Source organism: Mesoplodon bidens, assembly GCF_964165515.1.
Source record: "Mesoplodon bidens genome assembly, chromosome: 1".
NCBI lineage: Eukaryota > Metazoa > Chordata > Mammalia > Artiodactyla > Ziphiidae > Mesoplodon > Mesoplodon bidens.
In genome coordinates, this window is record NC_138176.1 from 29,848,659 (window position 1) to 29,992,837 (window position 144,179).

The 144,179-nt window shown below is 41.3% G+C and overlaps 4 protein-coding genes and 1 pseudogene across 7 annotated transcripts; 3 read left to right on the forward strand and 2 right to left on the reverse strand.

Moving 5' to 3' along the window:
- Positions 1-3,760: 3,760 nt before the first annotated feature.
- CUTC (cutC copper transporter) lies at positions 3,761-27,984 on the reverse strand. Of its 2 annotated transcripts, none has more exons than XM_081245749.1 (9): positions 27,813-27,984; positions 23,838-23,909; positions 20,624-20,683; positions 16,969-17,178; positions 16,268-16,303; positions 13,708-13,841; positions 8,747-8,774; positions 5,465-5,570; positions 3,761-4,298 (listed from the first exon to the last, which is right to left on the reverse strand). In XM_081245749.1, the coding sequence occupies exons 1-9, from the start codon at positions 27,871-27,873 to the stop codon at positions 4,184-4,186; spliced, it is 822 nt and encodes a 273-aa protein (XP_081101875.1). In that variant the 5' UTR covers positions 27,874-27,984; the 3' UTR covers positions 3,761-4,183. The 2 variants fall into 2 exon arrangements, with proteins under 2 accessions (XP_081101875.1, XP_081101876.1); XM_081245750.1 differs by lacking the exon at positions 27,813-27,984 and adding an exon at positions 27,528-27,785.
- A 105-nt stretch (positions 27,985-28,089) lies between these two features.
- On the forward strand, positions 28,090-44,388 carry COX15 (cytochrome c oxidase assembly homolog COX15). The gene is made up of 9 exons (XM_081245741.1): positions 28,090-28,265; positions 29,479-29,669; positions 33,752-33,874; positions 34,165-34,351; positions 36,196-36,363; positions 38,429-38,510; positions 40,663-40,817; positions 42,352-42,465; positions 43,386-44,388. Exons 1-9 carry the CDS (start codon positions 28,176-28,178, stop codon positions 43,515-43,517), a joined length of 1,242 nt encoding a protein of 413 aa, XP_081101867.1. The 5' UTR covers positions 28,090-28,175; the 3' UTR covers positions 43,518-44,388.
- A 10,573-nt stretch (positions 44,389-54,961) lies between these two features.
- On the reverse strand, positions 54,962-117,954 carry ENTPD7 (ectonucleoside triphosphate diphosphohydrolase 7). 2 transcript variants are annotated; one of them, XM_081247690.1, is made up of 14 exons: positions 117,833-117,954; positions 96,479-96,976; positions 96,081-96,183; positions 94,777-94,959; positions 81,134-81,339; positions 80,739-80,889; positions 77,517-77,620; positions 75,802-75,858; positions 73,253-73,386; positions 68,860-69,026; positions 66,424-66,748; positions 64,103-64,188; positions 62,257-62,418; positions 54,962-60,750 (listed from the first exon to the last, which is right to left on the reverse strand). In XM_081247690.1, exons 3-14 carry the CDS (start codon positions 96,086-96,088, stop codon positions 60,519-60,521), a joined length of 1,815 nt encoding a protein of 604 aa, XP_081103816.1. In that variant the 5' UTR covers positions 96,089-96,183; positions 96,479-96,976; positions 117,833-117,954; the 3' UTR covers positions 54,962-60,518. The 2 variants fall into 2 exon arrangements, with proteins under 2 accessions (XP_081103816.1, XP_081103815.1); XM_081247689.1 differs by lacking the exon at positions 117,833-117,954 and adding an exon at positions 115,864-116,379.
- Positions 67,168-67,820, forward strand: LOC308619984 (receptor-binding cancer antigen expressed on SiSo cells-like; annotated as a pseudogene). The gene is made up of 2 exons: positions 67,168-67,180; positions 67,271-67,820. The product of its transcript is annotated as a receptor-binding cancer antigen expressed on SiSo cells-like (transcript).
- Positions 117,955-119,026: 1,072 nt separating the features above from the next.
- SLC25A28 (solute carrier family 25 member 28) lies at positions 119,027-129,759 on the forward strand. The gene is made up of 4 exons (XM_081249926.1): positions 119,027-119,332; positions 126,092-126,320; positions 127,678-127,734; positions 128,910-129,759. The coding sequence occupies exons 1-4, from the start codon at positions 119,042-119,044 to the stop codon at positions 129,425-129,427; spliced, it is 1,095 nt and encodes a 364-aa protein (XP_081106052.1). The 5' UTR covers positions 119,027-119,041; the 3' UTR covers positions 129,428-129,759.
- The last annotated feature ends 14,420 nt before the right edge of the window (positions 129,760-144,179 follow it).

Sequence of the window (144,179 nt, forward strand, 5' to 3'; positions counted from 1 at the left end):
TTTAAAAAATGCTTTGTAGGGACTTCCCCGGTGGTTCAGTGGTTAAAACTGTGCCTTCCAATGCAGGAGGTGTGGGTACAATCCCTGTTTGGGGAACTAGGATCTCACATGCCATTGGGTGCAGCCAAAAAACTTAAAAAATTAAAAAAAAAAAGCTTTGTAGCTTTCAATGTACGGTCTTGCACTTGATTAAATTTTTTCCTAAGCATTTTGTCATTTTTGATGCTATCATAAATGAAACTATTTTCTTAATTGCATTTTAGGATTGTTAATTGCTAGCGCAGCAATACAACTGATTTTGTGAATTGATTTTTATATCCTGCAAACTTGCTCAACTTTTAAAAATTTTTGTGTGGATTCTTTTCCACACAAAAGTATTTTCCATATATAAGATCTTGTCACCTATAAATAGACGACGTTTTACTTCTTTCTTTATAATCTGGATGCTTTTTATTTCTTTTTCTTGCCTAATTGCCCTGGCTAGGACCTCTAGTACAATGTTGAGTAGAAGTGGTAAGAGTGGACATCCTGTCTTATTCCTGATCTTAGGGAGAAAATATTAAGTTTGATGTTAGCTATATGTTCTGTTTTCTTACAGATGATCTTTATCAGGTTGAGGAAGTTCCTTTCTATTCCAAGTTTGCTGAGTGTTTTTATTATGAAAGGGTGTTAGATTTTGTCAAATGCTTTTTAAGTGTTGAGATGACCATGTGACTTTTGTGCTTTATTCTATCAATATGGTGTATTACATTGCTTGATTTTTGGATATTGAACCAGCCTTGCATTCCTGGTATAAATCCTATTTGGTCATAGAGTACACAGTAAGTCCCCTATATATAAACCTTCAAGTTGCAAACTTTCAAACATGTGAACACGCATTCCCACGTCTAATCACGTAAATTAGTTTACCTGTCTGGTGTACGTTGTCACATGTGTGCACCCTCTACAAGTGGTTGTGCTTTTGTGTACTTTACCGTACAGTTCTGTTTAGAGTACAGTAGTACAGTATCTTTATTTCAAGCCCAGGATGTCCGGAAGCAAGCATAAAAGCAGTGGTGATGTAGCTGGTACTGGTATGATGAGAAAAAAAGAGCTACTACCCAGACATAACTGGATTGTTTTTTCAGGAGGGTAGATAAAATTGAATCCAGCAAGGAACCAGAACCTGTGCCATGAACGTCAGGCATGAGTGAAATGGCAGCTTGCCCTCTGTCTCCTATTGCTGACGATCCTTCAGCTCTACCATCTCCCACCTCCTCTCCTTCCTCCAGTCAGTAACTCTTCTTGTCTGGTGTTCACTTGATGCCAGCCCCTGTATGCCTGCTGTTGTACTGTACAACTGTACTTTTCAAGGTACTGTACTGTAAGATTAAAAATGTTCTCTTTATTTTTTGTATTTTTTTAATGTGTTATTTGTATGAAAAGTGTTATAAACCTATTACAGTATAGTACTATATAGCCGATTGTGTTAGTTGGGTACCTAGGCTAACTTTGTTGGACGTATGAACAAACTGGACCTACAACTCGTATATGTAGGGGACTTACTGTAATTTTTTTTATGTTGCTGGACTCAGTTTACAGAACAAAGTGAAAAGTGGATCTCGATGGGGCAAACTGAAGATATCTAGCATAGTTCCCAAAGTCAGTAATCCTGATTCTCAATCCAGTGCTTTTTTTCCATTAGCAAAGTAAATCAACAGTATGAGTACACAATTGATGGTTGTAATGAGAAATGTATAAAAATATGAAGACATGGTTCCCTAGTCTCAAAATACTTATAATATTGATGAGAAGACATATATACATGAAATAATGAGTAAATATTTTAAAACAGGACTATGTGTAGAAAAAAAAATCAAGGTAAGGGGTTACCTTATACTTCTTTTATATTCACATAGTGGAGGGCACAAGCTATTGGCTTCAGTACTCAACACCTAGCTTCCTGGGGGGACTTTTAAACTATCAAAGACTGATACTAGGAAACTAACCTAGAAGAAAAGAACTTTAATGGGTACATACTATATACTTGGTGTTTTAATATATCCTTAAACCAGAAGCCATAGTTTAGTTATTATTCCTGATTTAAAGATAAAGGAATTAAAGTTCAAAAAATTAAGTTAACTTAAACTGGAAGTGAGGATATGATTCCAGGTGTGTCTGATTTGCCCAGGAGAATCGCTCTCTGTACTACATCCAGATACCAGAAGCATCCTTAAGCATAAGACTTAGAGGTTAGTAGCCTAGCATTCAAGTCTTGTAAACAACATTAATTTGTTATTAAATTTTGAGCAATTCATAGCACCTCTCAGATCCCTAGCTAATCTGTCTAAATAAAATACAGATAATAACATAGCCTGCTCTTATCTCTGGAGGATCATACAGTGAAGTCCAAGCATGGGGGAGGGTTAGGCCAAAATACTAAACATGATGTGTGTGCATGTGTACATGATACTTACATGTCTCTTTCTACATTCCAAAGCCAGTATTAAAACTATTAACAGAAACCAATATTAACAGAAACCACTGAGGTTATTATTAATTTTTAAATAGTCTGCCTCTCATTTCTCATAAATTCCTTGGCAAATATTCTATGTTGAAATCGTACCTGAAAAAGTGAGGAAAGAAGTTAAGATTTAAAAGTGAGGGAAGGGGGACTTGCCTGGTGGTCCAGTGGTAAGGAATCCACCTTACAATGCAGGGGACGCAGGATCGATCCCTGGTCGGGGAACTAAGATCACACATGCTGCGGGGCAACTAAGCCCGCGTGCCACAACTACTGAGCTCATGTGCCTCAATTAGAGAGACTGCATGCCACAAACTACGGAGCCCACACACTCTGGAACCTGCGCGCCACAACTAGAGAAGAGAAAACATGCACGCCACAACTAGAGAGGTGCCTGTGCACCATACCAAAGAGCCTGCGCACTACACCAAAAGATCCCACATGCCTCAACAAGATCCCACGTGCCACAACTAAGACCTGACGCAGCCAAAATAAATAAAATAAAAAAATAAATAATAAATCTTTTAAAAATAAATAAATAAATAAATAAAAGTGAGGGAAGGGGCACATTAAAAGAAAGGGAAGGCTTTTGGTATACACATTCATTGGTACCCAAGTTTGTGCATGCTATGTATAGAGGCTCCACTAACTAGCCTCATGACCAAGGGCAAGCTCTTCATATTATGATTCAGTTACTCTCCTAATACAGAAGCATCAGTGGGTAAGCTCTTCATATTATGATTCAGTTACTCTCCTAATACAGAAGCATCAGTTCTATTACCAGAGCGGTGTTTGTGTAAAATGAGATAATAAATATGGAAGTAACAGAAAAAACTAGAAATGAACCTCACCATTTGGGACCTGCCCATAGGAAAAGCAATTTTCATCACTAGAATTCAGTCTCCATATCTGTGGCCTCAGCGGAAAGAAACAGCTATTCTGATAACCTTCCTAACCTCTCCCAATTCTCTATAGATCTTTGTATATTGTCAGATGAACCTCATAGTTAAGCCATTTCTCTATCTGGGAGCAGAGGTAGAAGTAACCTGATGAACAACAGAGATCACTTCTGCCTTTCTAAGTCTGGGAACTTTTATATCCTACTTCCCAAGTCTAGGAATTTTTATGCTATACCATTTACTCTATATCCTTAGCATCCTGCCCAGGATCCAAAAAAGTGCATAATAAAAAGAGAAAATAAAATTTAAAAAAAATCCTCCCTTTAATACTTGGCTACAGATGAGTAAGAGACTCTACCATAATAGAATGGCAATTTTTATTTTACAAATGAAAAGGCAAAATACTGCTACTGAGTTGACCATGAAGTCACATCTGAGTTGAATTTTCATACTTTGCAGTTGAATTTTCCCACCTTGCAGTTGAATTTTCCCAGCTCATCAGTTAATTCCACTGAAAACAGACTAAGCCTCCACTTGTGGAAGAAGCCTAGGCCAGATTTAACCATGATGATGGAGATGGTCGACAAGATTAAGCAAAGGAAATGACTGCATTCTGTTTCAAGTTCTTTTTCTTCTTGGAAACATTCTCCATGGTAATGTAAGACTTAAAACAAAGACTGTGACTGTCCTGGCCAGAGAAGGTTAAAGCTGTGTCATAGAGAACTGTAGACTATTCTTCTACCTTTGTCCAGTGATATCCATCTCTCTCAGAGAGGTGTGGCTAAACCAGAATATTCTTTGCAATAGCATTCAAAGTCCTTACTTGGGTCACATCTGTTACCTTTAGAGAATATTCTGATCTAGAAAGAGAGGCTCCCATAGCAACAGAGGAATTTCTGCAATAGAAGTAATAAAGGAACAGATAATTACATAAGTTGTTAAATGAGCTCTCCTACTGGCACTTCATTTTATAGGCAATTTCATGGCTCAAGAACACAGTTAGGTCAAGGACCTTGAACTACTATATTTCATAATTTTTATTAATTACTTGAAACATTTAGTATCTAAATCTATCAGATAGTACACTTGATTTTATATCTGGAGTTGTAAATTCTAAGGCTCTTGCTTCTTTTACATTTCATTTTTTCCAACTTAGAAATAATCAACAATTAACTATTAAATATAGGAGTCTCTCAAGTATAATAAAAAAAACATAATAGTTTAAATTCCTTAATAGTGATATAATTTCCAAATAACTGAAAATAGGGAATTCCCTGGCAGTCCAGTGGTTAGGACTCCATACTTTCACTGCAAAGGGTGCAGGTTCAATCCCTGGTTGGGGGAACTAAGACCCCACAAGCTGTGTGGTGTGGCCAAAAACAATAAAATTTTAAGAAATTAAAAAATAAAAATAAAATAACTGAAAATAGCAAAGGTGAGGAAAGACTTAAGTATTAACAGTAGGAAAGATAAAAATGACTACGGCTCTTCCATCCTTATATGATAGTTATTAACTTTGCTAAAGGAAATCACAGGTGAATGGCCACACATACATATCTGATTCATTTGAAGTTTAGCTGCTGAATTAGAATTTATTATTAACTGGTCTAAGTTCAGCAATGCCTTAAGGCTTTTTTTTTTTTTTTGCATTACGCGGGCCTCTCACTGTTGCGGCCTCTCCCGTTGCAGAGCACAGGCTCCGGACGCGCAGGCTCAGTGGCCGTGGCTCACGGGCCCAGCCGCTCCGCGGCATGTGGGATCTTCCTAGACCGGGGCACGAACCCGTGTCCCCTGCATCGGCAGGCGGACTCTCAACCACTGCGCCACTAGGGAAGCCCGTGCCTTAAGGCTTTGAAGGTTAGCCTGTGTTCAGAAGAGCCTGCTTATTTAAGGCAGAAAAAGAACCACTCTGCAGTTAAAAAACTTCAAAAATGACTGTAATACTTACATACTAATCACAACATTCCATTCATTAATCATGCCATCAACTAAGGTTTTCCTGTTTGGGGAAGTAAAGACTAACTGCATTCATTTTTGCAGGAGTCAAAGAATATATTTTTACCGAAACTTCATTCCTGAATCTCTAGCCAACCGAGCGGAACAGTGGAATTCTGTAGCACCTGAACCCTCAAGGATCCTTTGTAGATTTCTGTCTGTTATGCCACCCCCTGTTGGAAAGAATAAGTAATATATTAAATAGAATATATTTTCATATAAGATTTAATGAATAATATGACTGCCAACTCTACCTGGAACCTCCATACTGAAATTTCTCATTGATTTGAGAATTATTCTCTCTTTACTCAGCTAGAATGAATTTAGAAAAAAAATGATGAAAAGGCAAGACTACAGACTCTGAAGAACAAAAGATAAGGTCAAAGAACCTTTATGACAGAATTTGACATGCCCACTGGTTTATATAACAGTGCTGTACGTTACTGATTTTAAATCTATAAAGATTACTCTAGGGAAAGGAAAATCACTGAGTGCTCTAACCCTGCTTCCCCTCAATTAAAGCAAAATCAAATTGAAGTGAAAGGTAAGATAGACTTGAGGAAGAAGTCACAAAAGCAAAGCCTCAGAAATGTATCTCAAAGAGAAAACCTCCAAGGTTCTTTCTCTGGCCCAGCATTTGATAAACACATAGATCTCACTGGAAATGGGAATAATGCAAGGTGTTATACAGCTTATTTATTATAATATCAACTTTTTGTTTCATTTTACAGAAGAATTTGATTCTACTTTATTAAAACTGCACAATCAAGTATTTTATGACTCATTTGTTTTAATGAACAATCTCTTAAATGTCTGTATATAAAGAATAATATTCTGAACTGATACCAGATTATAAATATAAAATCAGCTTATTCATCTTTGTATCATTCTCTCCTAATATATAGGACGTATTCAATACATATTTTTAAATGACTGTTAAAATATGTACTTTTTATCTCAAGCTATTCAAGCTACTAAAATAACTTGACTTACACACTCTTTCAGACTCATTAACTTTTTCTTGGTGGTACAGTAATATCACTGAGCCCTAAGAAGCAGAAAGAACAGACTGAGAAGTCAGATTTAGATTGGAATCCTGGCTTTACCACTGTGGCCCTTCACAGCTATGTGATCTTAGATAAATTACTTAAATCCACTGAGCCTCAATTTTTTTCACCAAAGAGGGATAGTATTGCCTACTTCACAAACCTGTAAGGATTAAAAGACAAGTACATTATTTCCTTCTAATAAATAACAAAATATCTGGCCACTGAAACACATGTTGCTCAGTTATCAGAACATAAGTAATACATTTTCCAAACACAGACTAACAGGTGGGACTTGAAAGAACAGCTAGCTCAATATCCTCTCTTTATAAAGATAAGGAAACTGGAGCCTAAACTATATTGTAAACTTCATTATGAAAGTCCCTAGAGGGGAGTTACTAAGTTCTAGTTATCTTTATATTTCCCAATGATGGACACTCATTAGGCATTCAGGTTAACTTACCCAGGAATTTTTACTTGCTGGTAATTACTTACATGAAATTGTTATAATTTGTTTATAGATCTATTTGGTGAGCTCCTCAAGTAGAAGGATTACTTCATATACATTTCTGTGTTTTTACACCTACCACAGAACCTGTCATATAATTAGCATTTTCTTGGTAAGGTTTGTTAAATAATCACAAATATTTTTGGATATAACATCTTCTTACCTAAGACTGTAAGCCTCTTGAGGAAGTAGTTTCTTGTGTAACTCTGTATCCCAAGTAGTGCCTTGCACATAGCACATAACTTAATAATTACAAATAAAGCAAAGGCAATCTTACGTTAACAACTGTCTGTAAGTCTGAGTATTAGTTGTCAAGTATAAATATATTTAGTCTTAAATGGAAATGCATCAGACTCAATTAAGTTTCTTTAACATTCCCTGATTAATCTACTAAGGGTCTCAACTTAACAAATAATATATGCTTTCTGTTTGCTCATGTTTCAGGAACTTGCTACAAGTCAAAGCTTTCCTAAATTTCTGACACTATCCATCTGTTTGGCTTCTTTTTAAAAGTTGGGCTATATCTCACTATCACCATTTTGACCTCTGGTCAGTCTTGGCATCATTGGTATTAAGACAACCAGACATTGTATGCCTTCTGATGTGATGAAATATGAAGTATTCAGAATTATCCATGAAGTATTCCTACCAAAAATTTTTAACCAGAATCTAAACAAGCAGTTTATAGGAAAATACAGAGGCTAGTCTAGGAAATCCATGCTAAACAATATCAAAAGGAAACAATCTGATAAATCCAGAAATTAGGACATTTTACGGGGTAAGTAGTTCAAACTTTTTAAATGTCATTTTTTTTAAAGCAGAAGAAGAAAAGGAAAACTTCTATATTAAAAGATATTAAGAAAGATAAAAACCAAGTACAATACTTGTTCCTTGATTGGATCCTGGTTTGAACATATCAGCTATAAAAAACATTCTGCGTATAATAAGAGAAAGGAGAGCATTGGCTGAGTATTAAATGGTATTAGGGATTTAGTGTTTATTTTGATAGATGTGATAATGGTATTGCGGTTAGAGTAAAATACCCTTATTTTTTTAGAGACGTATTAAGAGAAAATGTCATAATGCCTTTAATTTAATTTTAAAATACCTCAGGATAAAAAAAAGATGAAACAAATGCGACAAAATGTTAAATCTAGAAATTGAGTACATGAGTATTCATAATGCTGTTTTCTTTTTTATACTTTTGAGAAATTTAATAAGAAAAAATTAAGATTGTCTTTATATTCATCTCATTCTGGATCTAGGTCATCTTATCTAATTCTTTAAAAACTGTTGACTTCTAATGAGCCATTATGTACTTCATTGATCTTAGAGTTATCATTAGGAGTATGTGATCCAACTGTTCTGACTACAAGGAAGAATTTCGTAATCAAAGATTTTCAGAAACTGAGTATTACATTATCCAGGGATATTACCTATGTTTGCTTATACCTTGTCAACAACTAGGACATCTGGCCCTAATGCAGCGTAGCAGCATCAAACTTGGTGTGCCTCACCAGAAATGAACATCTACATTCACAAAATTGTATACTATGGGAAAGCAAACATGGAGAGACCCCAATCCTTATTTGCTCTTCTCTGAGCGAAACCCTACTAGAGTGTTCCTCATATAAAGTTTTAAATTGCAGCACAGATCCCCCAATCTTAAACATTTTAATCAAATTATATATTCTTTCCCAACACCATGGACTAATACTACCCCCCATACTGTCCTGCCTCTTTTGCTCTTCCTCACTATAGTGTTACACTAGTAAACAGATAGATAAATAAATACCTGGCATTACCACAATCCTGCCTTTTGCCTGAAAAAAGAAAAAAATAAACAATTTTAATATCCTTCTCTTACATGGGATAATAAGGCAGCAAAACAGAAACATAACTATATTAAATTTATTAAGTTACTACTAGTATCTAATTTTCAATAGACCTTTCTCTTTCTTTGGGATCTTGGGTAAGTAAAATGTTCAGGGTAGTAACTCCTTCTACCCAGAAAGGTTATTTTATTGTATTGCTTTAAAGACTTGTACTGTTACAAACACAAAGAATAGGAGAATAAAATATAAAAACTAAATAATCACACCACCTTAAGAAAACCCATTACTAGAGGCTTCCCTGGTGGCACAGTGGTTAAGAATCCACCAGCCAATGCAGGGGACACGGGTTTGAGCCCTGGTCTGGGAGGATCCCACATGCTGCGGAGCAACTAAGGCCATGCACCCCAACTACTGAGCCTGTGCTCTAGAGCCCACGAGCCACAACTACCGAGCCCATGTGCCACAACTACTGAAGCCTGCATGCCTAGAGCCCATGCTCTGCAACAAGAGAAGCCACCGCAATGAGAAGCCTCCCCACCACAACGAAGAGTAGCTCCCGCTCACCGCAGCTAGAGAAAGCGTGCGCGCAGCAACGAAAACCCAACAGAGCCAAAAATAATAAATAAAATAAATGTTTTAAAAAAGAAACAAAGAGGGCTTCCCTGGTGGCGCAGTGGTTGAGAGTCTTCCTGCCGATGCAGGGGACGCGGGTTCGTGCCCCGGTCCGGGAAGATCCCACATGCCGCGGAGCGGCTGGACCCGTGAGCCATGGCCGTTGAGCCTGCGCATCCGGAGCCTGTGCTCCGCAATGGGAGAGGCCACAACAGTGAGAGGCCCACATACCGCAAAAAAAAAAAAAAAAGAAAAGAAAAGCCACTACTGAAAAATAACACTAATTCTGAGTTCTTGGCATGCGATGGAATGGAAGTAGTTGAATTTAAGTAAGATTTCAGCAGAAAAGAAAGAGGATAGCATAATCGTAAATTACTAGAAAAAATATCTGTTCAAATCATGTGTCCTCAACTAAATTCCCTAGCTTATTATACCAATTAAACAAAACCATAGGTCCATTTTATTGAATATTAAGTAATAAAACTGAACTATATGAATTGATTTAATTTCTGATAATAGGTGTTGAAATTTCCTTACTTTTATTCTAATTTTCATCCCATTTCCTAAATAAATTTCGGGGATACACCCAGTATCACTGAAAGTCAAAAGGAAATCACCTTTTTACAAATGCATACTCCGTGGAAACTCTAGTGGCAGGTAGGTAATAATGACAGAATAAAAATAACATATAATGTTATAACAAGCTCACTAACTTGCAGAATAATACCCTGATCAAATTGCTCTATCCTGAAAGTGTTTATCAAATGTCACTTTACTCACTCCTCCATCCATCCAACAAATATTTATTAAGTGCCTACCGTATACCAGACACTGTTGTAGGTATGGAGAATACTGTGACTGAAGGGGTCCAAAATATGCCACTGTGGCATAAAAATTATTTTGAGCTAAAGGCTGAAATTCCTTATCTGCCTAAAAGCAGAGCCTCCCAGAAGAACTGAAAAAGAACTCAACTGTCATAAATCCCCTCACTGGAAGCAGCTCATCAGCACCACACCCAGACAGACAATATCATAAAACTATCCTATCTCCCATCTATTCTTCTAAGGATACAATAATCTTTCCAAGAAGTCATTTGTTTTCCCATAAGGGCCCTTTCTCCTTCCACTTCTAAGTCCCTAAGTGCTCTCTTCCCCCTCCTTCAACTCTTAGAAGATGGTATATAAGCCCCCAATTCTAAGCACCTCTTTGAGTCACATTTCTTTGTGAACTCCCATACATACATACACACGTGATTACAATCTTGTTTTCTTGCAAATCTATCTTTTGTCAGTTTAATTTGCAGGATCTCTAATACTGAACCTAGGAGGGTTCACTTTTTTTTTTTTTTAAAGAGGGTAAAGAAAAAGTTTTTCCTCCTTGACATCATGAGCAAGAGAAAGTTCCTATTCTCATGGGGCTTTCATGTTCAACGAAAACAGACAACAGATAGGTATATTTATAAAATATAAATATTTAAACATACAATGAAAAAAAAATAAAGCAAGGAAATGAAATAGAGAGTAAAAGGGAGAGGGGGCTATTTCATAAAATTTAATAATTGTCAGAGAAATAAGTGAAACAAGGCTGTTTAGTATCCTCAAACAGACTACAGCAAAATACCCACAAAACTAAATATTTACTATCTAGAACGCTGAAATGAGTTTAGGAGCAAAAAAGTCATATTTACTGTAACTGTTTCTTCCAACTGAAAGCTTTCTAAAACATGGACAAATGTTTAACGGGATGAATTCTATCACTTTTTTTTTTTTTGGCCTTCCATAAAAGATTATTTAGAAGTATATGCTTACCTGAGGCTATCAAAGTGATTTACCAATACAGAGTAGTTGCTAAGTGTCAGACCTTGTGCTGAAGTAATCCACAACTATTCTAGGAGGTAGGCACTATTATTATGCTAACTTTGTAGGTAAGGAAACTGAAGTTTAGGATGGTTAGGTAAACTGCCCAAGGTCACTGTTAGTAAGTGGCAAAACCAGGATTTAAACATAGACCTTTCTAATCCCAAATCCTATGCTTTAACCAGTATATTGTACTACTAAGTAACTGCTTCAAGAAGTAAAGTTAGCATGATCTCACTTCTATGTGGGATCTAAAAAAGTAAAATACACAGAAGCAGAGAATAGAATGGTGGTTACCAGGGATGAGGAGGTGAAGGAAATGGGTAATGTTGGTAAAATGTTGGTAAAAGGATACAAAGTTGCTATGTAGGATGAGTACATCTATAGATCAAATGTATAGCATGATGACTATAGTCAATAAAACTGTACTGAATACTAAAAATTTGCTAAGAGAGTAGATTTCAGGTACTTTCACCACACACACACACACACACCACACAAGTTAACTATATGAACAGATGAATATGATCTTGACTGTAACCATTTCATTCTGTATATGTACATCAAAACATCATGTTGTACACCTGTTATATATACATATAATTTTTACTTAAAAAAAGTAAAGTTAGTGTATAAGCATATTTAACCCAGCTCTTCCTGCCAACCAGTGATTAAACTACAAATATCTCTCTCTCTCTCTCTCTCACACACACACACACATACACACACACACAAATATTTTGAAATGCAATATATGACTACAACAGTTATTCTCTACTCCATACTGAGTAGCCATTTTAAAATGGAAACCTGACTCATCAATCCTTCTATTTTAAAATCCTTTGCGCTTCCCCAGTGCACCAAGGATAAAATACACAAACTCTTAAATAGTTTTCAAGGCTCTGGACAGTATTCTTCTCTTCACATTGAACATTATAGTCATTCTTCAATATCTTAATAAATTTTCACTTTTGTTTCTAGGCCTTTGCATATACTGTTTTGTCTACATGGAGCATCCCCCCGCACCCCACTCTCCCTCTCCCTATTCCCTTTTACATTGATGGCTCCTAATCATCCTTCAAATGAGTAAGACATTGCAGTGTGGATTTCTTTTCTTCTGGGAAGCTAACTACTGTTAATCCCAGTCCCTCAAATCTCGGGTTAATTCCTCTCCAATGTGCTCCCACAGCACTCTTTTTTTATATAGTACTCTATTAAAAGTGCCTGTTGTGCACTAGTTTGTAAGGGCAGTGACTACACACACACACATGCGTGCGAGCGCAGGCACCCCTTGGTCACCACCATAGTGCAAATGCCCTGCACCTTAATATATACTTAATAAATATTTATAAAACCAGTAAGTTCCAGTCTAGAAAAATTTATCTGATCCTGAGGTGAAATTTCTGAAAATTATTTTCATGGTTACAGAAAAGTAAACATAAGCAGATGTCTACACAAAAACACTAAATAATATTATTAATAATAGCAGTAATAATAATTACAGACACTAACATGTATTAAAATCTAATACATATCAAGCACTCTGCTAAGGCTCTTACCAAGAGCCTTTCTTATTTCTTATACTATCTCTTATCTCTACCAATCCTACCTGATCTCTACCAATCCTCAGAGCAACCCTATATAGGAGATATTAAACTTACCTCAATTTCACACAAGGAAACAGAGGCTTAAACACTAGTCATCTACTCAACATTATACAGCAACTGTGAAAACTGTCTCAAATCCAGAACATTCTCATCTCAAAGTCCACACTCACTAACTTAGAATGCCTCTGGACCGGTGTCAGAAAAACACAGACATACCACAATTACAAAGCCATCTTCTGACTGTTCTACAAATGATGCGAACTCACAAGAGGAAATCATATAAGAGAAAAACGTATTTCCTTCCTATCTTGGTAGTTGGGGAGAAATGAGAGAAGGATACAGTTTTAGTTTTTTTTTTTTGGCCGTGCCATCTGGCATGCAGGATCTTAGTTCCCCCACCAGGGATCAAACCTGTGCCCCCTGCAGTGGAAGCGTGGAGTCTTGTTAATCACTGGACCACAAGGGAAGTCCCAGTTTTAGTTTTAGAATTCACCTCGAAATGATAATTTTCTCAAATTTTATGTGGGAACCCCTGAGTATACATAGGTTGACAGTAAGAAGATAGGGCTTAGACTATGCAACGCTGATGGCAGAAGAAAGGTAAAATTTGCTGTGGTTATCCAAATTAGATCAGTTATTTAGGCATTGTCTATAATTTGATCTTAAGAGCCTTGGCTACTAAAAATGCTCATGTGAAAGAAATAAAAATTATAGAATATGTTATTTCCTGCTTGCTATGGAGTAACCACAGTCAGTAATACGTAGTTTCACAACCTCGTTGAACAGCAGAATATCAGAAGTAACCACAACAGAGTCTCAGGAAGAAAGGAAGGAAACTGTGTGTACCTGATCTATGAGTCGCTTTATTAGCGGTAGTCCTTCTAGTGCGGAACTGTCGCATCCACTGGTTAATACCCTTTCAAATCCCAAAGTTAAGAGGGTCTCTAGAGCTGCCATTGGATCATGAACCATGTCAAAGGCTGAAATAAATAAAACTGACATGAATTTTGAACAGATATCTCTAATACAGTGCTTTCCAAAATGTAGTATACACACAGTGGTATGCTGGACCTAGCTTGTCCTGGCTTGCAACAGTCAGTTGTTAAATATTCAGGAATTTTGCAAGCATGATTGTCAATCCATTGGCAGCTGAAATTAGTCAAGGTGAAAGTACAAAACCACAGAAATCAACAAATGCTACAAATCAGGGCTCTTTTTCCCTGAGAACCAGTTTACCAGCATACCACAGTCAGCATGCCACCAATGGTAGGCGGGATCATTTTAGATGGTACGCATTTGAACAGATGCATTTACTTAAAGGCAGATTAGAAGTGAAAAGTTTCCAATTTTCATTAGTTGTAAAGCTTCTCTTTAAAATAAATTTACTTAAGATTTTAAGAAAATTATTAAATAAATTTGCACAGGCAGCCCTTGGATATGGTAAAATTGTAAACGTAACAGGCAAGTGACTCAAATTTGGGAGTCTGCTCTAAGGGTTCAAACAAACAGAATGAAAACATTACACTCACCAGTTCTAGAAAAAGCCTTGGTTCACATTCTCATTATTGACTAATATTTTATTCTAATCCATTTATCCCATGTACTCAAGACTCCTAGTATAAGGATAGTTGTTTACAACAGACTATATGAAGTTTCAGTTCCATCCTACTTTCTAAGAGACTTCTCTCCTCCTCACTGAGGAAACTGGCACTAGGAACCCCAAAGAAAACTACTTCTGCTTTGGTTCTCAGCACTGCTACATGGTACGCAAGTGCTAATCTATGGTGGATTAGGTGGTAGACCCCTTCCTTTCACCCTTTAGTGTATGTAGGCAGCTAAATGTAACACAGAGGATTTTCCTTTTTTGGTGGCATTAACTTCTCAGTGATTACACTGTCATAATATTAAATACATGAGTGAAAAAAATGTGGAATACAGGACAATATAACAAGAAAAAAACATGGAAATATTTTTGCTAAATTTATTGAAGGAAAAGACAAAAACTTTGAAATGATTTTCTTAGTTTAAGAACAGAAAAATATATTCTATATGGTGGGTTTATTTTTATTTATTTATTTATTTATTTTTTTTATTAGTTTCTGCTTTATAACAAAGTGAATCAGTCATACATATACATCTGTTCCCACATCCCTTCCCTCATGCATCTCCCTCCCTCCCACCCTCCCCATCCCACCCCTCCAGGCGGTCACAAAGCACCGAGCTGATCTCCCTGTGCTCTGCGGCTGCTTCGGTGGGTTTATTTTGAATTATTTAGCATATCAAATTTTAAACTATATATTTTTCAGATAAATGTTTACTAATTTAAATTACCTCATATTTTAAAACTTCTCTTTTTTTTTGGCTAGCTTCAAAGTTCTGACTTTTAAGTGATCTAACATCTTTTAGTTATTGCTAGTTTATGAGAAGCATTGCTAAACAGCAAGTCAAGAAAGTTTTCTGGTGTTACTCATTTCATAAAGAAACAAGGATTACAAATGCTATATACCTAATTTCTATAAATGGATGCAAATCCTAGTGTCCACTCTCATCCTGATCTCTGGATGCTTACTCAAAAGGACAAAAAAAATTCAATAATTTCTCATGCATATCATCAAATAAAAAAAAAACTGAAGACTTCTTTCTTTTCATGTGCAATGGCAGTGCCTCTGAAGGCAAAATTCACACTTGTTCCTCCATTTTACCAATGCTAGGCAAAAATGTATGGAAATTGTTAACTGCCTGATTTAGAGATAAGAAGTATTTTCATATAAAATTACCAGATACTTTTTAGAAATCATTCTGATGCAGACAAGCTATCAATAATGTACAATAATTTTGTGCACTATAGTGAACATTTGTTCATTGATTATCCAGCACCTATTTCTTTCCTCTTCCTAATAGTACCCAATTCTTCATCAGATACCCACCCCCTCTCTGCCCATGAATCTTATATTCATCTGGGAAAGCTGACCTCACTCCTAGCTCCAGAATGATCTTATCTGGCTTAAGCCAAGTAGCACATTTCCTTTCATTGGCCACAGTGATTTATCCTTTTTGAGACTGCACATGACCTGAGGCAAACTAATAAAAATGAATCTCAGGATTCTTGCTTGGAAAGCTGTGACAAGCACATGCACTTGTAGGCGATGCTTACTCTCTCCCTCTATTATATGCCACCACCACCACCTTCTGCTTTTAACAACTTCTCATAACTAAGGCTTCATATTTTCTAGAAATTGTGCATCTCTAAATTTACAACTGTTAGTCCCATGACCAGTATAAAAAAACCAATTGGTAACACTGTAATGACACTATACAACTGTGTTCCAGAAAAAAGGTTGTGGCATTTGGTGAAATGAGAAAACTGACACCGTTCAACAGAACTTCTAAAATGGAAATGACTCACCTCGGTGGAAAGTGACTGGCAGAGGACGACAAATAGCTATATAAAGAAAATCACATGACAACATGAATGAAAAGATCATCACTGATCACTATTTACAGAATTCTCCATGTTAGAATGAACTTTTTAATACTTTCTTCTCTTAAGTGAAGACACTGGACTAAAATAATAAAAAAATGGCAACCTTCCAAATCCAAAAGTCCTGTTTCCATTAATCTCTGATTTTCATTTAAAAAAAAAAATAGTCATCCACTTCTTAAGAGGCACCAAATAAAAACTATATGATTTGGCAACTATAAGGGTAGCATTACATCTATTACTTACCCTTCTGAAAATCTTCAAGAAATACTCTGGCCTAGTAATATAAGTAGTTTGCTTCTGTCCTCTCTACATCTCCCCATCCTCACCAACTGTAATAGCTTTTCAACTTTTTGGTGCTGTGATTAAAGGAATCAAGGTAAATTTCCCTTAAACCCTAAAGGAACAGTAGCAGAACCCAATTGATAGTAACTGAGAGAGTCAGGAGGGCTATGTCACACATAGTCTCTACCCAAAACACCTAAATAGCTAGTGTTTAAAATAGGTTAGTATAAGTGTCTGCAGGTGTGAATGAAAAGTCAGTTTTGTGATTGCGTTTTTCTATATTGCGAGTATTCAATGCAATCATCATTAGAGGCTTTTTGGTCTCAGATACAAATTCTTACCCACAAGGGACATGCACAGTTCTTTGTCAATGTGTCCATCTTCAGTCAGTGCCCCAAATACCAAACCATCAGCACCATAAAGCTTGGCAAGACGAATGTCAGCCTTCATCACCTCAACTTCACGGTCTGAATATAAAAAATCACCTCCACGTGGCCGAATCATCACAAAAACTGGTATCTGGACATACTGCTTCACTACTTGAAGGACACCTATAAGAATAAAGCAGACTAATTAAAATTCAAATGTGAGCTAAAAGCTCAAGGAAGTCAATAAAATATTACTGTACTGGTCTTTTACATTTGCTCTGGTGTATCACTTCTACAAGAAATGGAAGAGTTGATGGAATAAACCATAGAAAGATGGATCTAAAGGAAAAAGGAGACACTGAGTAGAAAAACGTACATATAGTAGAAGTTACGTAATAAGAAAATCAAGGGTAAATAAAAAAGCAATTTAGAAAATAGAAGGAAGTTACTACATTTTAAAAGCACTTGTCAGTTGACTCAACTAAATTCTTTTACTGGAATGTGACACTTGAAAGTGTAATAACTACCAGGCTCTATGTTCTGCCAGTGTATTCCCTAAGATCCAGTTTCTCCTTCATAATGATTACAGCTCTATTTAAAACCTACTATAGAGGTGGTTACATAGTTCTAAAGTTTATGATTCCTTAATGGAAAACGGTATTTAGCAAAGCCTTTTTTTTTCTTTTTGCAGTACATGGGCCTCTCACTGTTGTGGCCTCTCCCGTTGCGGAGCACAGGCTCCAGACGCACAGGCTCAGCGGCCATGGCTCACGGGCCAGCTGCTCTGCGGCATGTGGGATCTTCCCGGACTGGGGCACGAACCTGTCCTCTGCATCGGCAGGCGGACTCTCAACCACTGCACCACCAGGGAAGCCCCAAAGCCTTTTTTTTTAATAAGAGATATGCAAAAGGGAGCGAAGTTGTACTTATTTGTGATTTTATGAGGAGATCTATGAATAAAAGTACCCAAATCTGACACAATTCGTGGCTAGTTCAGAAACACTCAATGGTATAAGATCTGTGGCAAGCACCATTAGTGTTTACCCAATGTGAATTTACGTCTTTTTCCTTGCTACAAGAACCCCAATTCTGCATGGGATAGCAATATGCCCATCACCAAGTAATGAATCATACATGACTGCTGTTGCAAAAAACAGACTGCACTCAAACAACAGGTATGTTCTAGGTATTTCACAGAGTGGCCAGGGAATGCCCTCCTTTATTTTAGAGAGAAGAGTCCAAAAGCCCATTGCATATATAAACCTTTTATACTAAATAACGCTATCATCCATCTCAGAGTAAAATATAGGAGTCAGAATTTCATATAGGGACTTGGGCTTCTGACCGAGACAGAGTAACAGGAACTGGATTTACCCTTCCCCCCATAAAACCAAAAAACAGACAAAACATACGAAACAATGGTTTGCAACAAAGGATAATGTTGCCTGAGAGATGGGAAACAAATGAGGTGAGCTCTCTGAATGACCCAGATTACTATCTTGAGAGTTTTCCAGGCCACAGCATAGGGAGGGGGAACCCAGGCGGAGGCCAGAGAATTCTCTGAGTTGAGGAGACAAAGCTGAGAGTCCAGGAAGACCAAGTGACTAGAGTTCACAGCAGAGAATAGCAGGGAGGAGAGAAAGAGAACCCTGGAGATCTGCACAGAACCACACCCCCCCTTCCCGCTAATATTCAGCTGAGTACCGATCGGCATATGCACGCAAGGAAACTACACAAAGCCAGAGAAAGACCCACTGAAAAGAATTAGAAGAAATAGTGCCTGTCATTCACACCAGGCCAGGAATAATGCCTGTTCCCACCAGCCACACAGGAAAATTTCAAGATTCATGGGGCACTGGGTAGAGTACACAGAAGGTCTTGCCTCAGTAGTGGGGAATAACACTATTCCAGACCCACTTAACAAATTTTAAAAACCCAATCCAAAATGAACAAACTGTTTCCAATACCTAACTGCTCAAGAATATTTATAGGAATACAAAAATATCCAGTACCCAGCAAAGTAAAATTCATAATGTCTTACATACAATGAAAAATTAACAGGTAGAAAAACAAGATACATCATTAGGTGAAAATCAATCAAACAAAACCAACCTAGAACTGACACAGATGTTAGAATTAGCAGCCAAGTCATTAAAATAGCTATTGTAACTTTATTCTATATGTTCAAAAAAGCTAAAAAGTGACATGAGAGATATAACAACAATCTCAAATATCTAGGGATGAAAACTACAGTGTGTGAGGTGAAAAATACACTAGGTGGGATTAACAGCAATTAGACATTGCAGAGAAAAGATCAGTAAACTTGAAAACAAAGGAATAGGATCTATAGAAAATGAAACAGAGAAAAAGGTTTTTTTTAAGAGTAGTTCATCAGTGAGCTGTGGAACAACTTTAAGCAGCCTTAAGTAAGTTAGTTGAAGTCTTTGAAGGAGGGAGTGGAGGACATTAAATGCTGAAAATTTTCCAAAGGTGATGAAAAGTATAAATGCACATGTCCAAGAAACATGAAAAAAACTACACTCAGGTATATCATAATCAAATTGTTCAAAACCAAGAATAAAGAACAAAATCTTAAAAATAACCAAGAGAGGGCTTCCCTGGTGGCACAGTGGTTGAGAGTCAGCCTGCCAATGCAGGGGACACAGGATTGTGCCCCGGTCCGGGAAGATCCCACATGCCACGGAGCGGCTGGATCCGTGAGCCATGGCCGCTGAGCCTGCGTGTCCGGAGCCTGCGCTCCGCGACGGGAGAGGCCACAACAGTGAGGGGCCTGCGTACCACAAAAAAAAAAAAAAAAAAAAAAAAAAACCAAGAGAAAGACAAATTACACAGAAAAGAACAAAGGTTTGGATGGCAGATTTCCTGTCAGAAACAATACAAGCAAGAAGACAGTGGAGAAGCATCTTTAAAGTCCTGGCAGAATAAAACTGTCAACCTAGAATTCTACACCCAGCAAAAATATCTTTCAAAAAATGGGGAAAGGTGTTTTCAGATATACAAAAGCTGAAAAAATAAATCACCAGCACATTGTACTACAAAAAATGTTAGAAGAATTACTTCAGGCAGAAGGAAAATGAAACCAGATGAAAATATAGATCTATACAAAGGAAGAGCATCAGAAATGGTTAATTACACATGGGTAAATATGATGTCTTCTTATTATTTCAGCCTCTTTAAAAGATAACTGGCTCTTTAAACAACAATAATAACAATGCAGTGTGGGGTTTTTAACATATGTAAAAGAAAAATGTATGACAACAGCACAAAGACTAAGAGGGGTGAAATGAAGACAAAAGTCAGTATACCAAGGATGCCAGAATGGAAAGATAAAAAAAACCACAGTCCTTGACATTACTGCAGAGCATATGAACCAATATTAACAGTAACTTAATCTCAACTTTATGATATATAAGGGAAAAAAACATCTATTTGATCACACCTGTGATAGACAAGTTTATTTGCAACCATAAACATTTCTAACTGATACAATATCCATGGCATAGTTAACATGTTAGTAACTTCAGTAAAAGATCCCAATGAAATAGATTATCAATTGTCTCCAGGCTCTATAAACTCCTATGAGAAAATCCGAAAAATGGACACTTACCCATGCTGGGTGTGGTTCCTCCTTCCACTAAGCCAGAACATAATTCAATGCGATCAGCACCTATAATAAGAAAAGCATTGCTAAGCATAATAATTTTTTTAATTAAAAAAATTAAGAAAAATTTTCAAAAGCATTGCTCAGAAGTTATTGTCCAAAATAAACTCTTATTAAACAGCAAACTTAACATTTTTTTCTAAATATAGAACAGAGTCTTAGAAACTGAGAGAAATAAAATTATAAAACTAGAGTAAAACTCTATTTTTAAACCCAACTATATTCTGCAACCCACATTGTTACTGACAAATTTAAGAGTTAATTCAAGTTAAGCTAGGTCTCTTAAAATTTTGTATTATAGGGTTGCTTCTCTATGTACAAGGAAGTGATTTAGAATAAAGAAGTTTCTGGATTGACCACAGTGGAACACTGACTCTTCATTGATTAAAAAAATAGCAACCTTGGGGGCTTCCCTGGTGGCGCAGTGGTAGAGAGTCCGCCTGCCAATGCAGGGGACATGGGTTCGTGCCCCGGTCCGGGAAGATCCCACATGCTGCAGAGCGGCTGGGCCCGTGAGCCATGGCTGCTGAGCCTGCGCCTCCGGAGCCTCTGCTCTGTAGCGGGAGAGGCCACAACAGTGACAGGCCCACGTACCGCAAAAAAAAAAAAAGCAATCTCGGGACTTCCCTTGTGGCGCAGTGGTTGGGAATCCTCCTGCCAGTGCAGGGGACACGGGTTTGAGCCCTGGTCCAGGAAGATCCCACATGCCATGGAGCAACTAAGCCTGTGCACCACAACTACTGAGCTTGTGCTCTAGAGCCCATGAGCCACAACTACCAAGCCCACGTGCCACAATACTGAAGCCCACATGCCTAGAGCCCGTGCTCTGCAACAAGAGAAGCCACCGCAATAAGAAGCCTGCACACCGCAACGAAGAGTAGCCCCTGCTCACTGCAACTAGGGAAAAGCCCGTGTGCAGCCATGAAGACCCAGTGCAGCCAAAAATAAATAAATAAATACATAAATTTAAAAAAATAAAATAAATAAAAATAAAAGATGAAAATCAGTTTCTTCAACAAACTATAAGGAAAGAAAAGAAAGAATTAAAGAAAGAAAAAAGGGAAACATAGACTGAAACAGACATATCAAAAAACTATGTTTGTATCTTGATTCAAAGAACTGTAAAACAAAACAAGACAAAACTGTGTGAGCCAACTGGGGAAAGCTGAAAACTAACTGGGTATTTTTGATGATATTAATATTAATATTAATAAATATTATTTTAAAAAGATGTTACTGATATTTGGGTTATTATTATTATTTTTAAAGGTTATTATTATTATTTTTTAAACCTTTTAGAGATACTGAAATATTTGCAGATGAAATGACATAATGTCTGGGATTTGCCTCAAAATAATTTGGGGATGGGAGAGGGAAGGTAGGAATATAGATCAGAGGTCAGCAAGTGATGGTCTGCAGGCCAAAGGCTCACAAGCTTCTTTTTGTTATGGCATTCAAGTTTAACATGTTTTTGTGTATTTTTAAAATTTTATTTATTTATGGTCATGTTGGGTCTTCTTTGCTGCACACGGGCTTTCTCTAATTGTGTCGAGCGGGGACTACACTTCATTGCAGTGCATGGGCTTCTCATTGTGGTGGTTTCTCTTTTTGTGGAGCATGGGCTCTAGGCACGTGGGCTTCAGTAGTTGTGGCATGTGGGCTCAGTAGTCACGGCTTGTGGGCTCTAGAGCACAGGCTCAGTAGTTGTGGCGCATGGGCTCAGTTGCTCGGTGGCATGTGGCATCTTCCTGGACCAGGGCTCGAACCCATGTCCCCTGCATTGGCAGGTGGATTCTTAACCACTGTGCCACCAGGGAAGTCCTGTTTTCGTGTATTTTTAAAAAACATACATTTCATACAACTGACCCATATCATACAATTCACCCTTTTACAGTGTATAATTCAATGGTTTTTAGTATGCTCACAGAATTTTGCAACCATTGTCACCAATTTTAGAACGTTTTCATCACCCCAAAAAGAAACCTCACACCCTTCAGCAGTCACTTTCCCTTCTCCCCATGCTCCTCAGTCCTCGGCAACCACCAATCTATTTTGTCTATAAAAAAATTGCCTATTCTGGATATTTCATATAAGTCGAATCATACAATATGTGGTATTTTTTGACTGCTTTCTTCCACTTAGAATAATATTTCAAGATTCATCTTTGTAGCTTGATCAGTACTTCATCATTTTTTTATTGCCAAACTGAGAATGGTTTTTACATTTTCAAAGGATTTTTTAAAAAAACAAAGAAGAATATATGACAGAGACCAAATGTGGCCAGCAAAGTCAGAAATATATTCTGTCTTGCTCTTAACAAAAAAGTTTGCTCACCCCCAATATAAATGAAAGATTGGCCATATACTGAAAATGATTAAAGCTGATGGGTACCTGGTGTTCATTATACTATTCTCTCTACTTTTGTATATGTTTGAAATTTTCTATATAAAGTTTAAAATTTTTTCTGATCCTGAAATGATGGGAATTCCTGTGCTTCCTGTTAAAGCAGGCTCAGGGTGCAAAAGAAACCATGAGGTAAAATATATCATGTTCAAAAAAAAAGGATTATGATAAAAGTCCTCACAATGAAAAAAGCATCAAATCTCTAAAATCAGTGGGCTGAAAAAAATTAAATCTTTGCTAAGTTCAATTTTTAAAAAGTTATTTAGGGCTTCTCTGGTGGTGCAGTGGTTAAAGATCTGCCTGCAAATGCAGGGGACACAGGTTAGATCCCTGGTCTGGGAAGATCCCACATACCATGGAGCAACTAAGCCCACGTGCCACAACTACTGAAGCCTGCCCACCTAGAGCCCGTGCTCCACAAGAGAAGCCACTGCAATGAGAAGCCCACGGACCACAACGAAGAGTAGCCCCTGCTCTCTGCAACTAGAGAAAGCCCGCATGCAGCAACGAAGACCCAACACAGCCAAAAAAAAAAAAAAAGTTGGTTAGTAAGCACTATTATAGACACCTGACTCAAAATGTAACCTACTAGGGAAGTAAGACTAGATGATCAGTAGGTTTTCTAGTTGGTTGGTTGTTTTCAAAAGGATTACTGGGATCCTTAGAGAACACAAAGGTTCCTGAGGTCATTTCACAGGATTCATTTTCAGACTTTTAAAAGGACTGACAATTGCCATGATTTTCTAATTTCTCTTACCTCCTCTTTCTGCATTTACAGCTGACTCCACTGAATCAACACACACCTCCATAAGAAACCCATTTGCTGCTCCTAAAATATACAGAGAACAATGAAATTTCATGATGATACTATCCATCCAGACCAAGTGACCACAAATATTTTACATTTTGCTGCCAAAATCCAAATGTCTAATAATAGGTAAGTATGTAAGTACACTAGGGCTCATGAATGCAATAAAATACCATATTAATTGTTAAATTGATGTCTCTGGACTGCAAAATAAAAACACAGACATATGTATAAGAAATATTGAGAAATGCCCATCGACAGACTAATGAATAAAGATGTGGTACATATATATAAGGGAATATTATTCAGCCATAAAAAGGAATGAAATTGGGTCATTTGTAGAGATGTGGATGGACCTAGAGACTGTCAAACAGAGTGAAGTAAGTCAGAAAAACAAATATCATATATTAATGCATATATGTGGAACCTAGAAAAATGGTACAGATGAACTGGTTTGCAAGGCAGAAATAGAGACACAGATGTAGAGAACAAACATATGGACACCAAGGGGGGAAGTGGCGGGGGTTGGGGTGGTGGTGGGATGAATTGGGAGATTCGGATTGACACGTATACACCAATATGTATAAAACATAACTAACGGGCTTCCCTGGTGGCGCAATGGTTGAGAGTCCGCCTGCTAATGCAGGGGACATGGGTTCGTGCCCCGGTCCAGGAAATTCCCGCATGCCGCAGAGCGGCTGGGCCCGGGAGCCATGGCCACTGAGCCTGCGCGTCCGGAGCCTGTGCTCCGCAACGGGAGAGGTCACAACAGTGAGAGGTCTGCGTACCACCCCAAAAAAAAACACATAACTAATAAAAACCTGCTGTATAAAAAAAATTAATTAAATTAAAAAAAAGAAATTATACTGAGAAAAATATACACTGAATGCCAAGTTAATCTTCCTAAAACACAGACCTCATCATCACATTCCAGGTCAAGATTCTTTCGATGCTTCTCAACACCTGCAGAATATGTTTAAACTTCTTCATAAGGTATGTATGTTTAAGAGCAGGAATGGATCTCAAATCCTGACCAGACAACTGACTTGTGTGATTCTAGACAAATACTTAGCCTAAGTTTTCTATAAAACAGAATAGGTTTTAGTACCTACCTCAGAGTAGTGAGGATAAAATGAGATAATTCATTTAAAGTGTATAGTACCCACTAAGTATACAAAAAGCACTAGTTGTCATTCATTAACTATACATTATTTCCTCTGTATGCCTCGAGTTCCCCCTGATCCCCATCCTTGCTCTTGGTTATGCCATCTCCTCAATCCACAGTGCTTCCAGCTCTATCTTTGAATGCTAAAATCTTCCAAGGTTCATGTCAAATCACATTTCCATGATATTTCCTCTCCCAAAGTAGGAAATTGTATCTCCCTGTTTTGAACTCATATAACTCTTCATAAACTATATGTTCCTCTTTAAAACACTAACTCTATCTCTTTAATACATTATTTTCTCATATTATTATTTATGTAGATAGGTGTCTGATCACTCTTACTTAACCTAAACTTCCTAAGTAAAGTCTTTATGTCAGAAATCTTTATTATTACCCACAGTAAGAACATTGTCTACCACAGTACACAATAGACACACGAAGATTTACTAAAGGCTGAATATTTATAAATTCATAAAAATTCATGTATTTACACTAAAGAGTGTGATAAAACAGAGTTTTGAATTTTTTCTATAAGCACATACTGTTTTAAAAAATTAAAACTACTGAATGCATATTTAATAATGCCTAAAAGAATGTTCACCACCTACTGATAATTGTTAGTACTAGGTGGTGAGATTTAAAATTACTTTTACTTTCTTCTTTTTACCTTTCTATATTGTTTGATTTTTTTCTACCCGATGTTGCTTTTATAGTTTTTTAAAAATCAATTTTCAATTTGAAAACCAAAAATCTGTCGTCCACCAACATCAAACTGTAACTGCCTCATTTATTTAAGAGAAGACTATCAGAAAGAGCTAAGTGACACTCTGTGCTCTTAACCAACAGCACTGCATTAATTCCATGGGTTTCCTGATAGCCACCCACACCAGCTGTCAGATCAATCTAACTGAACAGTGCTGCAGAGGTACCATTTGCCTCACACAAGAAAACACCTTGGTGGGAATTCCCTGGCGGTCCAGTGGTTAGGACTCCGCGTTTTCACTGCCAGGGCCCGGGTTCACTACCTGGTAGGGGAACTAAGATCCCGAAATCTTGTGGCTCAATCTTGGCCAGGAGAGGGTGGGGACGCACACTTACAGAACAAACTTACCAGGGGAGAAGGATGGTGGGGAGGGACAGACTGGAAGTTTGGGATTGACATGTACACACTGCCATGTTTAAAATAGATAACCAGGGCTTCCCCGGTGGCGCAGTGGTTGAGAGTCTGACTGCCAATGCCGGGGACACGGGTTCGTGCCCCGGACCGGGAAGATCCCACATGCCGTGGAGCGGCTGGGCCCATGAGCCATGGCCGCTGAGCCTGCACGTCCGGAGCCTGTGCTCCGCAATGGGAGAGGCCACAACAGTGAGAGGCCCGCGTACCGCAAAAAATAAAAAATAATAAATAAATAGATAGATAGATAACCAACAGGACCTACTGTAGTGCACAGGGAACTCTGCTCAATACTCTGCAATAACATAAATGGGAAAGAATTTGAAAAAGGATACAGGAAAATGTATAGCTGAATCACCTTGCTGTACACCTGAAACTAACACAACATTGTTAATCTACTCTACTCCAATATAAAATAAAAATTTAAAAAAAGAGTAAGGCAATTGTCCTAAAAAAGGAAGTTACTTGTAGGGATCAAAGAAGCGGACATTTGTTTGGAGCAGCAGTTCTCAAAGTGGGGTAGTCCAGTTAACTCTGGACTAGGGCACTCTAACACACTTTCAGAGTCCGTACAGTGAAAATTATGTTCATAGTAATACTGAGACTTTGCCTTTTTCACTCTCATTCTCTCACAAGCGGAGTGAAGTCTTGGGGAGGCTACTTGACCTGTCAGATTGAATGCAGAAGCAGGTATGAGAATTCCATTTAGCCGGATGTTAAAGAGATCTGCAAAAATACAAAACATTGGCACTATTCTCACTATTTTTTGTTTGCTCAGGAAAATGGTGATTTTTTTTCATAAAAAATGTTGTGTTAACATGTAATGGGTTTGTGTTTTTTCTAGTTAATAAATATTTTTTTAATTCCTGTTTTAATTTCTAACGTGGACAATATCGATAGATTTAACCTATATAAATAAAAGGTCTTTGAGGGTCTGAATAATTTTAAGAGGGCCAAGGGGTCTTGAGATTAAAAAGTTTGAGAACTGCTAGTTTGGAGAAACCAAGAGTTTACGGAGGACGGATGTGCCAAATTCCCTAACACCCGCTATGCCAGCGCACCCTGGCCCGTTAGAAAGAACTCCGGGCTTGGGGCAGTTAAGCTCTGCCACTTGGGAGGGGTGTGGCTTTAGGGGCAATCCTCGACCCCGCCGCAGAAGCTACAGGTTATTAAGCGGTCCCCACAGGTTTGGCACTGAGCTCCGCGCTCGACACTGAACCATCACAGCGGTGCCGTGAGGGGGTACTGGTATCCTCAGTGGAGAAGGGAAAAGCGAGGCGGAGAGAAGAAGTTAACCAACTTGAATACGGTCGCACGACGAGATGTGGTGGCGCCGGGATTCGAACCCACATATCTGGCTCCAGAGCCGGGCCACTCTCGCCACCAGCCCCCGGGTTTCCACACGTTTAAAGCCGGAATGACAGAATATACCGCACGGGGGCGGGGGGAGGGGGTTGCTGAGAGGAGCAGGAGCAAGTACTTCCAGGGATATCGCGATTAATCCCCTGGCCAGAACCACCGCCGGGCCCGGCCCTCACCCCGGAGCCAAGTTGGCCGACCGCCCCCTCCCCGCCCCCTTCCGCACCCGCCTTCCCGGACGGTATCCGCGCTCGCTTCCGCCCGGACGAGGCTCCCTGCCTCTTCATGCTCCACGCGTTCCTCCCACTTGCGTCTTCGGTTTCCACTCAAGAGTCCGGGTTCCAGCGCGCGCAAGCAGACAGGCGCGTCCTCACGGCTGCGCACACCCCAGCGCGTCCCCGATTTCCACGCCCCAGCAGCCCCCGCGAAAGCCCAGGAGCTAGCGCAGGCGCAGTCACTGCTCGCCCCGGCCTTCTGAAAAGGAGGGGCTCGTTCTGCGTGACCCGGTAGTGCTTCTCCAGTCGGTGGCGGAGAAAGGAGACCAGGGAGTGCAGGAGTGTGGAGGTGGCAGTTGTGCACTGTTCATAGTATGCAGCGATTACTCTTTCAGCCCTTGAAGGCAGTGATGGGGAGCCCGTGTCTCCGGCTCTTGATTCCTGGGGCGGCGCCTAGAACACAGGTACCGCACAGCAGCGGACTGAGTCGCGGAAGCTGGCACGGGGTGAAAGGGCCAGGACAGAGCTAATAATTCTCACATGTCACGTTTCCGTAGCTCCTTGGAGTTCACGACGCATTTACTTATGTCTAGGGCCCCTGAGTTCGGATCTGGACTTAACCACTTAGTAGCTGTGGGCTATTAGCCAAGTTGGGTAACCTTTCTGTGCCTCAATTTATTCATCTGCAAAATGGGGATAATAGCACCTACTTCATAAGGGTTGTTGTATTAAATAATTTAATATACATAGAGGCTTGGCACATAGTAAAAGCTCAGTGATTTTTACCCATATATTTGATTTTTGCTCAAAGCTCCCGGATAGGTTAGGGACTATAACCCCATTCTACAGAGAAAAGTAAATTGAGGCTTAACTTGTCTAAAGTTACTTAGTTAATTAGAAGCAGAATAGGGAAAACATGGGTGTTTGGACTCTTAGAGATAGAGTCAGGAGAGGGCGTCTATTCGCTGAACTAATAATTATCGCGTGATTAATGTGTGTTAGGAACTGGGCAGCAAAAGATAAAATACCAAAAGTTTCCTGCCTTAGAAGAAGGCTCAGTTCATTCATTTGTAACTGATTTGTCAAATCTTTATTTAGGTCTTGTTATGTAAGGGAACTGTGTTTGAAACGAAGTGTGCAAGAGGGAAAGAGCCAGACTGACTAGACATTGCTGTCCCACAGCTCATAGCTTAGTGGGAGATGGAGACAAACCTCTGTGTACTGAATGGTACATTACAGTGTGTGATGGAGAGGTATAGTGTGCTGGGAGAGTGACCTATTGCAGATGTGGGGGAGTCTGGGAATACTTCCTAGAGGAGGTGACATCTAAGCTGAGATCTGCAGTAGATATTATCAGTCAGGGGACCAGTAGTGCCCCGGTCAGAGAAAAATCATATTTAAAGACCCATAGGAGAAAGAAAATAATCCATATTTAGGTGTAGAGTTAAGTCTGGGGGAAATATGCAGAGACCAGAAGGTTCAGGTGGTGTGGGGATGGATTGGAGGCAGTTGGGGGTGGATGTAGTCCAGATAAGAGATGATAATTTACCAGGGCAGTAGCAGTGGAAATGGGGCCATTCAGGGTACTCCACACCAGATAGAGATTGAGTGTGAGTAGCAGTGGAGTGAAGCCTTTCCCTCTTTCTCCAGTTGTAATTTGTCTGTCTTGATCCTTAGTGTGGTTGCAGCTGTGGGATCAGGCGCCCCTTGAGGCCAGGGCAATACAGCACCATCTCTGAAGTAGCTTTGCAACCTGGAAGGGGTACAGTGTCCCATCCTTCAAAGGCTGCTGAGCGGGTGGTGGGCCGATGGCTCCTGGTCTGCAGTGGAACAGTGGCTGGAGCAGTTATTCTTGGTGGAGTAACTAGGTGAGTAGTTTGTTCATAGTGAGTCAGCTATTTGAGTCATCGTTAAAGTGCAGGATGACGGAGGGGCAAGGGACATTAGAAATCATTTCATCTAGCTCCCTCATTTTACGTATGAAGAAACTGAGGCCCACAGAGGGAACAGGTCTGATGGCTTGCCCAGCCCTAGAACAGTTTAGGGTTTTACTAGTAGAAGCCCTTCATAAAGACTGCTTCAGGTCTTACCTGTTAGCTGTGCATTGTTTGTGTATATTGCCCCCTACAATCAGAGTTCAAATTTGTCACAAAAATTTTTGTACAGTTTGTTTGAATTAAGTACAGATAAGTTCCATACCTCTCAGTTGGTTCCTATGCATGCCTCTTAGGTCTCTTTAAATCTATAAAGAGATTTTATAGATTTGGATTCTACTCCCTCCACCTCTCCCACCCCCTTTGCAGTTTTTTTGTTGTTGAAGAAACCCAAGTCATTTGTCCTTTTGGAGTTTCCCACAGTCTAGATTTTGCTGATTGCATACTTATGTTGTTTAACATGTCCATTGTCCCCTGTATTTCCTGTAAACCACTTGTTGCTTGATCCGATTCAGGTTGGGGGGCAGGGGGCAAAATACTTCACAGGTGATTAGAACATTCATAAATATCTGGTGTCTGTTAGAGATGTCAACAGCCATTGATGATCATTGCCTAAATACATTATTTCACTAGAGTTGCAAAATTGTAATAGGTATTTTATTAGCTTAACTATAAAGAGAAACTTTCTCTCATCAGCAATTTGGTTATCCTAAGGTACAATGTGTTAGGAAAGGCAAGATAAACACTTGATTCCTTTCCTTTTATTTACCAATTTTCAAAATAAGAAATTGGTTCCCAAGCACTCTCCAAAGGTGACCAATAAAGTGAGTTTTTAAGTATTAGGAGCTCCTCGTTTTAAATATATTTGATATGTTTCAATCCATTGTACTGAGATTTGCCCAAATTGTCCCATCTTCATCAGTGGGAACCTCCTCATACTGGCTCCAGAGTCTTTTTGACAGGACCCTAGTAACCTTTTTTTTTTTTTTTTTTTAAAGTTTATTTATTTATTTTTTTAATTAGTTTCTGCTTTATAACAAAGTGAATCAGTCATACATATACATCTGTTCCCACATCCCTTCCCTCATGCATCTCCCTCCCTCCCACCCTCCCCATCCCACCCCTCCAGGCGGTCACAAAGCACCGAGCTGATCTCCCTGTGCTCTGCGGCTGCTTCCCACTATCTATCTACCTTACGTTTGGTAGTGTATACACGTCCATGCCTCTCTTTCGCCTTGTCACAGCCCACCCTTCCCCCTCCCCATATCCTCAAGTCCATTCTCAAGTAGGTCTGCGTCTTCATTCCCGTTTTGCCCCTAGGTTCTTCATGACATTTTTTTTTTAATTCCGTATATATGTGTTAGCATACGGTATTTGTCTTTCTCTTTCTGACTAACTTCACTCTGTATGACAGACTCTAGGTCTATCCACCTCATTACAAATAGCTCAGTTTCGTTTCTTTTTATGGCTGAGTAATATTCCATTGTATATATGTGCCACATCTTCTTTATCCATTCATCCGATGATGGACACTTAGGTTGTTTCCAGCTCCGGGCTATTGTGAATAGAGCTGCAATGAACATTTTGGTACATGTCTCTTTTTGAATTATGGTTTTCTCAGGGTATATGCCCAGTAGTGGGATTGCTGGGTCATATGGTAGTTCTATTTGTAGTTTTTTAAGGAACCTCCATACCGTTCTCCATAGTGGCTGTACCAATTCACATTCCCACCAGCAGTGCAAGAGTGTTCCCTTTTCTCCACACCCTCTCCAGCATTTATTGTTTCTAGATTTCTTGATGATGGCCATTCTGACTGGTGTGAGATGATATCTCATTGTAGTTTTGATTTGCATTTCTCTAATGATTAATGATGTTGAGCATTCTTTCATGTGTTTGTTGGCAGTCTGTATATCTTCTTTGGAGAAATGCCTATTTAAGTCTTCTGCCCATTTTTGGATTGGGTTGTCTGTTTTTTTGCTATTGAGCTGCATGAGCTGTTTATAAATTTTGGAGATTAATCCTTTGTCAGTTGCTTCATTTGCAAATATTTTCTCCCATTCTGAGGGTTGTCTTTTGGTCTTCTTTATGGTTTCCTTTGCTGTGCAAAAGCTTTGAAGTTTCATTAGGTCCCATTTGTTTATCTTTGTTTTTATTTCCATTTCTCTAGGAGGTGGGTCCAAAAGGATCTTGCTGTGATTTATGTCATAGAGTGTTCTACCTATGTTTTCCTCTAAGAGTTTGATAGTTTCTGGCCTTACATTTAAGTCTTTAATCCATTTTGAGCTTATTTTTGTGTATGGTGCTAGGGAATGATCTATTCTCAAACTTTTACATGTCCCTGTCCAGTTTTCCCAGCACCACTTATTGAAGAGGCTGTCCTTTCTCCACTGTACATTCCTGCCTCCTTTATCAAAGATAAGTTGGCCATATGTGCGTGCGTTTATCTCTGGGCTTTCTATCCTGATCCACTGATCTATCTTTCTGTTTTTATGCCAGTACCAGACTGTCTTAATTACTGTAGCTTTGTAGTATAGTCTGAAGTCAGGGAGGCTGATTCCTCCAGCTCTGTTTTTCGTTCTCAAGATTGCTTTAGCTATTCGGGGCCTTTTGTTTTTCCAAACAAATTTTGAAATTTTTTGTTCTAGTTCTGTGAAAAATGCCATTGGTAGTTTGATAGGGATTGCATTGAATCTGTAGATTGCTTTCGGTAGTAGAGTCATTTTCACAATATTGATTCTTCCAATCCAGGAGCATGGTATATCTCTCCATCTATTTGTATCATCTTTAATTTCTTTCATCAGTGTCTTATAGTTTTCTGCATACAGGTTTTTTTTTTTTTTTTTTTTTTCTTTTTGCGGTATGCGGGCCTCTCACTCTTGTGGCCTCTCCCGTTGCGGAGCACAGGCTCCGGATGCGCAGGCCCAGTGGCCATGGCCCACGGGCCCAGCCGCTCCGCGGCATATGGGATCCTCCCAGACCGGGGCACGAACCCGTATCCCCTGCATCGGCAGGCGGACTCTCAACCACTGCGCCACCAGGGAGGCCCCCTAGTAACCTTTGATTCCTTGCTTTCTGGATAAGATGTTCCAGGTTTGTCTTGTACATTTCCCGCCTCAGACCAGAAATCAGCTTTTTTACTTTTGGAACCCTGACCCCTTTTTGTGAAAATACTTTATAGTGTTAATAAAGTTTGTGTTCCTCAAATTCTCTCCACATTCCCTGTGCCCTTATTTCAAAATACCTATGTGTTATATAGGCTGTTATGGGAAACTGCAACAAATTTGAGTTGTATTGTCTTTAAATTCACTCAATAACCTAAACCGATTTATATCTGTAGCAGTCTCTTCTCCCTGTGTAAATGATATTGGTTGGGGCTTCCCTGGTGGTGCAGTGGTTAAGAATCTGCCTGCCAATGCAGGGGGCACGGGTTCGAGCCCTGGTCCGGGAAGATCCCACATGCCGCGGAGCAACTAAGCCCGTGCACCACAACTACTGAGCCTGCACTCTAGAGCCCGCAAGCCACGACTACTGACCCCGCATGCCACACGACTAAGCTCACGCACCTAGAGCCCGCGCTCTGCAACCAAGAGTAGCCCCCGCTCGCCGCAACTAGAGAAAGCCTGCGCGCAGCAACGAAGACCCAACGCAGCCAAAAAATTAATTAATTAATTAATTTAAAAAAATAATATGGGTTATGCATTTAGGACACATTTCTTTCGTCTAAGGGTTGGTTTTATCTGTCAAGGAATGCTAGTGAAAGAAGTAAGGAGAGTTTAATGAAATAGTACAAGGAGTAAAGAAATTTGTACCTGATAGCAGCTGCTTCTGACAAAATTCTAAGCAGTAAGAAGACAGCAAGTTGTCAAAAGAGGAAACGATGAAACGATGTGTTTACCTTTATAGGGGTAAAGTTCAGATCCACTTGCTGCTGTAAACCATTTATGAATGATCCAGTGTGGTGCACACACATATACACACTCAAGTTTAATACACTCAAATTTCTTTCCTATCTTAAGGTTGACAGAGTCTGGCCTCTCAATGGTAGATTGGCATTTAATAAAGGAGATGAAGCCACCTACAAGCCAAGAAGAATGGGAAGCAGAATTCCAAAAATATCAGCAGTTTCCAGAATTTAAAATGTAAGTATTATAGAAAATCGGGTAAACTTCCCAGTAGGCCCACGCAATCTTTTGCTTATTTAAACATTTCAGAATGTTTAGGTTCCATTATTTTTCGATATTTGGTTCAGTTATGTTTAGTGAGCTCCCTACTCTAAACCTCCAATTCCAAAGTGATTCTGAGGTGGCCGATGAGGAAGAGGGCAGACCAGTCAAGCTTTAAAATCGAGAATGTTCCTACATTCTATCAGGAAATAAAAATTAGATGAACTTTTTTCTCTTTCTTATTTTTGACGTCCCTTTTCACCCAGCTTGAATCATGATATGACGTTGGCAGAATTCAAGTTCATCTGGTACATGGAGTACTCGCACCGAATGTGGGGTCGCCTTGTAGGCCTCGCATACATCCTGCCTGCTGCCTACTTTTGGAGAAAGGGCTGGCTCACCCGTGGCCTGAAAGGACGTGTTCTTGCCCTCTGTGGTTTAGTTTGCTTCCAGGTGAGATTTACTCAAGTTTGGGAAACCAGAGATGTTCTCAGGAGCCTCCAAGTTGGCATTGTTTTTAATGAAGTAATCTTTGAAACAGTGTAACAAAGTGGGTAAGAGCATGGATTTTAGTGTCACAGGCCTGGTTTCAAGGCCCAGCTCTGTCACTTAGTAGGGCATGTTGTCTAACCTCTGTAGGCTATGCTTTCCTTACCTGTAAATGGGGATAATAATAGAACCTACCACTTAGGTTCTGTGAATATTAAGTGAGATCATGCATGTCAAGTGCTTAGAGTAGTGCCTGGAATCAGGAAGCACTCAGTAAATATGTTTTTATGTCACAAGAATTGGAGTTTCTTTTCCATCATGGCTTTCTTCCTGGGTTCTTGTATCCTCCCTTTTTCTAACTTGCCTGCTCTATGGGGAAGTGGGATCCCTATGCTAGAATGGCTATAGAAGCAAATAGGGAAATTCCAGAAGAGAGAAACATTCTGTGGGATGAAGAATCTTAGAATACAGATGTAGCTGAGAGCTGAAAGTATAAATGGTGATTAAAATTATATAAGTTGAACTTCTCTCTTTTCTTAAGGAAAAGGGCTTTGAATGACTCCCACAGTTAAGGGGTTAGGGAAGCCTGAGAGCCAAGGAGAGGAGTGTTAGAGAAGACACGTGTGAGTAGTTGGGTCAAGGTATACAGGCCCTAAGGGAGAGTCTCAGAGCATCAAAGAAATACCAAAATTTGATCAAGAGGAAGCTAATTGGTTGATTTAACTCAAAGTGGTAAGAATACGAACCAATGAAAAGGAATTAAGGAGGGAGATGTAAGAGACAAAATAAAGGTGATAGAAAAAGATAATAAAGAGTTAGACATTAATAAAAATCTAATAGAAACTAGGAAGGATTGATGAAACAAAGTGAAAGTTTGTTTCAGAATTAAAAAGAAAAATAAAACCTACTTAAGATAGACTTCCAGGGAGGCAAAAATTTGAAGATGGCAAGATAGGATTATGGGAGGAGGAAAGTGAGGGCTGGCAAATCACACTGTATACTCCCTCATCTTCCAGTGTCCTGTGCAGATGAAATCACGATCATTAGAACATGTAGGGTAGTCTTGAAGGGGGCAAGAAATACCCAAAAAGACTTCCTGAGGAGTATATATTTAGAAAAGGTGGGATTCTCCCGCCTCTTTAAACATGATTATTGGCTGGGGAGAGTCAGGGTGAAAGGGTACCTTATCTGATATGACTAGAGCTGACAGTTGTTTGGTTACTTGAAAAAGTCAGTTAAAACAGGGACTCATAGAATAATAAGACATACCTTAAACTTTTCAACTTAAACATGTACTTTCATTACCATTTTTTAAAAGAGGAATAGAAATTTAGACACTTGCAAACCAATTTGCCTGAAAAGCCTTATAGATTTTTATGACGTCCCCCCAAACCTTTATAATTGTCTTTTTCCACCTAACGTGACAGTAATTGTTTTTAAGCAGTTACCTTTGTGAGGTTTCTCCAAAGCATCTAGTTTTTGTAAAATCAAAATGTCTTTTTACTTTCATATTTCACTGGTTTACATAATGTTAAATTATGCCAAGTATTTGTAAGCTTTTGCCCAAATACACTTTTGTGTACTTTTCTATATTTGGCTTCTACTTCAATAAAATGTTATTCTAAACAGTGGTGAAGTATTTTTGGTGCTGTATGTGGAAATTGGGTAGGTCTTGATTCCTGGGATACTGGGGATATGGGAGGGTATGGAAAGGAGGAGTCAGGTAGGAGTACTCACTTTCTCAGAGAGTAAAGTTGAATAAACAGCTTCAACCTTCTTTTGTTTGCCTCTTCTCTTTTTGGTTGCAGGGCCTGTTGGGATGGTATATGGTGAAAAGTGGCTTAGCAGAGAAACCAGATTCCCGTGACATCCCTCGGGTCAGTCAGTACCGCCTTGCCGCCCACCTGGGATCGGCCCTTGTGCTTTACTGCGTCAGCTTGTGGACCTCGCTCTCACTGCTGCTACCTCAGCACAAGGTGAAGTCAGTCTGTATTGTCTACCACATCTGTACAGATGCTGCCAGGGTCAGAGAAATGGAAATTCTGGTACTAATGGGAAGTTATTTGTCAAAATGCATGCATTCCCTTAGTAACACCTATCAGTTTTACCAGAAGCTAGATATAACCAAAGTTTAGAGAAACATTGAACTTTGGGACTCTGGATAGCTTTGGGACGGCAAAGTAAAAACTGCAGTTATTCTTTTGGGCTGGAGCAACTTATTCAAAGGAGAATTAGTATAGGTGCCAAATATTTTGTCAGCATTGCCTATCAAGAAAGATGAAAAGATGAATTTTAGAAAAAGGAAAGAGTACCAACAACAAGAGATACCCCAACCACTTTATTTCTGACTCCCAGAGGGATGATGGATGGAGAGGTGAGGAAGACCAGAACGAGAGCTATTTGTAGACCTTTAGTGGTGTACAAGAGTGACGTTGAGTTGTTTGTTCTTTATATGGGGACCCTACCATTCAGCAAATCTAACAAAATAGTAAACCGTAGTGATCTTGCTTAAAAGTATTTTCTCTGTATGCTGATTAAAGGAAAACACTAGGGTTTTTTTTTTTTTTTAGGTATTTTTTAAATGAGTATTATTTTAGGTATTAAAGTCATGGTTGGCCTGGATAACCTGTTCATGGAGTGAAGTTTAGGATGATAGTAGGACTTTTAAATAGAATCATCCAGTAGGTACTTGGAGCCAGTGGTCCGAATCCCAATAAGGACAGGGGATGTTGACTTGGCAGTCATCCCACAGGGAAGCCAGGTGGGGCTGAAACATTGGTATAGTAGATAATCCACACCTGAGTAGTTCCTGTTCTTCTTACTTTCAAAGCCAGACATCTAAAATGAATTGACTACATCTGTAGCTGTACATCCTGACAACCCATTCTTGTTTTCCAATTCTTGTCATCTGGCTTCCCCACCCACCCCTATATATACCCAGCCACACATTCACCTCCACACTTACACACATGCCCACACTCTCCTAAATACTCTCCACCGAATGGTACTCTTAAAGATTACCAATGACTTTTTAATTATTAATTATTTTTCTCTTTTTGTTTATTTATATTCTGCACTAATTACAGAAAGGATTTGAGATGCTAGTCAACCACATAGAACTGTGCTGTCCAGCACAGTGGCTACTAGCCACATGTGGCTATTTAAATTCTAATTAAAATTAAATAAAATTAACTTTATATAAACAAACTTGTGATCGACTTAAACTTTAAATAGAATTAACTTAAAAAAAATTTTCAATTGCTCTAGCCTCATTTTAAATCCTCATTAGCCATATATTAGACAGCACAGATAATAGAACATTTCCATCATCACAGAAAATTCCAATGGACAGTGCTGATATACTGTCCTGCAAAATCTTAGTAATGATGCCTAACTCTTCACATACTAGATTGTAAATCATTTGAGGGCAGCACTCTGACTTTCCTTTGTATCTTTATGGTTATCTGTGTATAAAGTTCTTACTAAAGATTTGTTGATTCACTGATTATTATCACAGGTCGGCTACAGTAGAAATAAAAACAAATTTTGGCTTTACCCAAAACACTAAATGCAAGAATCTCTACTCTAGGCATTTTGTGCAGTTTTGATTCTGATTATATTTGCTAAACATGAATTATTACACACAGCATGAAAATCCAGTTCTGTACCTTAAGTCGCATCACTTTAACCATGGTGAAGTATTTTCCCGTGAACAATGCAGATCATTCAGTTACTGAACAGATATATATTGAATACCTATATGCCAACTACTGGGCTAGGATTACTATAATAAGCAAGTCAGATGGCAGTTCCTGCCTTCACAAAACTTACAAGATAGCAGGGAAGACAAATAGTAAATGTATAAATTTAATAAAATTTAGATAGAATAAAATAGAATATCTACTGGGAGTACTTAACCTAGTCTAGGGGTCAGAGGAGATCTGACCTCAGATTGTCTCTGGGGTTTGGCTTTGGAGATCTTTGCTGCCTTTCATAGTTCCTGCATTCAGTTTATCTGTGTGATTTTCTTTTCTTATTTAGTTGCCTGAAACGCGTCAACTCCTGAGGTTGAGACGATTTGCTCATGGAACTGCAGGCCTGGTGTTCCTTACAGCTCTCTCAGGTAGGACTCTTCTTATCAAAGTTGGCCTAGCTTCATTCCACATCAGGTGGGATTTCTTGCCTAACGCTTTCCTCCTGTATCTTTATATTTCCTTTTCATACCTGCCTCTATCATATACCACCATCTTCATCCTCTTGTTTTCTATTCCTTCCTCCCTTCCCCAAATCCTGCTTTCCAGTTAGTTGAACAAAAATATTGAGTATCTATCTGGATCCAGACTGTCTAGGTTCAAATCCTGGCTTTACCACTTGTGAACTACATGACCTTGGACAAGCTATGTAACCTCTCTGGGCTTCATGACCTCATCTATAAAATGGGGAAGATGATAATAGTTTGAGTAATATATGTGAAGTGCTTAGCACCTCACATGTAGCAAAGGCTATGTAAGTGTTAGCTGTTGTTATTATATAAACATTATTGTTATTATTATTATTTTTTTTGGCTGCGTTGTGTCTCTGTTGCTGCGCGTGGGCTTTCTCTAGTTGCGGCTAGCAGGGGCTACTCTTCGTTGCAATGCGCGGGCTTCTTATTGCAGTGGCTTCTCTTGTCGCAGAGCATAGGCTCTAGGTATGCGGGCTTCAGTAGTTGCAGCACGTGGGCCCTAGAGCGCGCGGACTTCAGTAGTTGCGGTGCCCAGGCTGTAGGGTGCGTGGGCTTCAGAAGTTGTGGCTCGTGGGCTTAGTTGCTCCGCAGCATGTGGGATCTTCCTGGAGCAGGGATCGAACCCATGCCCCCTGCATTGGCAGGCGGATTCTTAACCACTGCGCCACCAGGGAAGTCCCGACATTATTGTTATTATTACACTACACCAAGATGGGTCCGACAAAAGCCTGTCCTCAAAGATGGCCTTAGATGGGGAGTTTACTGGGGCAAAGAGACTAACACAGATCTTTATCATTCTTTAAATCACACCTCTACCTCTCTTACTCTGGAACTGCCCTATACAATTATCAGTCGCCTCGTGTGACTATTTAAACTTAAGTTACTTAAAAGTAAATAAAATTCAAAGTTTAGTTTCTCATTCACATTAGCCACATTTCAAGTGCTCAGTAGCCACGTGGGTGGCTAGCAGCCATTGTATTGGATGGATGACAGATATAGAACATTTCCATCATCTTAGAAAGTTTGATTGGACAGCACAGCTCTAAATAAAACCATCAAACCAGTGATCCACCCAAGCCTCCTCCCCTTTTTTGGTGGAAGAACATGAATTTTGACTTTATAAATGCCATTTATAAAAATAAGGAATGTGATTTAACATACCTGAATCTTTGATCATAAGTAATGGATCAGTCATCCATTAAATTCATGGATACCTTCTTTGTGTGTTTACCCAGGATTTAGTTTATAAGATTTTTTTGAGCACTTGAGGAAGACAGATAATGAACAACAAAACATAACATGTCAGATAATGTTTGGTGCTTCGAAGAAAAATAAAGCAAGATAAGGGGATAGAGGTGGGGTGGGGGAGGGCTATCTTATGCAGTATAGGATAACTGGGGAGATCTCTTTGATAAGGTGACATTTGAGTGGAGACTTGAGGAAGTGAAGGAGTAAGTTAACTAGTTCCAGAATAGATGAGTAGTTCTCAGTTGGGGAGGTAAGCAGGACATCACAAGCACTAAGGGAACTTTTCTAAACTAATATGCCTCCTCTAGAGCTTCTAGTCCACCCCTCTAGGGGAGGCATGCCAGAATCTTGGGGTGGGAATAGGTAAGGATGCAGCGTTTTTTGTTTTTTGTTTTTTAAGTTTCCATGGTGATTGTGATATATATTCCCTGTTTGAGAACCTGTGCTACTGATCTTTCTATTCTCTGACTATTCCTTTTGTCTAACTCTGGGATAATAAACATTTTCTATGTCAGAACTAGTATTTGGGGCTTCCCTGGTGGCGCAGTGGTTGGGAGTCCGCCTGCCGATGCAGGGGGCACGGGTTGGTGCCCTGGTCCGGGAGGATCCCACATGCCGCGGAGCAGTTGGGCCTGTGAGCCATGGCCGCTGAGCCTGCGCGTCCGGAGCCTGTGCTCTGCAGTGGGAGAGGCCACAGCGGTGAGAGGCCCACGTACCGCAAAAAAAAAAAAAAGAACTAGTATTTGATCTTTGATCTCTTCTTTCTTTCATTTTAATAAATACTTTTTACCTTGGAATACAGGGGCTTTTGTGGCAGGGCTGGATGCTGGGCTTGTTTACAACTCCTTCCCCAAGATGGGAGAATCTTGGATCCCAGAGGATCTCTTTACCTTCTCCCCTCTCCTGAGGAATGTTTTCGAGAATCCCACCATGGTGCAGTTTGATCACCGGATTCTGGTAAGTCTGGCTGGTGGTGACTGGCTACTAAGCACAGGGAGCCTCTTCCCGGCTCTGCGACGTCTGAGCACTGATGGCAACACTGAGACGGTAGAGTGGGAATTAGATTTCCTTTTCTTTTTAGAAGAAATTTAGTACCAGCTTTCTGATGGGACGTTTTTGTCTTAATTACCCACACCCCTCTAGCCAAATTCTGACTTTCAGGATACTGCCACCTTCTGAAAGATTCAAATATGCCTTTTATCATCTGGCAAATGATAACTCCCCTCAATCCTGCACATGCATAGGAGAGTCATTTTAGCAAAAATGAGGCTGAGTAGAGAAGAGAGTACAAGACAGTGGTTGCTGAACACACAGCTGTCAGGGCTGAACCAAGACCCCAAGGAGCTAAGAGCATCATAAATACTCATTTTATTTAAGCCAATATTTATTAAGGGCCTGCTGTAAGATCAGCTTGGTGGCCTGGGCACGATAAATTGGAGCAGGGAGAGATGAGCAGCAAGGAGACCCGGGAGAAGCAGTAGTGCTATTGTAGTAATGCCGTGAGAGTGATGGGCTTCAGGGCTTAATGGTGGGACTGGGACTTGAGAAGCTTGGTGAATCTGAGAGAGGTTGTAGGGAACAGAAGACTGGCTGCAGGAATAAAGGGAAAGAAGGATCACAGGAGATCCCAGAGTTTCTTCTGTGGCATGTTTAAAACGCACCAGCAGAAAATGGGACCATTGGCATGAGTGTTGAGCTAGAGACAGAGGATGTCATCAGACTGAGGTACGTTGAGTGTGAGATGATAGTATGCACCCAGAGAGAGGCCCAGGGGCCTCATACCCCGATGGGATGCTGGGGCTTGGGCAAGTTACCTTGTGTGGGCTCAGTCCCCACTGCCGCACAGCATTTTGGAATAAGTCAGGTCTGGTTGAAATGGTCATCGTGGACAGCTCTGAAAAGGAAAAGAAATGAAACTGGTATAGAAAGTGATAGAAAAACCTTCTGCTTGACATCATGGAAGGGGGATGGAAACCCTCCTGCCAGCTGCAGACCCTCTTTCTGAAGAGGTGGAAATGAAAAGGAGACTTCAGATCATTTTCAGCCCTAGCTGGCAGCACCACCACCTCCTCTCGTCACAGCCCAGGGAAACAATAACCTTCATGTGCTGGTGTTAGCCCTGTTTTAAAACTACAGGATTGGAGGAGAGATAAAATTAGGGATAAGGATGAAAAGAATAATTTAAAAACTGAGGGCCACACCTGGGGGACACCCACATTGGAAGGTGGATAAGATTGCTGAGAGTACGTGTGTATAAAGTGGTACGTGCAGAAACTTTAGGTGGAGCCATGCCTGGTTGGCATTGAAGTGGCAAACAGAAGAGGAGCGTGGAAGAAGCGGAGGAGGAGTAATCAGGTGGTTCTCTGCCTGGGAGGGGAAAGTGCTTAGTGGTTATTCAGTGGATCTGGTGGAGTTACCTGTAAGGTGAGCAGAAACCAGGAGGGTGGGACATTTCTTCCTGGCACTGGATGAGACTCTTTCCTCCCTGCAGGGAATCACTTCAGTTGCTGCCATTACAGCACTCTACTTCCTCTCCCGGAGAATTCCCCTTCCTCGAAGGACCAAGATAGCAGCAGTGACTCTGCTAGCTTTGGCATACACACAGGTATAAACCACTTCTTTTTGTTCTGAAGGTGTCCCCAAAACAAAATTTAAAAAGAAAGGTAACAGACTCGGAGAAAATATTTTCAATATTTATAGTAGACTAAAAGGTTAGCAACCAGAAACTAAGTAAAGGATATTAATACACAATTCTCACAAGAGGAATGAAGAATGGCCAATAAATATGAAAAGCTGTTTAGCCTCACCTATGATCAGAGAGGAACAAATTAAAGCAATGTGTGCCATTTTGTACCTGTCAGATTGGAAACAAATGGAAAAAAAAAGGTAAGCAGATGTTGGCATGGGTATAGGAAAATGGATACCTTTGTATATTCTTAGCGAGAGCATGAGTTGGTATAGCTCTTTTTAGTGGGCGTTTGGCAATATCTTTTGAAGTGTTAAGTGTTTAGTCCTTTCATCAAGCATATTGACTTATTAATGCCTGCCCTGTCCAAGGAAATTCATTGTGGAATTACTGTGATAGTGAAAAATTGGAAACAGCCTAAATAAACATCTATGGTATATCCATACTGTGGAATACTGTACTGTAGTTTAAAATAATAAGATCTCAAGACATACATTAAGTGAAAAAAAGCAAGTGACAGAACAATATATTTTTTTAAAAGCACCAAGCTGTTTTTCTATAAACATGTATACAAAAGTATAGGTGTGTAGAAACTGATAACAGTGGCTACCTTTGGGGAGAACTGGGCTAGATCAAGGATAATTAAAAGGAATTTTAGGTTTATCTAATTTGTTTGAATTTCCTTTGTTTTAAGTCTACTTGTGAAATTTAACAATATATTTTGTAACATTCTGATGGGAGAATGTGGAGGATTTGTGTATCTGGTTATCCATACCAGTCATTTCAGCTCTGAATATGTGGTTCCTACTTGGCTTACTGCTTTCTTTCCTTTGTAACAGGTGGGCTTGGGGATTAGTACTCTGCTGATGTACGTCCCAACTCCTTTGGCTGCCACTCACCAGTCGGGCTCCCTGGCTGTGCTCAGTGTTGCCCTTTGGCTCATGAATGAACTCCGAAGAGTCCCAAAATAATTCTCAAGGATCAGCTTTCTAGGACTGAAACTGTGCTTTTGAGAGATTATCAGAGAACACAAGAACTTGAACTTTTCTGAGAGGATGACCTTGGCATTCCAAGCAGTTTCCAAATTGGTCAAGTTATGTAAATTGTTTGCCTGTTTTTGGGACGGTCACTGAATCAAGAAAGTCATTAAGTATGGTTATGCTAAAGGTTCCTTTTTAAATCCATTACTTTTTGTGTTGAAAATTGGATTTAATGTAGAGAAAGAATTGTCTGTCATTCGCTTCTTAACAGGCTCTGTCTCAGGATTCTTAAATGTTGACAAGCTGTTGGTTCTACATGCATAATCTCTGTCTCCTTGACCTCCTGAGTCCTGGATTCTGCCTATGTAGAAATTCTTTATGGACTCAACTTCACTTCCATCACGTAAAGATTCAAAGGGATAGACTGGCATACCCTGAAGTAGCCAGATAGCCTTCAGCAAGAAATAGCTGCTGTCTTCTAGTGTTCTGATTTTCAAAACTGGGGAAAGCACTAACCTAGTTCCTCCTGAGATAGGGCTGTTACATTACTAGGTGAGATGAATGGAATACAGTATAAATCAGTTCCTGAAAGGGTTTCTCAACAGCCTCATGGATAAGAAAAATATGGCCTTGATGGTGTAGTACATGGACATCTATTCAGGTATTTAAACAAATTGTTGATTAATGAATGTGTGATTTGGGCCTCTACTGATATTTCACAGGGCTCTTATTCAACTTTATTTTTTAAATCAGCAATTTGAATGAAGGCATCAGAAAGATTTGAGAGTGGAGCAACCCAACATTGCTGATGTAACAGAAGACAATTACAACTCAAAACAGTTCCAGAGTGGCTCCATCAAGATGAAATTAAACAGCTCATAAATGTAGCATCTTCATTTAAATTATAAATAGCTTGTATAAATTTGGGGTAGAGAAAACTGGCTTATCATGTTATATAAAAAAGACTTAGGGGAGGGACTTCAGTTGGACACAGGCTCGACATGAACCAGCCATGTGATGACACTGATAAAAATTAGTGGTGTTTCAGATTTTATCAATAGAAGTGTCACAGCCATGGTCAGAAGACCTCAATGCAAATGCTGCATTTCACTACGGGTACCACATTTTTTGAGGATATATATCCAGACAAAGGGACCAGGATGGTGAGGAGTCCAGAACGTGTTTCACACAGGGAATACTTGAAGGAACTAGGGGTATTCAGCTGGAGGAGAATGTTCAGAGAGAAAACAAGAATCCTGCCCTTGAGAAGTTGAAGCCCCTTCATGCAGAAGAAGGAATGAGCTTCCTTTGTGCTGCAGAGCTGGGAGCCGTGGGTGAAAGTTGCAGAAAGTTAGTTTTTAGTTTTGTAGAAGGCAAGAGTCAATTGGACCAAATCAAATGCCCACTAGGGTCAGGCTGGTGCTGACTGGCAAACTGGAGAGCAGGTGCCTGAATAAGGGACTATACCACTGCTGAGTGCTGGCCTCTTGCTGCTCCGCAGGTCCGGAGTTGTCAGATCTGATTTTTCAAAGAAACTAAACATCCAGATTTTTATGTGAATGCTCTCAAGTCTTTTAGAACATTATGCAGGCTAAACAGATCTGGGAGCCATAAATGACCTAAGATTTGCCCCTGTACAATCTCTGGACTAATGATCTCAGTTCCCTTTCAACTCCAGTATTCTCTGGGTTTCAGTGTGACCAACAGTGTATCATTCTCAAATGGTTCTTAGCAAAATACAATTAGACGGTTTGATTCTTAAAAAGTCCTGCCCCCTGGAGCTGGTTCCCAACTTCTCTCATGTTAGAATCTTTCAGAATCCTATCCCCAGCCTCAGCCAAGACCAATTAAATCACAGTCTCTGAAAGCAGTAATAAGCAAATTCCCCAGGTGATTCTGATGTGCGAAGTTTGTGAACCACTGCCCTAGGCCTTAGTAGCCTAGTTACCTTAGAAAGTTTTGACCAGTTTATTCCCATTCCCTCCAAATTTCCACCCCACCCTATCATCTCATTTAATCTGCTTTGTTGATCCTGTTAGTGTGCTAATGGGGTATCACCTCTTCTAGACAGAATTCTCTAAAGAAGGGGAGCTGCAGTCACTGGGGCAGGTTGCCATACCATCATCTCCTGATCCCCAAATTAAGGTTGTTCTTAGTTAATAACGGAGTCTGGAGAGGGCGGCCTGATCCAACTCAAAGAACCACATGCTAATGCTGCTACTGTTCACTCCAAAAAAGTAGCACTGAATGATTTAAATAAGTTTAAGTTGCAGATGTTTTACTTCATTGTTTCTTTTATTAAAGATGAGTAAGTTTGGAAAAACAGATCTGGTTGCATTGAGTGATATAACTGTATTATGCCCATCTGTGAGCTCCTGGTGAATGGATATTATCTGAATTATTTTTGTTTGCATCATTCCCAGCACCAGACACATACCAAATATTGCACGAATGAATGGAAAATGGATGATTACAAACTGATGTCCCAGACACTGCTTTCAAAATAAGTCATCATACCTAGAAGATGAAATGGATTTCCCTTAATATTTTCAAAAGTCTCTCAACAATTCTGTCAGTTGTTTTTATTTTTTTTTATTTATTTATTTTTGCGATACGCGGGCCTCTCACTGTTGTGGCCTCTCTCGTTGCAGAGCACAGGCTCCAGACGCGCAGGCTCAACGGCCATGGCTCACGGGCCCAGCCGCTCCTCGGCACGTGGGATCTTCCCGGACCGGGGCACGAACCCATGTCCCCTGCATCGGCAGGCAGACTCTCAACCACTGCGCCACCAGGGAAGCCCTGTCAGTTGTTTTTAAAACATCAAAGGAGATTAATACACCTGGCTTTCTTAATCAACCCAGAATATCATTGTCTTTAACTTAGACTGACAAATGCTGTCGATTTTGTTAGGGGTAATAATTAGCCACTGCCTAAAGTGATGCTGGCTGCAAAGACCAACACTGATGATCATAATAGTAGGATAACCAGTTTATCTTCAGCAGTCCTTCCAGTCCTGGCATGAATGGTGGGTTGTACACTGGCATATATAACATATATACCCATGTCCCTGCATAAGAATGCATCCCCTCTCTAATATGCATTGCACATTTTGTTCAACACTGATTTAACAGTATTTATCAGAATTTCAAGAACTGTTCAGCAAAACTATAATGTGAAGTGTTAGAAAAACATACAAGCTTAGCAACCCCCAAAAGTGATGCCATGCAGGCACCCTTTGGTTTTTTAAAGCAAAAAGGGAGTTTTTAGTTGTGGATCATAATAAAAAGATGTCTTTCAACACTGCAGGATCCAATGCTCAAGGCAGAAATCATGGAGGAGACAAGGCATATACTTCAGGACTGCAACTAAAGGGGAATTGTAGGATAAGAATTTCAAACACAACATAATGACAAATTCCAGAAATCAAAGTGTTTGGGATCCTTGCTCGCAGAGAAAGATTTTTATGAAGCTAATTAGGGCCAGAGCCTTCACCATCAGCAGTCTTTACAGGCTAAACTCTGGCAGGTGCTCTGTAGGAGAGGCTGCTTAGGAAAGTATCAGGGCTACTTTACACTGGAGAAGTGGAGAGTGGAGAGGAGCGGTAGGCTGCCACAGGGCTTATGAGTGGCTGCACTACTTAAAAAGGAGAGGCTCAGCTTGCCTGAAGTGATGCATACATGGCTATAATCATCCTGTGATTCAGAATTTTTTTTCAATTTTGGTCTTTATAAAAATGGCAAGCAACGATTGAATACATTTTAAAAGTAGAAAACCCTTTAAAAGTATGGGTAATGATTCAATTTTACAAATAAAATGGTATTATTGCTCAGACTTCCAGAGAAACAAAATGGTCAATGGATGTATTCCTCCTCTGTCCCTCTAATAATGGTACTGAGAAATAATGAAATATTAGGGGGAAACGTGTAATAATACAAGGGAAGTGTATTCGGATATTTAAAAAAAAGAGTCCTCATTTTTTAACAAATATATTTTATAATACCAACAAATACTCACAAGTTTGTCAGAGCACATGGCCCTAGTGGCAGGACTATGAAATTAGCATAACCTGAGACTAGTTTGAGAGAATTTAAAACATTTGCTACTACTTCTACCTTAATTCTTAATTCCAACTGAAGTTTCACCACACCACAGCAAAAAGGGAAATTAGATGCTAGTTCTGAATTCGTTTGAAAAGAAGTCTAGAAACAGCAAGAAGAAACAGCACTCTGTTTCTGTAAGGGAGTCTAGGAACTGCCCAATAATTACAACCAAGTTCCTTAATGAGGTAGCTCTAATAAACATTTATATCTTAAATAATTTAGATTGTAACCATAACATGAATTGCTTGGATGCTGTGGTTAAGAAAACTGTACAAAATTAAGCAAACTGTTTAAAAAAGAGATGTCTAAAATTTTAAATTATTGAAAGAAAGAAGCTAGAATGGATGTAGTGAAAACCTGATACTATTTTTAACAAAGCATTTCTTTCATATTTTATTCCTAAATGTGAGCAATCACAAATGAATATCAGAAGCAGTCATAAAGATTGCGCATGGTTAGTTGCTGTCCGCTGTACTAATATATACTGTGTTGAAACACAGTCTTGCAAAAGATTCTGTCAATGATCATTTCATTGTATTACCACTGTTCTGGGTATCAGTTTCATCATCTGTAAAATCATGGGGGTTAACCAGAAATCTCTAAAGTCTCAGCTTTAAAAATCTCATTTTCTGGGGCCTCCCTGGTGGCGCAGTGGTTGAGAGTCCGCCTGCCGATGCAGGGGATACGGGTTCGTGCCCCGGTCTGGGAGGATCCCATATGCCGCGGAGCGGCTGGGCCCGTGAGCCGTGGCCGCTGGGCCTGCGCGTCCGGAGCCTGTGCTCCGCAACGGGAGAGGCCACAACAGTGAGAGGCCCGCATACCACAAAAAAAAGAAAAAAAAAAAAAAAAAAAAAAAAATCTCATTTTCTGGAGATTGGTTCAAGATGGCGGAGTAGAAAGACCTGCTCTCACTCTCTCTTGCAAGACCACCGGAAACAAAACTAACTGCTGGGGCTTCCCTGGTGGTGCAGTGGTTGGGGGTCCACCTGCCGATGCGGGGGGCTCGGGTTCGTGCCCCGGTCCGGGAGGATCCCGCATGCCGCTGGGCGGCTGGGCCCGTGGGCTGTGGCCGCTGGGCCTGCGTGTCCGGAGCCTGTGCTCCGCGACGGGAGAGGCCACAGCAGTGAGGGGCCCGCGTACCACACACACACAAAAAAACTAACTGCTGAACAATCATCGACAGGAAAACACTGGAACTCACCAAAAAGATACCCCATACCCAAAGACAAAGGAGAAGCCACAATGAGATGGTAGGAGGGGCACAATCACAATAAAATCAAATTCCGTAACTGCTGGATGGATGATTCACAAACTGGAGAACACTTATACCACAGAAGTCCACCCACTGGAGTGAAGGTTCTGAGCCCCACGTCAGGCTTCCCAACCTGGGGTCCGGCAACAGGAGGAGGAATTCCTAGAGAATCAGACTTTAAGGCTAGCGGGATTTGATTACAGGACTGGGGGAAACAGAGACTCCATGCTTGGAGGGCACACACAAAGTAGTGTGTGCATCGGGACCCAGGGGAAGGAGCAATGACCCCATAGAAGACTAAACCAGACCTACCTGCTAGTGTTGGAGGGTCTCCTGCAAAGGTGGGGGGTGGCTGTGTTTCACCATGAGGACAAGGACACTGGCAGCAGAAGTTCTGAGAAGTACTCCTCAGCGTGAGCCCTCCATGAGTCCACCATTAGCCCCACCAAAGAGCCAGGGTAGGCTCCAGTGTTGGGTCACATTAGGCCAAACAACCAACAAGGAGGGAACCCAGCCCCACCCATCAGCAAACTGGATTAAAGTTTTACTGAGCTCTGCCCACCAGAGCAACAGCCAGTTCTACCCACCACCAGTCCCTCCCATCAGGAAACTTGTACAAGCTTCTTAGATACCCTAATCCACTAGAGGGCAGACAGCGGAAGCAAGAAGAACTACAGTCCTGCAGCCTGTGGAACAAAAACCACATTCACAGAAAGAGAGACAAGATGAAAAGGCAGAGGGCTGTGTACCAGATGAAGGAACAAGATAAAACCCCAGAAAAACAACTAAATGAAGTGGAGATGGGCAACCTACCAGAAAAAGAATTCAGAATAATGATAGTGAAGATATTCCAGGACCTCGGAAAAAGAATGGAGGCAAAGATTGAGAAGATGCAAGAAATGTTTAACAAAGACCTAGAAGAATTAAAGAACACACAAACAGAGATGAACAATACAATAACCGAAATGAAAAATACACTAGAAGGAATCAATAGCAGAATCACTGAGGCAGAAAAACAGATAAGTGACCTGGAAGACAGAATGGTGGAATTCGCTGCTGGGGAATGGAATAAAGAAAAAAGAATGAAAAGAAATGAAGACAGCCTAAGAGACCTCTGGGACAACATTAAATGCAACAACATTTGCATTATAGGGGTCCCAGAAGGAGAGGAGAGAGACAAAGGACCCAAGAAAATATTTGAAGAGATTATAGTCGAAAACTTCCCTAACATGGGAAAGGAAATAGCCACCCAAGTCCAGGAAGCGCAGAGAGTCCCAACAGGATAAACCCAAGAAGAAACATGCTGAGACACATAATAATCAAATTGGTAAAAATTAAAGACAAAGAAAAATTATTGTAAGCAGCAAGGGAAAAACGACAAATAACATACAAGGGAACTCCCATAAGGTTAACAGCTGATTTCTCAGCAGAAACTCTAAAGCCAGAAGGGAGTGGCATGACATATTTAAAGTGATGAAAGGGAAGAACGTACAACCAAGATTACTCTACCCAGCAAGGATCTCATTCAGATTTGATGGAGAAATCAAAAGCTTTACAGACAAGCAAAAGCTAAGAGAATTCAGCACTGCCAAACCAGCTCTACAACAAATGCTAAAGGAACTTCTCTAAGTGGGAAACACAAGAGAAGAAAAGGACCTACAATAACAAACCCAAAACAATTAAGAAAATGGTAATAGGAACATACATATTGATAATTACCTTAAACGTGAATGGATTAAATGCTCCAACCAAAAGACACAGGCTCGCTGAAGGGATACAAAAAGAAGACCCATATATATGTTGTCTACAAGAGACCCACTTCAGACCTAGGGACACATACAGACTGAAAGAGAGGGGATGGAAAAAGATATTCCATGCAAATGGAAATCAAAAGAAAGCTGGAGTAGCAATACTCATATCAGATAAAATAGACATTAAAATAAAGAATGTTACAAGAGACAAGGAAGGATACTACATAATGATCAAGGGATCAATCCAAGAAGATATAACAATTACAGATATATATGCACCCAACATAGGAGCACCTCAATACATAAGGCAACTGCTAACAGCTATAAAAGAGGAAATCAACAGTAACACAATAATAGTGGGGGACTTTAACACCTCACTTACAGCAATGGAGAGATCATCCAGACAGAAAATTAATAAGGAAACACAAGCTTTAAATGATACAATAGACCAGATAGACTGAATTGATATTTATAGGACATTCCATCCAAAAACAGCAGATTACACTTTCTTCTCACAGAACATTCTCCAGGATTGATCACATCTTGGGTCACAAATCAAGCCTCAGTAAATTTAAGAAAATCGAAATCATATCAAGCATCTTTACTGAGCAAATACTATGAGATTAGAAATCAATTACAGGGATAAAAATGTAAAAAACACAAACACATGGAGGCTAAACAATACGTTACTAAATAACCAAGAGATTACTGAAGAAATCAAAGAGGAAATCAAAAAATACCAAGAAACAAATGACAATGAAAACATGATGATCCAAAACCTATGGGATACAGCAAAAGCAGTTCTAAGAGGGAAGTTTATAGCAATACAATCCTACCTCAAGAAACAGCAAACATCTCAAATAAACAATCTAACCTTATACCTAAAAGAACTAGAGAAAGAAGAACAAAACCCCAAGTTAGTAGAAGGAAAGAAATCATAAAGATCAGAGCAGAAATAAATGAAATAGAAACTAAGAAAACAATAGCAAAGATCAATAAAACTAAAAGCTGGTTCTTTGAGAAGATAAACAAAATTGATAAACCATTAGCCAGACGCATCAAGAAAAGAAGGGAGAAGACTCAAATCAATAGAATTAGAAATGAAAAAGGAGAAGTAACAACTGACACTGCAGAAATACAAAAGATCATGAGAGATTACTACAAGCAACTCTATGCCAATAAAATGGACAACCTAGAAGAAATGGACAAATTCTTAGAAATGCACAACCTGCCAAGACTGACTCAGGAAGAAACAGAAAATATGAATAGACCAATCACAAGCACTGAAATTAAAACTGTGATTAAAAATCTTCCATCAAAAAAAAGCCCAGGACCAGATGGCTTCACAGGCGAATTCTATCAAACATTTAGAGAACAGCTAACACCCATCCTTCTCAAACTCTTCCAAACAATATCAGAGGAAGGAACACTCCCAAACTCATTCTACGAGGCCACCATCACCTTGATACCAAAACCAGGCAAGGATGTCACAAAGAAAGAAAACTACAGGCCAATATCACTGATGAACATAGATGCAAAAATCCTCAACAAAATACTAGCAAACAGAATCCAACAGCACATTAAAAGGATCATACACCATGATCAAGGGGGGTTTATTCCAGGAATGCAAGGATTCTTCAATATATGCAAATCAATCAATGTGATACACCATATTAACAAGTTGAAGGAGAAAAACCATATGATCATCTCAATAGATGCAGAGAAAGCTTTCGACAAAATTCAACACCCATTTATGATAAAAACCCTGCAGAAAGTAGGCATAGAGGGAACTTTCCTCAACATAATAAAGGCCATATATGACAAACCCACAGCCAACATTGTCCTCAATGGTGAAAAACTGAAAGCATTTCCACTAAGATCAGGAACAAGACAAGGCTGCCCACTCTCACCACTCTTATTCAACATAGTTTTGGAAGTTTTAGCCACAGCAATCAGAGAAGAAAAGGAAATAAAAGGAATCCAAATTGGAAAAGAAGAAGTAAAGCTGTCACTGTTTGCAGATGACATGATACTATACATAGAGAATCCTAAAGATGCTACTGAAAAACTACTAGAGCTAATCAATGAATTTGGTAAAGTAGCAGGATACAAAATTAATGTACAGAAATCCTGGCATTCCTGTACACTAATGATGAAAAATCTGAAAATGAAATCAAGAAAACACTCCCATTTACCATTGCAACAAAAAGAATAAAATATCTAGGAATAAACCTACCTAAGGAGACAAAAGACCTGTATGCAGAAAATTATAAGACACTGATGAAAGAAATTAAAGATGATACAAATAGATGGAGAGATATACCATGCTCCTGGATTGGAAGAATCAATATTGTGAAAATGACTCTACTACCCAAAGCAATCTACAGATTCAATGCAATCCCTATCAAACTACCACTGGCATTTTTCACAGAACTAGAACAAAAAATTTCAAAATTTGTTTGGAAAAACAAAAGACCCCGAATAGCCAAAGCAATCTTGAGAACGAAAAACGGAGCTGGAGGAATCAGCCTCCCTGACTTCAGACTATACTACAAAGCTACAGTAATTAAGACAGCGTGGTACTGGCATAAAAACAGAAAGATAGATCAGTGGATCAGGATAGAAAGCCCAGAGATAAACGCACGCACATATGGCCAACTTATCTTTGATAAAGGAGGCAGGAATGTACAGTGGAGAAAGGACAGCCTCTTCAATAAGTGGTGCTGGGAAAACTAGACAGGGACATGTAAAAGTTTGAGAATAGATCATTCCCTAACACCATACACAAAAATAAGCTCAAAATGGATTAAAGACCTAAATGTAAGGCCAGAAACTATCAAACTCTTAGAGGAAAACATAGGTAGAACACTCTATGACATAAATCACAGCAAGATCCTTTTGGACCCACCTCCTAGAGAAATGGAAATAAAAACAAAGATAAACAAATGGGACCTAATGAAACTTCAAAGCTTTTGCACAGCAAAGGAAACCATAAACAAGACCAAAAGACAGCCCTCAGAATGGGAGAAAATATTTGCAAATGAAGCAACTGACAAAGGATTAATCTCCAAAATTTATAAACAGCTCATGCAGCTCAATAGCAAAAAAACAAACAACCCAATCCAAAAATGGGCAGAAGACTTAAATAGGCATTTCTCCAAAGAAGATATACAGACTGCCAACAAACACATAAAAGAATACTCAACATCATTAATCATTAGAGAAATGCAAATCAAAACTACAATGAGATATCATCTCACACCAGTCAGAATGGCCATCATCAAGAAATCTAGAAACAATAAATGCTGGAGAGGGTGTGGAGAAAAGGGAACACTCTTGCACTGCTGGTGGGAATGTGAATTGGTACAGCCACTATGGAGAACAGTATGGAGGTTCCTTATAAAACTAAAAATAGAACTACCATATGACCCAGCAATCCCACTACTAGGCATATACCCCGAGAAAACCATAATTCAAAAAGAGACATGTACCAAAATGTTCATTGCAGCTCTATTCACAATAGCCCGGTGCTGGAAACAACCTAAGTGTCCATCATCGGATGAATGGATAAAGAAGATGTGGCACATATATACAATGGAATATTACTCAGCCATAAAAAGAAACGAAACTGAGCTATTTGTAATGAGGTGGATAGACCTAGAGTCTGTCATACAGAGTGAAGTAAGTCAGAAAGAGAAAGACAAATACCGTATGCTAACACATATATACGGAATTAAAAAAAAAATGTCATGAAGAACCTAGGGGTAAAACGGGAATAAAGACACAGACCTACTTGAGAATGGACTTGAGGATATGGGGAGGGGGAAGGGTAAGCTGTGACAAAGCGAAAGAGAGGCATGGACATATATACACTACCAAACGTAAGGTAGATAGATAGTGGGAAGCAGCCGCAGAGCACAGGGAGATCAGCTCGGTGCTTTGTGACCTCCTGGAGGGGTGGGATGGGGAGGGTGGGAGGGAGGGAGATGCATGAGGGAAGGGATGTGGGAACAGATGTATATGTATGACTGATTCACTTTGTTATAAAGCAGAAACTAATAAAAAAAAAAAGAGGGAGAGGACTCAAATCAATAAAATTAGAAATGAAATAGAAGTTACAACAGACACCGCAGAAATACAAAGCATCCTAAGAGACTACTACAAGCAACTGTATGCCAATAAAATGGACAATCTGGAAGAAATGGACAAATTCTTAGAAAGGTATATCCTTCCAAGACTGAACCAGGAAGAAATAGAAAATATGAATAGACCAATCACAAGCAATGAAATTGAAACTGTGATTAAAAATATTCCAACAAACAAAAGTCCAGGACCAGATGGCTTCACAGGTGAATTCTATCAAACATTTAGGGAAGAGCTAACACCCATACTTCTCAAACTCTTTCAAAAATTTTCGGAGGAAGGAACACTCCCAAACTCATTCTATGAGGCCACCATCACCCTGATACCAAAACCAGACAAAGATACTCCCAAAAAAGAAAATTACAGACCAATATCACTGATGAATATAGATGCAAAAATCCTCAACAAAATACTAGCAAACAGAATCCAACAACACATTAAAAGGATCATACACCATGACCAAGTGGGATTTATCCCAGAGATGCAAGGATTCTTCAATATACGCAAATCAATCAATGTGATACACCATATTAACAAATTGAAGAATAAAAACCATATGATCATCTCAATAGATTCAGAAAAAGCTTTTGACAAAATTCAACACCCCTGGGGCTTCCCTGGTGGCGCAGTGGTTGAGAGTCCACCTGCCGACGCAGGGGACATGGATTCATGCCCCGCTCTGGGAAGATCCCACATGCCATGGAGCGGCTGGGCCTTTGAGGCATGGCCGCTGAGCCTGCACATCTGGAGCCTGTGCTCTGCAACGGGAGAGGCCACAACAGTGAGAGGCCTGCGTACCGCCAAAAAAAGAAAAAAAAAGAAAAAAAAACTACAACGAGGAATTACCTCACACCAGTTAGAATGGGCTTCATTAGAAAATCTACAAACAACAAATGCTGGAAAGGGTGTGGAGAAAAGGGAACCCTCTTGCACTGTTGGTGGGAATGTAAATTGATACAGCCACTATGGAGAACAGTATGGAAGTTCCTTAAAAAACTGAAAATAGAATTACCATATGACCCAGCAATCCCACTACCGGGCATATACCCAGAGAAATCCATAATTCAAAAAGACACATACACCCCAATGTTCACTGCAGCACTATTTACAATAGCCAGGATATGGAAGCAACCTAAATGCCCATCGACAGATGAATTGATATAGAAGATGTGGTACATATATACAATGGAATATTACTCAGCCATAAAAAGGAACAAAATTGGGTCATTTGTAGAGACGTGGATGGATCTAGAGACTGTCATACAGAGTGAAGTAAGTCAGAAAGAGAATAACAAATATGGTATATTAATGCATATATGTGGAAACTAGAAAAATGGTACAGATGAACTGGTTTGCAGGGCAGAAACTGAGACACAGATGCAGAGAACAAACGTATGGACACCAAAGGGGGAAATTTGGGGGTGGGTGGGATGAATTGGGAGACTGGGATTGACATGTATACACTAATATGTATAAAATGGATAACTAATAAGAACCTGCTGTATAAAAAAATAAATAAAAGTCAAAAAAAGTAATCTCTAACCAACTGTCCTATCACTTTCATAGAATTTTTTATCATATAAGCACATTACAAAAATCAGCAAATAAGTCAAACAAGTAAAAATGTAACTCTAGGAAGCTAAAGATGTTTATTTTGTAAAACTTCACCAGGTGGGAAAAACTGGGAAAGAGAGACCAATCTGAATTGGTTGAAAGTATGAATCATGGAATATTTTAATGTGATTTGAACTGGGATTTCAAAGTGTTCACAGGTAGAGTTTCTTAAGCACTGATTTCAATAAATAAGAATTGTCAGTAGCGTAAAAAAAAAATCTCCTTTTCTGAAATTGAGGTATGATGATTGCTTTTGGAAAGTCCATTCCCACCAACCTTAATGTCAGGGACTATGGATAAAGTAGGAAATGACCACTGGTTCTTCTGGGCAGCCTGATCTTCTAAACCAAAGGCCACAATCCTCTTCCTGAAACTACTATATCACTTCTCTACCTTCTCTGCCTTTAGTTCCTTAGGCCAGTTCTTCTCCCTTTGGAACTGGCCTCAGATCATCTTGTCCAGCCATCTTGTTTTATAGATGAGAAATGAACCAGAGAGGGCAGGTGATTTGCCTGGGGTACCAGAGCTACTTAATGACAAAGCCAGGGCTAAAATCCAAATCTGCTGTTTGGAAGCCTGCTGTTCTTTGCCCTAAATCACACCACCCACTTGTCTTTCACTCCTGACAAAAAGCAGAACACAAAACTATGAGAATAGGGGTGAGGGGTGCATCTAAATAATACCAGTGAGAAGTTATTATATCTCAAAAATATAAATATGGAGGTGATAATAAGTGTTAATGCCTAAAATGACTAGCTTAGCAAGCGTATGGCAGACTCAACCACATTTTAATAATCACTGCCTAAGGCCTCTGAAGTTAAAGAAAGCTCTTAGGCTGAGGAAGGCAGAGGCAGAATACTTTGGATAACATTAGAAGAATAAGTACAAGGTTTGGGGAAAGTGCCTAAAATTTCCTAGACCAAGGAAAATCAATTCAAGGAGCTAAGGTACAGAGAGAAAGATGGTATAATTTGGCTTAGAATTAACTGCAACTTAAGTGAATGTAATGCCAATTAATTGGGTATTATACATATTTTTATTATGTTCTCATGATAAGAATTCAGAGAAAAGTGATGGGCTGTACCAACATAAAGAATAATAAAGCTTCACTCCTATAAGCCACTGGCTCAACTTTGACATTTATGACCTATCTCAGTAATTAAAGCACTGAAACAGTTCAGGTTCATTGCTGCTGTTATAAGGAAGACTGCTTGGTAAGATTCAAAGGAACCAGTGGAATGTGAATTTTATGAAATCATAATTATTTTCACATGAGAACCGCTCAAAATGCAGAAATGCAAATAGAAATCTTTAAAAATCTTTTAAAACTGAGGGCAAAAACAGGGTTAAAGGGAAGTTAGACGGTCTGATTCTATAAGTAAGAATATTTCATTTTGAGAAAGTAATATATATAATTGGCACTCAGCAAGGGATAAATGGCTTCTGTTTCTAGCTAATGAGATTTGATTTAAAATTTTTAATTGGGAGCAATGGAAGAAGCTCAGGAACCAGAACCAAGAGCAAATACTCAGTTTTTCTGAGGGGTATGACAAAAATTCGTCCTTCTTATTTTTATACCATGGAACTCTAAGATGCCTTACTCACTGCAGTAGACAAGCCTAGATCCTATAATATTAAATAATAAAAGGATATAACACTAAAAAAATTCAGGGCTTCCCTGGTGGCGCAGTGGTTGAGAGTCCGCCTGCCGATGCAGGGGACACGGGTTTATGCCCTGGTCCGGGAAGATCCCACATGCCGTGGAGCAGCTGGGCCCGTGAGCCATGGCCGCTGAGACTGCACGTCCGGAGCCTGCGCTCCGCAACGGGAGAGGCCACAACAGTTAGAGGCCCGCGTACCGCAAAAAAAAAAAAAAAAAAAAAAAAATTCAAAGACTAATTAAAATAAATTAAGAAATACATTTATATGGAAAAAATGATAAACAGGTATCCTGAGTTTCTCAACTATAAAAAGAACACAATAATCTGAAAGGTTATCATGATGAGCAAATAATATACATAAAATTCTTAAAGATGTGTCTGGTACACAATAAGTGCTTTGCAAATGGTAGCTATTATCATAGCCAGGATGAAGAATAAGTTTTGAGCTAATTAGATTGGACTAATCACCACCTCCTCCATGCTTCAGTTTCATTCTGAGCATACAAATGTGATCACTGTTAGCCAACTAGGCAGCTTTTGAGATCTTTGACTAGATCACACAAGAAGACCAAAAATAGTATTTGGAAACCAAGGTGAGGGGAAAAGAGTTACCTGAGTAGGCAATGGCTAGCAAAACATATTATGACATTATTTATAAGCAGCATTCATAAGGCAAGGGGTCACTCACAGTACAAAGATAAGAAGTCAAAGAAAATCAAGGCAATTTAGAAACCTTAAAAATTAAAGGAAACTGCTGTGACATAAGCCCTAACGAAAAGTAAAAAGTACTTCGAAAGGAACCTGTAAGACTCTTTGCTGGAACCATTTTTATCTAATTTGAAAACAATTCAAGACTCATGATCTTTTCACCTACCAACCAAGAGTCAGTATACTTATTTTCAACCCATTTTATTTCTAGGAGGATTTGGATTTATTTTTCTTGGTTTTATGAAGCACTTAATTCCTTTCTCCTCCCAGTATGGAATTTATTTTTTAAGAATTCCACTTTCTTTTCCCTTTAAAGTCAAGGACCTTTCCCCTACTCATGTAATCCTAGAACTCAAAGCTGACAAAAAAGAAAACTGTTTTAACTCTGGGAGCATATTCTTGGGCAGGACATTTAAGGCTACATAGAGGAATGGTTATTAACATATAAAGAAGGTTCCACGGGGATGAAAAAGAAATCCTTGTGCAATTTGAAGGCTAAATGCAGAGAGAAAAAGCAAAGCTCCTGAAGGGTAGGAGATAAAAATGTAATTACTATGGCTTTTCCTCTCTCCCCATTAATGGAAATGCTGTTTATGACTGAGAAATCTCTTAAGAAATATTCTGAAAGTTGCCAGGTTAACAGATTTATGTTTATTCCAAAGTTTGGGATTTGTTTCTTTTCAAATATTCCAAGAGTCAAACTGAGAGAACTTCTGTTTCTCAGAAAAACATTAATAAATAAGAGGTTGGATTTTATTGCCTTTGTCCACTCTCCTGATACTGTTCTTTCCTTCTTTAAAAACAATCCAAATGCATCCCTTCCCAAAATACATATTGATCTTAGCAGTGAAATAAAGGAACTCTTTTTTTTTTGAATCTTCCCACATAAGGACTCATAAAAATAGGCTTGGAGGACAGTGACCTGAAACCAGACAAGTCTAGGTCTCCAATTCCCATCACAGTTTCTCCAACCCTACAAGCACACTTAAGGTTCAAAAAGAAAAATTAATGCCCAAACAGCCTGTGAGGCACATAGACATGGAAAAATTTTCTATCCTGGTCTTACCAGGCATCAGATAAAATATTGTTAAAATTGTCAATGGACCATTCATTTAGAAAGGGTTCTAACCTTTTAAAATCACAAACTAACATCAGCAACAGTATGTCAGGGATCTTGGACCACACTCACAATGGCTTCTTTGTTGAGTAAGCAAAGAAGCTGTGTTATTTTGGTTGCCTGGAAATTCTTATTTGTTCCGCTGAACTGCAAAGATCTTGGATCCCTATTAAAGGCTGTGGATCTCCACATAAGTGATATCTCTGTTACAGAGAAAGAAGGGGCTGCTGCATTTGCTAGAATGTCTTCGGCTTTGAATCAGACGCTCCAAGTTTGGTTTCAACCAGACTTCCAGTGTGCCCGATGCCAAACTTCAAGCTTTAAGCAAGGGGAGAAAAGTCTAGATCCCAGGAGCACACCAAATCACTCAGATAAAGGAGTAGAAGCATGCTTCAATTGGACTAAAGTTGGTTCCCTTTGTTAGCACCAATCTCTCATTTAGTTCTTCATAGACTAAATTACAGCTTCTCTCGGAGAAGAGGACCTGGATATTGAGAATGAATTAAAGTAGGTATTAAAGTAGAAATTTCAAGGCCAAATATCCACAAAGTCAGGCAAAGCAGCATCTGAGGCCAGTACCAGAAAGTGGTGGAATTCAATGGGCAGCAATTCTGAATACTTGAGTTCCCCTAGAACCTGTCCAGCCTCATGGCCCAACCTGTACCCCAATCATGGGCACCACCTCCTCGATCCACAGTAAGTCCAATGGGGTTGAGGCTCGACTTTGTCGGTGGTGAATTCGGCGTAGCCGCAGAAGGTACAGGATGATGGCCAGTAGCACCACCAGGATACAGGCGAAGAAAAGATAGTGGTTGTACACAAAGGAGAGACGGAACCAGCTACCATGGGCCTGTCGGGCACCTTCCTGCCGTAGATCCCTATGGAAGAAGGTGGAAAGAAATGTTAGTTTAGGAGAGAAATATTTATGCCGATTTAAAAGAGCCAGTGGTTTTACCTATTTACTCCATCCATGTAAACATGCTATAATACCAGCTCCACAGAGCAAGCAAAGCTGAAGCATGTCCCCAGGCCCAGAGCTGGTATGTGTGATTCTTTCTGTACCTTCCTTTCCCTGGCCTAGAGGGAGCCTCACAGCCCTACCCCCTCTAGAATCTGGGAGCAAAATTAGAAGCCAAAGAAATGAACAGTAAGACAAGACTGGTCATCTGTCAAATAAGTCTTAACAGTGACCCCATACCACCCTGGCCTACACAGTTTGTAAATATAGTGCTAATGAGAACAGGGTGGCCCCTGAATCTAATCAAGAAATCAGAGTATATCTAAACCTTAAAAAAAAAAAAGTTGCTGTGCTTCCTGAGGATTTAGGATTTATCTAGAGAAAGCTGTCACTTAATCAATTGTATTGTAAACCGTAGAAAAAATAGACATGTAAACCTAAGTGCAGTGATCTGTCTAGAACAGAAGCCCTTCTCTCATGGTCCAGATACCAGATCCATTTTCATTCTGTTTGACCTGCAGTGTTTTTTAAAAATGTGAATCTCCAAACAGAAAGACCACATATAAAATATGGATTTCTGGCTTCTCGACAAAGGAGAGCTGGCAGATGCTGGGACAGCACTTCTGCATGACGTTAATCAGCCTTTTGTTTGGGGCACATACTCTCCAGTTCCCCACTTCTCTCACCCGCCTGACTTCTGTATTGAGTTTAAAGAAACAGGCACCAAAGATTAAGAGTTCATCTTAGTTTATTTGAAATAGTCCAGAGGAGAGAGCACCTAAAAATTATCCCAAATATCTTATGGTACATAAGCGCAAGACATCCCCTAAAAGCATCTCAGGTCCTTTGTTCTAATTCTGGCCCACCAAAAAGCCTTCCAAGTCAATGATATGATCTCTAGAGTGACTCTACCCATTAGGAAAGATTGCTGTATAGGAACAACATATCCCAGTCCTCTAGTCAGATAAGATAGTTCCAGAGTAACTTTAGTTCATCAGTCAGTATCTTAGAAGTTGTTAGTAAGAGCTCAATTCTAAAGACTGATTTGTTGTAGATAAACAAAACTGAATTCCTGGGAACTCCCTGGCGGTCCAGTGGTTAGGACTTGGCGGTTTCACTGCCGAGGGCGTGGGTTCAATCCCTGGTCGGGGAACTAAGATTTCACAAGCCACGCGGCATGGCCAAAAAAAACCACTGAATTCCTGAAATTGCAAAGAAGCACATACTCCAGACCAATAATTCTCAGACTTCTTTCTGTTTCAACATGCCTGGTAAGTAATAGTAGTTTCACGTGGCAGTAATAAGGGGAGTTTGGGTGGGGTTTTTTTTTTTATTTTTTGAGGGGGAGGTTACTTAAGAAACCTATTCTGAGGCACCAACTAACATCCTCTAAGCTCAAGATGCCAGCTTGGTCAGTCCACTTTACCTGAGTGGTAAGAAGCGTGTTTTATACAAAATGGCTCCCAGTGTCCACTGAACCTCTCGGTCATAGACCAGCTGGGCTGTCTGCAGATTTGGGTAGTCATAGGGAAAGTGGAATCCTTCATGAAGAACTTGGTACATCCAAGCTGACTTAAAACACTGATATCTGTGTGACAAAAAATAATGAATTTTTTTTAAAGAAGGAAAAGAGGGACTTCTCTGGTGGTGCAGTGTTTAAGAATCCGCCTGCCAATACAGAGGACGCAGGTTTGAGCCCTGATCTGGGAAGATCCCACATGCCGCAGAGAAGCTAAGCCTGTGCGCCACAACTACTGAGCCTGTGCTCTAGAGCCTGCAAGCCAACTACTGAGCCTGTGTGCCACAACTACTGAAGCCCACATGCCTAGAGCCTGTGCTCCACAAGGGAAGCCACCACAATGAGAAGCCTGTGCACTGCAACGAAGAGTAGCCCCCGCTCGCCGCAACTAGAGAAAGCCTGCGCGCAGCAACGAAGACCAAATGCAGCCAAAAATAAAAATAAATAAATTTTTTTTAAAAAAAGAAAAAGAATTCAAATGCTTTCTGCTAGTCCCACTAGATGTCAAAAAGACTTCTCTTTCCCCGTTTCACCTTCCTCACCTCTAGGTGGAGCCAAATCTGAGCTTCCTTTATGTTAACATTTACCACAAAAGTGAAGAACACCTCTATGCAATGTTAACAACACTATTGTGAGTACGTTTTACTTTTCTTTTTCTTTCTTTTTTTTTCTAACAGCCCTTATCTTCAGGGAGAATGCTGAAATATCTACAAATATGATGTTTTGGATTTGCTTCAAAATGACTGAATTGTGGGGTGGGAAAACAGATGAAACCAGAGGGCTGGAAGTTGACAGCTATTAGGAGAGAAGCTGGGTGACAGATATTCAGGAGTTCATTATACTTTTCTATTTTTGTTTATGTTTAAATTTTTTTTAACTAAAACATTTACAAAATGGGAGGACTGATGAACCAAACTGGCAAAATATTGATATTTGTTGAAGCTGGGTGACAGTTACACGTGGGTTTCTGTTACTGTTCTTTCTACTTTTCTGCATGTTTGATATTTAATAAAAATTTAAAAATAAAAAGACCACCACTTTTGATTTAAAACCACTTGGAGAGAACACTTTTTGGTAACCACCAGTTTCCCTTGGCTTCACTAAAATAAGCTCACTATTTTGGCCTCTACCCTTCAGAAAATCAAAATCTGAAATAACCAAATTCTCCTTCAACATAAAATCCAATCTGCACTATCACTAGCTCTCTCTCACTCATTGTTTATACACTTTTAAAAAAATTTAATTTAACTTAATTTTTTTGGCTGTGTTGCCTCTTCATTGCTGCGCACAGCCTTTCTCTGGTTGCGGTGAGCAGGGGCTACTCTTTGTCATGGTGCTTGGGCTCCTCATTGCGGTGGCTTTTCTTGTTGTGGAGCACAGGCTCTAGGCACATAGGCTTCAGTAGCTGTAGCACGGGGGCTCAATAGTTGTGACATGCGGGTCCTAGAGTGCATGGGCTTCAGTAGTTGCAGTGTGTGGGCTCAGTAGCTGTGGCGCACAGGCTCTAGGGTGCGTGGGCTTCAGTAGTTATGGTGCGCGGGCTCAGTAGTTGTGGCTCGCAGGCTCTAGGGCGCAGGCTCAGTAGTTGTGGTGCACGGGCTTAGTTGCTCCGTGGCATGTGGGATCTTACCGGATCAGGGCTCGAACCCACGTCCCCTACATTGGCAGGCGGATTCTTAACCGCTGCACCACCAAGGAAGTCCCATTCATACATTTTAAGGCCACATCTAAGGGAGAAAAGGAAGTTACTTACTTGAGTCGATGCTCATCTGCATGTGATGAAAAGAGGCCATTCTTGAATCTCTGAGTGAGTACTGACCAAGCCATGCCACAGTAATCCTGGAACAACCACAGAGAAATGGTGCAACATGAAATGGGAGGCAACCTGTAACTCCACCACAGTCATAGCTGTTCTATTTGTAAAGTTACTTGTGGGCTACTAGTTGACAAAGGAAAACAGAAATGGCATGTTCATTCACCAAACACAGTGCCAGGTCCTGGGCAAGGCAAGTCCCTGAACTCAGGCCACTGAGTGACTTGAGTGACCTGGGAATAGTCCTTTTTATTCCTATTGACTCCACGTTCACTACGAAGCCTGCCTGACATGGCTCCTGAGCCTCTTAGGCTTCAGAGATGGGTAAGGTTAGGACCAGGAGTAGCAACATCAAAAGCCAAACAGAGCTTCATTCTATCCTACGTAGGACTGACATGAGTAGGTCAAACAGATGGAACAGAAAATGGTCAAAGATCTATCACTGGGACTTCCCTGGTGGCACAGTGGTTAAGACTCCACCTGCCAATGCAGGGAACACGGGTTCAAGCCTTGGTCCAGGAAGATCCCACATGCCGTGGAGCAACATGCACCACAACTACTGAGCCTGCACTCTAGAGCCCGTGAGCCACAACTACTGAGCCCGTGTGCCACAACTACTGAAGCCTGCGCACCTAGAGCCCATGCTCTGCAACAAGAGAAGCCACCGCAATGAGAAGCCCGCGCACCGCAACGAAGAGTAGTCCCCGCTCGCCGCAACTAGAGAAAGCCCGCTTGCAGCAATGAAGACCCAATGCAGCCAAAAATAAAATAAATAAAATAAATTTATAAAAAAGCAAGATCTATCACTGGCCTGCCTCTGTGTTGTAATTCTCACCAAAGGAATCATTCCTTTTGGTTTGTTTAGTAAACTAACATTTCCTGCAATGTCTACTATGTGCCAGGTGCTATTCTAGGTGCCAGGGGGATCCAGCAGTGAATAAAACAGACAAAAATTTCGTTCCTTACGAAGCTTACTTTCTAGTGGTGGGGGACAGACAATAACCAAATATACATGCATACATACATACATATACACATACATACACAGAGTGGGTTAGATGACGTAAGTGCTCATGGGAAAAATAAAGCAGGAAAGGGAAATAGGTAATATTGGGGAGGGCTGCAATTTTGTATAGGATGGCCAAGGAAGGTGTCACTGGGACGATAACAGTTGAGTCAAAGTTAAAAAAAAAAAAAGGGCAAACAAAATCATCTTTTACCTAGGAAAGAAAACATATTAAGCCACTAGCAGTTTGGGCAAGTAATAACTTGAGCCCTTTGATGTTCAAGGGAATAGGATTTGAGGAAGTTTTAAAATGAGAGAAAGATTCAGGCTATGGACACTTAGGGGATGCTGGAAAGGAAAGGGAATATGAGGGTATTCCTAGAGGCAAGGGCAAATACAAACCAGGTTTTCCTCAATATTTCTTAGGGACTGCCTTTAGAGAACAGAATAGTACAAACACTGCAGATATTATTCCTTTTGGAAGCCTTATACCAAGCGAACCTTAGAGAATTCTAAGAAAGCAGAAGGGAAAGAATAAAAAATATAAGAGAGGACAGACTCCCCATACATTTTTCTGATAAAAGAGACAGATACACAAAAATTAAAAAGAGATGAATCCAAATTAAAGCAGACACTGTAGAAAGCTAGCTAAACTTTTACCTGTCCAAATAACTAATGCTTTAAACCTATAAGATGCTTAAGTCCTAAATGTGCTCTAAGTGCATGTTTACTTCTTTTGCAATTTAAATGCACTATCATTGCTTTTTGCAACATCTTTTTAATATTCTAAGTGACCCTATACCATCCTGGCCTCTTAAAACTCAAGGTAAGAAAATGAAAGTGGACTTGCCCACCTGTGTGACATCATCTCCAAAAGCACATTACACCTGGGAACAACCAGTAAGGGAAAAATGCCTGGAGATGACACTTTTGGCCACAAACATTAATTAAGACTATTGGAAAGTTGGAGGAAAAACCATTAACCACCATGACAATATTAGACCTGGGTGATAATCTGGGTAATAGGACACCCATGGAAACCTAAGCTTAATTAATTAGAAGGCAGTATAGCACAGCAGGTTCCTTAACTTCTCTAAGTCCACCTCCTCATCTGTAAAATGAGGGCTCACAGGGCTCCTGCCAAGAATCCAGTGAGATCATGCATGCAAAGCCCTTCGCACGGCATCTGGTACAAAGTTAGTCGTACAATAAATGGCTGCTGCCAGGATGAGTCACTTTATTATTAATAATTTACCTGAGCAGCCTTGGCAAATGTTGGCCCGTGGTAGCGGCCACCGATGCGTAACACATCCTCTGTACAGTAAAAGAACTCGGAGAAACCGTAGAACTCGCTGTTGTTGAAGTTAATGGGTGACTGGTAGATGCCATTCAGCGAGGCCTGGCTGGTGCTGGAGCGAGCCAACAGGGGGCTCAGCATGGCCCCACAAGCCACCCAGTCCCCTCTTCCTCGGACATGAAGGACCTGGCTGCTCCTTTCCACCACATCTGTGAGTCCCACAGGCAGACAGGGATCTAGAAATGGATTGTCGGGACTCAGACCTGTCTTCTGGCCCAGCAACCTGTCACAATGACAAAAACAAACAAAACACATCACTACTGTACTCAGCCTCCTCTGAGATGCTTCCCAGATGTCTTGTTATTCTTCTACATGACACCCCTAAAAACAAGGATGGAGTGTTACCACGTAGTTGTGTCACATGAACATTTAAATTATGCAAATTCAATTTAGAAAAAGAAATATGGCAGTGATTTCGTTCAACCTTTTAGTCAACATGTATATTTCCCAATGTATAGTGAAATTGGAGATGTGAATCTGCTGTTCTCCCTCTGGTCTTCATTCCCATTTGCCTGTTAAAAGTGAAAAGATCTCACCATTCTGAGCGCAATTCTAATGTTTAAAAAAACAATTGGGAGGAGGGGAAGTGGGAAGGGCTGAGGAGTGTCCTGAGGCGGGGACCATGGCAGTGGTGCAGTGGCGATGGGTGGCAAAAGTGACTGAGTACATGCCCAGCTCTGAGGGGGAAGGGAGGGGCAGGTTTTGATTCCCACCATGGCCATCACATAGCTCTGGTTAATTAAAGTCTGTACTTGTCTAGCAACAGTATTCTCATTCCTAAAGAGATTAATACGCAGATCTGGCCAAAGATGGAAATTAAGTAGAGACCAAATAACTTGGCCAACTACACAGTTAATTATTCATCAGTTCCTAAGACAAACGTTGAAGAGTGGACTTCCTGGGATGAAGATGCACCCACAAGTGTAGAGATTGAAGGAGGGAATGGGAATGTGGCAACACAACAAAATGCTTTGGAACAAGTGGAACCTACTTTAAAGATGTGACATCACCTATAAGGAAAACTCAGAAAATTATTAAAAAGAGAGAAACATTAAGTTTTAACATCCCAGGAAGCACAGGTTTCTCTATAGATTAGCAGATACACAAGATGAATAATCAATCTTCTGAACTAGGTAACTTAGATACATGGTAAAAAAAAAAAAAAACCAATGCATGAGAAGAAGATGATGCAGCCTCTTCCGAGGCAGCAAAAAACATGATACAGAGATAAAAGAGCAGCAAAACAACAAAGGAAGGAAATGCAAGAGGAAGCACAGTGGCTGAAGTTGGTGTGAAACTTTCACAGTAATTGTTCTTCAGATGCCACAGGGTCAGCAGGAGTGATCTGAACTCCATAACCCAAGAAACATTTGTATGGATTTAAGAGTACTTTCAGAATACAAACACACTGCTTGGTTTTAATGCATTCATCAATCATCCAGATAACAGGATTCTCCCAAAGCACCTTGAACTCTTAGGAGTTTAGACTCAGAAAAACAAAAAAGACTTATGAGACAATATCTTCTTTAACATGCTCCCAATATAAGACAATTGACTACTGTAGAGAAATTATTACAAATGGGATAAACCAGTAGCTCTTCAAGCCACTGTTTCCAGCTAAACAAATGGGGGTAAATAGTTTTATGGTGGAAAAGAACTCTGCTCTCTATTATGCTTTCCTTTAATGTGCATAATGATAAAAATAATTTTAAATGCTAAGAAACCCACAACTATTTGTACATTATGGTCTAAATACTTCATCTGGTACACAAATGAAGAATCAGTGGTCTGTCCAATGCTGGAGGAAAAAATGTCTATTCTGGACTGAAAGAGAATATTTTAAAGGCTAATTTTAACTACTATTTTAAAGGCTAATTTTGATTAAGATGGTTTTAATCTTTTATGCACACTACGGAACCTTAAGTCCCACATAAGATGCAACTCCACTGTAATTCAGCAAACATGTCCTGCGCACTTCCATGTATTGATAGAATGAATTTCCAGGAGCTACATTACACTGCACAATTTAAATTGGTGACTTAATTGATCTCACTTATCCTGTGATACCATATCTGAAGATGGGCACAGCAAGAAGTCACCACAATAAGCCACTGTACATTTTTGAGTCCTAATAACAAGATTAGAAGGCACTCTCAAGCAGATCAAGTGGGACTACTAATAGAGGGTCTCTAAAAGACGCTACCCCATTGGCAGGGGTGGTCAGAAAGGAGAAAGCAAGGACGTATCTATCTAGTAGGATGTAACCATTTTTTCCTAATATCTGCAGCCTGACAACATTCTATTTCAGAATCACAGATCCCATGTCAAACATACCTGTTTTTGTTAAGAGTTTCATTCATCACAAGGTCTTCATAGCGCTGCCGGGCAAAGTTGCCCCCGAATCCCAGAAAGGTTGTGACGTAAACCCTATACACATGTTCAGTGTGTTGCACATCACAGCCCAGGTTGAACTCGGCCAGCAAGATCTTCGCAGCTTCTTCCTGTAATACGATGTAAAGGGAACTTTACTTGTGGTTGACTTCTAGAAAGGTATGACGTTGCTAATACACTAGATTTCATCTGCTATGACTACTCTTTAAAACGTCTTGTAGCGTTCTTTCATCCTCACAGTATTAATTTAAACAAAGACATAAAATGACAAGACTACACAAAAAGGAACAAATCAGAGACTAAATAACAAATTAGAGACTAAAATACTTCCTGTAGTTAGATAGAAGGTAGAATCATTACAGATGATGTCATTATCTGGCGTGTACTTTTCTGATTTTCCAGTTCTCCAAAATGGGAATGTACTATTTTTATAATAATAAAAAAAAAAATCCGGGGGCTTCCCTGGTGGCGCAGTGGTTGAGAGTCCGCCTGCCAATGCAGGGGACACGGGTTCGTGCCCCGGTCCGGGAGGATCCCACGTGCCGCAGAGCGGCTGGGCCCGTGAGCCATGGCCGCTGAGCCTGTACGTCCGGAGCCTGTGCGTCCGGAGCCTGTGCTCCGCAACGGGAGAGGCCACAACAATGAGAGGCCCGCGTACCGCAAAAAAAAAAAAAGAAAAAAAAAAATCCGGAGGCACATAGTTTTTTGAGGCAGAAGCCTGGTGTGTCTCCCTTTGCTATCTTTTTCTACTTCACCCAAAAAGAAAAAAAAAATCCTTTGACAAAAATAAATTTAAGGAATTTGAGAGATCATAATGAGATCTATTCTATGGCTTTTTCTAAAACTATTCAAGATGCCTTAATATTCCCTGTGACAGATTTGAGGATTAGAAAAGTTCAATTTTATTGTACCTCTGTTTTTGTGGGGTTTTTTGACTTCAGGTACAGAGGCTGAATTAGTCATATTCCTCAGTTCATGGCACACTATCATGGCAAAGCCCCACTTTTGTTTTATTTATTTACTTTCTTTTATCCTCATACTCACTGCCATTCTGGCTCCTGCCACAGGCAACCATTCTAATGTGCTTAATATATAGTATTTGTTTGTATGTATTGTTGCAAAATGGGATTGTTTTGAATGTATTTATTTTAAATTTCTGAAAATGCTACTGTGCCCAGCAATTCCACTCCTAGGTATATACTCAAGAAAACTGAAAACATGTCTACACAAAAATGTGTACATGAGTGTTCATAGCAGCATTATCCATAATAGCCAAAAACTGGAAACAACCTAAATGTCCATCAGCTGATGAATGGATAAACAAAACGTGCCATGGTCACACAATGGAATGCTATTCAGCCAAAAAGGGAATAAAGCACTGATATCTGCTACAACATGGATAAGCCTTGAAAACTTTTGCTAAATGAAAGAAGCCTGACATAAAAGGCCACATATTTTATGGTTCCATAGGCAAATCCATAGGGACAGAAAGTAGATTAATGGTTGTCAGGGCAGGGGAGAGGGGAATGGTGAGTAACTGCTAATGAATATGGGGCTTCTTTTTTTTTTTTTTTTGCAGTACGTGGGCCTCTCACTGTTGTGGCCTCTCCCATTGCAGAGCACAGGCTCCGGACGCGCAGGCTCAGCGGCCATGGCTCACGGGCCCAGCTGCTCCGTGGCATGTGGGATCCTCCCGGACCAGGGCGCGAACCCGCATCCCCTGCGCTGGCAGGCGGACTCTCAACCACTGCGCCACCAGGGAAGTCCATGGGGCTTCTTTTTGAGGTGATGAAATGTTCTGGAATTTGACAGTAGTGATTGCACAACTTTGTGAACGGTACAAAAAATTAGGTAGTTAGGATTATTTAAAATGTTTAAAGTGCTATTGTGTTATGTCTCTTTGTTTCTTTCCTTTCTTTACTAAGCACAAAGATCCATTATATTGCTATGTACACATCTAATTTGTTGCTTGCAAATATACTTTGTATACCAGTGTTGCTTTCTAAGTCTACACACACACAAAAAGCCATTTGTTTAAGACTTTAAGGCTCAATGCCACCTGTCACCTATTCCTTAGTATCAGAACCATGCCTTCATTTTACCTGTTGAATACATACTAACAAATATAGACTAAACAGTCTCATAACCTAGTTCCCCAAATCTGCAACCCCACCACAGACAATCTCTTCTGAGTGCCAAACCCACATTTTCAACATACCCAAAACTGAACTGCTTGGTGATAGGACTTCAGAGCTAGAGACCAGAAAGATACTCTCATCCAAACCATACCTGTGTGCTTAGCATCAACCCTGCCCTCTCCCCTGTAGTCTCTCTCTCTCAGTGACTAGGTTCTTCACCCCTTCAGTTACCTAAGCTGGACCCTCAGCATCTGGCCATCCCTTCCTGCCCTACCCACATCACCACATTACACTGTTTTTTTACTCCAAAATATCCCTTGAAATCTGTCCCCTCCCTTCCATTTCCACTTACACTGTCTAGTTTAGCTCTTTAGCACTTCTCACCCAAGGTTCCCCGACCTACAGTCTTTTCTCCTGACACCAAAATTATTTTCTTAAAAAATAGATTGGGGGGCTTCCCTGGTGGCACAGTGGTTGAGAATCTGCCTGCTAATGCAGGGGACACAGGTTCGAGCCCTGGTCTGGGAGGATCCCACATGCCGCGGAGCAACTAGGCCCGTGAGCCACAACTACTAAGCCTGCGCGTCTGGAGCCTGTGCTCTGCAACAAGAGAGGCCGCGATAGTGAGAGGCCCGCACACCACGATGAAGAGTGGCCCCCACTTGCCACAACTAGAGAAAGCCCTTGCACAGAAACAAAGACCCAACACAGCAAAAATAAATTAATTAATGTCAGATGCAGGCTTGTGACATCCTCTGTCACATAGGGGAGGACGTAAGTCAGGCACCAGCAGATAAGCAAAGATTTCACTTTAAAAGAAAAAAAGAAAAAAAGAAAAAAAATAGATTGGAACTCAGTCACACAATTAACATAGTCACAAAATTCAGAGCTGGGGACCTTCAGAGTTTAATTATTTCACAGATGATGAAACTTAGGCCCATATGACTGCCCTACTCAAAAACCTTTGCTGGTTCCCCACTGTCTACAGATAAAAAAGCCAAATCCCCTAGCATGACACCCGAGACTCCTTATGATCTAACTTCATCTTATCTTCCCAGCCTTCCCTATTACCACACTTGAAAATCCCATACTGCAACAGGCTATTCATCATTACCTGGACCTTCTGGGCTCTTTGCTGTTTGCTGTGCCTTTGTGAATACTGTCACCTCCATGCAGATGGCCTTCCCTCAACCTCCACTATGCAACAGCCTACTATCATCCAAGGCCCAGGTAAATACCTTACTTTCCACGAAGGCAGCATGGAAGGCTCCTATTCAAGCCTTTGCAAATGGGGTTGACCCTGCCAGTTTCCACATTGCTGTGGCTCTCTGTTTAGACCCAAGGTTCTCAACCAGAGGTGATTTTGCACCCCTAGGGGCATCTGGCAATGTCTGAAGATACTTTTAATTGTCAAAACTGGGAGTTTGGGGGAAGTACGGGCGTTGCTGCACCTGACAGAGGCCAGGGATGCTGCTAAACATCATATAATGCACAGAACAGCCCTCCACAACAAAGACTTATTCAGCCCAAAATGCCAGTAGTGCCAATGATGAGAAACCCTGGTTTAGATCAAATTACAACACTGTCATGGTCTGCCTGTTATCACAGGCTGTCTCCACTGATAGATTACAAGCTTTTGGGGGCAGTGTAACATGTCTTATTTCTTGCACATACTAGGTGCTAAAAAATGTTTTATTTCTTTTTCCTCTGTGTGATGAAACTTCTCCCTCAAAATACATTTTTACATTCTAGTCAGGTAAGGAATAACAGAAGCACAAGCATGGAATCATCAGTAAAGGAAAGGGAATAACATTTAATTAACAAGTATGTAACAAATACTGTACTCCAGGATTTATATTATCATGTTTAATCCTCAGGCAACTCTTCTAGATAAGTAGTATAGTTATAATTGCTAAAATGTATTAAATGTTATTACATGCTGGGCAGCTTGCTAAGTGCTTTATACACGTGGTATTATTTCATCCTCACAACTTTATGGAGTAGATACTATTATTATTCTCTTTTTACACACGAGGAAACTGAGGCTCAGAGAGGTAACCAACCCAAGATAACACAAGCTAGCAATGATCTGAACCAACATTTGGACCCAGGCCATTTGGTCTAAGTCCAAACATAGTGCCCTTCCTCCTCAAAGACTGGCATTCCTAGCCACTGAATTCCCCCAAAAGGTAAAATACCTGTTGTGGAGAAAGGACAGAAGTTGAGGTAGGAACTTCATAAGCAATTTGGAGAGAGGCTCCTCCCATATCCAGTATCCCTACTGTCCTTCTGCGTCCTGTTGCCAATTCCTGGGGAGCCTCGGCATCTGATTCTGAAATAAATAAGGGAACAGAAGGGGGTCTAGTAATTAAAAGCCAAAATTAAGTTTAAAGGGAAAAAAACCCCAGAAATCCCTTAAAAAATTGAAAGCAAACTGAGATAAATTAATCTAACTGTACCAACTATATATTATACAGAGAAGAATTACTTTAAGTGACTTAAAACATGGTTATTTTGACTATGTATCTCTTGTAGAATATATCTTAATGACAAAAGAAACAAATAACTTAAACTGCATTCCAGTAGTTTTACTGGTAATACATTATGGGTATTATTATTTTTAAACAATTAAACATATATTATGAAATAAAGTTAAATAAATGTTTATGTAAATAGCTTTAGGAATATTCAGCATAAGAGAAAAAGGATTTGATTTTAATATAAAATCAAAGAAGTTAAACAGTAATCTTATAATCTTAAATATGAATTAGAACTATCACTATGAGATCATGATTTATTTTTCTTTTTTAAAAAATACACATTTCCTAGCTGTCCACTGAAAAGGCCTAGAAGCGATGATAATCCAGGAGCAATGAGCATCGCTGTTGTCTAGACCACAATCTCTAAACATCATTTTCCACTAAAAGAAACAAGGGCTCCTTAAAAAAATGGCTGATGCTAGGGTCTAAGAGTAGAAAAAGTACAAGATGAGCATAGAATACCATGGTATGCCCATATGCCAGGGAAACAGAAAAGACTACTGGGATCATGTTAAAAGGGTACAAGAGCCAACTTAAAGGTTGGCTCCTACCGGCCAATGATGGTAAAATTTGAGCACCAAAAAGAATAATGATGTGATGGACTGCAATGCATCAAATAAATTAAAATCTGCAAGTTCATAAGGATACTGAAAAAAAAATTCACTGGTTACCTTCGGAAGTTGCTAGGACACCAGCTCATTATTCAAAAACTTGATAAATAAAAGCAAAGAATCAAGGGTTCGTTCTGTCTTTCCCATAGGAACTATATTTCAGGATAACCAAATGGCCAATGAAGAAAATTTCATTATATAAAAATCCTAACTGTTAAATGCAGAAAGAATGACAGAATTAGAAAAATCACCATTCTGCAACCTCTAATGAGAAAACAAATCTAAGTAACGATCACACTTGGCTGCTATAACCATTAGGTGAAAAGTGGATGGAAAAATTTAATAACAGATCAGATCAGACAATACCTGAACCCTGAACACCTGTTCAGTCTTAACATGACTAAAAGTAAGACAACCAGATATTACAAAACTCCTGATGTGATACAGCAGGAAACAGCACCACCTATGATTTATTCTTGCCAAAAGAACTGAATCTGAGTCTAATCAAGCTTCTATACCTAACCTCCAGTTTACAGAACAAAAGCGGGGGAGGGGATGAAAGACATGTTAAAGATCCCACAAAGATTCAGTCAACCAAATCCAGAATGTGGCAAATTCATTCCATCAAGTGACCCAGATTTGGTTGTTTTTTGGTTGTTGGGTTTTTGCTGTTGTTGTTGTTGTTGTTGAATGATTTGGAAAAAAGTTGGAGGGCAGGAAGGTTAACTATTATAGATTAAAAGAGACCTATCAATCAAATATAATTTGTGATCTATGTTCAGATTCTGATCTGAACAAGACAACTACAAATAAATATTCTTGATACAATCGGGGAACTCTCTACCTGTGCATGAGATGGTTATCAATACATGATATTAGGAATTGTTAATTTTGTTAAGTTTAAAAAATGGAACTGAGGGGGAATTCCCTGTCTGTCCAGTGGTTAAGACTCCATGTTTTCACTGCTGAGGGCCCAGGTTCAATCCCTGGTTGGGGAACTAAGATCCCACAAGCTGCATGGCATGGTGCAGCAAAAAAATTTAAAAAAAAAAAAAGAAAAAAATCAAATAAAAATGGAACTGTGGATATTTCTGTCTGTTTGTTTTGAAACTCATCTATTAGAGGTATTACTGAAGTACATGAAGACAAAGTGATTATGTGTGGTGTTTGCTTCTAAAAATCCAGTAGGGTTACAGCAGAAAATAACACAACATTGTAAAGCAATTATACGCCAATAAAGATATTAAAAAAAAAATCCAGTAGGGAAAAAAACCTGTGTTGTATGGAAGGAGTGTGGGAACAAAACAATGGCAAACTGTTAATAACTACTGAGACTAGGTAATGGGTTCATGGAGGTTCATTTTATTAATTACTCTACTTTTGTGAATATACTTTTGCCTGAAACTTTTGAATATTAAAAAGTTAAAAAGAAATAAAAGAAAGCAAATTAGGACTGGGAAATGAAGCATCTTAAGTTTTGAAAAAAGAAAGAAAAAAAAAGAAAGAAAACTCAAAATTAGCACTTACATGCTACTGATAGGTTATGACATAAACGTTCAGCCCTTAGAACTGTCATAAGAAGACAATACTACTCACCATCCTCATGGTCGAATCTTCCCAAAACAAAGTTGATTCCAATCCATGCATAAACCCCTAAGTAAGAAATAAAAGCCCTTGCTTAATTCTCTACTGCTATAGCATGTATATACCTCTCCCAGGGCTGCTCTTTTCCTCCTTTTCTTGGAAAAAAAGTGATAACAGTATTTTATTCCACATTCTCAGTGTATGAATTTAAAATCTTTTATCTTGTGATGTTTTTCCCTTTTAAAATTATTTGCATTTTCTAAATTTCCTACAATGAATAGGAATTCATGTATAAAAATAAATGTTAAAAGATAAAAAATCATGGAGTTCTAGTTCTGGGCAAGCACACTCACCCTGTCTCCCCACTGACCACAAGTGTAAACTCTGGATAGAATATATGGAGCAGCTTTCTGAGAACTCTGAAAGTAAATGGTAGTGGGCACACTGGGACAGAGATCAGACTTTAAAGTACCACCAAAACCACAGTGAGTTTCCCATTTTTCCCCCTCAGATACTGCCTGGCCTGGACTCAAAATCAGCTTGAAATACAAAAGTACACACCAGATGTGGACAGAAAGGACTTCAAGACCTTGCTTTGTGGTCCAAGGATCAGAAAAGGGGACTCCAAAGGTTCAGAAAGAGTGGTGAGAAATTCCCTGCTTTTTAAAAAATTCTGTTCTCTCCTACCCCAGGCAATCCTGCAACAGCAGAGGTAGAGACTGGGTAGATGCCTAAACCTCTGAGGGATGTGAATCCTTCTTTCTGACCAGAGGAGCTACAGCCTCAAGAGCTGGGGCAAATCCCTATTGCTTTTTTTTTCTCCCTCTGTCCTCTACCACTTAGCCTTGGCTACAGATGCAGTCATGGGAAATGCATGGCAGAGTGGGCAAATTAAATCCCTGGCTTTCTGACCTAAGGACCATGAACGTGAACCTCAGGGAACCAGAAAGTACTGGGGAGACTGTGGAGAGTGGGGAATAAACTGGTGTAGGAACTCCTGGGCTCACATGCATGATCTGACTCTAAACAACATATCAAAGCTTTTGAGAACTGACATACTGGCTAGTCAACACATTTGTATGGGCTGTGCCCAGGTTCAGACTGGCCACTGGCTGGCACACACATGGGACAAATACAAATAGCCGTGCCAAAGCTTTGAAAAATGAATCAACAGAATCACAGCCCACAGAAGGCAGGTCAGAACTTAAGGCTTGAACCTAACCAGTCTACTAAGACAAAAATTAACATTCTCTTTATGATTGAAACAAGACCCAGGGTCTAACAATGTAATATTCAAAATATCCAGGATACAATATAAAATGACTTGTCATACAAAGAACTAGGAAGATCTCAACCTTTCCAATCTCAAGGGAAAAGATGCCAACCCTGAGATGACACAGGTGTTGGAATTATCAAATAAAGCAGCTATACAGCCAGGAAATAAGAGCAGTCTTCCAATGAATGGAAAGATAGAAAGTCTCAGCAAAGAAATGGAGTAAAACCAAACGGGAATTTTAGGACTGAAAAAGGCAATACTGAGATTGAAAAAGGTGAATCTTTTCCTTTATGTGAACTGCAACTAGAAGACAAGAGATTTTCTGTTTTTCAAGAAATGGAAACATAATTCATCATACAGGCCACATTTGGGCTACATGAGAACATGCATTCAACTTCACCCCAAAACTACAAACCCCAAGTGCAAGCTTTTACTCCTCAAGGCCCAATACCTTCCTGCTTCCCAGAGATCACTTCTGCCTGAGACTGAGAAAAGAGGAAGTCAAACTCCAGAGGTAAATCTTTCACTAGGTCAGCCAAGATAGCCAACTGCTTCCTGCAAGAAAGAACAAAAAACCTAAGAGTTAATGGTTAAACTCTCTTCTCACAAACAACCTCAACTTGACCTTCTACTTAGCCTTGTTAGACCTCACTGTTCACCTACCCAAGACACTTGATCCCTGCTTGTGTTTGGTAACCCCTTCGAGATTTCAAAGGTTTAAAATTACTCGAAAGTGGGCTTCCCTGGTGGCACAGTGGTTGAGGGTCCACCTGCCGATGCAGGGGACACGGGTTCGTGCCCCGGTCCGGGAAGATCCCACATGACACTGAGTGGCTGGGTCCGTGAGCCATGGCCACTGGGCCTGCACGTCCGGAGCCTGTGCTCCGCAACGGGAGAGGCCACAACACTGAGAGGCCGGCGTACCGCAAAAAAAAAAAAAATTTTCATGTGCTTAACCTTTGACCCAGCAACTACATTTTAAGACATTTATTGCAATGAAATCATCAGATAAGAATACAAAGAGAAAAAATACTACAGTATTATTTATAACAATGAAAAACTGGAAATAACCTAAATGCACGTACATCAGTAGTGACTGGCTAAATAATTTATGGTATAGTCATGCAATGTAATAGTACACAGATGTTAAAAGAAATGAGGTCAATTTATATCTGCATGTATTGACATGAAAAGATGTCCAATATATTTTGAGTTCCAACAGGTTACAAAACAGTACATATAATATGATCTCAATTTATGTTAATAAACAAAACACTCTTCATGTATTACACAGGATAGGACAGAACTTTCACTTTCTAAAATTCAATATTGTTTCTTTATTAAAAAAAAACATTTATGGCAAAACGTTGACAATTGTTGAAGCTGGGTGGCAAGTAAATGGGGATTCATTCCATCATTCTCTCTACTTCTATATACATTTGAAATTTCCCATAATAAAGTTTTTTTTTTCTTAAATTATCACTTTGTAATTCTTTAAAGGTATTTCCATTACAAACTAAAAAGGCAGTGGAACAAATTCTGTTAGTCTAGGCCTTCGGCAAAAAAATAAAACCTAGTGCTAATAAATCCAAAATACAGTCCAGGGGATTCAAACCCATTTTGAATATTGCTCACAAATGCTAATAAATTAACAAAGCATTAATTATACAAAACAGGTTCTTGCAGTGATTGTTACACTTACGTCAACAACTATAGCTACCTTAGAGGTAGCAATGATTTCATAAGCCCAGGGTAGATCTTGGCATTATTAAAAGAGGTGATCAAAAAACAAGTTAGGGCTTCCCTGGTGGCGCAGTGGTTGAGAGTCCGCCTGCCGATGCAGGGGACACGGGTTCGTGCCCCAGTCCGGGAAGATCCCACATGCCACGGAGCGGCTGGGCCTGTGAGCCATGGCCGCTGAGCTTGCGCGTCCGGAGCCTGTGCTCCGCAACGGGAGAGGCCACAACAGTGAGAGGCCCACGTACCGCAAAAAAAAAACCCCAAAAAAACAAAACCAAAAAACCAAAAAACAAGTTAAAGGCAAGTTCTTTAAAAATTCTTAAAATATTCAGAGCTTCCATGATAACAGGGAACATCTTAGACAAATGGGGTGGAGCTACATAGTTGGTTTTGTTTAAATAGAAACTTCTTTGACAAACAGAGGAAAGGCTGGGCAGTGCCAAGAGATAAGGCAATCCTCTCCTTTGCTCCAGACAGTCAAAATATGGCCATTTCATCACCCTGCTGGTTGGCTCTGCCTTTTTGACCTCTGAGTCAGCTTTTTCTCTGGCCCTCCACCCTCTTTCCTTGTTTGTGAGACCTTAGTCCATTCACAGCCCTGTGAAGTGGCACCACGTATGTCATCCATACTCTTCACATGGTTTCTAAAATTTTGAATGATGTATTACTTATGTCAAAAGCAAAAATTCTAAATTGCACGTGTAGTATGATTACAATTTTGTAGAAGTTACACATAGATATACAGAGAGAAAGGAATAGGACCAAATGAAACAGTTTTGATAGGATAGTAGAATTATAACTTCTTTGTTTTGGTTTTAAGATTTCCTTTAATGATGTAAGGTTCTACAATAACATTTTAAACTTTAGTTTTAAAAATAAGTAAAAACAAACCAAAAAAAAATATTTAAAGACCAAGATGTATGGGAAAACAAGGAGCTAGAAGGCCTTTCAGATTGACAAATGGCTACATAAAATAATCTGCTTCTCAACAGTAAACCAGTAACTCTGTGTCTGAGCAGAAGGAAAGTAGTCAACTGGAAGAAGTGTTGACATACATGTCTGGCACAAGGAGAATGGAGCCCTACACACATGGCAGAGGTTTTCATTGCTGTTGGCCAAGTATATGAAATGAAACTTTGTGGAAAAGGGAACTGCTATTTATCAAGGAAAAACATTTAAGCTAATAAAAAATACCCGACGACTATGGGACTGTGAACATTGCAGAAGGATGGGTGCTCAAGTTAAGGGAGCTCATTCCTACCTCAAGACCATAATAAGTATGGAGGGGTCAGGGAGGTGTCAAAAGGGAGAAATCACAAACAAGGAGGGGTCTGACCTAAGCATAGCTGCTGCCTCTTTGTCTTCCTCCTCTTTCAGTGAAGGAAGAAGGATCAGGTGGCAAGAAGCCAGGCTAAACTGCCAAGGTCAAGTGGAAAAGACTTAACCAGCAGGGGTTGAAAAAAGTGGTCTAAAGCAATGGAGGCTAAGCTTTGCAAGTAGCACCAACTATCACCAGGGAACCAGGCAAAGTTATAGAGAAAACCCCATTCCTACCAGAGCCCCCAGGTACCCAGTCCCTCAGGTGACCCTCCTACTACCCTTCTGAAATTATGCTCCCCTTCTAGGTGCCTCATGATCCAAATTTATTACATCACCACTGCTCCCAACCCTCAATCAAAATTAAGAGTCATTACAGCCATCTCAAATAGATATTGATCCCAAAGAAGCAAATGACATGGAGGTGTGATCAACTGATTGTGGAATAACGGGGTGTAGGAGTGGCTCTGCTCTATTTTGAGCAAGAAGTCTTTTAGTGCCACCTGTCAACTCTGTGTGCTGTACCCACATCCTGCCTTCAGACCAGGGAACCACAGAGAATAATGTATGAAACTGCACTTTCAACTCTTGGGCCACCCACTCTCCTGCATCTCACCTCTCAGAGAGAAGCCTCATGCCTGCTGTGCAGAGGATGTAAAGGGGGGTCTCCTTGTGCTTCCTCACAGGCACATGAGCAGCAGCAAAGCTCAGCAGAGGACGAAGGTAATCGCTGGCATGTTCCGGAGTGTCTGCCATTGCAGAGATTCCTTAAGTAAGATAAAATACTTTCTTTAAAGAGCAGATCACATAGACTCAGATGACTGATACCCCATAAGGTTCTGTTTAAGGTCCTAAACATTTATTTCATAAGAGTAGGGCAGCAATGAATGCCTCCCATTATCCAGAACCTCCAGAAGAAAAGGGGAGCTTTCTTTCTCCCTCTTCTCTTCTGTCCTCTCATTTCTGTAGCAGATAAAAGAGACTGACAGTGAAATATATTCCATTTAGTACCTGGCTTGATTTTTTTAACCACTGGTTGGCTGTTACGGTCTCTCATCTGTTTGATGTCCAACAAGTCATGAGGATTCCCATTATGTCTTGGCCAGAAATAAACAAAAATCCGAGAGCCACTGCTGCCACAGTCCACAACAAGTCCATAATTTAGATTCGGGTCTTCAGTGTCAGTAGCTTCAAGATCTCCTACTCGAGCCAAATACCTAAGCCGGGCAAAAAGAGAAACTAGTGTTAAGCAAATAGCACCACCACTTAATTCATCATGTTCGTGAGTCTTCATTAAGTGCCTACATGTGCCAGGCACATGGGACTACACATCCTAACAAAGGAATGAAACAATATTGACCATATTTACTGATGTATATGAGGCAACAGCTGGTTTATACTGAAATTAGGTAACCAAAAGACTCCCCTAAGTTTGGGGGTAGTTCTGAAACTGGCCAGGGTAGCAAATCTTTTACTAAGCATTAAAGGGCTTCTAGGCCTGAGTAAATACTGAGCCACTAAATTTGAGGGTGGTTTGCTATGCACACTAGATAACTAAAGCAATTCTAATAATTTCTTTTCTATTTATCTATCCTTTCTGTATATAAACATGAAGAACATGGCGGAATGATATCTGGCTGACAGCAGAAAGACGGAACAAGTAAAGATGTTACCACCAAAACCCCAAGGTTTGAGTCTCAGCTCTAGCACTTGCTATGTTTTGTGACCTTCAGGAAATTACTTCTCTCAAGCTGTTCCCTCATCTGTGAAATGAGGGTAGTTAGGAGTCTCTACTCTCAGAGAAGCAATGTATGTTGAGCAGTTAGCACAGTGCTGTGCAGCTACCGCTGCTCTTATTGTTACATAACTACTGGGAGAACAAATAGCAGAAGACTCTCTGCAGAAAAGGGCTGAAATATCCAGAAAGAAAAGATGGCTAAAAGCTGGTAAAACCCTTCTTCTGAGTGATGAGGCTTTTTTTTTTTTGCGGTACACGGGCCTCTCACTGTTGTGGCCTCTCCCGTTGCGGAGCACAGGCTCCGGACGCGCAGGCTCAGCGGCCATGGCTCACGGACGGGCCCAGCCACTGCGCGGCATGTGGGATCTTCCCGGACCGGGGCACGAACCCGTGTCCCCTGCATCAGCAGGCAGACTCTCAACCACTGCACCACCAGGGAAGCCCTGAGTGATGAGGCTTTAACAAATATTAAAGTTTCCTCAGAGTGTTAGGGTCTGAAAAGTACAAATGTCACTGATGACTCCTCTTTAAAGGCTTCACCTGAAGAGGAGCCCCGTGAGAATGAGAATGGCTTTTAGCTTATTATTCAAAAAAGGAGAGCTCTTTCTTGATGCTAATATATAATGCATGGTAGGCAGACTAAAATTTTGCCTTCTAGATTCTTATAAATTTGAATAAATATTACCATAGGTTGAGCTAATAATTGAATGAATATTCTGAAAGTAATGTTGAGAATTTTTTCAAGTAATACACCTAAACTCCCTTCTGCCCTATCATCCAACATTGTCTTTAGAGCTAACGCCCAGATCCCCAAGACCCTGACATAGAACCCTTTAGAACTAGCTTTTGTGAAGCCTGAAACTAATATAATGGGGGAGGAAGGTTCTTTTACACAAAATATTCAACATTACAAATACAAAAGGGGCCCATGCAAGTGAGGGGCCTTGAATTGCAGGTAACATTCCCTTCACAGTAAATCCAGAAAAGTAAGCCATGTGTCATACCTCTCAGAACAATCTAGCCTGTGTTTACTGGTGATTTCACATTGCTACACAGACTACAAAGTTCCTTATTTTGGACAGAAAAGCAAACTTGATGAAAAGAAGACCAAGTAGAAACAGTTCTGAAATCAAAAAAGTAGAGCTGAGTAACTTTCCTATTCTATAACACTAAGTGCATTTTTTTAAAAAGAGGAGAACATATATTTGAGCTTCATTACAATGCTGTAAATTATTGCATAGGATAGGGTCAGGTAGAACTTTTTTCTGGATCTGATATGAGAGTGAGTTGCGGGAAGTGAAGCAGATGGTAGAAGTCTGTTACACACGAGAAAGTTTACAGACCTAAAGATTCCATTCCACCACAGACCTTCCCATTCTAATCAAATGAATGGGCTGAAATGGGCTCACAATCCACCAATCAACTCGTAACAGCTCAGTTCTATCACAGGAGAGCTGGGCAGACATCTGTGTGCCACAGATAGAAAAGAAATAGGCAAGATAATCCATCTGCAGCCCAAAGTGACTTTTCATTTCTCATCAGCAATCTTTCTGCTTCACAGATCTTTATCTGCTTTCCTTCCCTGAAAACCACCCCTTCTACTTCTCTTTGACAAGATTCTGGATCCTGTCCCCTCCTGCTTAATGAATAACTTTTTCCAGTACAGTGGTTCTCAAAATTTGGGGGCTCGGGACCCCTTTATAGTCTTAAAAAAATTATTGGACCCCAAAGAGCTTTTGTGGTACATCTATCTATATTTACCATGTTAGAAAATAAAACAGAACATTTTAAAATATTTATTTATTTATTTTGACACAATAGCAAACTCATTACATATTAACATATTTTATGAAAAACAACTATTTTCTAAAACAAAAAAGTTAGAAGAGTGGTATTGTTTTAGAGTTCTGCAAATCTCTTTAGTGTCTGGATTAATAGAAGATAACTAGATTCTCATATTTGCTTCAGTATTCAATCTGTTACGATAAGTTGTTTTGATTGAAGTATATGAAGAAAATCAAGCTTCACCCAGATATGTTGTTGGAAAAGGGGAGAGTACTTTTTAGATCACTGGTACTACACTGAAACTCGACAAGCGGAGTTTCTTAAAGGTTGGTTGCAATGTGGAATCCGAACTCTAAGAACTGTTCATACTATTACATTAAACTGCACTGGCCTATCTTTCACTTTAAATTGCTTTTACCCATGTCACATCATATACTGGAAAATACTGGTTCGCTGAGCTATGCAAATCTTCTTAATGTTGACACATTTCATTCTAGCAAAAAAACACACACATTCATTAATATCACTACCAATTTTATCAAAAAAGTCTTTTAAGTATTGGGAAGCTATCAAACTCACAGTGGCAGATACAAATTTCCCAAACTTCTAATTTTCACTTAAAAGCACAAATTTTATCACTGGCAATAAATACTGACAGTTATTTTCCTTAAAGTGACAGGTTTTTACTTCATTCATTTTCAAGAAAATGTCTATGAAATACCCACATCTGAAATCTACCGTTTTTCTGACAGTTATTCTTTCAAGTGAAAAATAGTATTCCATGACTGTGTTCAGCTCACAACTCAAACTGCCTAAGTGCTTTTCCTTGAGACAACCTGAGTATGCAACAGAAGTGCTTAATTCCTATTTCCCATTTTGTCACACAGAATATTAAAAAGATATTCTTAAGTGGAATTAGACTTTTCTTCCCACTGCAATTGTGTGACAATGAAGACTACCATAACTACTAGTATAATTTGGTGCTCTTATCTTTTTTTTTTTTTTTTTTTTGCTTACTTTTCTGGATTTACTGTGAAGGGAATGTTACCTGCAATTCAAGGCCCCTCACTTGCATGGGCCCCTTTTTTTTTTTTTTTGCAGCCTCTCACTGTTGTGGCCTCTTCCGTTGCGGAGCACAGGCTCCGGATGCGCAGGCTCAGCGGCCATGGCTCACGGGCCCAGCTGCTCCGCGGCACGTGGGATCCTCCTGGACCGGGGCACGAACCTGTGTCCCCCGCATCGGCAGGCGGACTCTCAACCACTGCACCACCAAGGAAGCCCCTGGTGCTCTATCTTGACTTGTGCTGAGGCACCAGCACTTTTACCCACCATTGCTTTTGCATCATCAGTGTAAATGTCAACTCAGTGAAAAAGGCAAATAATATCACCATAGCCAAAACGTAGAAGCAACTCAGATGTCCATGACAGATGAATGGATAAACAAAATGTGGTATATACATACAATGGAATATGATTCAGCCTTAAAAAAAAGAAGGAAATCCTGCCATATGCTACAACATGGGTGAACCTTGAGAACATTATGATAAGTGAAATAAGCCAGTCACAAAAGACAAACCCTAGATAATTCCACTTATAAGAAGTATGTAAAGTAAGCAAACTCATAGAAATAGAAAATGGAGTAGTGGTTACCAGGGGCTGGGGAGAGGGAAAAATTAGGGGTTGTTGTCTAATGGGTATAGAGTTGCAGATTTGCAAGATGAAAAAGTTCTGGAGATTGGCTGCAGCCATGTGAATATGCTTAACAGTACTGAACTATACATTTAAAAATGGTTAAGATGGGTAAATTGTGTTATGCGTTTTTAAACACAATTTTTTAAAAGGGCAAACAACATCTTAGTATTATCATCAAAATAGTTTTGGCCTCACAGACTCCCTGAAATGGTCTCAGAGACTCCCAAGTGTCAGTAAGCACTTTGAGAACCACTACTCTAATGCGACCTTTTTTCTAACATCCGTTTGCTTCTCTACCTATTCTTCCCCCTTTCCCTTCTTTGATATGGCTTCCCAGTTCTCAAGAAGCCTCCCCTCAACAAGCTGATTCTTGTAATGATCTAAAAAAGGCCTCCTCCTTCTGTTCTAACATGTGGAGTGTCATTATTCTCTTTAAGCAGTTTGCTTACATTTCAGTATGAGCCCTAAGACTTCTTTCATATTTGTTTGCTCCACCTCTCCACTTAGACTCTCAGCTTCTCAAGAGTAATTACCTTATCTGCATACCTCAATACAGGCACAATGTTCCTCACATTTCTCTGATACGTATCAATCAATACTGATTGGCTTGGGCCTAGAGCTCACAATATGAAGCTGCTAGTTTGTTAATAATTCATCTGTGTATAGCTATATTCAAAATCAGCTGGTCTCCTTAGAAAATTTCAATGGCTTTCCAAAGCATCCTGTCATCCTCTTTGGTTCCTGTCAAGATAAGCAACTTTACAGCTCTCATTTGGGTACAACTCAACTTTGCTTTCTCTTCTCTTAGAAGTCGCCATGTGTGCATTGGCAGAAAAAAGTCAGCTGACACTAGAATACAAGGGAGAAAGATAGGACCAGATGACATTTATATTACGTTTCCCACTTGAATCCTTAATCAGTTGCTTCAGGCCGCAGAAAGTTCTGGAATTCTGACCTCTTATGACCTAATCAGGCTTCTTACACTTTTCAACCACCTGAAGGTCTTCCTCTGTCTAGGCTCCTAACGCGGATGGATCACTGGTCCTTTCTCGGATATTTTCATTTCTGATTTGCAGTCCCAGCCTTAGCCATCATGGTTAATTACTTGCATTGCTGGATCCTTCTGCTTTGCTGATACTGCACTAAGTCAACCCCTAAAGAAGACCTAAAGCCCAAGAGAAAAGTTCCAAAAGCTTTGGATCCCTCACATCCACCATCCCAGGAGAGATCTGATTCCCCATCACATGTACTTACCCCCGCCTCACACACATATATCCTCTCTATTTGAGAAACATGATTTCCCTCTGGTCACTGCTGAGTCAATGAAAAGAAAGATACCCACGTATACATCACCCAAGGCAGAATTGGAAGACATTGCTTTTTGTTGCCATTATCCTCAAGACATTAACAGCATTAGAGCAATAACTAACCAAACCATTACCTAGCTCGCAAAATCAACACTAATTATACCACTTCTAGAGTCCAAAAGGAACTCAGTAATATGCCAGAAGTCCATTAAAGTGGTCCACCATCAGCATGGAGCTACCACCTCTTTGATGAATGTCATCATATCCCAACGCTGTTCAAGGCTCAAAACCAAATATAATGACATTATAGCCAAAGTAGCTGTGCATGACTGATGATAGCAATACATACCCAGAAAAGCATCTTGTAAGGTTACTACTTATCTCCTAACAAGATTAATCAGAGCAGTCAGGAACATTTATAATTTAAAGCTCTGCTTATAAACATTATAAACACCATTAAGGACAAGTAAATGAATAAATGAATAAATGCAAATAAATGTCTTCAATTTCACCAGCAAAATCTCTGAATTTTTCCACTGTACATAAGAACCCTTAACTTCATCTGTATATCAGTTTATCATTTTTATTCTAACCATAAGTAATGGCTCTTTTTCACTTGCTTTAAACAGAATTAAAACTCTTAAGGAAGGTCAGTATTGAGCTGATTGCTGACATAGTAGCTCTCATTCACAGTTATTCCCAGATGGCAAAGGAACATGAAGGCACCACCTTTCAATATCTACATTCTTCAGGACAATAAGTCAACCAGACAAAAATTTCCCAACTAATAAAGACAGTAGTGGGGTTACCAAAAAGTGAACAATATTAAACATTAAGGTGAAAAAGAAATGTACTGAATATACAGAACATTTAAGTAAGAACAGTTCACTGTTTGTCTTGCACAATATGTATGAATACATGCTAAAAGTATCCCTTATACTAAAAATTATTAATAAATTTTAACAATTTACCCAGTATCCAGGACTAGCACTTTCCAGCAGAACTTTCTGATATGATGGAAATATTCCAGTTCTGCACTGTCTGATAGGATAGCTACTAGCCACATGTGGCCAGTGAACACTCGAAATGTGACTAGTACAAATAATGAACTGAATTTTTATTTTATTTAATTTAAATTAATTTATATTTAAATAGCCTCTATGGGTAGTGGCTACCCTATTGGATACCACAGTGTAGACTTGTTTGTTGAGTAAGTGAATAGATGAATGAATAAATGGGTGTAAAATATGAATTAAGTAAGATGAAGTTGTTGGAGCACATCTTATATGCCACATGCTAGATAAATAGTTGATTAAATCGCATCTAACAAAAATTATTCTTAAAAACAGCTTTGCTGTGCGTGTTGGGGGGGAAGGCAAGAGGTATATGGGAAACCTCTCTGTCCTTCTGCTCAATTTAGCTGTGAACCTAAAACTGCTCTAAAAAATAAAGTTTGTTTTAGAAATATAAAGTTAAAAAAAATTCTGGATTCTTTCCTTACTGACACCCATCAATCTGTAAATTTACCTTTTCCTAAATTCTAGTTCTGATGCAAACCTTCTGCTTTCTCCTTCCAGAAGCAATGTGGGTATATGTTTGTAAAACAACAGCTCTTCAGCTTTGAAACTACTGAGGGAAAATCCCCATGCAGGCTTCTAAAATCCTGGGCCATATCACCTCAGAAGTGATATGCTATATATACACTAATATGTATAAAATAGATAACTAATAAGAACCTGCTGTATAAAAAATAAATAAAATAAAATTTAAAAATTAAAAAAAAAAGAAGTGATATGCTAGGTTCCACCAATGGCTGAAAACATTCAAATTAAAACATTTTTTCAATATAAAATGATATAATTTCATCATGTGAATTAAGAACAATTTAAGTTGGAAAAAATATGACTATATTCAATGTATATAATATAAAAATCACAAGCACTTGTCCTAATTTTTTATAAGCTGTTGAACTTGAGTGTTAGGTGTTTTCAACAATTCCTAATTATTTGTTTAATCATTTTATCATCAGCTAGTGCTTACCAGTGCCTAAGTAGTAACAGCTGCCACAGAAAAGAAATTCTGGAAGGAAAAAATTTAAATGGAGATAATGCTTCCCCTTATCTTCATGGCATATTTGCAGGGCACAAAACAGAATTAGAGAACAGAAAAATCAAGATTATTCCAAATAATACTAATAAGACTAATATCTGTGATGTACCAGGCAGTCCTAGGTGTTTTTCTTTTTTAATCCAAATGACAAGACAATGCAGGCATTTTACCTCCACTTTATACTTAAAGAAATGAGATCCCAGAATACAGCACCTGTCTGAGATAACCCAACTAGAGAATGACGGGCTGATTAGCTCTAAAATCAATCCTCTTTCCCCTATACCACAATACTTCGTTCCCAGATAAATATAACTAAACTGTATAGCAATGGCTCCCAACTTAGGCTGCATATTAGAATCACCTTGAGAAAAAGTCCAGTTATTTGCATTTTTTAAAGGTCCCCAAGTGATTCGGATACATAAAGTTGAAAACCACTGACTTAAGGTCATCGTTAACATAAATAATTAGACTGTATAATAAAATAGTTTTAACAAAATGCGTAGAACTGTTTAGCACTACAGAAACGGTCTGTAGAAATTCTGAGTTATTGAGTCTACTTTTTTTTTTTTTTTTGGCTGTGTTGGGTCTTCGCTGCTGAGCGTGGGCTTTCTCTAGTTGCGGTGAGCAGGGCCTACTCTTCGTTGAGGTGCACAGGCTTCTCACTGTGGTGGCTTGTCTTGTTGCGGAGCACTGGCTCTAGATGCGTGGGCTTCAGTAGTTGTGGCACACGGGCTCAGTAGTTGTGGCTTGCGGGCTCTAGAGCTCAGGCTCAGTAGTTGTGGCCCATGGGCTTAGTTGCTCCGCAGCATGTGGGATCTTCCCAGACCTGGGCTCGAACCCACGTCCCCTGCATTAGCAGGTGGATTCTTAACCACTGCGCCACCAGGGAAGCCCCTGAGTCTACTTTTAATAAATTTCCTCTCTCCTGCCTCACTGTCAAGATGTCAGTACATTATTAATTACTGTCATCAGTGTGCCCGCATCTAATGACCATCACACCCTTCCCACTACCACCATTCTAACTTGCTATTATTTGCTGCGTCCTGAGACAAGAGAGAAGCAAGCTAATTACAACAGTATGCACATGTACACAGTACTATATTTAAAATGGATAGGGACTTCCCTGGTGGCGCAGTGGTTAAGAATCCGCCTGCCAATGCGAGGGACACGGGTTCGAGCCCTGGTCCAGGAGGATCCCACATGCCGCGGAGCAACTAAGCCCGTGCACCACAACTACTGAGCCTGCGCTCTAGAGCCTGTGAGCCACAACTACTGAGCCCGTGTGCCACAACTACTGAAGCCTGCGTGCCCTAGAGCCCGTGCTCTACAACAAGAGAAGCCACCACAATGCGAAGCCCGCGCACTGCAACGAAGAGTAGCCCTCGCTCCCTGCAACTAGAGGAAGTCCGCATGCAGCAACAAAGACCCAACGCAGCCAAAAATAAATAAATAAATAAATAAAATGGATAACCAACAAGGACCTATTATATAGCACAAGAAACTCTGCTCAGTATTATGTAACAACCTAAATGGGGCAAGAATTTGAGAAAGAATAGATATATGTATATGTATAACTGAATCGCTTTGCTGTACACCGGAAACTAACACAACATTGTTAACAAACTACACTCCAATATAAAATAAAAAATTAAAACAAACAAAAAAAACAGTATGTAAAACAAAAGTAAATAGCCTCTATGTGAGAGCCTTTCTTATCAGTATAGTACATAAGCTCTTAGTACATGAACTCAGTGATATCAAACTTGGTTACTCATAAGCCTCTTCTTATTAATTTCTGATTCTTAACTTTATTCCTCATTCTTGACTATGTACAGTGCCTGATTCTTTATTCCTGATTCTACATAGTTAAACTATTATCTCATCAGGAAACAATTATTCCTTCACATCTGCCTCTCTAACTAGATTAACTCCATGAGTTCAGGGGCCACGTTTTATTCATCTTTGTACCCTAGTGCCTAGCACACAGTCACACACACAGCAAGCTCTCAACAGATGTTTGCGTCCTAAATGACTCATGTAGGCAGCCATGAGTGAAGTTTAAGGACACATGGTTTCATTAAAGAACAAGGAGCTCTAGGCTATATGGCTGCTGGCTGCTCAGCCAGAGAATTACAGGGTGTGAGGATTCTGTTAAGATCATTACACAGGCACAGCCTGTGTGTTCCTTAGCTCTGTGGCTAACTTGTTTCAATTAATTCAGCGTAAGTATTCATTGAATCTGGCCACCTGAGTTTAGTGGTAGATAAGAACTATCAGATCTCTCTACCTCCCACGTATCCCTCAGATGCATTTACTTCTCTTCATTATCATTGCTGCCACCCAAGTCTAGGCCACCATCATCTCTCTCCTGGAGGATTCCAATTCATTCTCCACCATGCCATCAAAGTGACCTTTCTGTAAAAAGCATTTCTGATCATATCACTCTTCAAAGCCTTTCAAAGTCTTCCCTCTGCCTTTAAGATAAAGTCTAAACCCCCTAAAATGGCTTCATAGGCCCAGCCTGACCTACCTCTCCAGCTATATAGATCACCACTCACTGCCTAGTAGTCTTTACTCTAGCCATATTATCCTACATAGAATTCCATAATTAGACCATGCTATGTTCCAGTGAGAAACTGTGCTCAGGTATGTCAAGAAAATCTCAATAACCATTTAAAAAACTCAAATTATGGACTCAGTTTTCCAAAGCTACAGGCTTCTTAAGACCAACTGTTGACAACTCTAGTTATCTATCTAAACAAGTGTTCCCTCTTCGAAAAGGAAGAAAGAAAAATACAAAGGAGTAGTGTTGCTAGATGAGAAAAGTTTGAAAATATAAACTTCTTGAGAAAAAGTACCAAGTCTCCATGCCCTAGTTCCTATCACCCAGCACATAGTGGCTGCTCAATAAATGTTTGTTGAATGAATGAATGAATGAATGACCAAAGTGAATAGGAAATAAGAAATTCTGGGGACAGAACAACACAGAAATATTAAGGGGAGGAGGTATGTGTCCCAATTCTGACCAAAAATGATTCAAGGAAAGGGTTGTAGAGGTTTCCAGGAAGGGTCTTCACTCTTATAAGAAAGCATGGAAGACCCGTTTCTCTCCTGCAGGACATGAGTGAGGATGCAGGTAGCGCTGGCTGCTATTATGCAACCATTTAGTAAACTGACAAAATGGGCAACTGTGACAGAGACTCCCATCCTGACAGCCAATGTTGAACTTGTGGTCCCTCTATCCCCGGACTTCTTGTTATGTGAGCCAATAAACTTTGTTATTATTTAAGTTGGTATGACTGTTACTTGCAGCCCAAAGCCTCCTAACTGATACTTTCTGGGAAGCAATAAGGAGAAAATCATGTTGAAGATGATGAACACACGTCATAATTTCATTCTGTAGCCTAATCAGAAACTAACCTTTAAAAAACAGCAACTTCTATGCAACTGGTAAGGCATTAAAACTATATCAAATAATTCAAATATATTTTCTGTGAAAAAAGGTATTCAGTTCTCACTGAACTAACAGGAGATTAGACTCTACAGAAGAAAATACTAATGAACTGGAAGGCATGGCAATATATTAATAAAATATCCAGAAAAAACAGAGAGAAAAAAGACTGAAAAAAAAAAAAGAAATGAATAGAGCATCAGTGGGCTGTGAGAAAATGTCACACGGCTCAGTATGTCACTGGAGACACCAAAGGAAAGGTGGGAGAGGATAGAAAAATATTTGAAGAAATAATGGTTAAAATTTTTCCAAATTTGATTAAAAATTACAATCCATAGATCCAAGAATCAACAAATCACAAACATAAGAATCATGAAGAGGGAATTCCCTGGCGGTCCAGTGGTTAAGACTTTGCCTTCCAATGCAGGGGGTGCGGGTTCGATTCCTGGTCTGGGAGCTAAGATCCCACATGCCTCAGGGTCAAAAAACCAAAACATAAAACATAAACGATATTGTAACAAATTCAACAAAGACTTTAAAAATGGCCCACATCAAAAAAAATCTTTAGAGCTTCCCTGCTAGCGCGGTGGTTAAGAATCTGCCTGCCAGTGTAGGGGACACGGGTTTAAGCCCTGGTCCAGGAAGACCCCACATGCCGTGAAGCAACTAAGCCTGTGCGTCACAACTACTGAGCCTGCACTCTGGAGCCCGCAAGCCACAACTACTGAGCCCACAGGCCACAACTACTGAAGCCCGCGAGCCTAGAGCCCATGCTCCACAACAAGACAAGCCACTGCAATGAGAAGCCTGTGCACCCCAATGAAGAGTAGCCCCTGCTCGCCACAACCAGAGGAAAGCCCGTGAACAGCAACAAAGACCCAACACAGCCAAAAATAAAATAAATTAAAAAAAATAAAAATAAAAATTATTTTTAAAAAAATCTTAAAAAAAAGAAAAAAGAGGGCTGCCCTGGTGGCGCAGTGGTTGAGAGTCTGCCTGCCGATGCAGGGGACACAGGTTCGTGCCCCGGTCCGGGAGGATCCCACGTGCCGCGGAGCGGCTGGGCCCGTGAGCCACGGCCGCTGAGCCTGCGCGTTCGGAGCCTGTGCTCCGCAACGGGAGAGGCCACAACAGTGAGAGGCCCGCGTACCGCAAAAAACAAACAAACCAAAAAAAAGAGTCATGAAGAAAACTACACCAAGGCACATCATAATCGAACTGTTTAAAACCAGTGATAAAGAGAAAACCTTAAAAGCAGCCAGAGGAAGACACATTATGTACAGAGAGAACAAAGATAAAAATGACAGCAGACTTCTCCTAAGACAAGCCAGAAGACAGTGAAGCATCATCTGTAAAGTAATGAAAGAAAAAAATGATCAACCTAGAGTTCCATACTCAGTGAACATTTCTTTTAAAGGGAAAACAAAATAAAGACTTTTCCAGTCATATAAAAGTTTAAAGAATTCACCAACCACAGACTCACACTACTAGAAATGTTAAAGGAAGACCTTTAGGCAAAAGGAAAATGATACCAGATGGAAATATGAAATCTACACAAAGGAATGAAGAGGCCTAGAAATGGTAAATATACAAGCCTTTTTTTCTTATTTTTAAAAATCTCTTTAAAAAATAATTGAATGCTTAAAGCAAAAGTAATAACACATGGTGGAGCTTATAACAGGTATGACAACAATAGCACCAAGGCCAAGGGGAAAGAGAGGAATGAAAGTACACTGTTGTTAGGTTCTTACACTGTGTGTGAAGAGGTATAATATTACTTGAAGTAATAAGTTAAAGATGTATACTCTAAACCCTAAAGCAACCACTGAAAAAATAAAAACAGAGTTATATCTAATAAGCCAAGAAAGGGGCTAAAATGGAATCATAAAAAATGTACTCAATTCAAAAGAAGGGAAAAAAAGAGGAAAGACAAACAAAGAACAGATGTGACAAGCAAAAAACAAATAGCAAGACAAATTAAAACCTAAACAATTGATAAATGTATATAGTCTGCACGGCCCAAATAAAAGGCAGACATTGTCAGATTGGGTAGGAAGAAAGACTCAACTAAACTCTGCCTACAAGAAGCTCACTTTAAACATAAAGACACAAATAGGCTAAAACTAAAAGAATGGAAAAACATCTATCATGCAAACACTAACACAAGAAAGCTGAAGTTGCTATTGATATCTTAATACCAGACTAGTAGATTTCAGAGCAAAGAATATAATCAAAGATAAACAGAGTCATTTAATAATGATAAAAGGGTCAATTCATCAAGAGTACATAACAATCCTAAACATTTATGCACCCAGCAAGTCAGCCCACTAAGACAAAAAAACAGAAAGATGTCTTTCATGGTTAAAATGCAGCAACAGCATTCCTGAATCAAAACTGAACATTGCCGAAATGGGGCTTAAGATCTTCTTTATGTAATAAGTGGCATGCAGTTTTACTAATAAAAGTGCGGTATTCCCCGAAAGAGTCAAAGGTGGTAGTGTGTTAAACAGCTTATCAAAATATCTATGACTTCAACACCAAAGCCAATCGAAGCGACGTAAAGCTGACTCACCTTTCGTATTGCCTGTCTCGTGGTAATGAAGCACCCCAATGTCGAAAGTCCATGATTAACATAAGTAAAAGGAGACAGGATATGAAGAAGAGTCCTAGGAATGCCACCCGCTGCCGGAGAAATGGGCTCACTGTGGGCACAGTGAAGTACCAGGAGGCTGGGCAGAGGTAGGAAAAACTGATCCTGAAATGAGACAAACATTAGTAAGAAAAGTCTCTACAATCCAGTGCTAAAAAATGGGTTTTAAGCTGAATTAAAGCGCTTCCTGATAAAGGCAAAAAATTTATGCCCCCAGAAGTCTAAATGTTCATTTAGTCTCGAATTTTAGAAAAGGACATATATAGTTCATGGAGCTTCTGCTATATAAATTAAAAAAGGCTTCTCTGCTCTTTTTTCAGAGTCTACACTTTGGGATGCAGTTCAAAGAACCAACTTCATGTTAATGAAAAGATCACCAGTCTCCCTGTGAAATCTCATAACGCTGAAGAATCGGAGCACTTGTAACATTCCCATCAAGAATGCTGTCAAAAAAACTGGATAGTCAGAAAATTTATTCAATTGATTTAAAAAAATATTTTAATAGGTAACATACGCACACAGTATTAAAAAAATCAAACAGTTTAAAGGATATATAGTGGAAAGTAAGTCTTGTGCCTTAACCCCATCATTTCCCTCTCAGAGGCAACCACTGTTACCCAGGGATACTCTATGTATACACAAGCATAAATACATACCATATAGGTAATATATGTGTGTGTCTGTGTGTGTATCTCCATTCCTTTGGTTTTACACCATACCTACTGTTCTGCATCTTTCTCCACTTACTCTATTTGACAACTGTCTCATTTGGTACATGTCGCTCCACAGATCCACATTAATCTTTTCTGAAAGCTTCAGAGTGTTATAATGTATGGATAAGCATATTCAACTGTGAAGTTCACTTTCCATAGTAATTCAGAAGGACCTCGGTCTGTTTTCGAAGTTCATTAAAAAATTTGTTTTGTTTTGTTTTTGGTTTTTTTTAACCTCCTCAAGGAGCACCTAGCCTCACTCAAATGGAAATTTGAAAGAACATTACAATCTAGCACTTACCAGAGCTGAGCGAGCACTCACTCTATCACCCCGGGGGCTTTGGGATGTAAGGTATTGTTGAATCTGCCTTCAAAAGAATGCAGCTTTGATCTCTGCATCCATCTGACCAGGCTGCGAAGTCCAGATGCAGCCCTAGAGCAAACCTCACTCGTAACAATCTCCCAGCCACCCCCCACTGAGCTCCCAGCTGAGGATAAAGTCTGCAATCTTACCTAGCCATGGATTCCCTTCAGTGGTCTCAAGGCCTGTCACCTCCTTTTCCTTTTGCCTTGAGAAGGTGGTCTCCTCGTCCCAGTCATCTCCGAAGTCTGCAGCCTGGAAAGAGCTGGTTGGGGTTCCGGCTCATCTCCAGCAGTACCCACGAGACTAGACCCCATACCCCACCACGAGAAGCTCATGGCGTCCACCCACTCTCGGGCTCCCACTCCAGATCCGTATGCTCTTGTTCCTGGGGCTCAGTGGACCCTACCCGGGCTCCCTGGGAGCGGGGTATTCTAGAGGGCCAGCGACATCCTCGAGGAACCCGCGGTTCGCAGGTGGCGGGGATGAGGGTTCCCTCTTCCCCTCGCCGCCCCTCCCGGCCCCGCAGCCCTCCCGAGCTCACACTCACGGGTCGAGCGGCCCGCCAGCTCCCTCAGCTCCGCTCTGCTAGGTCCGGAGGTGCTCCCAGCGGCCTCTACCCGAGCCGGAAGGAGGCCTGGGCCGCCGGCGGCGCCACGTCCCCAAGGAAACGGCAGGGAGCCAATGACTGACAGGGGACCCGCGAAGACGGGCCCGCCTTCCACCCAGCAGGGGCCGCGAGCGAACCAGCTCCGTCGGTGCACGTCGGTCCGCCAGGGTGGCCAGTCCCCTAGAGCGCTAGGCCTTAATGCCCGCCCCGGGATTTCGAGCGCGTCCAATCCGGAAGAGCGTCGTGCGGGGCTCCGCCTGGAGGGGCCGGCTGTGGCTCACAGGTGAGCAGTACCGAGCGGCGCCCAGGTGCATTGCGGCTGCTACCCTCTCGGTGGCGCGAGTTCTCTGCTGGCTGTTTTCTCTGCGGCCGTTTTCAGGACGGAGCGGCTCGGGTGCGTGGGTCTCGGGGTGTTCGCGACACAAGTGCATCCCTTGCCTAAAGCCAGTCGGAGGTTTTGTGTCCACAAATCCTGCCCTGCAGAATGGCAGTTCTCCCACCACAAACCTTCCCTACAGCCTCCCAAACCAGATGCCCCGGATCCACTGTGTTGTCCCATGAGAAAAAAACACAAGTTGGGGGGTGATGACGACTACACCGCAGCGCTTATATCCATTCATTCAACATTCATTTAATGTGTACTGTGAACCAAACATTAAGAGCGGCTGTGTCCCTGCCCTCCTGGACCTTAACAGTGATACACAAAAGGTAATGTTTCCTGAATGTTGTTTTTGTACCTTGCTTACACCAGCCCCTTCTCTCATGTCCAGGCGGGAGCCGCTTGGACAGGATGAAGTCCAAGTCCTTACAAACTTGGCACACACATGGCCGTCCACGACCTGCCCATGCAGCATCTGCTGCTGCCCCGCACCTCCCTTATCATGCTCCAGCAACGCACCTCTGTGGTTTCTGCCCTCTTGGGCTTTGCTCACTCTGCCTCCTCCACCCCTCCCCTCCACCTGCCTTGAGTATCCTTCCCTGTCTCTTTACCGGGTCAACTCGTCCTCATCCCTTACCACTCGATTTAAGGGTCACTTCCCCTAAAAGCCTTACTTGATCTACACCTCCTTTATAGATGCCTGTTGTTTCACTTACCACATTGACTTACAATTATATTTATGTATCTGTCTATCCCGGTAGACAGAATATCCTTGAGGGCAAGGACTATCTGCTTGCATAGCAATGTTGGGCACTGCCTGGCACATAAAATACAACTAATATATGATAAATATGTGAATGAATGACTGTGGAAATAAATGAAGACCACCCAAATGAGAACAAAGAGGCTATTTATTCTATGCCTGCTATAACAAGGCAGTCAACCACCATCACTTGGCATCTGGCAGAGAATCAAAGGCTGTCTAGGGAGTGGGGAAGTTTAAGGTGGAAAAACAAAAAGGGAAGATTTCATGTATGTATGCACCGAGTATTGGCATGGGGAAGCTGGAGGCAGGCTAACTAGAAGCAAGGCATCTTATGTGATTGTTTTGGGGGAGCATATTTGACCTTCTCCAGTTGGTCCTGAGTTGGAAGGGCAGGGGCAAAAATTAGGGAAGCTGACAGTCATTGACCAGTCATGAGAGTTCTGGGCTGATTGCTGCAGAGGCTGTGGGTCAGAGTTTTAATTGTCGTATATGGTCTGGCCATTATCCAGTTTGCGTATTCAGTCTCTCATGACTGCTTCTTTTTTCCTCCATTACCCTCCCAACCTTGTTGGGTTTCCTAGGTTGCTTTTCTCCTTCAATTCTCAATTTTCTTTTTGTCCCTCAGTCCCTACTCTGCTTCAAGTGTTATATTTTATCCAGGCCCCAGAAACCACATCGAGTATAATAGTTGCATAAAGTTAGGATTAATCACAAAAAATTACAAAATACCAGGTGTTTTTATTCTAGAGCCCAGTTCAGTGCCTGGAACAAGGTAGACGTGGGAAAAGCTCAACAAATGTTTTGGTTTTGTTTTTTGTTTTTTTAATTCTTGAAGTTGCCTGCCAACTGTGCAGTTCTAAGTCTATGTATATTTCAAACTCCAGTGTTCCACTAAATGAGTGTTTTTGAGTGGAAATAAAATTCCTATTTATGTTTTAAATAGTACTTGATTCATATGGTTTATGAACTATATTAACTTAGAACTTGAAGGTGCATTGAAACATCTAATTTATATTTTGTAACTACTGTTATAAAACAGAAAAGAAACCTACATTTTAATCCCAACACTTTCTCATTATACCTTCTTTGTCCATCTGGTTTGCACAATAATTCCTTCAATCAGTCCATATGCCCTCAGGCATGGTAAAGCCTGCAGTGCTTATCTGATTAACAGCCTACAGGGCTAAATTCTGAGGTTTCCAGTTAGGAGGCCAAAAAAAAAATGGGTTGAGATCATTTCTCCATCTCATTTGCTGTAATTCAACATGTTGAAACAAATTACAGAAATCCATATTTCAAAACAGGTTTTTAACTGCTTTTTAAAGGCTTGTCTACAATTACATTTGCAATTTTCTCAAGGCGTCCTTGACTCTACCCACCCTGAGCAAAATCAGTCAAACCAGTCCCACACTAGGTGTCAGCTGTCTGCATCGCTTTATGTCTCCTCATCAATTCTCCTTCATTCCACACTCCATCCTGCCCTAACCTCTAATGGAATTTAATGTGGTCTTTGCTCTCCCCTCCAAGTTTACTGATCTCTCTTCATGTGTCCTGTAGGTACCTCATTGTCGAAGACCAAATTCACTGTCTCTCCATTCTCACCTTATCCACCCAAACCTCCTCCATGCGTATTCCCAACTTTGACAAAATACCCTGTGATTCACCCAAGCAGGTATCTACAAGTCATTCTTTTTTTTAAAAAAATTTTTAATAGATCTTTACTGGAGTATAATTGCTTCACAATGCTGTGGTAGTTTCTGTTGTACAGCAAAGTAAATCAGCCATATGCATACATATATCCCCATATCCCCTCCTTCTTGAGCCTCCCTCCCACCCTCCCTATCCCACCCCTCTAGGTCATTGCAAAGCACCGAGCTGATCTCCCTGTGCTATGCTGTGCTTCCCACTAGCTACTTTACATTTGGGTGTATGTATGTCAATGCTACTCTCACTTCGCCCCAGCTCCCCCCTCCCCCTCACCGTGTCCTCAAGTCCATTCTCTATGTCTACATCTTTATTCCTGCCCTGGCACTAGGTTCATCAGTACCATTTTTTATTTTTTAGATTCCATAAATATGCGTTAGCATACGGTATTTGTTTTGCTTTCTGACTTCACTCTGTATGACAGACTCTAGGTCCATCCACCTCACGACAAATAACTCAATTTCATTTCTTTTTATGGCTGAGTAATATTCCATTGTATATACATGCCACATCTTCTTTATCCATTCATCTGTTGATGGACATTTAGGTTGGTTCCATGTCCTGGCTATTGTAAACAGTGCTGCAATGGACATTGTGGTACATGACTCTTTTTGAATTATGGTTTTCTCAGGGTATATGCCCAGTAATGGGATTGCTGGGTCGTGGTACATGACTCTTTTTGAATTATGGTTTTCTCAGGGTATATGCCCAGTAGTGGGATTGCTGGGTCATATGGTAGTTCTATTTTTAGTTTTTTAAGGAACCTCCATACTGTTCTCCATAGTGGCTGTATCAATTTACATTCCCACCAACGGTGCAGGAGGGTTCCCTTTTCACCACACCCTTTCCAACATTGTTTCTAGATTTTTTGATAATGGCCATTCTGACCGCTGTGAGGTGATACCTCACTGTAGTTTTTTTTAAATTATTATTATTATTATTATTATTTTGCGGTACGCAGGCCTCTCACTGCCGTGGCTTCTCCCATCGCGGAGCACAGGCTCCGGACGCGCAGGCCCAGCGGCCACGGCTCACGGGCCCAGCCGCTCCACGGCATGTGGGATCCTCCCAGACCGGGGCACGAACCCGTGTCCCCTGCATCGGCAGGCGGACTCTCAACCACTGCGCCACCAGGGAAGCCCGTCATTGTAGTTTTGATTCTAATACTGAGGTTGAGCATCTTTTCATGTGCCTCTTGGCCATCTGTATGTCTTCTTTGCTGAAATGTCTATTGAGGTCTTCTACCCATTTTTTAACTGGATTGTTTGTTTTTTTTGATATTGAGCTCCATGAGCTGTTTGTATATTTTGGAGATTAATCCTTTGTCCGTTGTTTCATTTGCAAATATTTTCTCCCATTCTGAGGGTTGTCTTTTCATCTTGTTTATGGTTTCCTTTGCTGTGCAAAAGCTTTTAAGTTTAATTAGGTCCCATTTGTTTACTTTTGTTTTTATTTGCATTACTCTAGGAGGTGGGTCAAAAAAGATCTTGCTGTGGTTTATGTCAAAGAGTGTTTTTCCTATGTTTTCCTCTAAGAGTTTTATAGTGTCTGGTCTTACATTTAGGTCCTTAATCCATTTGGTTTATATTTGTTTATTTTTGTGTATGGTGTTAGGGAGTGTTCTAATTTCATTCTTTGACATGTAGCTGTCCAGTTTACATGCAAGTCATTCTTGAATCTATCCCTTCTACTTCCTTTTCCCATTCCAGTTAGTCACTAGGTGTTCTTAATTCAAATGCCTAAAATCCTCTCTAATATCTTCTGATGAAATCTTCTAACTGGTGGCCCTACCTCAAGACCCATGCCCCTCTTGAGTACCCCTCTATTCTGACATAGTGAAATATAATCATGCTATTTCCTGTTTTAAAATCCTTCTGTGGTTTCCCATCCCAATGGGATATAGTTCAAATTCCTTGGCATGGTGTGGCAGGTTCTGCTGACTGCCTAGCCAAAACACCAACGATCTCTCTTCCACCTTGTTAACAGAATCCCAGTTTTATTCTAGTAAACACACTGCTATGCTTGGCCATGTGCTTCAAGAGTGCTAGCTCCCACCTCAGCCCTAGGGAGTAAACTGTGACTGGTCTATATCAATCATGGTGGCCTATTCCCTTACCAAATACTGAGCCTGGGCATATGATGCAATTCTAGCCAATGATACTAAAGGGAGCTGTTGGGAGGAATGGGAGGAGGAGGGAAGACATTTCTGGGAAAGGCTTTCTCTATCTTAAAAGGAGTATGTCAATCAAAAGTTTACATAATGAGGGCTTCCCTGGTGGCGCAGTGGTTGAGAGTCCGCCTGCCGATGCAGGGGACACGGGTTTGTGCCCCGGTCCAGGAGGATCCCACATGCCGCGGAGCGGCTGGGCCCGTGGGCCATGGCCGCTGGGCCTGCGCGTCCGGAGCCTGTCCTCCGCAGCGGGAGAGGCCACAGCAGTGAGAGGCCCGCGTACCGCAAAAAAAAAAAAAAAGTTTACATAATGAGAGAGAAGAAAAGGCCCCATTTCTACCTCCAGAAGTAATCCTAAGAGTACCTAGAGCTGCTTTAGTCATCTTACAACCACGGGGGTAGGGTTGGGGTGGGGGATAGGGGACAAGCCTGGGAATAACAGAATCGAAATATGGAAAAAACCTGGGTCCTTGATAACATCGTTAAGCTGTGAAGGTAACCAACATGGGAGCAGCCCTACTTACGGACTTATTATTTGAGATACTAAATTCATTATTGTTCTTATTTTTAAGTCAGTTGAATCAGGGGATTCTGTTAGCTTTGGTCTCCTAACTGATATATGTGGCTTACAATGCCTGATATGATCTAGCCCCCAACATCAACCAAGCTCCTCAACAGGTATTCTCACGCAGAACCCTGACATATTTACAGGTCTCAGAATTATGCCTTTTCTTACCTCTGAGCCCTTGTACTTGTTATTACTTCTGCATAAATGACTTTCTTTCACTTTACCAAATGAACTCCTACTTATCCTTCAAAACTCAGCTCAAATGTCACCTTCTCTCTATGAGCTCCCTCAGTCAGCTTAGGTGCTTCCTCTCTGCTCTTGTAGCACTTGGCTCATGCATACTTCTATTAGGGCAAGAATACTTGTTTTAAAATCTGGCAACTGTTTGAGTGGACCTGGTACCAGCTGGCCAGGTAGGAAGACAGAATATCTAGGTTTTGGACCATAATGGGTATGTTTGGTCAGGGAGAGTGGGATCCCCTGGGCTTAGTCTAGATGGGAGAGGTTTAGACCAAGAAGACTTCAATTACTCTCCAAATAAAATACAGGAATTTTGAGCATTCCCTCTAGAAACTAGGTTCAGGGAGCTCTGGTAAAGGAAAAAACAAATGAGATAAAAGAAAGATGAGGGACCTCTGCAAGAGGGTGGCAGTTGGGACTGGAGAGAAGAGCACATGAGAGAGTCCCTGTATTCTTTGTCTATAGTTGCATTACAAATTATTATCTCTCCCAGTTTTCGTGGGTCAGGAATTTAGGAGCAGCTTGGCTCAGGGTCTCTCATGAGGTTGCAATCAAGATGTCAGCTGGGGGACTTCCCTGGTGGCACAGTCGTTGAGAATCCGCCTACCAATGCAGGGGACAGGGGTTTGATCCCTGGTCCAGGAAGATCCCACATGCCTCAGGGCAGCTAAGCCTGTGTGCCACACGACTGAGCCTGCGCTCTATAGCTCGTGCTCCGCAACAAGAGAAGCCACTGCAATGAGAAGCCCACGCGCCACAACGAAGCGTAGCCCCTGCTTGCCGCAACTAGAGAAAGCCCATGTGCAGAACGAAGACCCAACGCAGCCAAAAAAATAATAATAATAAATTTTTAAAAATAAAAATAAATATTAAAAAAAGTATGTCAGCTGGGGGGACTTTCCTGATGGCACAGTGGATAAGACTCCATGCTCCCAATGCAGGAGGCCTGGGTTGGTTCCCTGGTCAGGGAACTAGATCCCACATGCATGCTGCAACTGAGAGTTCACATGCCTCAACTAAGACCTGGTGCAACCAAATAAATAAATATTAAAAAAAAAAAGAAAGATGTCAGCTGGGGTTCTAGTCATCTAACATCTTAACTGGCACTAAAGTATGCGCTGCTAAGTGATGGCTGGCAAGTTGATGCTGTCTATTGGTGGGAGGCGTCTGTGCCTTCTCACGTGGGACTTTTCCAGGGATCCTTGTGTGTCTTCATGACGTGGAAGCTGGCTTCTCCCAGAGTGATCTGAGAGAGAGGGAGAGTGTGAGTGCCAGGTAGAAGCTTTATTCTTTTTTTTTTTTTTTTTGCGGTACGAGGGCCTCTCACTGTTGTGGCCTTTCCCGTTGCGGAGCACAGGCTCCGGACGCGCAGGCTCAGCGGCCATGGCTCACGGGCCCAGCCGCTCCGCGGCATGTGGGATCTTCCCAGACCGGGGCACGAACCCGTGTCCCCTGCATCGGCAGGCGGACTCTCAACCACTGCACCACCAGGGAAGCCTAGAAGCTTTATTCTTTTGATGACCTAGCCTCAGAAGCCATGTCTTCACTTATGCCACATATTACTTGTTAAAAGCGAGTCACTAACTCTCATTCCACATTCAAGGGTAGGGCAATTAGGCTCCACTTTTTGAAGAGAGAAGTATCAAACAATTTGCAGAGATATTTTAAAATCACTAGTCCCCAAGACACGGTGGTCAGGGAAATTTCAGGTAAGAGCATTGACATCTAGGGTTCAATTTTGAATTCTGAGCTATGTTATAATCCTCTCCATGACCTTAAACCTTCAGTAAAAGTCTGATAACACTACTGCCATGTGTCGGAGTATCTTGAGAAATGATGGCATAGCAGTGAAAAAAAGATGACAGCAACTGTAGGAAGTGAATTAACAAGTAGGATGATTGAAAATTTGACAGACGCAGGAAATCAATCCCATAGGTCATTCAGAGAAATGAAAGGCCACTCTTCAGAGATTCCAGCTGGGGAGGTGGGGTGCAGTATGGCAAAGTTTAAAATTCCCATAGTACTTGGGACGAAAGCATGGGGAGGATAGTGATCCCCTTCTCTTGGCATCCATTCCGACTTTGAGTGTGGGCACCTTCCCCAGGCATAGGCCGTTTGTATTTGAGGATTCTGACTTCACCCTGGCTCTAAGAGTGGGACATGAAAGCCAGGTCTAAGGTATTGGGCAAAATCCTATCCCTAGGCCACAGCTGTGTTTTCAGGAGTGGGCATATAGTCCAATTCCAGATAAAGAGACATATTTGCTGGGGCAAATAAAAAGTTTATTCGCTTTTCTTACGGAGTGTAGTGAGGGAGCCTCTCTCTCTCTCTCTTTCCCCTCCTTCCTAAATTCTTGATGACATGGTTAAGTTACTGAGTCAAATGAAACCTGCATTCCATTGTACCTCTGGATAGCCAATTATTTGAGTGAATAAATATCCTTTATTGTTTAAGTCAGTATGAAGTGGGTACTATTCTTTCAATTTTTTGTATGTTTGACAATTCTCACAATTAAAATATAGGGAGGCCTCCCTGGTGGCGCAGTGGTTGAGAGTCCGCCTGCCGATGCAGGGGACACGGGTTCGTGCCCCGGTCCGGGAAGATCCCACATGCCGCGGAGCGGCTGGGCCCGTGAGCCATGGCTGCTGAGCCTGCGCGTCCGGAGCCTGTGCTCCGCAACAGGAGAGGCCACAACAGTGAGAGGCACCCCCGTGTACTGAAAAAAAAAAAAAAAAAAAAAAAATATATATATATATATAGGGAAAAAACTACATTAGATACCATTTTTTCAGCTACCAATCTGGCAAAGATTAAAATGTTTGATGACACACTATGGTAGTAAAGGAGTAAGAAACACTCCATTCTTCCAGATGCTCAGGCCCAAAATCTTGGAGTTGCCCTAACTCTTCTCTTGCTCCCATACCCACTCCCCACCCTCCATCCAGACCATGAGCAAAGCCCATTAGTGCTACCTTACGAATGCATCCAAAAGCCAGCCATTTCTCACTAACCTCATTGCTACCACACTGGTCTAAACTACTACCTTTTTTTAAAAATTTTTATTGGAGCATAATTGCTTTACACTGTTGTGTTAGTTTCTGCTGTGTAACAAAGTGAATCAGCTTTATGTATACATATATCCCCATATCCCCTCTCGCTTGCATCTCCCTCCCACCCTCCCTATCCCACCTCTCTAGGTGGTCACAAAGCACCAAGCTGATCTCCCTGTGCTATGCGGCTCCTTCCCACTAGCTATCTATTTTACATCTGGTAGTGTATATATGTCCATGCCACTCTCTCACTTCATCCCAGCTTACCCTTCCCCCTCCCCATGTCCTCAAGTCCATTCTCTACGCCTGCTTCTTTATTCCTGTCCTGCCCCTATGTTCATCAGTACCATTTTTTTTTAGATTCCGTAAATATGTGTTAGCATACAGTATTTGTTTTGCTTTCTGACTTACTTCACTCTGTATGACAGACTCTAGGTCCAACCACCTCACTACAAATAACTCAATTTCATCTCGTTTTATGGCTGAATAATATTCCATTGTATATATGTGCCACATCTTCTTTTTCCATTCCTCTGTTGATGGACACTTAGGTTCGTTCCATGTCCTGGCTATTGTAAATAGTGCTGCAATGAACATTGTGGTACACGTCTCTTTTTGAATTATGGTTTTCTCAGGGTATATGCCCAGTAGTGGGATTGCTGGGTCATATGGTAGTTCTATTTTTAGTTTTTTAAGGAACCTCCATACTGTTCTCCATAGTGGCTGTATCAATTTACATTCCCACCAACGGTGCAGGAGGGTTCCCTTTTCTCCACACCCTCTCCAGCATTTATTGTTTGTAGATTTTTTGACGATGGCCACTCTGACATGTGTTAGGTGACACCTCATTGTAGTTTTGATTTGCATTTCTCTAATGATTAGTGATGTTGAGCATCCTTTCATGTGTTTGTTGGCAATCTGTATATCTTCTTTGGAGAAATGTCTATACCATTTCTTACTGAATTATTGCAGTAGCCTTCTTCCTGGTCTTTCTGTCTCTACCCTTGCCCCTTATAGTCTATTCTGAACACTGCAATCAGTGGGATCCTTTCAAGTATAAGCCAGATCTTGTCACTCCTCCAAACTCTCTAGTAGCTTCTCATCTCAGAGGAAAAGCCCTAGTCCTTACAATAGCCTACAATTCACATACCTCTTACCTCTCTAACTTCACTTCTCACTGTTATTCCCTTCACTCACTTTACTTCAGCCACAGGGGCCTCCTTACAGTTTCTACCTTATGACAGGCCCTGTCTTGATTTAAGTTTTTTGTAATTAGTGTTCCCTTTGCCAGAGTTTTTATGCATCTGTTCTCCCTACCCAGTGCTTTACCCAGACCCTTACCTCCTTCAGTCTTTATTAAAATATCAACTTCTCAGTGAGACTCACTTAACCATCCTAATTATAACTGTCTTTCCCACCCACACTTCCTATATCACCATTTTACATACAATATGTTTTATTGTCTATCTTCCTCCAACTAGAATATAAACTCCATCAGAGCAGGAGTTTGGCTCAAAAATGAATAAAGAGGGCTTCCCTGGTGGCACAGTGGTTGAGAGTCCTCCTGCCGATGCAGGGGACACGGGTTCGTGCCCCGGTCCGGGAAGATCCCACACTGCTGCAGAGCGGCTGGGCCCGTGAGCCATGGCCGCTGAGCCTGCGTGTCCGGAGCCTGTGCTCCGCAACGGGAGAGGCCACAGCAGTGAGAGGCCCGCGTACCGCAAAAAAGAAAAGAGAAGAAAAGAAAAGAAAAGAATAAAGAAGCTCTTTATGTACAGATATGAGAAGATCTCTAAGAAATATTGTGAAATAAAAAAACTGACAGCTAACAAAAACCCTCATATCACATATGAAAATTAACTTGAAATAGATCATAGTCCTAAAGGTAAGTGGTGAAACTATAAAACTTGTAAAAGAAAAAACTAGATGAAAATCTTAGTGACCTTGAGCTTAGCAAAGATTTCTTAGATTCAGCAGCAAAAGCATGATCTACAAAAGAAAAACTTAATTGGTACTCATTAAAACTAAGAACTGTTCTTCAAGAGACACTGAAAAAAATGAAAAGATGGGCTACACGCTGGCAGAGAAAATATTTGCAAGTAATCTATCTGTTAAAGGACTTGTATCCAGAATATAAAAACAATCCTCAAAACTAAATAATAAGAAAACAACAACAAAAAAAACATTTATAAATGGACAAAAGATTTACACACCTCATCAAAAAAGATATACAGATGGCAAATAAGCAAATGAGGTGTTCAACATCATTAGTCACTAGGGAAATGCAAATTAAAACTACAATGAGATGCTACTATATACCCACTAGTACGGCTATAAGCAAAAAGGCAGAAAATAATTTGCCAAGAATGTGGTACCATGTGCTGCTATGTCATAAGGACCCTTAAGCAGCTCTCTGGAGAAACCCACAAGGAGAACATCTGAGGCCTCCTGTCAACAGCCAGCAACAACTTGACAGCTGTGTAAGCGAGCCATTGTGGAAGTGGATCCTCCAACTCCAGTCAAGCCTTCAGATAGCTGCAGCCCCAGCCAACATCTTGACTGCAACTTCATGAGATAACCTACACCATAACCACTCATCTAAGCCACTAACAAATTCCTCACCTGCAGAAACTGGTAGTGAATGTTTATTGCTGTTTTAAGCCACTGTGTTTTATAGTAATTTGTTCACTGAGCAGTAGATAACTAATATACAACCAAAGAGGATTAAAAGAAATAATATATACCTTGTCTGGCACACAGTAAGCCCTTCATAAAAGTTAGCTGTTATAACTGTTGTTGTGTAAATGCATGCATGTCCTTTTCACCAACAGTTGCAATCTTCTTGAAAAGGACTGCAGCTCATTCCCGTTTTTGCACTCTCTGCCTCTGCTCAGCCCTCTCAGCCCTTTAGCATAGTGCTGGGCACACATACAACAGAAGCCCAGTAAGTAACTCTCAAAGAGGGAATTAAATCTGAAGGTGAAACAATTTCCCTTTGTCACCGTGAGGATAACTTTCCACTTCCTAAAATATTTGACTACCTTTTGGTGCAGTTAATGTAAATGCTTGGACTTTTATATGCTAGTTTGTAATGACTAAGCTGTAAAGGCCAAGGGGTGGAGAGGGAAGACTTGGTTGACTAAAAGGAGGCAATGAAGAAATGCACATTGGTTAAGGCAGAGGACCAGGTAAGACGGTCAGGGATGTACCTGTAATAAAAAGAGTAAAAATGGGAATTGGACCTGGAGAACAGCCAGGAAAATTACACATATAATTCAGTGCTTCAAGGTTCATGGTTTTGAGGCCCACATCTGCTGTTTTTTGCTAATGATGATGTTTTTATTGTTGATAATGTTTGCTGCCTCCATAACTCTGGCTAGTTGCTTTGAGAAGATATCCCGTATTTATAAAGGATTCAATACCACAGAGCATTAAAAATACATGACATCTACTTAAATAACCCGTGTCATTCCCTGCTAATAGCTTATCTTCTTTGTATGTCAAAGACAACAGACCATTACAGTCTTTGATAATATTCAAGGAAAGTTTTGCAATTTTACTAAAGAAATTAAAAATATTTAAATCTACTCTTTATGATACAAAGCTCATACAATAATTGAAGTCATACACGACATGGACCTGAAGTCAGGATATTATTGTCAGGCTTATTTGTGAAATATCCCCAATTTGGTGTGCTAGTCTAGAAACAAGTTGATTGTGCAAAGAAGCAAAGGACAGTAACTAGTCATGGGCATCTTGGTTTCTTGATTGGCAGTTAGGTAACATGATGCCATCAATTTCTGCAGTGGGTGGGTGGACAGTCATAAAGAAAAATAGGTAACAATAAGTATAATAATAGTAATAATAATCAACATTTGTTGGCTTCTAACTAACCTATAGTATAGTAAGAATTTAACCTTCTTTTTCTGATTGAATCCTGAAACAATCCAATGAAGTACGTATTATTACGATTACGATTTTACAGATTAGGCAACTGAAGTTTGGATTAAGTCATGGAACTTCAGCTACCCTATGCTTCCCTCCTTGATCTCTGACAGTCATGACCAAGGCAATGTCAGATTGAGTCAGAGATAAGTCTCTTTGTTTCTTCCATTCTTAAATCATTGTAACTAACTCTATTTTGGGGTTTATTACCTTGATCTGGAGAGACAGCACTGTGTGGTTAAGTTTATACTCTGATGTCAGGCAGATAAGTGTTTGAAAGCTGGTTTCACCACTTACTAGCTGCGTGACCTTGAGGAAGTTATTTTCGTTAAAGCTCATTTTCTTATCCATAAAATAACAATAATGACAACACTTCTAGGGTTGCTGCCCTCAATCTTTCTCCACAGCAGCCACAGAGTTGTTTTCAAAATGCAAAATTGACCATGTTATCTAATTTCAACTCAAAATGAGATCCCATTGTTCTTAAGATATATAAATTGATACCCTTAACGTGACTTTCAAAGCCTCTCATGGTCTGGCCCCTAATTCACCTCCCAGGCTGCATCTCAATTTATGCTTCCTCTACCCCAAACACTGGCTTAAGCCTCTCACTAGAGGACTTTTGCAATATGATGGTCTCTTTGTCCAGAAAGTTCTGCTTCCCTTACCCCTTCTGTTGCTCCCCATCTGACTTAGCTTAATGAACTCTTATCTTTCAGATCTTATTTCAAATGCCACTTTCCCTGTGTAACATAACTCCCTAGACTAAGTCAAGTCCCTCTAACATATGCTTTTAGTGCGTCATGTGTTTTTCCCTCATAGCATACATCCCAGTTGTAATGTTACATTTTTGAGTCTCTGGTTAATGCCTGTGCTCTTCGCTAGACGCTAAGCGCCACCAGAAAAGAGACCATGTCTAGTTTTACTCATCTTTGTCTCCCTAGCACCTAGTTCAGGGCCTGGCACATATCATCTGAAAGAACACTTGAATTGGCTAGCATTATTAAGCTTCACTGCCCCTGCTATGACTGTAATTTTAGCCTGTGAAACAAGCACCACCTGGGTGTTTAGAATTAGTATGGTGATAACAAAGCAGTATTTCTCAAAGAGTGAACAACCTGCTTGGAAAATGCAGATTTCCATGCCTCATTCTCAGAAATATGAGTTGATAGGTCTAGGATAGGGTCTAGAAATTTGCATGTCTAACAAGTCCTCAGGGTGACTTGAGAACCACTGGTAAGAAAGGAAGGAAAGAAAGGAAAGGAGAGGAAGAAGCTAATTCATAGTCTCACTACCTTTTAGTAAACTCTGATAAAGTAATGGCAGGACTCTGTTTCCAGTCCTGGTTTCTGAATTCACTGCTGGGCTTGTTGCTTCCGAGGCAGCTTCCCAGAATTAAGGCCATGATTAGGAAAGGGATGAGCTTTGCTAGCATCCTGTTGGGTGGTGTCTCTGGTGACAACTGCAGGACACTGGGGAGGGTTGAGGGGTGAAGGAACTGGAACTTACTGGATGAGTCAGTCACTGCTACTACCTAAGGGGAGAAATAGCAGCTCAGGCCCAAGATCCATGAGTGTCTCACTCATTATTTATTTATTTATTCAAATAAATTCTACCAAATTCTTACAGTGTTTCAGGTACTAAGCTATTCTGAAAATATAATGACACAGGGGAAAAAAAGTAAAAAAGATACTCTTTTCTGATGGGACTTACCATCTACTGGTGATATAGACAGTAATGAAATAATTTTATAAACATATGCAAAATTACAGCTATCTAAGTTCTGTAAGATACAGGACCTGAGACATGATGGGGGAACTGATCAAGTCAGGGAGATCAGGGAAATAATTATTGAACTGGGATATGAAAACAATATAACTATAAATTAGATTTTGATGAATCACTACCTACATAAAAAGTAAAACTTTATTGGACTGTACCTCTTAATAGATGGATGGAGCTTTAAAAACATTTTAAATTATATCATTTAATGTAATTAGATGACTAGATCACTAGATGACTCATTTTTTGGTAAAGTGAAATAGAGATCATCACCAATTCTACTCCTATTTTTTATTATTATAGGTAGGTACCAAAGAACTTTTTATACAAATGAATGAATGGCACTTTGCCAAATCTTTGTCACAATTTTTCCATATCCTTAAGATTTGTTAAAGGATTAGAAACCATCTCATTTGCAAAAGGATGTGTTATTCATTTGAGTAATCACTTAATCTCTGGAAATAAACCCAAAAAGGCTTATCAAGTGACTACTAATTGTTCTTATTTCTCTTTCACTTAAAGGCATTTTGGTTTTGGAGCTGAAAACCCCTTAAAAACGTGTTGCATGATTTTTCTTGTTGATTGTGAATAAAGACCTACTTCAATTATTTAGGTCATGTTAAAGTGCCGTAAGAAGACATTACAGATGGGCAGAAATTGGTATAATAAAAATATTATATACAGGTTTTTAAATCTCATTTCAAGATTTAAACACGTTTAAAATTATACATTTGACAGAATTAAAAGAACATGTCACCATCTGAGATGAAGATATTAATTCTAATTAAATGAAATGGTTTCCAAAAGCTCAGGGCATTATATCTCAGGTTATATTTTGAGAACACTTTTATTTTACCAGGTACATAAGTAGATGCTTTTAAGAGTGCAGTTTTGGACTTCCCTGGTGGCACAGTGGTTAAGAATCTGCCTGCCAATGCAGGGGACATGGGTTAGATCCCTGGTCCGGGAAGATCCCACGTGCCACAACTACTGAGCCCACATGCCTAGAGCCGATGCTCCACAACAAGAGAAGCCACAGCAATGAGAAGCCTGTGCACCACAACGAAGAGTAGCCCCCGCATGCCACAACTAGAGAAAGCCTGCACGCAGCAACAAAGACCCAATGCAGCCAAGAAAAAAAAAGGGTGCAGTTTTATCTAGTTTGTGAAAATAAACAGCAAAAAGAAGAGAAGGTTTTATATGACTAGTAGGTAGAGTTTACAAAATGGTGTAAAAATAATTGTTTAGGGGGATTATTTACATAATTTACAACATGTTTCTGCCAAGGTAATAAGGATATAATAGAAATGCATAAATGAAGGGGAAAAATGAGTGGCAGTGAGAAGATCTGTGCCCAAATAATATGGATTTACCATATCAAATAATACTTTTCTCCTGTGTTTCAACTTGAGTACGAAATGAACTGAAACTTCCTACTAGACAAGAACCAGTGAAACTAAACTAATTTGGGGGGATTTTGCCTATGAGCCAGAGATGACATGATGTTTGTTTCTTAGCCTGATCAAAATTAGTGATTTTCCTTGTTTTGCCTTTTTTTTCTTTTAGAAATAAGATCCTTTAGGAGAAACAAACAAACAAAAAATTTAAAAAGGTGGTGTGATTGCAGTAACTACCACCACCCGAAAAAAAAATGTGCAAAGGGAAACAGTTTATTGCTTAAAGGATGATGCAACTAACTAACTAAAGTTCCAAAAGAAGATGCTCTTTCAGTCTTCTGGCTACCTGGAGGTTTTTACGCACCAGGGCAATGAATTATAACAAGATATAGGACGGGCAAAGGCACACGTGTCTTTCATAAGGTGGGAGGACAGAGTGAGAAACGGGAGGAAGGAAAGGAGAACTGCCTCGTCAGCTTTCTTATGAAGATGAATTTTATGAAAGATAGGGAAAATGAGGAACAGCAAATTGATTCCCTTAAACTGTCCCCCACATACCCGTTGGAAAGTCTTCCTGTACACATTCTCCAGTTTGAAACTGCTAAAATACATAATTCTAGCTTCTTATCCCTTCAGCCCTTACTGATTGCCCCCTCTCTGAATTCCTACAGCTCTTATTGTCTATTCTTGATAATTTAGGAATCAATTTCTCTTTAAGCGACTGTAAAGAAATCAGTCTTATTTTCAAGTGTGGCTGCCAGAATCAACCCCATTCTTTATTATACTCATACCTCATGTCTGGTCATGTACAATGGCAGTTCAGGGAAAGAGGGTAATGTAAGCCAGAATAAGTAGTGGGACCTGTTTTAGACCTTCAAGATGAGATTTTTATAAGAGAGAAATGCATTCTCGGGAAGAACATGTGTTGGTTAGGATATAAATCAGCTGCTGTAATAAAGATTCAGACTAACAGCAACTACCTAAACAAGTTTTCTCATGTACCAGAGCACGCATAGTCCAGAGGTACTACTGTAATCCATAAGGTAGCAGGTTTCCTTTACCTTTTGCTCTGCTACCTGCTAAGGTAGAGGTCTTGTCCTCATGGCCAAAAATGGTTGACATTTTGGGTCTGTATGCTAGATGACAAGAAGGGAGAAAATGAGGAAAATACTCAAAGAGGACATAACCTTTCCTTTTAAAGGCAGAACCCAAATGTTTCATATCAATTACACTCACATCCCACTCACCAGAACTTAGTCACACAGACAATGCTAGCTGTAAGAGAAGCTGGGGAAAGTATAGACTTCTGCTGGGAAGCCATGGGCCCAAGCTAAAACTTGGAATTTCTATTACTAAAGAAAATAACTGAGACAACATTGAGACAACTAGTGGTCTCACAGAATAATGCAGAAAAGAAAATGACAGGAGATAGAAGGGAGAATGGGGAAAACAACTGTCCTAAGAATATAAGAAATTAAGATTCTAATGGGACCTAATGAAACTTCAAAGCTTTTGCACAGCAAAGGAAACCATAAACAAGACCAAAAGACAACCCTCAGAATGGGAGAAAATATTTGCAAATGAAGCAACTGACAAAGGATTAATCTCCAAAATTTATAAGCAGCTCATGCAGCTCAATAGCAAAAGAACAAACAACCCAATCCAAAAATGGGCAGAAGATCTAAATAGACATTTCTCCAAAGAAGATATACAGACTGCCAACAAACACATGAAAGAATGCTCAACATCATTAATCATTAGAGAAATTCAAATCAAAACTACAATGAGACATCATCTCACACCAGTCAGAATGGCCATCATCAAAAAATCTAGAAACAATAAATGCTGGAGAGGGTGTGGAGAAAAGGGAACACTCTTGCACTGCTGGTGGGAATGTGAATTGGTACAGCCACTATGGAGAACAGTATGGAGGCTCCTTAAAAAACTACAAATAGATCTACCATATGACCCAGCAATCCCACTACTGGGCATATACAGTGAGAAAACCATAATTAAAAAAGAGACGTGTACCACAATGTTCATTGCAGCTCTATTTACAATAGCCCGGAGATGGAAACAACCTAAGTGTCCATCATCCGATGAATGATAAAGAAGATGTGGCACATATATACAATGGAATATTACTCAGCCATAAAAAGAAACGAAATTGAGCTATTTGTAATGAGGTGGATAGACCTAGAGTCTGTCATACAGAGTGAAGTAAGTCAGAAAGAGAAAGACAAATACCGTATGCTAACACATATATATGGAATTTAAGAAAAAAAATGTCATGAAGAACCTAGGGGTAAAACAGGAATAAAGACACAGACCCACTTGAGAATGGACTTGAGGATATGGGGAGGGGAAAAGGTAAGCTGTGACAAAGCGAGAGAGAGGCATGGACATATATACACTACCAAACGTAAGGTAGATAGCTAGTGGGAAGCAGCCGCATAGCACAGGGAGATCAGCTCGATGCTTTGACCGACTGGAGGGGTGGGATAGGGAGGGTGGGAGGGAGGGAGACGCAAGAGGGAAGGGATATGGGAACAGATGTACATGTATAACTGATTCACTTTGTTATAAAGCAGAAACTAATACACCATTGTGAAGCAATTATACCAATAAAGTTGTAAAAAAAAAAAAAAAGATTCTACAGTGCCCGACTGAGGAGTTGCAGGCATGGGAAGCTATTCAGGGTTTATAAAGAATATCACCAAGAGGGACTTCCCTGGTGGTCCAGTGGTTAATACTCCATGCTCCCAGTGCAGGGGGCCCGGGTTCGATCCCTGGCCAGGGAACTAGATCCCGCGTGCTGCAACAAAGATCCTGCGTGCCACACTAAGACCCGGCACAGCCAAATAAATAAATATTAAAAAAAAAAAAAAAGAATATCACCAAGAAAGTCGTTTCTTTGCTTGCTAATTTGTTTGTTTTCTAGGAGGGTTTAAGTCCTGGTGAGATGTAGGACAGAGTGTGTGTAGATGTGTTGAGAGGGTATATCAGATAGGATGGGTAAGGTTCTTATTATTTGAAGTGTGGTCCAGGGTCTCATAGCATCAGAATTACCTGGGAGCTTGTCAGAAATGCAGAATCTTAGACCCCCACCGAGACCTACAGAATTATAATGGGGCATTTTTACAAATTCTTTAGGTGATTTAATATCACATTAAAGTCCGAGAAGTGCTGTGCTAGATTATGTTATGGTATGGAATAACCCTAAAATCTGTATCTTAAAACCACAGAGATTTAGTTTTTACTCATGCTGAAAGTCCATCTGGAAGGAAGAGGGTGGCAAATACGTGACTGCTTCATCATCCTCACCTGGGCCCCAGCCTGACGGTGCCTCTACCATCTGAACGTCACCAGTCAGGTGGCACGAGAAGGTAATGTGTGGCTCTCATGCTTTGCTCACACTTCCTTGGTCAGACAAATCTCATGGCCATGCCTATCTTCGAGGAGGTGGGAAGAACAATTCTACCATGTCCCTGGAAGGAGAGGACTCAAAATACTGGTGAAGCCAGGAGATCCCAGAGGTAGGGAGGCCTTTCAAAGGTTATCACAATACAGATGTAAAATTATCAGACACTGGGAAAGTGTAATATCTATAGGAAGGAGAAGAAGAGCATGAACAACAACAACAGAAACATTTCAGGATAATTATTCTGAACAGGTAGTCAAGGAAGACTCCCAGCTTTAGTCTGATTGACTGGGTAGAAAATGAAAAATTGTGGAGGAATTGGTTGCAGTGGGGGGTGGAAAGGCTGAGTTTGGAACGGACATGCTAAATCAGAAATTAAGGTGGATATTCACCCTCCGCCTATCCTTCCAACCCCCCACCGTGCTCCGGCCACACTGTCCTTTCTGTTCCTTCATACACCAACCTTGTTCTCACCTTAGGATTGTTGTACCTACAGTTTCTTCTGGAATGCTCTTCTCTGGGCCTATCATGAGCTCCTGCCTGTCGTTCAGAACTTAACCATAGTGTCACCTCCTCAGAAAGGCCTTTCCTGGTCATACAGGTATAGCCACCCAGTCATACATTATCACACCCCCCACTACAGTTTTCAGCATAGTACCTAGAGCTAACCGATAACCGATATTTTTATTGGTCTATCCCTCTCCCCCCATTAAAAAGTAAGCTCCATGAGGTCATAGACTCTGTCTATCCTGTATCACCAGCTTCAAGTACAGTGCCAAGCAAAGTTGGTACTCAATAAATACTTACTGAATATTCACATGGAAATTTCAGTTAACAGGTATGCAATAGATAGGGCTCCAATGAGGAAAACAGATTTGGAGTAGTGAAGTTCTCTAAAGTATTAAAGATGAACAAGAAGCATTAAACCTTTAGGAATGTTCCCCCGCAGTGGGTAGAGAAGCGTAGGAGACTCAGAAGTCTAAAGGGTAGAATAGAGTGTCTCCTGAAGCGAGGAAAAAGTTTCAGTGAGGGATGGGTCAATGGGGGGCAAGTGTTATCTCTTAGTCAAGAAAAATGGGAATAAGAAAAAGACCATTGGATTTGGAAAGGTCATTTGTGACCAATGAATAAAGGAGTAAAAATGTAGGGCTTAAGGAGAGAAAGGACTTGGCAGGCATAGCTCATTACTGGAGTAGGTTTGGCAGTAAAGGGAATTAGTACTCCAGCAGGATTGAGTGGGTTTCTTTTTGTGAAACCTATGGTTCTTAACTTGAAGTTAATGGATCCCTAGGGGGTCCACGAGTCACTGTCAGGGACACTGCAAATTCAGAAATTATAGGCAAAATTTTGTGTGTGCATGGGGGTAGGAGGTGGGGGGAAGAGGATTTGTAGTTTCATTATTTTCCAAAAGGTCGAGACCCAAACGTTAAATAGCCAGTGCTGAATAGGAAGAGAATAAGTTAAAAAAAAAAAAAGTTTAAAAAAACTCCCCAAAACGGAGACCCATAAAAAGGTTAAGCTTTAGAGAGAAAAAGAAAAACCTCTTTCTTATCTAAGGAAAAGCTAGAAACAGATTTTTAGGAGTTCACAATTACATCATCATCTCAGTAAAAGAGTAAAGACAGATCTGGAAACACTGGGGAGACTTGTGCAAACATGCTCCAGTTAAGGGAGACTGAAGAAGCCGGGAAGACGGAGTGGGGAAAGCCTGTGTTCCTCAACCGAGCCCGCGGCCCTAGCAAAGCACCACCTGTGCAACGTCACCGCCCAGGAGGTGGTGCTCAAGGCTGGGAACTGCTGGTATTGCTCTTTAATCAGTAAGCGCCCCTCTGAGACCCCAGCCGAAGCGTCTGGGATCGAGAGCAGTCTTACCACAAAAAGCATCATCACCGGGCAGGGGAGCTCATCAGTGAGTCAGCTCAGGGACAAGCTGTGCGTCCGACAAGCTTACCCAAATTTGCCGTACTTTCCTGCAGTGTTTGGGAAGCTACCTCCTGCCCAGCCTCCCCACCTGTCGTCGTCTCTGAATCGTCCCAACCCCATTTCGACGTCTCCCTTCCCCGCCTCCAGCTCTCGGCCTGGCGCAGGGCCGAGCGACAGCATGTCCCCGGAGAACTCATTCACTCAACAACTGCGGGGTTTACTTGGCGACTCCGGGGTAAGCCCAGTGCCGGGCGCTGGGGCCTGAGGAGCATCAGGCCCTAAGGAGTCCGCCCGCGCGCAGCACGGAGAGGTCAACTCTCCCGACCTGACCGGAGTTTAACGGGCCTCCTCCTGCATGTCGCAACAGTTTTCCCGACATGCCGGCGGGCCTCGCCAGGGGATGCCCGGCCCCGGCCCGCTCCACCCAACGCCAGTCCGAGATCCCGCGGGAACAGAGTTCTCGGGCCAAAGCCACCCGCCAGCACACGACCCGCGAGTCCCGGAATTCGGGACGGGCGCTCTAGAAGGGGCCTAACCGCATCCGTTAGCGGTTTGACCTTGAATGCCAGGCACCGCCCTCCCCTCCTCCCCCGACACGATCCAGCCTGCAGCACCCACAGCTCTACGGGCGCCAGTCAGGGCCCGAAATTCCCCCTCGATAGCCCCTGGGCGCTTCGCTCTCTTCCTGTAGCCAATCGGATCCCGACATAAAACTGGCCAATGCCCGCGCTCAAAGTATCAAGAGTCGTTGAGCCTATCAAAGTTCAGCCTTAAGTCTCTCCCGCCCTCCAGAAAAGTCGGAGGGCGGGTTGATCTTACATGTTGGCCAATCAAGTGGCCAATAAACAAGAAGCTTCCAAGATCAAAGGGGAAGGGGTGGGATCTAAGCTGTCGCAACGCCGCGGGGCGGAGGAATGACAGGCAACTTTACTAATACCACAGACCTATTTTTTCTACGTAAGCCGGGGGCGGGGCTAGCTTGACGGCTGCACCAATGGCTGATAGAGGGGCGTGTCCTCGGGGCCAAGCGGGAGCCCGAGGCCCCGGGCTCTCTGGGCCGCGCCTGAGGCAGACGCAACGGGGCTTGGGGGCGGCAACGGCAGCGGCGGCAGCGACGGCGGCAGCGGCGGGGGTGGGCGCTGCAGCTGGCCCGGGTGGATGGAGTTGGAGGGGCGGGGTGCTGGCGGTGTGGCGGGGGGGCCGGCGGCTGGGCCGGGGCGGAGCCCCGGGGAGTCGGCGCTGCTGGACGGGTGGCTGCAGCGGGGCGTGGGCCGGGGGGCCAGCGGCGGGGAGGCCGGGGCCTGCAGGCCCCCGGTACGGCAGGATCCGGACTCCGGCCCGGACTACGAGGCGCTGCCGGCTGGAGCCACTGTCACCACGCACATGGTGGCGGGCGCCGTGGCAGGGATCCTGGAGCACTGCGTGATGTACCCCATCGACTGCGTCAAGGTGAGACCTGGCCCTGCTCCGAACTTCACCTGGGGCTGACCCGACCCCTGTGTCATGCCCGGAGCCAGGATCCCAGCCGAGAGCCGGAGCCGACCAGGGTTCCTTTCTGGTTCCTGCCACCACACTATTCGAAGCACACACCTATGCAAGAAAGGTCCCGGCCGGGAACTGATCCCATTCAGAAGCCAGGACCAATTTCTCACCGTCAGTGAGATCTAAATTGGGACTCTGGAAAGAAAATCTGTCAGCCAAAACGCTGGATCCCAACTGGGACTAAATAGGAATAGGGTGGGATGGGAAGGGAACAGGTAAGTACTACTAACTTGATTAAGGTAAAGCTTACTGAACACCCTAAATAGGATCTTAATGGCTAGAGATGTTCTCTGGCCAGTGCTTTTACAAGCTCCTTGCTGTGTTTTCCCTTAAAAGTGATGGGGCAGGAACCAGAATCTGGGATCTCTCAGCTAGATGAAGGATTTACTTATTAAATCTTAACTCATGGGTGACTGGAAATCATTGTGCAGTCAGAATTCAGAGTTCCTGACTGGAAATAATATGGCAAAGACCATGTTCAGGAAAAAGTTTCGGTTTCTCTGTGCAGCAAGCATGATACTCCACCTATTTCCTGAACATGAAAATTGAGCTGGGATTGGGATTGTGTATATGCAGGGAGCACATCAGCCCTCCAAGGAGAGATGGACCTCATAGTGTATTTCTTTAGCCACTTGAAGTTGACAAAAAGGGAAAAGTTGTCTAGAAGGGAAGCATGACAATATTGGAAAGTAGATGTTACTGTGAAGAAAATAAAAAGGGATCAACAAGAGGGTATGATTCGTGTGAAAGTAAAACTAATTCCAGCCACACCAAGCAGGCTGATGAGTGGGTACAAGAAGTCAGATGCTTCTGAAGAAAGCTGGGTGACGAGGGGAGCACATTGTTCTTTACAGTTCTTATTCTTGTGCATTAGCAAAGGAACAACCAAGGGGACTGTTGAAATAAATATAACGACAGAGACTGGTTTGTCCTTTACATGTTAAGGGTAATATAGTTAAACAATATCCTCACAGCTCTTGGATGTATGCTTTCTTCTCAAATTAGGAAAAAGTTACATATTCAGGAGGAGAATATCTACTTGGAAGATGCAGAGTCTTTCTTTTCTGCTCCCTGGTTCCAGTACCGTTTCATGTTTTCATTAGTAAGGTGGATGAGGAAATGGAGAAAGTGCTCCTTAAGCTTTGTGAATGACACCGAGTTGGTAGGAGTATTCTAGCACATTGCAAGGTAACTCCTACCAAGGGCCATACCCTTGAAACTGTGGTAAATGCACTTGGCTAAAATGGATATTAGAATTTTATTTATTTTTTTAAAGATTTTTTTTGGATGTAGACCGTTTTTAAAGTCTTTATTGAATTTGTTACAATATCGCACCTGTTTTATGTTTTGGTTTTTTGGCCCCGAGGCATGTGGGAATCTTAGCTCACCGACCAGGGATCGAACCTGCACCCCCTGCATTGGAAGGCCAAGTCTTAACCACTGGACCGCCAGGGAAGTCCCTAGAATTTTAAATACGCATGTCAATTGTGAGGAATAGAAATAAACAGTAAAATCCATGAGAGAGAAGTAAGAGGATGGCTAATGCTCTAACAATATTGAAATGTCATATGTGTAAGTACAAATAAAAAAGATTCAGACATGTATGTAATAGAGTCTAGGCTGAATGACTGTGAGTTGTTAATGCTATATATCCAAAAGTTAACATGATCTAACTGCAAAGTAACCTCACTATACTTGGACTGTGAGTAAAGTCCAAGATAGTCTAGGGTGCTGTCTTTCAGGATGGGTATCAAATGAAAACTAGATCAAGGAGAGTAATGAAAATTATTGAATGGCTTGAAAAGTACAATGTACTAATGTGACTGACTTAGAAATATTACCTCAGAAATATTACCTCAGCTTATCAATTTAAGTGTTGTCCCACTACCTTAGGAGACTATCTCCTTACTCCATATATTTACATAATGCTAATGTTGTTGTAAACATTTTATAACTTCCTCTGTTAGAAATGCCTCTGGAATGCTTGGCTACATATCCTTAAACGGGGCAAGTCTTTGTCCTGTGACAAGACAGAGTTGATGTTTTAGTAAATGAGACCATTCAGAATCAAATATGGCAGTTCAGGTGGGAGATCAAAATGGGTAATGATGATTGGGGTCAAAGATAAGGTAGGACTGGAAAGCAAGGAGACTGATTTACTCCTGAGGTTGATAAACCCACTGAGGGAACATTTTGGAAAGAGGAGTTCCAGAAATGTTTTGCATAACTGCAGCAGCATTGCTGGAATAAGTCGCTTGTAGCCTTCCAAGATAACTGTTTTGAAGAACAGTTCTTATTCATTTGCATAAGCTTTGGAATTTTTGTTTTTAAAAAATTAGTAATACAACATTACAGTCATGCCTCAAAGCACTACCTTAAAGAAATAATTATTTCATCTGGAGGAAAAAGTGCTCAGGAGTCTTCAAAAACACAAAAGCGTGTTTTAGAAGAATCATTTTCATTTGCCATTAATGCTGGGATTTAAATTATTAGAGGGAAAAACTAGGTGAGCCTATCAGGATTTCGTGTCAGTAAACACTGTTTACAGTAGACACTGTTGTGCAGGCATGAAAGTAAAATTCAAATCTCTTCCTTCAGAAAGGGCTTTGCAGTTCACTTGTCCCTGGGTAGCTATTCTTCCTCTTCTACCATAAATAGGTGGTGGAGAGGAAGAGCAGCCCAACATACCCTAAGACTAGAGGCAGGTATCTGTGTTGGAGCCTAAAGGGCAACCACAGTGTTTGCAAGTGAAAGCTGATAGTGACTCTTGGCATGCAAGCCTGTGCACCCCCAAACCGCTTATCAGGGTCAAGTCGACTTAAAATATCCTTGGGAGGGACCATGGGAAGTCAGCATAGCCTTGCTAGGCTATAGTTAGTCAACCAGCGATTTTCATGGTCATAATAGGGAGGTTTGGGAGCCCAAGTGAATCCCAGTTTTCCTTTTCTGGGCTTCAGAGACAAGCACCAGACTTTATCTAAGGGGATAGGTTCTACAGCGTAAAGCATTCAAAACTTTTCTCAAAATCATCTGGTTAAGCACCTGTCACCAAGGTGCTGCTTTTTGGCTTCGTAGTCGTGAAGCAAATAATCTACTTATATAATAAGTTAAGGAGGGAAAGAACAAAGGGAAGTAAATCTTTTCCAAACTCCAGATGTCAATGGTTATCTACATACATTCACCAGTGGACAGTTAGGAAATGGAAACATTGGCTTATTTGATTTTCTTATATCTAATAATGAGGATTCAGTAAATGGCAATTGCTCATGTTTGTCAAGCACTATCTGATGTGCCTTAATATTTACTGATTTAATCATTGGAACAACTTCATGAAGTAGATACCATTTTCATTATTTTATAGATGAAGAAAACAGGCAAGTTAAGTAACTTACCCAAGGTCACATAGTTAGTGGCAGAGTCATGATTTAAACCCAGTCTGACTCCCAAGCCTTCCATACAGGCTCCCAAAAGGAGATTTCCAGAACCAAGCAAGGCACAGAATTTCACAGGTGTGCTCCTTCCTAAACATGACCTTTAGATGAACAGCTGGACATATAAATCATAGCCACAGAGGAACTTTAAAATGAAAACAAAAAATACAAAATCAAGCCTGGTTTGTTAGTGGTTAAAGAACAGTTAGTTGCCCATGCATATTTGCAAAATGACTTATACATGAGACAACACTGCCATGATCTGTAAATTTTGAGATATGAACTAATATTTCTGAGAAACACAGTTGAATACAATAAAAAGCCTTATATTTCTAGCACCGCATAAATTAGCAATGGCTTTTACTTGCCTTAACTCTGAATCTCCACAACAGCACTCTGAGCCAGCCATTCTTAGTCTCATGTTACAGATGACATTGCTGAAGCTCAGAGGTTAAGTGACATACCCAAGACCACACAGCTAGCAAAGCTGGGTCTCCCACTCAGCCTTTCTGACTCAAGTGTGACTTGTCTTACCAAGCTACTTACCTGTTTGGGTTTTTTTTTTTTTTTTTTTTTTTGCGGTACGCGGGCCTCTCACCGTTGTGGCCTCTCCCGCTGCGGAGCACAGGCTCCGGATGCGCAGGCTCAGCGGCCATGGCTCACGGGCCCAGCTGCTCCGCGGCATGTGGGATCTTCCCAGACCGGGGCATGAACCCGCGTCCCCTGCATCGGCAGGCGGACTCTCAACCACTGTGCCACCAGGGAAGCCCCCTGTTTGGCTTTTCTTCAAAGTCAGGCAGTGGTTTTTTTTATGTTGAAGACTATTCACTAATTAGTACTTAGAGATTTCATCTTTAAGAGGTTTTCATCTTTCTGTGAAAGAGACTGATTGGCCCACAAATTTGGGGAGCCATATCTGTTTGTATATTTGGTTTGGCTTATGCCTGGGTCCTCTCCATGAGGGTGTATTTTCATTGAGTTAGAATTGTGAGTTAGATTTAGACGTGTGTGTAAAATTTTCACTGTAACTTACACACAGTCCAGGTTTCTCTTGTGGGTAAACGGTTCCAGGCCTCTGAGGCCAGACCTTTAAGACTGGTTACCCAAATATGCTGTTGACTCCAGCAGAACAGTGCAATTTCTAAACATTCCCCCAATACTAGATTAGTTTTGTTTTTGTTTTTGTTTTTTATTTTTGGCTGTGTTGGGTCTTCATTGCTGCGAGCTTTCTCTAGTTGTGGCGAGCACCACCCTTCATTGTGGGGCACAGGTTTCTCGTCGCGGTGGCTTCTCTTGTTGCAGAGCACAGGCTCTAGGTGCGCGGGCTCTAGAGCGCAGGCTCAGTAGTTGTGGCACACAGGCTTAGTTGCTCCGCGGCATGTGGGATCTTCCCAGACCAGGGCTCAAACCCGCATCTCCTGATTGGCAGGCGGATTTTTAACCACTGCACCACCAGGGAAGTCCTTTTTTTTTTTTTTTAATTGAGAAGTAGAAAAGAATGTGTCATATTGTGATAAGTGATATTGTGTATTTCTGATTGAACGTAATCTTTTAGGCTACCAGTTCTTTGTTGGTAGCAGGAAGGAGAAAATAACTAGAGGAATGTGGATTGCTTGCAGCTAACCAGGATTTGTTAATCTGGTTAGTTCGTTTTCTCCCATGCTTTTGAGAAGAGGCATTACTCTTGGATTTCAGATGGCCAACAGGAAGGTTCAAGCTTTTAAATCCAGATTGAATCAGTGACGGGAATGAAGTAGGAATTTAAACTGTACTTGGGTGTTAGTTGCCCCTATTGGCTCACTAATGGCCTTTTTGAACTGGTGCAGACAAAGCTAAGATTCATTCATTCTTTCATTCATTCATTCATTCAACAAACAAATCTTGAGTGCCTACTGTGTTCCAGGCACTGGACATTGATTTTTTTTTTTTAGTATTTAATTAATTAATTAATTAATTAGGTTTTTTCGCTGTGTCGGGTCTTAGTTGTGGCACATGAGATCTTTTTGTTGCAGCACGGGCTCTTTGTTGCCATGCGCAGGCTTCTCTCTAGTTGTGGTGTGCGGGTTTTCTCTCTCTAGTTGTGGTGCATGGGCTCCAGGGCATGTGGGCTCTATAGTTGTGGTGCGTGGGGTCCAGAGCACGTGGGCTCTTTAGTTTGCGGCACGCGGGTGCTCTAGTTGAGGCACATGAGCTCAGTTGCTCTGCGGCATGTGGGATCTTAGTTCCTTGACCAGGGATCAAACCTGCGTCCCCTGCGTTGGAAGGCGGATTCTTTACCACTGGACCACCAGGGAAGTCCCTGGACATTGACTTTATACTATCTGGTAGTCTCCATGCCACCCTAACCTTGAAATAGATCAATAGACAAGAGATCTGCATTGGAGACTCATCCTTCAGAGAAGGTCTGTGATTTGGGAAGTATTTCAAGTAAGATTAATTTCCCAAATTTCAGTATCTACCATATACATTCATTCCAGTCATTGAATCCTCTAGAGATTCCAAGGGTTGTGTTTCACTGAGACTAATTTTATTCATTGATGCCAGTTTTGGGATTCAGTCAGTTTAGATTAGAAATCTGGAATCTCCCTCAGTTTTAGAGAATAGATTGGTTTCCACTTTCATAGTTTGAGGGTAAACTTTCTTTTCCAGGAAATTAGAGCAGCATCTATTAGGAATACTACTACTGCCAGAATTTTAACTTACAGGCCCAGCTGCCAATGCCAAATAGTCTGAAGAAGCCAGATTATCATCAAGGTTATATCGAAGGATGAGCTCTTGTCTCATTAGTCAGTGTAGTGTGTGGCCAGGAAGCAGGCCCAGGATCAGTCTTCAGAAATAATAAAGTATGTTGTAGACAGTAAATAGCTGACTTTAGAAACCACTTGTAAAGAACTCTTAGCCTGAGTTTATTAAGACACAAAAGCAACTTCTCCTGAAACACAGGCTTAATATATGTTGCTGGGTTCAAGAACGCTTAACCAAGGGGCGATTTTTTGAGGGAAAATAATGGTGTTCCACTCGTAGGGTCATAGGTGACCAGAAAAAGAAAGGTCCAGCCAAGGCTTGGAAAGACTGCACATAGATTTGGAAGGCAGTAAAACTGGATGCCACGTATCACTTCTACATACTGGCGTGATTTCACGTAGGAGGTCTGCCCAGTGCCCAAGCCTGAGTGTTGAGATTGGGTGCGCAGTCACCATCACTGACATTGCACTTCTCCTTTCTGTACTTTCAGACCCGGATGCAGAGCCTACAGCCTGATCCAGCTGCCCGCTATCGCAATGTGTTGGAGGCCCTCTGGAGGATTATAAGAACGGAGGGGCTGTGGAGGCCCATGCGAGGCCTGAACGTCACAGCAACTGGCGCAGGGCCTGCCCACGCCCTCTATTTTGCCTGCTATGAAAAGTTAAAAAAGACACTGAGTGATGTAATCCACCCTGGGGGCAATAGCCATATTGCCAATGGTATTGAGCCTTCCTGTGCTGGTTCCCCCACTTTCCCAACTCTTTGGGCTTTGCTGTTGTCAGTGCTTTCCAGTCTCAGCATGATTTGAAGCTGAAGCTTTGGGCTGGAGTAGGCCAGATTATAGGGGAGGGACTTCCAAACCTGATGTTCTCAGACAATGGGCTGCTCCAGCCCCACCCCTTCTTTGGGGCATCTCAACAAAGGGTTACAATATCCTCCCTTACGTACCAGCTTGACTCTTTCCTCTCATTTTCTCCCTGGTATCAGCTTCTGATGCCCTGGTAATGTGGAGACACACACTGAACTGCCCCCATTATGTATTTCTTGGTAGGTGGGTGGTATCCCACTCCTCGGGGCAGGATTGGAGGTAACCCAGCCACCCAAGGAAGACATCAGTGGAGCCTCAGCTCTTCGCCTCACCTTTTCAGGATCCCAGCTGCCCACAGGCAGTTTGTGTCATGGAGGACATGACAAGGCCTCAACAAGTGAATGGTGCTGGGGCCAGGGGGCTTCTGTACAGAGAAACCAGGGGGTTGGAGATTGTGTGGAAGTAATGGAAGGGATGGCAGCCTGGAGAAAACCAAAGTGAAAGTGGAGAGGAGAGGGTGAGGGATACGGTAGTTCAGGACCTGAGGGAAAGGTCTAGGTGGACAGATGTTAGGATTTGGAGACTGGGGTTGGGCAGCATGGGGCAGCAGGATAGAAGGTGAGATTCTGTGGTGGAGATCTGACCACCTGCCCCTCGTGCTCTCCCGCCTCTGGAAGCGGTTGATGTGCTGGCATCCCTTGGCCACAGTGTAACTGCTTCCTGTCCGGGGCATGAGCTGCATTCATTCTCAGAGCCATCTTTGTTGAAAAAAATCTGGGCTGTTTCTCAGACTCTTCCTGGCCTTCCTGTCGTAGCTGTGGAAGGTAGATTGATGGCCTTATTTTTTTTTTTTTTTTTTTTTTTTTTGTGGTACACGGGCCTCTCACCGTTGTGGCCTCTCCCGTTGTGGAGCACAGGCTCCTGACGTGCAGGCTCAGCGGCCATGGCTCACGGGCCCAGCTGCTCCACGGCATGTGGGATCTTCCCGGACCGGGGCACGAACCCGTGTCCCCTGCATCGGCAGGCGGACTCTCAACCACTGCGCCACCAGGGGAAGCCCTGATGGCCTTATTAAGTTAGAGGGAACAAGTATCTTCATTTCTCTGAACAGGCATTTAGAAGCAGTGGGTTCCCACCTTTTAAACTGGCTCTTAACTTTCCCTTTCCCTGCTGTGGTTTATCACAGCCACGCCCCTTCACTCTGGGTCCTCCATGAGTCAGTCACCCTTTCCTGGCCTTATGTGTGGCAGTTGTTTTTTCCTTTACAGGCACGGCCGGGTGTGTGGCAACACTACTTCATGATGCAGCCATGAATCCAGCAGAAGGTAATGATTCCTCACCCTTTCCCTCTGTGGGCAGCTGCGTCTACATCTCTGGGCTCTTCCTTTATATTTGGTTTGCAGGAGAAAGCCAGGGAGCACCCCATCAGTTTTGGTGGGAAATCCTGGCGTGTTACGTTGTCTTACCACTAGAGGGCACTCCCTCCATGTTGTCCGTGCTTAGGAGGAGTCCCTTAGACAGGAAGCATATTCAGTGAGATTTATTCATTCACCTGGGGTTTCCCTGGGAAAACGTATGGCTCTATGTGGCCTATTCCTGGGCCTTCCTGGAAGTCCGCTTTATAGTGGATTTGATGTAAAAAATTTAGCAAAATTATTTCACTTTTCTTCAGAAAGGTGAAGATGGATTCTGACATTTGAAAATACTGCCTATCTTGTTGGAATGAAGAATGGTTGAGATAGGAATGAAAGGTACATTGGTAGAGCTTAGTCCCTGCACTGCTGCTTGGATCTTGGCTTTTCAGTTGGAGAATGAGGTACCCAAACAAATATGAAAGGATATAGCACAGTTGCCAGGTTCCTTAAAGTTCCAGTTCTTTACCTGTCTGGGCAAGGCCATGGCAAGGAAAGAGCCAAAGCTAAGCTGAAGATTATACCTGAGCTTATACCATGTATCTACCTGAGGGGGTAGGAGATGTTTGGAAACTAAAGCCATACGCTTCTTGACTAAGAATTTTGGTTTTGGTAGCCCTTCTCTTCCTGTGGAAGGATGACATCCTCATGTTGTAAGAGTTCAGTGTTCTGTGTACCTGAGGATTGGGATTGTTAGGGCTCTGTGTTCATTATTATGTTCACTGCCACTGAATCACTTCTTGTCTTAAGAGTTACGAAAGGGTAAGATGGTAACGATAATAGGTAGGTACTTATTTCAAGGAAACCCTCTGGAGTCTAAACTGTAGATATATCCTATATTAATTGGCTGGTTTTAAAGAAATCCTACTAGAATTGGGTCCATTACTTTTTAGCCCTTTATCACCCTCTCCTATCCCCTCCTCTCAAAAAAGGGAAACCTTCACTAATCAGGCTGACAATTCACTCATACTTTTTTCTCTCTCCAATCCATTGGCTGATCCACTGACTTGGGACTCCGAATCTGGACACTCCTGCTCACCGGCTGATTGTTGTCACCACTCCCTTCTTCTCATTGATGGCACCGCCAGTGGTGAAGCAGAGGATGCAAATGTACAACTCACCGTACCACCGGGTGACAGACTGTGTACGGGCAGTGTGGCAAAATGAAGGGGCCGGGGCCTTTTACCGCAGCTACACCACGCAGCTAACCATGAACGTTCCCTTCCAAGCCATTCATTTCATGACCTATGAATTCCTGCAGGAGCACTTTAACCCCCAGAGACGGTACAACCCCAGCTCCCACGTCCTCTCCGGAGCCTGCGCAGGAGCTGTAGCTGCCGCTGCCACAACCCCACTGGACGTTTGCAAAACACTGCTCAACACCCAGGAATCCCTGGCTTTGAACTCAAACATTACAGGACACATCACAGGCATGGCTAGTGCCTTCAGGACGGTGTATCAAGTCGGCGGGGTGACCGCCTACTTCCGAGGGGTGCAGGCTAGAGTAATTTACCAGATCCCCTCCACAGCCATCGCGTGGTCTGTGTATGAGTTCTTCAAATACCTAATCACTAAGCGGCAAGAAGAGTGGAGGGCAGGCAAGTGAAGCAGCACTGAATGGAGCCAGGGTTCGGCCAGCACTGCTGCTCTGCCCACTCCAGCCGCGTTCTCTGTCTCCCGGCACGCTCCAGCCTCGGGCGGGGTGGGAAGGAAGGCAGAGGGCTCTCCCCCCCAGGCTCTTGGTGTTTTGGCTGACACCAGTTCCTGCCGCCCTCCGTCGTCGCCGCCTTTCCTTCCAGGCCCTGAGCAAGTGCAGCAAGTCACACCACAGCATCTCTGACACTGTCTCCTTCCTGGGCCTGATGACCTGCTCTAGACTGTTACAGAGGGATAAGCAGCTCGTTCCCCTGGTTCCTAATAAAAAGCCTTTAAATTAAACGGTTTCATTGGGTTTGTCTTGCCAAAGGGGAAGTGAAATGCTGTCAACTGTTCTTGACTAAGCGTAAATCAAGGGGCCCACAGGGAAGGTTTATTGCGTATGTCTGTAGTTTTTGTTTCTGCTGTTTTCACAGTGATTTAAGACTTTGGGGCCCTACTCCCCCTTTTTTAGTAATAGGCTCCAAGGAATCTCTCTGATGGCAGGAACAATGGGCCTTTGACAGATCCTAGCTCAACAGGTGCTCTTGATCCCCACGATTGCCTTTTCCCTAGGACAGTGGCATGGCACAGAAGAGCTAGATTTCTCTGCTCTAATTCTCAGCTCTGCCTGCAGCAGTAAAACTTTCCATATGGCACTTGGTTTTCTAATGCAGTTGTAAAGCTAAAGTTAGTGCAGCTGCAAGTCCTGAAGATGACGTGGTAAATAATAACAGTACCTTTCATTTTAAGGCTTTTACAAAGTACTTTCATATACGTGATCTCCTTTGGTTCTCACAAAATCTGAAGTAGGCAGTGCAGGTGTCATCTCTATTTTACAGATAAGGAAAGCTCAGAGAGGCTGTGACTGGCTCAAGGTCTCACAGTAAATACAGAACTGGGACCCCAACCCAGATCTTTTGTCCCCAGAAGTGAATCTAATTGTGCCTTCCTGCAGATGGGAAATGAGCGGAGGGCATGTACTCCACCTGCCATCTGAAGGAGCTCCCTGCCGACGGCCACTTGGGCTCTGGATACTTACAGGGACGGGGCTTTCACTGTGCTTTGTGGGTCCGTCTGTTCCTTTTTGTGTAACCAAACCAGGTATTAGCAAGTTCTTCAGTACATAGAGTGGAAGTTACCCCCCTGAAACTTCTATCATCTTTGCATCTGTCATTCATTCAGTAACTACTGAGTGTCTGTCAGGCGCTGGTGTTGGGCACACGATGATAAATAACCGCCCCCCCCAAAAAAAAAGATTTAAACCCAAAAAACAAAAAACATTCCAGCCCTCAAGGAGCCTGTTGTCTGGAGTGGAAGATACATATAAACAGGCAATTACAAGATAAAATGACAAGAAATGTGATAGGGTAAAACTAGACAGTCGTTTGGAGGACAGAAGAATACCCAGCCTGGCCCTGGGTGATGGGGTAGGCTTTTGGAGGAAAGTGACATCTGAGGTGACACCTGGAAGGCAGATGAGCTAACTGTGAAGAAGGGCGGGGAAATGTTCTAGGCAAAGACCTGGAGGTAAGAGAATGAGAAGCACTTGGGGTTCAGTGTGCAAGGGGTTCAGTGGGGCTGCCAGCCTGGGCAACGCATGCAGCTGGAAAGCCAAGTGGGGGCTGGGTGTTAAAAGCAATGCTAAGGAGTTTAGACTTTATCCTGAAGGCAGTGCAGAGGCATTACAGGGTTTTAAGCAGAGGTGTGGTGTGATGAGATTTACAACTGAAACAGATCACTTAGGCTCTCTGAGAAAGTATTAGAGGAGCAAGACTGGACAGGCAGGCAGACCGGGGAGGAGGCTGTTGCAGTCTGCAACCAGGCAAGGCTGCATGGTGGTCTGTGCAGGGACGGTGGTGAGGGAGACAGAGAAAAGTGCCTGACTGGAGCGAGGTTAGGTTGCAGATCAGCAGGGTTTGGTTACAGAGTAAATCTTGTTCTCCTTCCACCTGACAGCCCTTCAAGTATCTATGGAGAATCATGTCTGAATGCACTTGAAACAAACTGTCAAGAAAACAGCAGGGTCTCCTTTCCTAAGCCCTAAGTAAGCTCTCCTGGCCCTCTGATTTAGCGCTGAAGAGAGATGTTAACAGTGCCAAAAGGTGGTCACTGGAGTTTGAATCGCCTGTGGAGTAAAAAGAGCATGATGAAGTCATTGCAGAGGTCATTTCAGAGGGTTTGCTTGTAAAGTTTAAGAGAATAGCTGCCTCCTAGCATGGAGTAAGCACGAGAACAAAGGGATGCCTCCCCAAACCTTAGCCCTGTAGTGAGCTTTCCAGAGTTACTGCCTGGCGTGGTACCCGGACCACAGCAGACACTGTGGCAATAAGGCCCACTTTTCAAGAAAAGGACACGGGGTATTTTCAGAAAGAATGGAAGTCACTAAAGACCCCCTCAGCTCTAATGCTTTAATAACAAATAGTGAGAAAAGAGCGCAAAGTGACCTTCCAGTCCCCAACTGTGTTCTAGCTACTGGATGAGTTTGGAATTTGGACAGGGCCTCAGATTCTGTAGGTGTCTGGGCCCAATCACTAGAGAAGACAGAGGCAGAACACTGTGATGGGGTCGAGAGTCTGGATGCCAGTGAATGGGTACCTGGGTCAGGAACCAAGCCTCACTTTCATGGGCTCACCACACCCATGGGAACTGTGGGCTTTGGGGGTATCTCCACGCCCAGAGTCTTCCTGGAAAGCCAGGTAGCCAGGTGGCACTGGGAGGACCCAGCTCCAAGCCACCATCAAGGGGTCAATTCCTGCACAGTGCTATCCAGAGAGGAAAGTGAGAAAATAAGTCACAATTTAGCCAGAGAAAACTTTTCTTAATCTGACGTATAAGACCAATGTGAATGAAACAATCTTGTATCAACACAAAGTAGTATATAGTCATGTATTGTGTTGGCCAAAAAGTTCATTTGGTTTCTTCCGTAAGGTGGCTCCAGTAGTGCTTAGTTGTCTTTAACTTCATTCGAAACAATTTTGTTAGATTGTATTGTGACAGCTGTCATATCAGCGAACGTTGAAGAAAAGTTTATCAAAATTGGTGAATTTTTATGTAGCCATTTTAATATTGAAGAGGGAAGAAAAAAAGCAACGTTTTTGGCATACTATGCTTTATTATTCCAAGAACGGTAAAAATGCAACTGAAATGCAAAAAAAGATTTGTGCAGTGTATTGAGAAGGTGCTGTGACTGATCAAACATGTCAAAAATGGTTTGTGAAGTTTCGTGCTGGAGATTTCCCGCTGGACGATGCTCCAGAGTTGGGTAGACCAGTTGAAGTTGATAGCAATTAAATCGAGACATAATTGAGAATAATCAACATTACACCGCACGGGAAATAGCCGACATACTCAAAATATCCAAAACAAGCGTTGAAAATCATTTGCACCAGCTTAGTTATGCTAATCGCTTTGGTGTTGGTGTTCCACATAAGTTAAGTGAAAAAAACCTTCTTGACTGTATTTCCACATGCAATTCTCTACTTAAACGAAAGGAAAACGTTCTGTTTTTAAAACAAATTGTGACGGGCAATGAAAAGTGGATACTGTACAATAATGTGGAACAGAAGAGATCGTGGGGCAAGTGAAATGAACCACCATCAACCACACCAAAGGCCGGTCTTCATCCAAAGAAGGTGATGTTGTATATATGGTAGAATTGGAAGGGAGTCTTTCTTTTTTTTAAGAATCGATTTTATTTTATTTTTTTGGTTGCGTTGGGTCTTCGTTGCTGCGCGCGGGCTTTCTCTAGTTGCATCAAGTGGGGGCTACTCTTCATTGCAGCGAGCGGGCTTCTCATCACAATGGCTTCTCTTCCTGCAGAGCACAGGCTCTAGGTGCACGGGCTTCAGTAGTTGTGGCTCGTGGGCTCTAGAGCACAGGCTCAGTAGTTGTGGTGCACAGGCTTTGTTGCTCCGCGGCATGTGGGATCTTCCCGGACCAGGGATCGATTCCATGTCCCCTGCATTGGCAGGCGGATTTTTAACCACTGCGCCACCAGGGAAGTCCCAGGAGTCTTCTATTATGAGCTTTCTCCAGAAAACCAAGCGATTAATTCCAACAAGTACTGCTCCCAATTAGACCAACTGAAAGCAGCACTTGATGAGAAGCACCTGGAATTAGTCAACAGAAAACACATAATCTTCCATCAGGATAACGCAAGACTACATGTTTCTTTGATGACCAGGCAAAAACTGTTACAGCTTGGCTGGGAAGTTCTGATTCATCCACCATATTCACCAGACATTGCACCTTTGGATTTCCATTTACTTCTGTCTTTACAAAATTCTCTTAATGGAAAAAAATTCAATTCCCTGGAAGACTGTAAAAGGTACCTGGAACAGTTCTTTGCTCAAAAAGATAAAAAGTTTTGGGAAGATGGGATTATGAAGCTGCCTGAAAAATGGCGGAAGGTAGGGGAACAAAACAGTGAATATGTTGTTCAATAAAGTTCTTGGTGAAAATGAAAAATGTGTCTTTTATTTTTACTTTTTACTTTAAAAACCGAAGGAACCTTTTGGCCAACCCAATACTAGACTACATGGAACCAGCAATGAGATTGAGAGACAGAAAAGATGAAATTAGTGTAGGTCAGAGTTAATGAGGAAGAGGTGGCTTTGATGAATAGTAAAATGAAAAAAAAAAAACTTTTCTAAAAGGCAATAAAAGGTCATGCTAATTTTACAAAATTTAGAAAACAGAGAGTAAACGAAAATACCTCCAATCCTATTACCCAGAGAATATGACATTTTGATGTGCAACATCATCTAGTACTTTTTCTATGCATTATTTTTTGTTAATTTTCAAAAATCGGACCACACTGTAAACAGCTTCTTTCACATAACAGTATATGATGCCCATCTTTCCACATTATTAAATTTTCTTCCATCACCTCAATGTAAATGGCCACACAACATTCCACTGTACAAATGTACAGTAGCTTAGTCAGTCAGTCCCTTGGTGTGCCTTTATACTAAGTTATTCTCAAGAGCATTGCCATGGGAGGTAGAATGTGAATGACAAAAAGGAGAGCAGGGTAGTTACAGAGAGAAGTTTCAGAGCGGGGAGACAATTTGGTGCCACCTCCCAGCAGGAGCTGAAGAGATCCTGACTGGAGACCAGGGTGCAAGTTAAGGGATGGAAGGGGTAAGGCCGGCCAGCGAGAATGTCAGAGGTAGGACGGTTCTTAGAAGTCATACCTCCTTGAGCCCCACTTCACTCTACAGCATCCCTGACAGACCCACTCCTGGGTCTGGGAGCTCACTGCTGCCCAAGGCCATCCATGTCATCGCTGCAAAGTTCACTGGTTAGAAAGTTCATTCTTCAGTCTTCTGCTTCCATCCTAGAATCATGTCACTCCTCTGCTTCTGTGGCCAAATTCCTCACTACGGCCACAGGGCTTTACATAAGTTGGCCCCTGCCTGTCTCTCCAACCGAAACCTACAACCTGAACATGAGGCATTCAAAACAAACACATATTTTCGTGAAAATCTAAAATATTCCTTCTGTTGCCTTCGGTCACTGATATAGGAGGCTTGATAAACAATATTCTGTCCAAACTATCAGAAACCTCACACGATCGCTGTTCAGACTGGATGTGCAATACCTGTTAACCTCCTGCTACCTTAGATTGGTGAGCAGAGAGCAGTGCTATGAGTGCCGCACACAATACTCCCTGCATTATCAGGGTTCCATAAACGCAACCTTTTTTCTCCACCACCACTCCCGCTGCCCACACTCACACACTGAAAAGAAAGAACAATTCTTTCTATTGAGGCACATAGGTCTCCCTGTAATTTCCACCTGTGATCTTCTTCTGCCTGCTGGAGCGGCAAAGAATCACACTAATCCTTCTCTCTGGCAGCCCTTCAAAAATAGTAAGACGGATAAAGCAGAAACTAACACACCATTGTAAAGCAATTATACTCCCATAAAGATGTAAAAAAAAATTAAGATAAAGTTTGAAAAGAAAAAAAAATTAAGACGGCTATCATGTCACTCAGGGAGGGTCATATTCTGGAGAGCCTGAAAGCGAGGCAGAGAGTTTAGACTTGGCAGCTATGAGGAACTCTCATGGTTCTTAAGCAGGGAGGGACACGACTAAAGCAATGTCTGAGGATGATTCAAGCAACAGCCTGGATATAGGACAACCTGGAGGGTAGGACACTGGAGACAGGGACTCTAGCTGAGGGGCTATTGTCCCCATTTAGAAAAAGAGGACCCTCGGGACTTCCCTGGCGGTCCAGTGGTTAAGAGTCTGCACTTCCACTGCAGGGGGCATGGGTTCGATCCCTGGTCAGGGAACTAAGATCCCGCATGCTGTGTGGTGTGGCCAAAAAACAGTAATAATAATAATAATAATAATAATAATAATAATAATTTTTTAAAAAGAAAAAGAGGACCCTGAGAAATATCATTCTGGAAGATGAAAGGGACTTGATGATGGTTTAGACATTCACATGGGAACTTACCTATAGGTTGTTTGCACTCATCTAGCTGTGTTTCATCTCCTTCGTTAGACTGGGGCCCAGAATTGTGCCTTTTTGGTATCACCCCCTGCACCCCAGTACTCATAACAGGTGCTTGATAACTACTTGCTGACAATGGAATGGTTGTGGTCACACACTGAGGTCTGTCTGGGAAAATGATGGTACCGGGGTTAGGAATGAGCCACTTCACTTCACAAACATGTATTGAGCAGGTGGGGGCACTGGGGTAGATGCTGGGCCAATGTGATGGTCAGCTTTTGGTGTCAACATGGTAAAGCTACAGTCCCCAGGTTTTCAATCAAACACTAATCTAGACGTTGCTGTGAAGGTATTTTGTGGATATGACGATATGATTAAAGTCTATAATCAGTTTACTTGAAGTAAGAAAGATTATCCTAGATAATCTGGGGTGGGGGACTGCTTTAAGTAGTTGAAAGGCCTTAAGAGCAGAACTGAAGTTTCCCTGAAGAAGAAATTCCACGTGTGGGCTGTGGCTTCAGCTTGTGCTCAAGAGTGTGTACACACACACACACACACACACACACACACACACACACACACACAATCTCCTACTGGTTCTGTTTCTCTGGTAGAGCCCTGACTGATGCAGTGTGTAAGTGTACACACACACAAGAAGAAACCATCACTTACTGCTGGCCAGACTCCTCACTTCCTCTGTCTCACTCAGTCTTCACACAATTCTCCTAACAATACTGAGAGGCGGGCACTATTGTTCCCATTTTTCAGATGGGAATACTGAGACTTGGAGGACTTTGGTAATTTGCCCATCCCATGTTCTTCCCACATACTGTGTCCTCTATTTACAACATTTTTGCCTGGACATTTGGATGGTGGGGTGCTTCTGAGCGTTTGAGTCTGGGCTCAGATGTCACCTCCTCAGACAGTCTTCCCTGGCCACCCAATCTAAAGCAATGTCCTCAGTCACTCTCATGTCACCCTGTTTTATTTTTCATACACGTTATCAAATAGTAATAACGTGTATGAAAAATAAAATAAAACAGGGTATTTGACTATATGACGGTCATTCTAACCGTTCCTTGTTTCAGCACCAGCCTCCTTCCCAACCAGGATGTCAATTTCATGAGAGCAGGTGCTTTCTTTACTAGTCTTACTCTTCATGACTTCACTGGGGCCTGGAACAGTGCTGCACACTTAGCAGGCTAGCACTGAAAAACTGTTAAATAAATGATTTAATTACTTAACTGGACCCAACTCCTGCTGTCAAAGAACTCAAAGTCCACTGGATAATAGAGATAAATAAATAGCAACATGGAAACTGCAGTGGGAAATTGAGACCTGATACAAGTCGTGATGCTCACAGAAGTCAGAATGCTCACTTTGAATCAGGCATGACGCCCTCAGGGCTGTGTAATACTGTGGTTAAGAGCACACTCTCTGGTGTTGCTCTTACTGGGTTCAACTCCCAGCACACCCTTTACTCATGAGTGTGTAACTCTGGACAGGTCCTGGTCCCTCTTACCTCCATTTCCTCATCTGTGAACTGGAAGTAACAATAGTAGCTATCTTATAAGGTTGTTTTTGAAGATTAACAGGGCTAAAATGTAGGTAGTGAGTGTTTAAAACCAGGCCTGACACACAGCAGGCACTGTGTAAGCATGTGCTATTATTACTAGTGTCCCATATAACTAGATGTTAGACTCACTATTCACTCCATGGTATGTTAACGATTGTGTACCAATTAGGTTATAAACTTCTTTTTTTTAATTCATTTATTTTAATTTATTTATTTTTGGCTATGTTGGGTCTTTGTTGCTGCACGCGGGCTTTCTCTAGTTGCTGTGAGTGGGGGCTACTCTTCGTTGCGGTACGTGGGCTTCTCACTGCGGTGGCTTCTCTTGTAGCAGAGCACGGGCTCTAGGCACGCGGGCTTCAGTAGTTGTGGCACGGCGGGCTTCAGTAGTTGTGGCAGGCGGGCTTCAGTAGTTGTGGCACGCGGGCTTCAGTAGTTGTGGCACGCAGGTTCAGTAGTCGTAGCACGCGGGCTTAAGTGCTCCGCGGCATGTGGGATCTTCCCGGACCAGGGATTGAACCTGTGTTCCCTGCATTGGCAGGCAGATTCTTAACCACTGTGCCACCAGGGAAGCCCCAGGTTATAAACTTCTTGAGGACAGAAGCCAAAGTCTTTTTGAGATCGTTCACTAATATTAAGGAATCTGGGTTTTATTTTGTCATCTGGCCTAATGGTAAGTCACCAAGAGATTTAATGCAGGGAGGACCATGATCAGATTTGGGTTTTTAAAAGGTTATTCTGGCAGCCAGAGAACAGCTTTATGAAGGGGGAGTGTAGTGGGTTGAATGGTGTTCTCCCTAAAATTTGTGTCTACCTAAAACCTCAGAATGTGACCTTATTTGGAAATAGGGTCTTTGCAGATGTAATTAGTTAGGATTCAGATGAGATCATACTGGATTAGGGAGGGCCCTAAATTAAATTGCTCGTGTCCTTTTAAGAAAAGGAAACAGAGACACGGGGAGGAGAAGGCATGTGAAGACAGACGCAGAGAGTGGAGTAGTGCAGCTACAAGCCAAGGAAGCCATGGACTGCCGCAATCCAGAAGTGGCTGGAAGATTCTTCCCCAGAGCTTTCAGAGGGAGCGTGGCCTTGCAGACACCTTAGTTTTCAGACTTCTAGCCTCCAGAACTGTGAAAGAGTACCTTTCTGAAGCCACCCTGTTTGTGGTACTTTGTTACAGCAGCCTTGAGGAGTTAATACAGAGATTGTAGGAATGGAGGCAAGGAGACAGTGAGGAGGCTGATGATGGGGCCCAAGTGGAAATTATGGGAGCCTAAGCCTAAGCAAAGGCACTGACGGTGAGGAGAGGAAGAGACAAACTGGAGGGACATATAGGGGGTTGAATGGACTGAACCTGGAGAGCAGTGGTGCTTAGGGTCACAGACAGGAGTCGTCTTGAACAGCTTGCACATTTCTGGAAAGGAAAGCAAGTTTTCTGGGGAGGAATAATATAGTTATGAACATGTATTTGAGGCCTGAGTAGATTTTGGGGATCTGCAATATGGATTAATGAGTTAACTGCACAGAGGTTATAGCTAAAGCCATAGACTGGGTGGAGAAAGTGAGGGTTAGAGTAAGTACTCTTTCTTTTTTTTTCTTTTCTAATCCCAAACTCCTAGTCCTTCCCTCCCCCAATGCTCCCCCTTGGCAACCACAAGACTGTTCTCTATGTCTGTATGTCTGTTTTTGTTTTGTAGATGTGTTCATTTGTGTCTGTTTTCATTTTTTTATTTTTATTTTTTTGGCTGCGTCGGGTCTTAGTTGCAGCATGCGGGGTCTATGTTGTGGTGCGGGCTTCTCTCTAGTTGTGGCGCGCAGGCTCCAGGGCGTGTGGGCTCTGTAGTTTGCAGCATGCGGGCTGTCTCACTGAGGCATGTGAGCTCAGTAGTTGTGGCACACAGGCTTAGTTGCCCCAAGGCATGTGGGATCTTACTTCCCCGACCAGGGATCAAACCCACGTCCCCTGCAGTGGAAGGCGGACTCTTTACCACTGGACCACCAGGGAAGTCCCTGTGTCATATTTTAGATTCCACATATAAGTGATATCATATGGTATTTGTCTTTTTCTGACTTCGCTTAGTTCTTTCTTTTTTAAAACCCTTTCAAAATAGCATACATAAAATGCTTAAATAATACACATAAAGTGCATATCTTGATGAATTTTTACATATGTATGCACCTGTGTAACTACTACACTGAGAATGTTTCCAAAAATCCAGAAGGTTCCATCGTGTCCTCTCACAGTACCATCTCCCAAAGGTAACCACTATTCTTACTTCTGTTACTATAGATTAGTTTTGCCTGTGCCTGAACTTCATGAAAATAGACTCATGGTATACACTCTTTTGTGTCTGGTTTCTTTGGCTTAAGATGATGTCTTGAAGATTCATCCATGTTGCTGCAGTCAGCTGTTGGTTCTTCCATTGCTGTGGAGTTTGAATACACCACAGTGTATTTATCCATTCTCTTGTTGATGGATGTTTAGGTTGCTTCTAATTTTTTTCCATTGCCCATTTTTACTACTATAAACATTCTGGTACCTGTCCTTTAGTGGACATAAGCACTCTTTTCTGTAAAACATAAAAGTGGACTCGCTGGGTCCTAGGAATGTATATGTTTAGTTTTTGTTCCAAAGTTGTATCAATTTATGCTCCTACCAGCAATGCATGAGAGTTCCAGCTTAGTGCAAATATTTTTCTACTTCTAATTTGTATATAATTTCACAATTTTAGAAAATGTTGGCAAAAAAAGTATAAAGAACTCCCATATATTCTTTACCCAGATGCTCTAGTTGCTAACATTTTGTCCCATGGGGTTTATCATTTTATCTATTCATCTATCTATATATCATCTATCTAGCTATATCTATGTATCTATTTAATTTACTCACACACATACATTTTTCCTGAACTGTTTATGTCCCCTTTATTCATAAATACTTCAGTGTTTATTTCATAAGAACAAGAAATTTCTCTTATATAACCACAGCACATTTATCAAAATCAGTTAATGTAACATTGACACAAAATTATTATCTGATCCACAGTTCATGTTCAATTTCACCAACTGCTCTGACAATGTCCTATTTTAGAGCTATTTCCTTTCCTGATAAAGCATCCAATCCAGGATCACACATTGCATTTACTGTCCATATCTTTTTAGTCTTCATTAATCCAGATCAGGTCCCTAGCCTTCCTTTATCTTTTATGAACCTGATTTTGTGTGTGTGGATATTACAGGCTAGTTATTTTGTAGAACACCCTTCAGTTTGGTTTTCTTGATGGTTCCTCACAATTAGATTCAGGTTGTGCTGTTTTGGCAGGTGTACCATAGAAATGACGCTGAGTCCTCAGAGCGATATAGCAGGAGGCATATGAGGTCAGTTTGTGTCTTTATTGGTATTGTTAACTTTAATTAAATGTTTATGGTTGTGTTCACCAGGCTAAACCACTGTAGAATTACTAATTTTCCCTTTGTAGTTAATAAGTAATTTGCAGGGAGGTGCTTTTAGTTTATGTAGGTATCCTATTCTTCATCAAACTTCCAAGTTTTATGATCCATTGATAATTCTTATTTGAATCAATTATTACTACTAACGGTTGCACAGTGATAATATTCTAACTTCATCATTGTCTCTATATTTATTAGTAGCTATTCTGCTATAAGGAAGAGCTATCCCTTCTTTCCTATTTATTTATTTACATTAGTATGAGCTCATAGGTTTTTATTTTATTCTATGAATATTCTACTGTAATAGTATCCTTCTTATTTTTAAAAAATGTTTTTTTCTTTTGGCCACACCATGCAGCTTGAGGGATCTTAGTTCCCAACCAGGGATCAAACCTGTGCTCCCTGCTGCAGAAGCAGGAAATCCTAGCCACTGGCCCACCAGGGAATTCCCAGTGCCATTCTTATTTATGTTGATGTTCAGATGGGCCCAGATTTGATCAGTGAGGGCCCCTCTGATTCCTCTGTTCTTTTTGACATATCGCCATTATATCTTTAGCACTTCCTAGTCTTCTGGTATTCTAGGCTCATCTTGCACCTTCCCTCTCTCAGCCCTGAAACCAGCCATTTCTCCAAGGAGCCCTGGTTCCTTTTAGTGGAGAATGGTATTTAGAAACCAAGATCTGGGTGCCAGGTGTGCTCAATGCTACTGGGTATTCTTCTAAGCCCTTTAGTACACAGAACTAAGAAATATAAATAATAAGTTTACGTCTTAATTTATTTCTCTATCTGTACACACACACACATGCACACAATCATGAACTCATACAGAAACCTCCATTCCAATTCAGTACCACAAGACTCAGTTTAATCTTCCCTTGCTCCATGTTTGTAACTCTCTTCTTTAACAGCAAGAAGTGGCTCTCATTATCCCCAGTATATTATTCATTTGCTCAGTTCTACAGCACACAAAAAAGTATTTCAGGGCTGCTAACCCATACCACTACAGGAAAAATTCCTTCTAACTAGAATTCAATATTTGTTAATTTCTGTTTGTTGGTTTATTTACTCTCCTTTCAGTGTGCTAATATTATTTATTTGAAATAGAGTTAGGTTCATCTGTTTCTATTTGTATTCAATTTTTAGGTTGTTTCTCCTTGCCTCATCCTTGTTGATTTTTTTTAAAAGAGCAGAAGTATTCCTCACCTAGGGCCTGTAGGGTTTGTGGATGGCATCATAAGGTCTGTAAAACCACTGGAGTTTTATGCAAATTATGTGTGCATTTTTTTCTGGGGACAGAATCCATAGCTTTAAAAATATTCTGGGGACTTCCCTGGTGGTCCAGTGGTTAGGACTCCGAGCTTCCACTGCAGGGGGCTCAGGTTTGATCCCTGGTCGGGGAACTAAGATCCTGCATGCCGCATGGCATGGCCAAAAAAGAAAATTCTCAAAATGGTCTTTAACCCCAAATATTTAGGGGAGCAAGAGAGAAGAACAGGAACCCAGGGGCCCCCTTAGAGGCCTCTTACCAGTGGGGTAGGAAGTTCCACTAGATCGTGAGATTTTCCAGGGGAGATAGGATCTTATTTATCTTATATCCCCGGTTGCCAAGCACACACACAAATGCTGAGTGAACAGACCCAAAGGAGAGAAGAGAAACCTGGGAGCAAATCTGCACATTGAAGCAAGCTCAGGACTGCTCTTTCTTCCTAAGGGCCTGCCCACCAGTGACAACATAGCATCCTGTCAGATGTCTTAGATTCTGGGACTCCCGGGGAGGCCTAGAAACAAAGCAGAACTGGAGATGTGTGTGCAGGGGATACACAGCCTGCGCATTTGTCTACAGGTGCACCAGAAACATAAACTAGAGGAAAAATTTTAGTTTGCTGCAGAGACACTGACCCAAGACTCTGATGTACTCCTTGCGTGGGTTTCTTTTGGCTGCAAGGTCTCTGCCAAATTGGAGAACCAGAGCTATTATACCTGCGTAGGGAAGCTGTGCGTCATGCAGGGTTTGTCCCGGTCAGGCTCTCCACCTGGGTGTGGCGGGAGGTATAGGAACCTACTTTGGCATCTGACACAGGATGTTTCATTGAAGGACAGCACCGCTCCTCAGGGAGCTTCTGCTGCTAAAGAGGAGCCTAAGGAGGTAGATAATGAAGTGTGGGTCTCCTCTGTACGGCACATCCCACTAAGCGCTGGCTAGGAATCCAAAAGAAACGGAAAACCTGGTCCCTGCCACGTGGTTCAAAGAATGTGTAGAAGGTTATGTTTAGGCAAAGGCAAAGTCATAGAACACAAACTGAGCCCCCCGTACAAGCTGAGTGATCTGTGGGGTGGGGAAGTTAGAGGAAGTTTCCTTAAAGGAAGGAGTTGATATGGATGTTGAAGAAGGGTTGAGTCTGAAGAAAAAAGAGAGAAGAGACAAGGGTGTTCCACCCAGCAGAGGTGGCTCGAGGAATAAGAGAGGTATGGAGAAGAGGTGGCTGATCCTGAGCGCAGAGAAGGGAGGTTTCTTCAAATACCACATTGGAAGGTGCTGAGGTCATATCCCATAAAAGACACTGTGCTTCAAGAGGGACAATGCAATGAAAATGGTATTTGAGGAAGAGATTGTGTGTAGGTCTGAATTAGGGACCCACCAAATGCAAGGAGGATGGCAGGGGGATTTCTAAATTCATCTGGATGGGAGATATTTGCCTGGGCTGAGACAGATGGCAGTGTGCCCATCTGTTCACTCTACCTCCTAGCAGATCAATAAAATATGAAAATAATAATTTATATTTTATATGGCCCTGTGGTCTCATTTGTGCAAGATCACATTTTCACATATAGAATTCTTCCAAACAACAATGCGAATTATTTATAATGATTTATTGAGTGTCTACTATGTGCTGCTCATTGCATTAACAGCTCAGGTGAACCTCACAACCACTGTCAGGGAAATACACGAGAAGCCGTGTACTTCCTAACTTGATACCATGTGTTGTAGATTTGCCCAAGCGTGAGTCTTGTAAGAACCCTGTGTGTTAGGTGTGGTAGGAATTATTATCCCCATTTTGCAGATAAGAAAACGGATGCTGAGAAAGGTTAAGGCACTTGCTCATAGCCACACGGCCAAGGAGTGTCAGCCAGCTCTTTGGATCCTGACACCTTACTTTTACTCTGATTTCACAGACACAGTGTTAAATTTAGAAGAGACCTCCAGTGTAAAACATCACTTTGGCCTGGACCTG

Coding starts and splice junctions, on each gene's coding strand:
- CUTC (XM_081245749.1), bottom strand. CDS start 27,873: ATGAAGAGGCAGGGAGCCTCGTCCGGGCGGAAGCGAGCGCGGATACCG. Junction 20,684..23,837: donor TGTAAATGCAGAAAGAGGAG/GTAAGAGAAATT, acceptor TTCTTATTATAG/GTGCTGATCGCATTGAATTA. Junction 13,842..16,267: donor GCCAGTCACTTTCCACCGAG/GTGAGTCATTTC, acceptor TATTTATTTCAG/CCTTTGACATGGTTCATGAT.
- COX15 (XM_081245741.1), top strand. CDS start 28,176: ATGCAGCGATTACTCTTTCAGCCCTTGAAGGCAGTGATGGGGAGCCCG. Junction 29,670..33,751: donor ATTCTTGGTGGAGTAACTAG/GTGAGTAGTTTG, acceptor TCCTATCTTAAG/GTTGACAGAGTCTGGCCTCT. Junction 34,352..36,195: donor GTGGTTTAGTTTGCTTCCAG/GTGAGATTTACT, acceptor TTTTGGTTGCAG/GGCCTGTTGGGATGGTATAT.
- ENTPD7 (XM_081247690.1), bottom strand. Junction 66,749..68,859: donor GAAACTCTTAACAAAAACAG/GTATGTTTGACA, acceptor TCATTGTGACAG/GTTGCTGGGCCAGAAGACAG. Junction 64,189..66,423: donor CATTTGCCAAGGCTGCTCAG/GTAAATTATTAA, acceptor TGGTTGTTCCAG/GATTACTGTGGCATGGCTTG.
- SLC25A28 (XM_081249926.1), top strand. CDS start 119,042: ATGGAGTTGGAGGGGCGGGGTGCTGGCGGTGTGGCGGGGGGGCCGGCG. Junction 119,333..126,091: donor ACCCCATCGACTGCGTCAAG/GTGAGACCTGGC, acceptor CTGTACTTTCAG/ACCCGGATGCAGAGCCTACA. Junction 127,735..128,909: donor AGCCATGAATCCAGCAGAAG/GTAATGATTCCT, acceptor TGGCACCGCCAG/TGGTGAAGCAGAGGATGCAA.